Source organism: Dasypus novemcinctus, chromosome 23 (assembly GCF_030445035.2).
Source record: "Dasypus novemcinctus isolate mDasNov1 chromosome 23, mDasNov1.1.hap2, whole genome shotgun sequence".
NCBI classification, from domain to species: Eukaryota; Metazoa; Chordata; class Mammalia; order Cingulata; family Dasypodidae; genus Dasypus; species Dasypus novemcinctus.
Genome location: NC_080695.1, coordinates 2,298,861 through 2,436,905, shown reverse-complemented (window position 1 = coordinate 2,436,905; position 138,045 = coordinate 2,298,861). Strand labels below are relative to the sequence as shown.

The following is a 138,045-nucleotide window of genomic DNA, read 5'->3' as shown; positions in this document are numbered from 1 at the left end:
AGGTGCAGGGAGCCACCGAGGCCAAGCCCAGGCAGCCGGGCACCGCCAGGCCCCCTGACCTCGGGCCCCCCGCCCCCTCAGCCCCACTACCCCTCCTCAGGCCCCCCGACCTCGGGCCCCCCGCCCCTCCTCAGCCCCACTACCCCTCCTCGGGGCCCCCCGCCCCCTCTTTGGGTCCCCCGCCCCTCCTCAGCCCCACTACCCCTCCTCAGGGCCCCCTGCCCCCTCTTCGGGTCCCCCGCCCCTCCTCAGCCTCACTACCCCTCCTCGGGGCCCCCCGCCCCCTCCTCGGACCCCCCAGCCCCCTCCTCAGGCCCCCCACCCTTCCTCCTTGGGGCCCACTCCTGCCCCCTCCTCGGGGCCCCACAGCCCCCTCCTCGGGCCCCCATTGCCCCTACCTTGGGGCCATTGCCCCCTCCCAGGCCCCCACCCCCTCCTCGGACCCCCGTCCGTCCTCGGGCCTCACTGCCCCTCCTCGGCCCCCCGCCCCTCCTGGGGGCTCCTGCTGCCGTCGGTCTGGAGCAGCCGCTGTGCCTTCCGCGCTCAGACCTCCAGGCTGCACAGGCCCCGCAGGCAGCTGCTTAAACCAGGGGGATTTATTGTCGCGGCCTGAAGCGAACGTCAGATGAAGCCTGTCCTTGGCCTGTGTCCGCGTGGCTCAGCCGGCGCCCCGACCGGACCGTCCCTCTGTCTTTCCGTCTGTGTCCACACCTCCGCAGCCCTGGAGGTTCAGGGCCCGGTAACCAATCCCACTTCAGAAATCCACTTGCAGATGAGCTCACGGTTCCAGGAGCGGGAGCCAGGCCTCGGGACACACTCAGCCACCGACGGCGAGGACCCTCTGGACGCACTGGCAGATGCAGCGGCCGCGTTGCCGCCTCACCTGGCGGCCATCAGGGCGGTGCAGGACAGGTGGGGAGGCCCGCGCCCCTTCCAGGCCAGAGAAGGGGGCCTTTGGTGGAGCACCCACAGGTGCCCCGTGGGGAGCAAGCAGAACCCAGCCACCCTGAGTCCAGGCCCCGGCCAAGGTCAGCTGCAGAGACTAGGGTCCACCTCCCAGAGGGCCGGCGGCCGAGTCAGGGCCCCAGGGCTCCCGGGCCCGCCGCCCGCCTCTGGCTGTCCCCGGTTCCCAGGCAGGGCCCGCTTCCATGCTGGGTGTCCGCGGGGGGGCCGCAGGCCAGGGTGCAGAGGGGGTGCACCCCGTCGCAGGCCAGGGCGCAGTAGTCGCTGCCGCCACCCGTGGGGTCGGGGGGAGCCGGCCTGGTGGGGGGCATGAGGGTCCAGTCCTCCTGCGGCAGGTAGGCCGGCAGCTGCTCCCCCCACTCCTCGCTCCCTGCCGGCAGCTGGTCCCCCGAGACGGGGGCAGGGGTGCCCCCCAGGAGGCCACAGCCCGCGCCTGCCCCCTCCTTCAGGCCCGCTGGCCACTGGGGACGCGCTGGGCTGCGGGGGACGCAGGCGAGCGGCGAGATGGCCTCCCCACAGCCGGGCTTCGAGGCCCCTGGCAGGGGGCTGCTGCCCCCGTGGCTCGGCAGCACACCGGCTCGGTGGACCCCCGTCCAGGTCTGGAATGGAGCGCGGGTCAGGGGTGGGCTCGGGCCACACTGGAACGTCCTCTCTCCCACCGCAGCCCCCTTTGCAGGGGCCCCTCAGTATCCGCGCCGCACAGCGCTCGCCACTGCCCCCCACCCCCGTGCCTGCGGGTGCTGAGGGGGGAGAACCCGGGGCCAGGGGCCTCCAGCCCCGCCCACCCCTCCACACAGGGGCGGGGGGGGGGGGGCACGGCCCCCCTGGGCCTCCCCAGGGCAGCTGCTCTCGGGGTGGGGCCGGAGCCTCCACCAAGCGTGGAGGGCACCCACAACCCCCTCCAGGGCTGACCCAGGGGCCCAGGCTACGAGGCGACCAGACACCCCGGCAGGTGCCACCTGTCCCCTAGAGGGGGCTCGGTGCCGCAGTGTGCGCCAGCTCAGCCCGCCCCGGCCGCCTTGGAGGGGAGGTGGACACAGCCCAGCGCAGGGAGAACCGCTATTGCGGGATGAAGACCCTGGAGGCGATGCCTTGGCAGGAAGCAAAAGGGTCTTGCTCCTTGCTAAGGCGCGGGGGGGGGGGGGCACATGCCACGGGATGGGGACGCAGGCAGCGTGGGGCAAGCAGGGCGCTGGGCCAGCCCCACCCTGAGCTGACCGCTGACCCTGAGGGGCTGCTTCGAGCCAGAAGAGACCCTAGATTAAAAGAGCTCAGAGGTGGGAAGTAAAGAACGCGGGGCTCCCGCGCACTGAAGACAGCCGGCTCTCCACGCACGGAAAAGCTCAAATAGCCGCCCCCCGCGCCCCCCCCCGCCCCGCCCCCGCACCTGGAAGTTGCCGCTGTGCACGCTGTAGAGGGGCTGGAAGAAGGCCGCCGGCGAGGGCACGGCCTGGCAGAGGGTCCCCTTCACCCTGAGGCGGGCGGGGGTCAGGGGCGGGGGTCAGGGGAGGGGGTCAGGGGCGCGGGTCAGGGGCGGGGGTCAGGGGCGGGGGTCAGGGGCGCGGGTCAGGGGCGGGGGTCAGGGGCGGGGGTCAGGGGCGCGGGTCAGGGGCGGGGGTCAGGGGCGGGGGTCAGGGGCGCGGGTCAGGGGCGGGGGTCAGGGGCGGGGGTCAGGGGCGGGGGTCAGGGGCGCGGGTCAGGGGCGGGGGTCAGGGGCGGGGGTCAGGGGCGGGGGTCAGGGGCGCGGGTCCACCGCGGCGCGGCGGCGCGCAGCCGTCTCTCCCCGCGGGCTCCCGGCACGGCGGCCGGTCCTGCGCCGGGCCCCGGGGCAGCCCCTGCCCGCCCCTAGCCCTCGCCCTGCCCAGGACGAGGCACCCCACCCGCCCCCCGGCCCCCGCGTGTTCCCCCTCAGACCCCCGGCCCCGCCGGGCAGGGCCCGCGCCCCGCACCCCCGCGGCCCATGGCCGGAGCGCCCGGCGGAGCGGGGACCGTCCCAGCGAGGCTCCAGCCCCGCCCCACGTCCTGCCCCGCGCCCACCCGGCGGGGCCACGCACCACCCGACACGCAGCACGTGGCCCCCGAGAGGAGGGCCCTGGTCTGCCTTGTCGCGCCCCAAACTGCCGTCAGAGTCGAGAACCAGCGAGCAGCCGCCAGGTGCGCGGGCCACTGGGCCGGGGCTCTGTTTGGCCCGGCACCCCCTCCCTCCCCCCTGGCAGCCGGGAGTCCGGCCGGGCCCCCCTCCCCCCGAGGGGCACTGGCGGCGCACGCGCCCTGGCGGCGTACCTGGGCGACAGCTTGAGCAGCAGGTAGGCCAGGCCGGCCAGCAGCAGGCAGGCGCACAGAGCCACCAGGCTGCGGTCGGGCCCCCGGGGGGGCGTCCGCGGGCCTGCGGGCAGGACGGCCAGGGTCGGCAGCAGCCTCGCGCAGGCTGCGCCCCCAGACCCGCACGCCAGAGGCTCCCCGCGAGCAGGCCAGGTGGAGAAGTTCGGGCGGGCTCCTGAGCACGTGCCGTCCTGCTAACGTGCCCCCGCCGGGGGTCAGCAGCGCGCCTGAGGTCGGCCCGCCCCCCGGCAGACGCGGGGGAGCCCAGACGTGCCAGCCCACACCCCGCCCCCCCCGGCCCCTTACTGCGCTGCAAGCTGCTGCGGGGCCGGGAGCCCCGGGGATCCTCCGGGGGGGCCGGCACCCACCTGGCCTCCCGGGCGCCGCGAAGCGCACGGGCTGGCTCCACTCGCTCCACTGGCCCTCGAAGCGCTCCTCGTCCACGGCGGCCGCCTGCGCTGCCATCTGCACGCGCAGCCTGGCCTCGTAGGTGGAGCCGGCGTCCAGCTCCGCAGCCTCGAGGCGCAGCCGGGTCACCCCCACAATGTGGCCCTTGTGCCGCGCCCGCTGCGGGGGTGGGGGGGCGGGCAGCTGGGCGCGGGGAACGTCCGCAGGCCCCCGCCACGCTCACACATCACGCGCACACGGGCAGACACGCGTGCACGCACTCATCACACGCCCGGCACACTCATCAGCCACACCCCTGTGCGCACACACTCCTCACAATCTGCCCATTCACATTTGCACGTGCAGTGTACACACATTCAGAGCCTTACACACTCATCACACATACACACCCTCACCTACACAGGCACATCCACACACGGTCATCACACGAGGAGTCACACACGTGCGCACACTCAGAGCTAAACTGGTGCATAAACAGACACACAGTCACACACACTGCATACATCTGCAGTCACACCCTCATCAGTTCACACCCATGTGCACACACATCCACCAGCACACGCAGGCACACGCACTCATCAAAACGCACAGGTCGCCGTCGCACACGTGCACATTCACAGGCACCCTGAGCTTGTGCACGCTCAGCAGGCACGCCCGTGTGCACGAGCACACAAACACGCACTCACACACACACATCCTCGTGCATGGACACACGCGTGGGCCCGCGCCCGCGCCCCACGCCTGCCCGGGCCCGGGCGGCCGGGCAGGTACCTCCCAGGCCTCCTCCTGCCTGCGGAAGGCCAGCTCGTGGTCCAGGAGCGCACGCAGCGGCTCCAGCGCGGGGCTCACGCCCCATGTCAGCACGCAGGAGTCGGCGCTGACGTTGCTCTGCAGGTCGGAGGGCGGGTCCAGCTTCACTGGAACAGAGCGGCCCCCAGGTTCTCCGGCGGCAGGGGCTCCCGCGCCCGCGGCCGGTCCCCCACACGGGGCGCCCCCTGTCGGCTGGACGTCCCCCCAGCGTCCGCCTGGAGCCCCTGTGGGGGCTGAGCACCCCTCAGCCGAGGCCCCTGCCCCTCCCCGCCGCCCCTCCCAGCGCCCAGCCTGTGCCCGGCACAGGCCTCGCGTGGCGGCCCCGGGTGCTGCCCGCAGCCAGGGCTCACCGTGTCTCCGGGGCAGGAACTGCGGGTCCAGCAGGCTGACCTGCTCCTCCCCAGAGACGAGGCGGTGCAGGGTGATGGTGAAGCTGTCGGACGGCAGGAGCACCTCCTCGGGCGGCAGCAGGAAGCTGCACGCGTCGGCCAGGAAGACGCACCTGTGCGCGCCGCCTTGCGCGTGGTTGCTGCAAAGGGCGCGTTTCCCGTGGCTGCTGCCATCGCGGGGACCCGCCGCGCGGCCCCGACCGGTGGTCTGCTCCCCAGCCTCACCTGGTGAAGACGAGCCAGGAGCCGGCGCCCTGGCCCAGCTCCGGGCCGGACCAGCGGCAGTCGAACCGGAGGATGTTGTTGGTGAAGCAGGTGAGCGCGCCGGCCGCCGGCCCTGCGGACAGCGACGGGCAGCGGGTGCGGCTGGGCACCTGAGACCCAAGCCCCAGAGAGGTGGTGGGAGGTTCTCCCGGGCAGGGTGGGGCGGTGCGGGGGAGACCGGCCCAGGGAGGGGTCGAGACTCACCCAGGGAAGGGCCTGGCGGAGGCAGGGGCCCCGGGCACAGGTGGGGACCCCGCCCCAGGGGAGGGGGTGCGCCCAGCGCAGCCCCAGCCCTCCACCCGCACACGGACGCCACCCGGCCTCACCTGCGGCCCCCCGGGCTGCGCCCCAGCACGCGCAGGTGCACACCAGGAGCCAGGTGCCCTCGGCCGTCCCACCTGCAAGGCACTGGGCTTAGGCGCGCCCCCCGCCCGGGCCCACCCCACAGGCAGGTAGGGCTGGGCTGCTGGCGCCACACCCCGCGTCTCCTGCGTGAATTCTCACGCTGGCCGTCGCCAGTCCCCGAGGGGGCGGCCCGTCCAGCGTCCACAGCCGGCGGTCCGGCTAACCTGGGCACATTCCTCTTGTTTGTCTCCTTCACATCAAGACCAGCTCGAGGTTCTGCCCCCGGAGAGCAGCGGGGACGGGCGGCAGCAGCCCCGAGTTCTCTCTGCCACGCCCCTGCTGGGCCGCCGAGGTACCGCCCAGGGCGAGGCACTCCGTGCTGGGGTGCAAGCCTCAGACCCGGTTCCCAGGGGAGCAGGGGGTCGGCCGAGACCTGGGACGGGTTGCCAGGAAGTGCCGGGCGCCGAGCAGACGCTGACGTGCTACGGTCCCGTCCCGCAGCTGCAGATGGCGGCCCGATAGCCCCGGGGCAGGAAACAGCGCAGGCCTGACTGCGATAAGGAGGCAGGAGAGCAGCAGGCGCAGCGGGCCCCGTGCCCCCAGCCGCAGGCCCACACCCGCCGGCCCGACGGAAGGTGTGACGGGAGCCGCCGCATCTCAGGCGCGGGACCTGTGGGGCAGCACGCGGACGCAGGGCGGCTGGCACGCCCCCACGCCCCCGCACACGGGCGCAGGCTGCAGGGACGGAGGGACCCCACGTCTGTGTGGACGGCGTGAGCCGGGAGCTGACAGGGCCAGGCCACCCCCTCCCGCCAGGGGAGGGGGCCAGGCCCGCCTTGAGCAGTCCCCTGCGTCATATTCGGTGCCCCCTTCTGTACCCAGGGGCTCCAGGACCCCCTTATCGGCTCCCCACAGGAACCGCACACACGATTTGCAAGCCAGGCTGGGATGCCCTGGGGCGAAGCGCAGCCAAGCTCGCGGAGGCAGGCACAGCTGGGGGCTTTCTGAGCCAGGGCCACCCACCCTGGCAAAGACCCCCGCCCATGAGCTCCTGCGTTCCACAGATGCACTGCGGCCGGAGGCTGTGCCAGGACGGAGCTGGACACGTGTGCAAAGGCAGCTCCGCTGAGCCTGGAGGACGGCGGGCGGGGCGCGGGGTGGACACTGCTGGGGGAGGGCAAAGCTGGCAGTGGGGGCGATGGGGGCCCAGAGGGGCAGCACGCAGCCAGGGGGAGGCCCTTTCCTGAGGGGTGAGCGGGAACGCCGGCTGCAGCCCAGGGGACCTTAGGGCTGGACACACAGGAGGGGCAGCCCTGGCAAGACGGGCAGAGAGCCGGGGCAGAGGGCGGTGGGAGTCAGGAAGCACAGGGGCGCGGCGTGGGGGGCAGCGCGGGCGTCACTGCTGCGCTGCCCTCCCTGCCCGGCCACCCTCCAGGCCCATACCCATGCCTCTTCCTTACACTCACCCCAACCCCCGGCCAGAGTGGCCGCTGGGCGCCAGGCCAGGCCGCTGGGCGCCCCACGGGACCTGAACTGACGGGGGCGGGCCAGGGTCGGTGGGTCAGGGTTGGAGGAAGGGGGGACCCGCTCTCTGGGCGCCTGGTGACTGAAGAGGAGTGGTCCTGCCCCGGCCCCCGGCAGCCCCCAGCAGCCCCCGCCGGGCAGCCCCAGGCGTGCACCAGCAGCTCCGCTCGGCCCGCCGGCCCTGCTGCGCCCTGCCCCCAGCCTGATGCTTCCTGAACCCCCTGGCCAGGGCTGGCGCTGGGGGCAGGCTGGGGAGGGGAGCCGAGGGGCAGGGGTCCCGGCAGGGCGGCGGCCTCACGCTGTGCGTCCAGCGGCTCCCCGGCTGAGCTGCCTGGAGCCCGCGGGCGCTTGGCCCTAAGGCCCCCGAGGGCCTGGCGGAGGGGCTCCACCTGGGGCACGCCAGGCGCCCGCCCTCAGCGCCCGCCGACGTCCGCGGCTCACAGTGCCTGGAGAGGCTGGAGCGAAAAACCCAGACTAACGGTCCAGACGCGCTGCCCCAGGGCCTGACCTCCAGCCCTGAGGCCCCTGGGCTGCGGCAAAGCCCCTTGGCTGATGCCCGAGATAAGTGCAGCAGCCCAGGGCGACGCACGGCCGCCGGACATGCATGGCCCACGTGGAAACCGCCAGGGCACAGCGAGGGAGGCCTGAGGGGGCTGGGCGGCCGGGGGTCTGGGTGGCTGGAGGGGGCGGGGAGGTTGAGGGGGGCCATGGGGCCGGGGGGCTGAGGGGAGCTGAGGGGAGCTGAGGGGGCTGGGTGGCTGAGGTGGGCCAGGGGGGGCCGTGGGGCTGAGGGACTGAGGGGGGCCGAGGGGGCCGAGGGGGGCTGAGGGGGGCCGGGGGAAGCTGGGGAACTGGGGGGCTAAGGGACCAAGGGGCTGAGGGGGCTGAGGGGCTGAGAGGGGCTGAGGGGGCCAGGTGGCTGAGGTGGACGGGGGGGGGTCATGGGGCTGAGGGGGGCCAGGGGGAGCTGCGGGGGCTGAGGGGGCTGGGTGGCTGAGGTGGACGGGGGGGGGCTGGGGGGCTGAGGGGGGCTGGGGGGAGCTGGGGGGCTGAGGGGGCCGGGTGGCTGAGGTGGACGGGGGGGGGCTGGGGGGCTGAGGGGCTGAGGGGGGCTGGGGGGAGGTGGGGGGCTGAGGGGGCCGGGTGGCTGAGGTGGATGGGGGGGCTGAGGGGGGCTGGGGGGAGCTGGGGGTCTGAGGGGGCCGGGTGGCTGAGGTGGGCTGGGGTGGGGGCTGAGGGGCTGAGGGGGGCGGGGGGAGCCGTGGGGAGCTGGGGGGCTGAGGGACCGAGGGGCTGAGGGGAGCTGAGGGGGCTGAGGGGGCCGGGTGGCTGAGGTGGGCTGGGGTGGGGGCTGAGGGGCTGAGGGGGGGGGGGAGCCGTGGGGAGCTGGGGGGCTGAGGGACCGAGGGGCTGAGGGGAGCTGAGGGGGCTGAGGGGGCCGGGTGTCTGAGGTGGGCTGGGGTGGGGGCTGAGGGGCTGAGGGGCGGGGGGAGCCGTGGGGAGCTGGGGGGCTGAGGGACCGAGGGGCTGAGGGGGCTGAGGGGCTGAAGGGCGAAGGGCCGGCCTCTCCCTCCAGCGGCCACGGTCGCCCGGGCTGGCTCCCGCGAGCCCCGCTGCGCTAGCCGCAGCAGGCGGGGCCTGGCGTGCAGGGCAGGGGCCTCCTCTTCAGGCTTCTCCGACCTGAGCGCAGCTTCTCCTTTCTCTGCCTGAGGAGACGGTCCGGGAAGGGCGCGTGTTAAACGTGAACGTCGGGAGACCCCGACCCGCAGAAGGAAGCCCCCTCAGGCGGCGAGTGCCTTGGCTAAGTCCCCGGGAAGAGCCGGTCAGCACGGCTGGCGGGAGCACCGCCGCCCTGCCCGTGGCTGCTTCCAGCTCCGGCCCCGTCAGTCAGCGTGTGAAACTGCCCGTACAGGCTGTGATTTAGAGCTCATCGTCCCCTGCAGTGGGTGTTGCCTCGTGGCCCGCATTTGCTGTTTTCCTAGCCGTAGGGAATGACTGTGGCCACAACCACTGGCCAGCCAGAACGAGCACTTCTGTAGAAAATACTTCCTAGGGGCTGAACTGTAGGGTCTCAGAATTAGGAGTTTTTAAAGTATCAAGACACGCTGCCACATCACCCTCTAAAAACACCGTGCAGCATCTCATCCCCCTGCAGCGTGAGGCCCAGAGCCCTTGCCAGCAGCACCCGTTATCAGTCTCTTTCATCTTTGCCGATCTGACAAGCAAAGATGTTTTGATGTTTTAATTTGCACTTCCTTGACTATTACTGAAGATAGGCATCTTTGCAAATATTTATTGGCCCTATGTTGTTTTGGGAACCAAATAAGGTCACACTTGGGTGTGCCGTGTGGGTGTGCTGTGTGGGCTCGGCAGGTGCCTGTGTGTGGGGCCTCCGTGGGGCAGGGCTTGGCACCCTGCGCGGCAGCTGCCCGGGTCTGCAGCCTCTCCAGGACCCTCGGAGCGCGAAGGAACCCCTGAGCAGGCACCGGTCGCAGCGCGCCTCTCGCAGCCCCGCGTTTCGGTCCCCGGGCCCCCCGCAGCCCCAGGAGCACACTGCCTCCTCCTGGAGCCGGCCCGCGCCAAGCTGGCCCGCTGCGATTACCGCGCCGCGGGCCTGCCTGCCCCGCGCTGGTGCCCGCAGTCCTCGGAGACCAGCAGCGCTCGCCTCCTGCCTCGAGGGACCGTGTCTCCTCCCGCCTCCCCCGAGGTCGACCGCCAGCTCCGGCTCCTCCGGGGCTCCCCCCGACTCCTCCTGAATCTGTTCTTCAGGCCCCCAGAACCCGCATTAGGCGGCACCCCCAGTGGGCCACACGTGTCCAGAACCGGAGCCTTCAAGGGCCATCCTTCGGGGCTCACGTGGGCTGAGGTTCCAGGTCCCGCACATTTCTCGGGGCGCAGGACTCGGCCTAATGATCCTCCCACCCTGCCCCCGGGGTCCTCCCTGCCTGGAGGAAGGAGCCCGGATCTGCCTACGTAGGAATGCAGCCCACGCCACCCACACCCTGACCCCTGAAGAGACCCCAAGGGCTGCAAGGGGAGGGAGGAGATCCTGGGAAAAGCCAGGGAGCCTCCGTTTCTGCCTTGTAATTCTCTCCAGTTCTCTGGCTGACCTCTGAACTACACGTGTGCAGGTCAACACCAAGAGGCCCAGCTAAGCTCACCCTGAATCAAGATTCCAGCGCTGTCCACCTCGCATACACAGAGCTGGGAGCCTGCTAAAACGAAAAATGATCAACACTTGCCAGAAAAGCATAACTGAATCCATGGTCTCTACAATGTATGTTATTCACAAGTTCTAAGCCCTTTTTTTTTAAGATTTATTTTTATTTATTTTTTATTTCTTTCTCTCCCCTTCCCCGCCCACTCCCCCCCTGCAGGGCACTCCTTGTGCGCATCAGCACTGCCGTGGGCCAGCTCCACACGGGTCAGGAGTCCTGGGTTTGAACCCTGGTCCTCTCAAGTGTAGGCAGACGCCCTATCCATTGAGCCAAATCCACTTCCTAAGCCCAAATTATTACACACACAAAGAAACAGAACTATGTGACCCATAGGTAAGAGACGAGACAATCGATGGAGACTGACTTCCAAGACCCAGCTGTTGTATACTTATAAGAAACAGGTAGGAAATGTCAGAGAAATAAAAACTATAAAAAAGAGCCAAAAGGGGGAGCAGACGTAGCTCAAGTGGCTGAGTGCCCACTTCCCATGCACGGGGTCCTGGGTTCAATCCCCAGCGCCTCAAAAACAAACAAAAGTTTATAAGTGAAATACCATATTGAAAACAAAAGGAAACATTGTAATAGAGCCGAAAACATGAGGGAACATTAACCATAAGGAATCCCTGAAAGAAGGGGAAGGCACCTGAGGTCAGGCGCGACTGACAGGAAACACAGCCTGAAACACCGCCTGGAGAGGACATGGGAGAGAGCGGGCAGGGGGCCTTCCTGAGAGCGCGCAGGGAGCTGGCAGCAGTCCCGGCAGGGGAGTCGGGGTCCTGAACGTGCAGCAGCCAAGCTGGCCGCCGGTTCGCGCCACGCCTGCACCTTCCGGGCCGTGCTGGACACCGAGGCCAGGGAAGGCCAGAGCTGTCCTCAGTGGCTGCACCACCCGACACCCCACCAACGATGCCCTGGGGTCGCAATTTCTCTGCATCCTCCCCTCTTGTAACAACTTTTGACTTAAGTCTATTTGTCGGTCTGGTATCAGGAGAGCCACTGCACCTCTTTTGGTTTCTATTTGCAGGGAATGTTGCTGTTTTTTCTATCCTTTCACTTTCCACCTATTTGTAGTGTTGGATCTAAGGTGCTTTTGTCAAAAGCACACAGTTGGGTCATGTTTTTTAGTCTTTTCTAAAATCTCTGCTTTTTTATTGGAGAACTTAACATATTTGCATGCAAGTAATTCCTGATAAAGCGATTTGCTTCAGCCATTTGTCCTTTGATTTTTTGCGTCTTAAACTTTTTGCCCTCCTTTCCTCTGTTACTACCTTCCTTCGTGTTTCCTTGATCTTATGGAGTGAACCACTTTGATTCTAGTCTCATTTCCATCCGTGTATATTTTTAGATACATTCTTTGTGATTACAAAGGGGTTTACATTTAACATTCCAAATCTATAACAATCTAGTTTGAATTGAAACCAATTTTAACAGCATACGAAATCTGCCTCTATGCCCCTCCTTTCCTGCCTTGTGTTCTTGTCACAAGTTACATCTTTATACTTTTTTATACACAAAATAAGAGAAATTTACGATTTTTCATGCACTTGAAGTTTTGATTGTGTAAGAAATAAAAAGTAGAGTTACAAACTAAGAGTACAGTAAATACTGGGCACTTAAAATTTCCGGGGAAGTTGCCTTTATCTCAGACCTTTATTTCCTCACAGAGCTTCAAGTTCCTGCTTGGTGTCCTTTGCCCTCTAGCACCTCTTGAGGGCAGTTCTAAAGGCAACAAACTCTCATCTTTTGTTTATCGCAGAATGTCTTGAATTCTCCCTCTTTGAAAGACTGTTTTGCCTGCTCTAGAATTCTTGGTTGACAGTGTAGCCGTTTGATATTATTGACAAATTCTAAAAAGAAATACTGGATTATGCCTGTGATCTGATCTGTACCTGGGCATGACTGAGTTATGATTAGGTGTTGAGTCCTCACCCCTTGGTGGGTGGGGGCTCACAGATAAAAGGCATGGCGAAGGACAGAGCTGAGGGTTTTCCGATGTTGGAGTTTTGATGTTGGAGTTTGATGCTGAAGACTTAAGTTGGAGCCCTGGCAAGTAAGCTCACAGAGGAAAGAGAAGCCAGCCTCAGGAAGAAAGGAACCCTGAGCCCAGAGAAAAGCAAGCCCCAGGAATGTCGGAGCCCAGGAAGCCTGAGCCCTGGCGGACGTCGGCAGCTACCTTACTCCAAATAGACTTTGGTGAGGAAAGTAACTTATGCTGCATGTCCTGGTATCTGTAAGCTCCTACCCCAAATAAATACCCTTTATAAAAACCCACCAGTTTCTGGTATTTTGCATCAGCACCCCTTTGGCTGACCAATAGGCTTGTTTTCTTTTACTCTTTTCTTTCAGAACTTTACTGTGTGGTCCGACTGCCTTTTTTCTTGCCTCTGTGGCTTCTGATGAGAAATGGGGTGTTAATCTTACTGCATATCCTTTGTATGTGACGAGTCCCATCTCCCTCCGTGCTTTTAAGATTCCCTTTGTCTTTGGCATTCAACACTTTGCTTATGATGTATCTCAGAGTCTCTGGGAGTTTATCCTGCTTGGATTTCATTCATCTTGGATAGGTATATTCATGTCATTCATCAACTTTAGGAGTTTTCAGCCATTATTTCTTCAAATATTCTTTCTGCCCTTTTCTCTTTCTCTCCTTCTTCTGGGACTCCCATTCGGATTTGCTGGTGTGACCCATAGGTCTCTCAGGCTGTTCATTCTTTTTTCTCTCTGTTCCTCAGCCTGAGTAATTTCAGTTGTCTATCTTCAAATCTGTTGATTCTTCTGCTATCTCAAACATGCTGTGGAAAACAGTTTGTAAATGCTCACAAAGTTAAGACTAGAATTACCTTATGATCTGGAAATTCCACTCCTAGGTATACACCCTGAAGAACCTAAGGCAAGGCATCAAACAAGACACACCACACCGTATCCACAGAAGCACTGCTCACAACAGCCGAAAGCTGGAGACCGCTCCAGTGCCCATCGTAGAGGAACAGATAAACAAAAGGTGGTATATACTTAAAAGCATTTCAGGCCCCAACCCCTGTTCCTGTGGGTGTAAACCCATTTGTAAATAGACGTTGTTAGTTAAGGTGTGTCCAAACTAAACAAGAGTGGGCCTTAAGTGAATACAGCTGAAGTCCTTGTAAACAGAGGAAACTGGACATGAAGAGGAAGCCACAGGGAGCGGCCAGAAGTCAGCGGAACCTGGAAGAGAAAGGAGAGGGCATCGCAGTGTGAAGGAGGCACCAAGGGCCGAGGGCCACCGGGAGCCAGCTCCAGGAGACCAGTCTTGGGGAGAAACATCTCCTTGCTTATGACTCGATGTCGGACTTTGCCTTGCTTCAAAACCATGAGCCAAACATTCCCCTTGTTTAGGCCAACCCATTGTATGGTATGTATTATAGCAGCTGGGGAACGAAGGCAGTGTTTGGTCCAGAAAGTGGGAGGCTGCTAGGACAAACAAGTTTTTTTTTAAAAGATTTATTTATTTATTTAATTTCCCCCCCTCCCCTGGTTGTCTGTTCTTATTTGCTGCGTCTTGTTTCTTTGTCCGCTTCTGTTGTCGTCAGCGGCACGGGAAGTGTGGGCGGCGCCATTCCTGGGCAGGCTGCTCTTTCTTTTCACGCTGGGCGGCTTTCCTCATGGGCGGACTCCTTGCGTGTGGGGCTCCCCCACGCGGGGGACACCCTTGCGTGGCACGGCACTCCTTGCGCGCATCAGCACTGAGCATGGGCCAGCTCCACATGGGTCAAGGAGGCCCGGGGTTTGAACCGCGGACCTCCCATGTGGTAGACCAACGCCCTAAACACTGGGCCAAAGTCCGTTTCCCTACAAACACGTTTTAGTCCATTCCTATGGGTGTGAACCCATGGTAAATAGAACCTTTTGATGAGGTTTCTTCAGTGCAGGAGTGGTCCAGAGTGGGTGTTAATTCTGGACTGGAGTCCTTTATAAGCAGAATGAAACTCAGAAAAAAACACAGGAAGAAAGAGCTGAAGAGAAGGGAGAGGCCAGGAGAGGCCGCCATGTGCTTTGCCAGGTGGCAGCGGAGCCAGGGCCAAGGCCCCACAATGCCAGCCTTCAGGAAGAAAGCACCACTATGACCGTGCCTTCATTAGGATTTTCTCTAAGCCTCAAAACCATAAGCTTTTAAAATTCCCATTGTTTAAGCCAACCCATCACATGGTATTTGCTTGGGCAGCCAAGGAAACTAAAACAGAATTGCATAATGGGTAGAGACTGGAACTGTGAGGTTTTAGACAGAAAAAGATATATTGCTTTGAAGAGACTGATGAAAGAAATATGGGTGCTAAAAGCACTTCTGATGAGGCCGTAAAAGGGAATGATAAATGTGTTACTGGAAACTGGAGGTAAGATGATCCTTATTATCACGTGGCAAAGAGCTTGTTCTGCTGTTGTATGGAAGGCAGAACTTGAAAGGGATAAACTCGAATATTTAGCTATGGAGCTTTCCAAGCTAATGTAGAAGGTGCAGGCTGGTTTCTCCTTGCAACTTAGAGTAAAATGTGTGAGGAAAGGATAAAATGAGAATTAATCCAATACAGCTTAAGTCTATTAACAGAGGAAATTGGACATGAAGAGGAAGCCACAGGGAGCAGCCAGAAGCTGGAAGTCAATGGAGCCCGGACGAGGAAGAAGATGCCATGTGCACTGCCATGTGATGAAAACACAAGGACCAACGATGGCCAGCAGTCAGCCCCACCACCCCAGCCTTCGGGAGGAAGCATTGCCTTGCCAATGCCTCAAAACCCAGAGCCAGGGCCACACGGGGAAGCACCAGGGGCGGACATGAGGCAGAGGGTATATGCAGGGAACCGAGTAGCATCTTTAGTGTGGTTTCCATGGAGAGCATATAAAAGTGAGGCAGGGGTGGCTTAAAACAAGGTTGGTTGGCTCTATTTGACAGTGGCGACCCCATATCCTTCTTTATATACACCTATACAGATGTACAGGTGGGGCCTGGCCATTTGGGGACATCTATAGATGTTAAACCACCTATTTATGGACACTAGAAAACATTGCTAAATAAAGTTAGTATGTCTACGTGTGGTTTTTCAAGTGCATTCTCAGACATTGTAAGAGCAGAAAGTAGCACCATCATAGGGTTTTTTAATATATAGATTTTAGTGATTTATAAGCATTCTTAGAATATTAGTATTTTAAGAATTAGTCTTTTATCATAAGCTTTCCCAGTTTAAATTTTTCTCTTGATTTTTTATTTAAGATTTATTTACTCCCCTCTTCCCTCATTGTTTTTCTGTTCGCTGTCTGCTCTCTGTGTCCATTCGCTGTGTGTTCTTCTGTGTCTGCTTGTCTTCTCTTCAGGCAGCACTGGGAACCAATCCTGGGACCTCTTGGAGTGGGAGAGAGGTGCTCGATCTGTTGCACCACCTCAGCTCCCTGGTCTGCTGCAGCTCTTAGTATTTCTCCTGTGTCTTTCTGTTGCATCACCTTGCTGTGCCAGTACTCCTGCACAGGCCAGCTCGCCTTCACCAGGAGGCCCCAGGAACTGAAGCCTGGGCCTCCCATATGGTAGACGGGCGCCCAACCGCCTGAGCCACAGCCGCTGCCCATCACAGGGTTTTCATCGACACTCCCCTGCCCTTCAACCTCAGAAGTGGCCAATGATCTCCAAAGTGCCGAAGGCCACGCTTTTTGTTGCTGTTGGACATCTGGCTGTACTTCTAATTATAGTTTTTTGTTGAAGCTTTTTTTTTCAATAAGATAGCCACTCTGGCTCTTTTTTAAAGATTTTACTTTTTCTTTCTTTATGGCCCCCCCTGCCCCCAGCACATGGTTCTCTGACTGCTCATTGTTTTGCTCGCCCTCTCCAGGAGGCACCAGGAACCGAACCCAGGACCTCACACACAAGAGGCGAGTGCCCCACAGCCCAAGCCACACCTGCTCCCCGTGGGCTGCAGCGTCTGCTGGCTCATGGCCTCTGCTCATTGCAGCAGGGGCACTGTCTAATTTTTTGTGTGTTTTTTGGCGGCGGGGGCAGCTTCTAGCGTGTTGCAGTGGGGGCAGTGTCTGCTCATCTTCTTTTAGGAGGCATCGTCACCCAAACCCAGGACCTCCCACGTGGTCAGTGGGCACCCCACTGGTTGAGCCACATCCGCTTCCCTCTCGACTTTGAGACATTACTTTCTTATGGCCATGCTTCCACCCCCCCCCCTCGTGTTACTCCTTGTTGTGGCACCTGAACTCTTCCCTATTCCTTTCCTTCGCTGGTAAAATCATCTTCCTTCCTTGTTAGGCTGTTTTTCTCAACATCCACTCTAGGATGCCTCAACTGTGGTTTCTTTCTGGGTGTACTGTTACTCTTTGTGATTCATAGTAGTCTGCAGTTTTCAAAATAAATCCCATCAAAATGTATCTGCAATACTGAGGATTTATGCTGAATGTCTGAATTGTACTATTTTCATCACTTACATCACTTAATGTCTTGTACCTTTTTAAAATATATATATGTAACTTAATAAGTACTCAGTGAGAAAAGTGGATCTGGCTCAACTGACAGTGTCCACCTACCACATGGGAGGTCCAGGGCCTCCTGACCCATGTGGTGAGCTGGCCCATGCTGCTGGTGAACGCGAGGAGTAGCATGCTATGCAGGGGTGTCCCCCACGTAGGGGAGCCCCATGCACAAGAAGTGCGCCCCCACAAGGAGAGCCACCCCGCGCAAAAAAAGCGCAGCCTGCCCAGGAGTGGCACTGCACACACGGAGAGCTGATGCAGCAAGATGACAAAACAAAAAAACAGGCACCGATTTCTGGTGCTGCTGACAAGAATACAAGCGGGCACAGAACACACAGTGAATGGACACAGAGAGCAGACAACAGGGGGGCGTGGTGGTGGCAGGGGGAGGGAAGGGGAGAGAAATAAAAAATAAATCTTAAAAAAAAAAATACCTCGGTGACTTGAAAAACAGAACATCATGAGCCAATAAAGTCCCGTTGTTTAAGCCAACACATTGCATCATACTGGGTTGAGCAGCCAGAAAACTAAGATAACATACAATGGAATATTATTCATTCATAAAAATGAATGTAGCATTGAGGCATGCTACAAGGATGAACCGTAAAGACAACATGTTAAGTAAGCCAGACACAAAGGACACATGTTGTATGATTCCACTTATATGAATAATGTAGACAAAGCAGATTCACAGAGCAGAAAGTGGACTTCAGGTTACCAGGGCCTGGGGGAGAGGAATGGACTATTGCTGCTTAGTAAGTGGAGTTTCTGTTTGGGGTGATGAAATAACCTGCACATACAAAGAACTCCTATATCTTGAAAATAAAGACAAACAACCCATTTAAAAAATGGGAAAAAGATTTAAACAGGAGGGAGATAAAAAATAAACACGGCCTTGCCGTCGCTCCTGGGAAGAGGCAGCTGGGCACCGCTGGAGGTTCTCCGGGACCAGGCTTTTTCAGGATTTTTTCAGGGCAGGAAGTGTCTGGACATCGATTTGGTGGGAAGGTAACGGAAAGGACTGGTCTATAAGATATAATTTGGGACTTTTCAGGAGGGGGAGGCAAGATGGCGGCTGAGTGAACTTCCCGGTTACTAGCTCCTGGGGGGAATCGGCTGGGAGGCGTCGGAGACTCTTTGGGACCGGCTGTTTCGGGATTTTTCCTGGTCCGGAGGTGTCTGGACATCGATTTGGAGGGAAGGTAACAGAGAGGATCCATCTGTGAAATATACACGGAGATCCCAGCTACGTGTGGAGGATTCCCTCCTTGGGTAGGCGGAACCGAGGCAGCTAGCACCGCGGCGGGTGGCGGGCGGGAGAGCTGAGCCGCGCTGTGCCGCGGCGGGCGGCGGGCGAAGGAGACAAGCCCAGCCGAGCCTAGCCGTGCCGCAGCGGGCGGCGGGCGGGAGAGCCGAGCCGCGCTGCGCCGCACTGGGCGGCGGGCGGGAAAGCCGAGCCCAGCCGAGCCCAGCCGAGCCGCGGCGGGAGGGGAACACTCATCCATTGCTGGTGGGAATGCAGAAGGATCCAACCATTCTGGAGGACAGTTTGGCAGTTTCTCAAAAAATTATCCATAGATTTGCCATATGACCCAGCAATACCACTGCTGGGTATATACCCATCAGATCTGAAAACAAGGACACAAACCGATATATGTACACCAATGTTCATAGCAGCATTGTTCACCATCGCCAAAAGTTGGAATCAATCCAAAAGTCCATCAGCAGATGAGTGGATCAATAAAATGTGGTATATACACACAATGGAATACTACTCAGCTGTAAGAACCAATACACTACAATCGCACGTGATAACATGGATGAACCTTGAGAATCTTATGTTGAGTGAAGCAACCCAGGCATTGAAGGACAAATACTATATGACCTCAATGATATGAAATAAGTTAACTGCCTCAGAGAGCTAGAGTCTGGAAAAGTGGCTTACTAGAAATCGGGGGGTGGAGGAAGGATGTGAGTTAATGTCTGTAGGGGTGGAATCTGTGATGAGCTGGGGGTAAGTATGAGCACAAAGAAGGGACAAAATGGGGGCAAGGGGTTACCTTCGGGTGGGGTTTTCTGGGTTTGAGGGGGGCTGGGGATGGGAAGAGGGGTAATATGGTCCAAGAAATAGGTGGGAGGGAGGGGCAACATACAAACATGGGAGAGTGCCAGAAGTTCGTTGAGAACTAAATGTTGAGTAAAACGTATCAAAGTATAAGTAGGAGGGTCACCTGGTTAGGACGCTCAGGGGGTATGGTCTGATACGTAACGGACTCCGGAGGGAATAGCTGAAGGCTCATTTTGCCAAGGTGGGTTCTACCATTGGGTGGGGTGGACCCATATCCTGGGGAAGACTAATGCCGTCGAATAGAGAGAACTGTATCTCTCGTGAGAAAGAACGGCTCCCAGGGCATTAGATTGGCAGGCGTTGTGGGCCCTAAGGGGAGGGGAAAATGGACGTGCAATGGATAGAACAAAGGTAAATAAGGGGGCAAAAGAGGAGTTATGTGAGAGTACACGAGGATGAATATAAAACAGCTAATATTACACCAAAAACATAGAGGGGACGACAGACTAATAATGAAAACCATAAGACAAAACATAGGATAACTAAAAAATTTAGAAAACTGTACAACCTAAAGTATGGACCACATAGTAAGCACAAATGTTACCTTGTTTGAAAACTATAGTTTCGGAATCTGTACATCAGTTTCAGGAAATATGATATGAATAAGTTAAAAGATTATTGCTGTGGAAGGGAAAAGGTTTTATGGTGGATCTGGGGAAATACTGTATATTGTATATATGAATTTTGGTGATCTAAGACTCTTCTGAAGCTGACATTATGTTGGGATTCACTTTACGGGAAGTTTTGGATCACAGAGTGGTTCAACAATGGCAGCGGAGGAATACTGATATGGGATGTTATTGACAGGATATATATGGTTGACAGGGAGTTATACAGGGCATATGCCCAGGGTATATGGTAATGTCTATATATACTCATAGTGGAAACAATTAAAAACAACAGCTGGGGGGGTACTGGGCTCCTGGCCGGGGGATCACTGTTGTGGGCCCTGGGAGAGCAGCGGCAATCCTCCAGGTGCAACGGCAAGAACCAGGAAGGAAGGAGGGCCCAACAGTGGGCTCTTGATACTAATGGCTACACTTTTGAGCCTATGCACCTGCAACAAGAACAAGGCCTAGAGTAGCATTGTGCCTGGGGGTTTCCTCCTGACAGCCTTCATGTTACTCAAATGTGGCCAGTCTCACAGCCAAACTCAGCGTGTAGATGTGATGCATTCCCCCCAGCGTGGGACACGACACCCGGGGATGAGCCTCCCTGGCACCGAGGGATCACTACCACATACCAGCTGAAGAAGCAACTAGAAAATGACCTTGAATTAAAGATTCAATGCGGAACAGCAGAATATACCTGTCTACATATAATAACATGACTTCGGGAAGCGGTTTGACCTAATGTAAGGGGGAAATGGAAAGGAGAAATGAGATTATAAGGCTGTGAGTCTCTAAAAAAGAGTCTGGAGGTTGTCAGAAGGAATACCCCTATGTACAACTGAACAGAGTCTAAGAGACAGATAAGGTAGATACAACCCCAGGTATTGGTTCTTTTGAGGGATAAAGAGACCCACGGGTTCTATGGTCATGGCAGAAGGGGTTCACTGCCATGACAGATGGCCCTTCTTTGGAGCTGGTGTTTCTGCGTGATGGAAATGGACTCAGAGGGGATCTCTTTTCACAAGACTTGCATGCTACTTTATTGGAATTGTAGTTGGTGCTGAGTTTAAGATATATGTAGGGGATTTGAATCTCTGGACTGATAATATGACACCCAGGCCCAGAGCCTCAACAGACTTCAGCTCCTACACTTTGACTTATTGGACTTACTCCACTCAGCTAACATGGAGTTGAAGAAGGTCAACCACCACAACATGGAGCCTAGAGTGTCTACAAATAGAAGCGGGAAGAGTGCATCCAGTACCCATGTGGAATCTAAGCCCTCACTTGACATAGGTGTGCAATGGACACAACCAATCCAATGTCCACAGAGAAAACGGGGAATGGGTGTGGGAAGGGTAGCCATGGTGGCTGCTGGGTGTGGGGAACGGGAGGAAGAGATGAGATGTGGAGGCGTTTTCGGGACGTGGAGTTGTCCTGGATAGTGCTTCACGGACAATTACGGGACACTGTAGATCCCCCCAGGGCCCACTGGATGGAACGTGAGAGAGTCTGGGCTATGATGTGGACCATTGACTATGGGGTGCAGTGATGCTCAGAGATGAACTTACCAGGTGCAATGGATGTGTCATGATGATGGGAGAGAGTGTTGCTGTGGGGGGAGTGGGGGGCGGGGGCGGTGGGGTTGAATGGGACCTCATATATTTTTTTAATGTAATTAAAAAATAATAATAATAAATAAATATTTAAAAAATAAAAAAAAAATAAAAAAATAAAAAAAAAAAAAAGATTTAAACAGACACTTCTCCAAAGAAATACAAATGGCTAAAAAGCACATGAAAAAATGCTCCAAATCTCTAGCTATTAGGGAAATGCGAATCAAAACTACAATGAGATACCCATAAGATTGGCAGCTATGAAAAAAACAGGAGACTACAAATGCTGGAGGATGTGGACCACTGCTGGTGGGAATGCAGAAGGATCCAGCCATTCTGGAGGATAGTTTGGTGATTTCTCAAAAAACTAGCCATAGATTAGCCATATGACCCAGCAATACCACTGCTGGGTATATACCCAGAACTGAAAACAAGGACACAATCCGATATATGCACATCAATATTCATAGCAGCATTGTTCACTATTGCCAAAAGTTGAAATCAACCCAAATGCCCATCAACAGATGAATGGATAAATAAAATGTGGTATATACATACAACGGAATACTACTCAGCTTTAAGAACAAATGCACTACAAACACACGTGATAACATGGATGAATCTTGAGAACCTTATGTTGAGTGAAGCAACCCAGGCATTGAAGGACAAATACTACATGACCTCAATGATATGAAATAAGTAAACCAAGCTGCCTCAGAGAGCTAGAGACTGGAGGATAGGCTTACAGGAAAACGCGGGGTAGAGAAAGGATGTAAGCTGACACCTACATGGGTGAAATTTGATAAGCTGGAGGTATTTGTACAAGGAAGGGATAAAATGGGGGCATAGGGTTACCTTTGGGTGGGGCTTTGCGGGCTTGAGGGGGGCTAGGGATGGATGGGTAATATTGCCCAAAAAATTGGGGGGAGGGTGGGGCAACATACGAACATAGGAGATTCTCAGGTATTTGGTTGAGAGTATAATGCTGAGAAAACTTTTTCAAAAATATAATAAGGAAGGTTACCTGTTTAAGACGCTTAAAGGGGATAATCTGATGCAGGACAGGCTCCTAGGGAGTGCGTGAGTGCTCATTTTGCCATAGTGGGTTATGTCATTGGGTAGAGACCCATATAATGAGAGTGAAGGTATACCCACATCCTGGGGAGGACTGACGCCCTCAAATAGGAAATTTTATCTCTGAAGAGAAATGGTGGCTCCCAGGGCATTAGGGCAGTTGAGCATGTCAAGCCCTCAACACTGTTGCAAGTATCTCTGAACATGGCCCTTTAAGCAATGAAGATGGACTGTCACTGTGGGCCCTACGGGGAGGGGGAACGAGGTATTGAATAGATGGAACCAGTGTAACTGTGTGGGCAATAGAAGTGTTCCACAAGATTACGCAAGGATGGATATAAGACATGTAAAATTACACCAAAAATATATAGGGGCTGATAGGCTAAAATGTAAATCATAATGTAAAACATAAGATAACTAAAAATTTAGAAAATTGTAAAGTCTAAAATATAAACCACAATGTAAACCCAAATGTTACCTTGTTTGAAAGCTATTGTCTCAATATCTGTACATCAGTTTCAGTAAATGTGGTGTGAACATGAAAAAAAAATGTGGGGGGAGGAGGGGCAAGGCAAACGATGCGACATGGTTTTCCTTGGCTCTGAGGAGTCAAAGGATGGTACTGATGACGCTCAGCTGTGGTGGCTTATTAGGGAGTCAGTGCCTCTGTGCCAAACTGGAAGGGACTAAAGAGTCTACCTTTATGCACAGGCTGTGTGGAACTGGCTGTAACTGAAAATATTTTCAAAGAAGCTGGCCAAACACTAATTCCATACAACCTGAAATGAAATGTGCTACAGGTCTTACAACTGATGGTAAAAATGTAAGGTATTTTAATTGTGTAATTCTTCAGCAGGTTAATGAACCAGCAGGGCAAAGATGAGCTTCACTTGCTCTCAAGTTCTCAACCATCATTAACAGAAGCGCATTTGCCATCAAGTTTGATTAGATGGAGCACGTACTGTGAAGCCCAGTTAAGTGAAATGGTGATACTCGTTGTTCTCATTAATAGATCTGCAATACCAAAAAACTCTACTCAATTATTATTATTACACCTTGGATTTTGGCAATAAAAAGTTTATTTTCTCAATTCTGCCTCTTGTCTCGCAAAGCTGAAAATATTTCTTTTTCTGATGCTTTGTAGAAAAAGTCTGCCAATCCCTGAGACAGAATATTTTCATTTTTACTGTGAAGGAAACAAAGGCAGAGTTTAAGCAACTTGACCAAGGTCAGACAGCAAAAAAAGCCCATCAGAAGAGCTGGCACCTGAGGAAGTAACACTAACCACACTGAGACATAAAATACCCACATGCTAAAATTACATTTCCAAAACCAGAAAAAACTAATTTGAAAACAAGCCAATTAGAGCTAACAGGCTCAAGACCTATTCCACATATTTCGAAACAATAGGGTATCGTGTGAAACTTACAGATTACAGCTTTTCTGGAAAAGATACCAAATTTCAAAAAAGGTAAAGCCAGCATCAAAGGCTGAGACTTAAGCCCGTGATCTGATAAGCAAGATGAGACTTCATGTCAGCAAGAGACCCGCCTTCTGAAAAACAAGTGAACGCAGTGCTCTGAGCAAGAACCAATGCACTGGTCTGCGCAGGGGAGACAGAGCAAAAACACTCTATCTAAAAAAAGCCAATAAAATCAGCATCTAATAAGTATTTATTTTTAATAAGTCAACCCTAGGAAGCAAATCGGGGAAGCTTTAAAAAGTGGAATATGAAAATAGAAAGACGCATAAATCCATCTCATTAGTGCTTTTGTCACCACTTTTAACCTGAATGTAGGAGCACATTTTAGAATCATTGTGACTTGGAGTATGCTGCCTTTTTTTTTTTTTTTTGAGGAGCCACCAGGGATTGAACCTGAGACCTAGTACATGGGAAGAAAGGAAGGAGGCGCTCAACCACTGAGCTATGCCTGCTTCCCTCTGAAGGCATTTAAAACATGGAGAAGAGAATATGAGAATTTTCATTTTAACTATTCAGAATAAATTGTAATTAAATAAGTTTGCAGTTCCCACTTAAATATTAGAGGCATGTAATGTAGTAGCTGAATAAGCTTGACTTCATCAGCTGTGCAAACAGCATTAGCATTTCAGAGTGCTGGCTGATGGCAGGGGAATGCCAGTGCCTCAGTTCATGGGGCAGTAAATGAACGGGGCTGTAAGCGCTCCTCCCCGCAGTGGTGAATTTATCCACACTGACCGGCAGATGGGCCCCATTTCCACACCCCCCACCAGGGTTAGCTTTCCAGCACACCAATCAAGGCGCATGGCCACTTATTTCCACGGCCCTCAGGGCACAGGCCACGCCCCCAGCTGGGCGCAGGAGGCCGACAGGCAGGCCTGGCCTAGTCCCTCCAGCGGTGTCCACACTGGGCGTTGCAGCACTTGTAGAAGGTGGTCATCGGCTCATCTGCAGAGCGGGTCTGGAGTTGCATGAAGTAGGCACGAGGATGCTCACATTTGGGACATGGCTCTGACAAGAAGAAGAACAAAGTGACCCACTGTGTACAGCAGTGATGCGCACGACCAGCAGCTCTGGAAGCAGTGCCACATCCAAGGCCGTGAGGACCCTTGGCTGGCCTGGTCCTCCTGGACAAGGCACCTCGTACCACGGTGAAGCCGTGGCCCGTGACCACAGGGATCAGCCGATAAATAACTGCGTTCTTCCCAGCTGCCCTAACCCTCAGGGCATCGGGAGGCCTGTCACCCTGAAAGCCCTCCTCCCCTCCAGGGACCCCGCCTCTCTCCCCCCGTCTGGTTGGAGCTGGTTGGAAATTAGCAGGTAAAGCGGCGGGGAGCTGCACGGACCTCAGCAGGTCTGGGCCCGCACTGCTCCCTGCTCCCCGCATTGCCATCACCGAGGCAGAAAGATGGGACCTTGTCTTCCAGGCTGCATGTGCGTCACTCCACCAGCTGGTACTCAGAGACCCACCAGGCTCCCGCGGCAGCGCCCTCAAATTCTCTCCACTCACCCGACTCGCTCTCAAAGCGCCTCAAGGCACTCATTTACCTTCAAGGCGATTTTACTTTGAGAAAATGACCATGCTCTTGAAAGAAACTGATCCCACACTAAAAACACCCTTTCACACATCTTTTAGTGACAAATTCTGCCAGAGCTGACCCTTCAACCTATCAGATTTGAATGTTCTGTAGGGAAAAAAGGCAGCACTGACCAGGAGTCAGCGCGTCCCCCTCCTAACACGGGTGTGCCTTGAGCTCTCTGCTCTTTCCCTGCTCACACGGATCTCTCTCGGAAATGAAAAGACACTTGAAAGATTACCGTTTGATGCTCCCTAATATTAACTTTTAAAAATCTATACTGCAACAAAAAGGCCCGAGTTTTATGGTAGACTGCAGTTACTGTCACTGTCAAAAGGTGCCACCTGTTGAGTGCTTCCTACATGCCAAACCTCCTAACATTTATTCTCTCGACCTATGGGTATGAGCTAGTCCCAAAGAGGTCAGGAGACTCACCAACGTCCACATAAGATGTCAGCCTGGGTGACCCCAGGGCTTGTGCCAATATTATTGGTGTAACAAATCGATTTTCAAAGAAAAGAAATAATGTTTTTTGATCTTAGAAGTCACACTGTCTCGAGCAATTGGGCTCCTGTCTACCATATGGAGGGTCCTGGGTTCGGTTCCTGGGGCCTCCCAGTGAAGGCAAACTGGCCCATGCTGCAAGCTGACGCAACAAGATGATACATCAAAAAAGAGACACAGAGAAAAGAAAATGAGAGATGCGGCAAACCAGGGAGATGAGGTGGCTCAAGAGGAAAAGTGCCTCTCTCCATGTCAGAGGTCCCAGGATCAGTTCTCAGTGCCTCCTGAAGAGAAGACAAGCAGACACAGAAGGGCACGCAGCAAATGGACACAGAGAGCAGACAGCAAGTGCAGGCAGTAGTGGTGGTGAAAATAAATAAAATAAAATAAATCTAAAAAAAAGTCAAGAGAATTAGAAAAGAGAAAACTAAAAAAAAAAAAAAAAAAAAAAAAAAAGAAGCCACATTGTGAGTGTACATCATCACAGACCTGGCACCGTCAACAGTGCACACTGGTCCACAGCTCGGTAGCAGAAAAGGTTTCCCCTCTTACCTGCAGTAGAGTCAACGTTCTCCCAGGCCGCTGCTCCCCCCAGCACATCATCCACTTCTTTCAGCTTTGGGTACTTCCGACTTGTTACCTAACAAACAACAACAAATTTCAACAACAAATTACTCTTCAAGTAAGTGAACGGTATACACCCTGGGCTCCAGGCCACAAGTCCTCAGGCATCTTCCCAGACTTCCTCCCTTCAACAGTGGAAGCAAAGTTCCTGCTCCCACAGACAGGCTGTGACGCTCCACTGGCATTCAGACGATATGTGATCAGGATGCCCCAAGCCAGAGAAGATCTCTGCAAGGACTAGAGAAGGCACACAGCAGGAGGGAAAATGGCTTCAGTGTGACCATCTGCTCTCCACTCACAGGTGCTTGACGAGAGGAGAGAGAAGAGCGCCACTCAGCGGTGCGCCCAAGCACTCCTCCCACGCGGTCAGCTCATGCGTGGCCTCTCACAAATTTGATCAGACATCCCTGAAACTTCAGGCTTACCTAAGTTTTGGACCCTAAACTCCTACAACACTGTTTAAGGTGTAGTATGCAAACATTAAGAGGAATGAGGTAGCACCACTACTTCTAAAAAGGTGTTTAAAATGCATCAATAAGAAAACAAAACAGGCAAAAGAGCTAATCCACCTCACCAAAAATGAGAGATGGCAAATAAGCCAGGAAAATATGCTCGACATCACGTCATTAGGGAAATGCAAATCAAAACGATACCCCTAAGCACTTACTACAATGGCAAAAATTCAAAATATTGACAATCCCAAACACTGATGAAAGGGTGGTGCAACAGGAACTCTCATTCATTGCTGGCAGCATGCGAACTGGTACAGCCGGTTTGGAACAGTCTGGCAGTTTCTCACAAAGTTAAATACAGGCTTATCACATAACCCAGCAATTACAATGGCATTTATCCAAATGATTTAAAAACCGCCTGTGCAAAAACCTGCACGTGGATTTTTATAACCCCTCTATTCATAATTGCCAAAAATTGGAAGCAATCAAGATGCCCTTCACTAAGAGGCACATCCATACAATGACCTATTACTCAGCAGTAAAAGGGAATGCGTTATCAAGCCACAAAAAGACTTGGAGGGACCTCAGACGCACATTGCCAAGTGAAAGAAAACAGTCTGAAAAAACTACATACACTGTATGATTTCAACCACACGAAATTCCTGAAAATGAAAAAGACTGGTGGTTGCCAGTAACGGCGGGGGTAGGGGGGGAGCGCAGGGCAATTTTAGGGCAGTGAATCTATTTTCGGCGGATACCATGTGGGGAGGGTCCAGTCATGCATTTGTCAAAAGTATATAACATACAGAGAGAACCCTATTTAAAACCACAGGCCTTGGCTTAATAGTAACAATGTATTAATAAAGGTTCATCAACTTTAACAAATGTACTATGCTAATGTAAGATGTTAATAATGGGGAAACTGAGAAGGGGAAAGACAGGGAAAGGGGGTATACGGGAACTCTGTACTATCTGTGCAAGTTTTCTGCGAACCTGAATTTCCTCTAAAAAAGTAAAGTACGGTGTGCAGGATGGATTAGCAGGGGAAAATACCAGCTTATGATGCAATGTGCACCATCCACTCACTGAACACTCACTGTGAGCCGAGACTAGAGCAGAGGAGGGGACAAAAGAGAAAAACCCCTGCTGTCCTCGAGCTTACCTTCTAGGGTTAATTTTTAAAATTACATAAGTAAATTACATAGCGTGTCAGAAGGCAACGAGTCTTAGGGGAAAAAACTTCAACAGGCAAGGAGGGTGCAATGGTGGGCGGCTGCCGTCTTCAACAGGTGAGCCCGGCAAAGACGCGCAAAGAACCCGCGGCAGTGGCGCCCGGTCGTCGAGACCAGCGTCGCTGCGGCTGAACGAGCAGGCGGGCGACCCGCAGGTGAGCTCGGCGAGGCGAGGACCGGCCGGCGTCGGCGGCAGGTCCCCGGCGCCCTGGGCTCTCACCGGGGCGCGCTGGGAGCCGGGGGGTGGGGGCCAAGCAGCTGCGGTGAAGCGGCCGGGCCTGCGGGACTCACCTTGCGGGTGATGTTGTGCACGTAAGGGCAGGTGTTGCAGGCGAAGCGGTGGCAGCGCTGTCCCTCCTCCACGATGAGGCCGTTGCCGCAGCCCGGACAGAAAAGCAGCATGGCGGCGGCTCCCGGCAGCCCGCGGGCCTCCCGCTTCCCGGCAGCTCCCGCGCGCCCGGCGCGGCGGCCGCCCCGCCTCCAGCTCTCATTGGGCCTGGCAGCCGCCCTGTCCTTCAGCCCACCAATAGGCACGCCGGTTACCTGCTTCCCGCGGAGGCGGGCAGTTCCTCGCTCCTCATTGGCCATCGCGCCGCCCCATATCCCAGACGCACCAATGGCCTGCCTCGCTCGCGCTGAGAGCGGCGTGCGTGCTCCGCCTCCTCGAGCAGACGGGCCTGGCCGGAGCAGGCGGGCGGACGCGGGGCCCTGGCCGAGGCGGAGGCCGAAGCCGGGCCGCCGGCGCCGGACGACGAGGAGGACGAGGAGGAGGCGCTGCCGCACTCCGAGGCAGTGGACGTGTTCCAGGAGGGCCTCGCCATGGTGGTGCAGGACCCGCTGCTCTGCGACCTTCCCATCCAGGTGCGCGGCGCGGGGCGCGGCGGGGCGGCCTCCGCGGGTGCCCACGGCGTCTTGACGCGAACGGGGTGCGTTTTGGTGCCCACGCAGCCTAGCCTTGATCCGGGTGACCAAGAGCCAGGCCCGGTGTCCTCCCCCTACCCAGCCTGATCCCCACGTCTGGTTATTCTCCCGCCACTGTCTAAGCCCTTGGCTCCCCAATTTCTTGTCTGCTGTGGACCTTAAACATGAAAATGTGGGTGGAACATGAGAGGGGCGTGCTGAGAAACTGGGAAGGCTGACATCTGGCTTTATAACACGTGGCACCCACTTCTGGGCCCCCGTTTGTATTTGTTCTTTGTTGTTTGGGTAGCGAACAGGACCAGGACCCCCGCACCCACCCTTGGTCTTCTCTAGGTAACCCTGGAAGAGGTCAATTCCCAGATAGCACTAGAATACGGACAAGCAATGACGGTTCGTGTGTGCAAGATGGACGGAGAAGTCATGCGTGAGTGCCGTCGCCTTCCCCGTGGGCTGTGTGGACTGAGGTTCCACAGGGACAAGGTCTCAGCAGTGAGAAGACGGGGCGCCACGTCCAGCGGTGCGGGGTGGCCACAGCCCCGTGCAGGGCGCACGCGTCAGTCGCTAGCAGGGCTCGGCAGGGCCTCTGGGGTCCTCCCCTTCCACCGGAGACTGGGACGGTGGGTTCCAGGGGCTGGTGCCCACCAGGGATCTCTCCCACTTCATCCCCGGTGGCAGCTGTGGTCGTCGTGCAGAATGCCACGGTCCTGGACTTGAAGAAGGCCATCCAGAGATACGTGCAGCTCAAGCAGGAGCGGGAAGGGGGCATCCAGCACATCAGCTGGTAAGTGGGCCGCGGCTTCTCCTTCACGGCCCCAAGCCAGGAGTGGGTGCCGTGGGCAGCAGCCCCCGCTCCAGGTGGACACGTGTGACATGCGTTCAGGCCACAGGTGCTGCTGTGACGTGGTGACGGAAGCGGGGCATTCCCTTTCACGAGCTCAGGCAGTTCTTGCTCCCTCATCTGCATCCTCCTCACCTGAGCTCCTGGGTGTCTCTGGTGAGCCTGGAGGTGGTCTCCGTAGTGGCGCCGTCCCCGCCTTGCCTGTTGCGTAGCCAGGTGCGCTTGGCCCTTTGAGAGCAGTGCCTCCTCGGAGCTGTTTCAGAGGGTGTGCGTAGTGCAGGAGGAGAGACTGGTGGCTGGGCCCTGCTTGGGCAGCACGACGTTTACCCGAGTCTCTCTGCAGGGCCTATGTGTGGAGGACATACCACCTGACGTCTGCAGGGGAGAAGCTCACAGAGGACAGGAAGAAGCTCCGAGAGTAAGTCCAGGCTATGCGTCTTCGGCGGGGAAGACCTGGCCCCTGCCTGCCTCGGGGCCCCTCCCAGAAGGGAAGAGCAGCAGGTCTGTGCTGTCGGCATCCTGAGGACGTCCCTGGTGGGACCGAGGCCCCTGTGAGGCCTGCCAGGGAGGGCCTTGGACCTCCCCGTGTCGGGGAGGGCAGGCAGAGGAGCAGACCTGCGCGCCCTGCGCATCTAGCAGCGCTGAGAGCCTCGTCTGTGGGCCTGCAGTGGTGGCTTAGGGTTGTGTGCGTGGAGGAGGAAGGCCTGCGCCAGCCAGGCAGGCTGAGGCTGCAGGAGGGTGGCCTTGTGGACTGGCTCTGCCCTCCTGGACACCGTGCCCAGAGCAGACGCTGCCCTCGTTCCTTCTCCTGCAGTTACGGCATCCGGAACCGGGATGAGGTCTCCTTCATCAAGAAGCTGAGGCAAAAGTGAACCTCCAGGCAAGGGCAGCTCCCTCCACTGGTGTGGAGCCTCTTCCCCGCAAGACGGGGCCGCCGAGCTACCGTCCATTTCCACAGAGAGGCAGGTTGATGCGCTTCACCCCTCGTCGTGCTTGGGTCCCTCCTCCCCCAGGTGGGACTGTCGCTGCATGCCTGGGCCTCTTAGGTCTTGGCCAGGATGGGCTGTGTCCCTGCTCCTCTCCTGCTCGTGTTGGCCTGGGATGGACCCCCCTCAGCCCAATGTGGGGTCCTAAGGGGTGGTGGGCCTGGCTCTGTATACAAAATAAATCTGCTTGGTCTTTAGCTTGAAAACTCAAAATAGCCTCAGTACCCTAGGCAGGAAATGGGGGTGATGGAGGCTCGGGGAGGGGTTGGTGCAGGGGTCCTGAAGCCACGACCGCACACCTGTTCCCCAAACCATACGGCGCTTCCTGTGACCCGTGCAGCAGGAAGGGAGTCAGAGCGCGGGCTCTCCTAGGGAACGGTGGTGGGGTCAGGCGCAGCAGGACCGACCAGGCTCAGAGCAGGGACACTCAGGGTGAGACGGGGCTGTCTGGGCCAGGGCGGTGGGGCGGCTCCCCGGCAGGGCTGAGGACGTGGCCATGTGTCCAAGCTCTGGCCCTCGTTTACCTGCCAGTCACCGGGAGGGGGGCCAGCGCAGGCGCCCAGCAGTGTGACCTCACTGGGAGACACAAAAGGAGACTTGAGGGCTCTGGGCCTGGGGGCCTCCTCGCTATCCAGCAGAAACCAGGAAGGACATGGCCAGGGTAAGTTAACGGCAGCTAAAACGCTCCCAGCCCGTTTATTGGCCACACGAGGTGGTTGTCAAGGACTAGTTAAAAGGTAGTTGCAAGAACTAGTAACAAACCCCAGCAGCACAGGGGTTCAGCAGAAATAAGGCACAGAGGTCTGTGTTGAGAACACCAAGTCCTGCTCGGAGGCAGCAGAGTCCACGGCCTGCCCGGGCTGGGGCGGACGTGTCTGCCAGGCCTCGACCTGCTGGAGCACGAGGCGGCCTGCAGCCCGGCTCAGTGGAGCTGAGCGTCCAGCTCATACTTCTCGCAGAACTTGTCGGTGAAGGGGATGCAGGTGAGGAGCTCACACCACTCACAGCGGACCGGGTAGACGTAGAAAAGGACCACCAGGCCGGCAAGGAGGCCCAGGAAGACCGCCTGGAACACAATGATCTGGCAGCGCTTGCGGTACAGGTCAAACTTGCCGAAGCTGATATAAGGCAGGAAGGCGAAGGAGAGGAAGAGGCCGCTGACGAAGCCCGAGATGTGGGCGAAGTTGTCGATCCAGGGGAGCAGCCCGAAGGTGAAGAGAGAGAGCACCACCGCCAGCAGCTTGAAGAAGGCGCGCCAGGGCCGAGCCAGCACCTGCCAGCTCTGGAAGAGCTCCACGAAGAGGCAGGCCAGGATGCCAAACTGCGAGCCGGCCGGGCCCACCTGGGCAGCAGGCGACCGTGAGCCGGCAGCCAGCACGCCCAGGCCCCTCATCTCTTCGAGCCACACCTCCCGTGACCCGGAGCATGGCAGAACCAAGAATCCCAATGGAGAGGCTCCCAGCCGAGCCCCGAGGGCTCTCACCTCTGCCCGGTACGGCAGGAAGATGGCACTGGCCAGGTTGCCGGTGATGCCGCTCAGCAGGTAGATGATGGAGATGCGGTGCCAGCCTGCCAGCTTCTCCAGGTCTCGCAGAATGGTCATCTGGAAGCAGATGGACACCAGGCAGTGCAGGATCCTGTGGGCCAGATACAGGCCCTGAGCGCAAGGGAGGCCCCCGCCACCCCAGCCCACCCAGCTCCTCCGCCCACCGCCCAGCCCGCCTTGCCCAGGGGAGTCACTTGCCCAGCGTGCAGGAAGAGGGACAGCCACAGGCGGTAGAACTGGTCGGGCACCTCGGGGTTGAGGAAGGGTAGGAGCCCACACACGTCGTCCATGCAGTGGACCTGCCCAGAGCGGCCGTCAGCGGCAGGGGCGGGACCCCTGCCCCCCTGCCTGCGGCCTGCCTGAGGCCTACCTGCGAGCAGAGCGTGGCCTCCTCATGGAAGTAGCCCCGCATGAAGTCACAGTACTCCCGGGAGGTGATCTCGCACCTGGAAGTCAGGCTGGGGTGGGAGGGCGCCTCCGTGCAGGGGGCGCCTGCTGGGGCCTGGGGCGCCTTCAGCCCCACCCGCCAGCCTGTCGGCCCTTCTCGCCCAGCTCCCCGGAACCTCGCACGGTTTGGGTCTTTGAGGAGGAGGAAGGGCGCAGCCCCAGGGGGCCACCTGCCCACACCCGCGCACCTGCCCTTGGTGCCGATGCAGCAGGGCCGGCCCGTGATGGCGCAGTCCATGTGGGGGTGGTTGGTGTGGTTCCCGGCGCTGTTCTTTGTGCAGATCTGGGTCGCAAGTGGGGACGAGCCAGGTCAGGCCTCCAACCTTGTACCCCCACATGCTTGGGGCAGGGGCAGGCTTGGAGGTGAAAGGCCTTCGGGGCTTCAGGCAGGCCCCGCCCCAGCCTCGGCTGGCCTGAGGCTCAAGCTGGAGCCAGAGCCGCCTGGGCGGGCCCTCTGGGCAGGCGTGGGGTCAAGATGGGGCCCCGTGGTGTCACTAATGGGTGAAGTGTGACCCCCTCCCTGTGTGACAAAGGTGACCCCCAGCTCACCGGCCACTTGGTGATGTCGTCCGGCCACTCGTGGGGGTCCTCGGAGGAGGGCTCATCACACACCCTGCGTGAGCCCAGTACGTGGTCAGGCTGCTTTGTGCACCCTAGTCCGACTTGACAAGGGGAGTAGCCGAGAAGGTGGGGGGGGCCAGCGGGACTGACCTGGGGTCCTGGTGGCAGACGGAGCCAAACTGCCTCTTGTGGCCGGCAAGGTCTGGGGTGCTGGGGTGTGCAGGCCACTTCACCCACACGGCCAGGGTGGACTGGAGGAAGACAGCGCTCAGCCCCTGGCTGGAGCCCACCCCTCCCCCTGGGAGGTCAGGGCAGCCTGGGAGGTCGGGCAGGGGGTCCTCCCTGCAGCCCCCTGGCCAGCTGACAACCTCCAACTTCACATCTCCTCCAGGAAATGAGGCCCGAGGGTAGGAGTTCAGCATAATTGGAAACAATCCCTGGGTCCAAAATCAGGAACCCAGAGAAGACAATACAATGAAAGGCTCACAATGAAACTTGCTTGGTGGAAAAGAGAAGGCGACCAGGCGCCGCCCACAAGGAGAGCGCTCGGGTCTAAGCTAAAGGCACATTAAAGGACGGTTTGCAAAGGTGGGGGGGGGGAGGAAGAGGTGGTCTACAGCCGAGGAGCAAGAGATGGGATTTGGGGATTACGAGAACAAGTAAAGGGGGGCTCGTGGGACGCAGCCGAGGCCCACGGCGCGCGCGGGCACGCACCGAGCACTCCTCCTCCGAGGTCTGCACGCAGCCCGAGCGGTCGTTGCGCACGCAGCAGGCCGAGTGCTTCTCGCGCTCCCGCGCCGCGCGGATGAAGCTGTGTACCTGCGGATCCTGGCGCATGCAGGGCGAGAACTTGGCGCCCAGGTGGATGAGGGCCTCCTGTGGGCGAGCGCGACGTGGAGGGGCGGCCCCAGCCCGGACCCCAGACCCCCACCCCCAGGCCCGGCCCCGCCCCGCCACCCTCCAGGCCCGGCCCCGCCCTCACCGAGCTGGGCCCGATCCAGAAGTTCTCCTGCTGCACGTACTTGACGTTCTCGTAGACCCCGCGGTTCCGCAGCACCTGGCGGGCGAGGGGCGCAGTCAGGCCGAGCCCATGCCCGGCGCCGCAGGCGTCCAGAGGCCGGGCCGCGCGTGGGGCCGGCGAGGCCCCGGGCTCACCGAGTCCACCGTCTCGTGCTGCGAGAAGCCCACGGGCGCGATGCCGTAGATGCTCACGACGAGGATGGTGACGAGCGAGTGCACGAAGGTGAGCCAGTAGGTGAAGAAGGGCCTGCGGGGCGGAGCGTCAGCGGGGGCCACCCCCGCGCCGCGCCCCCGCCCACGGGCCCCCGCCCACCTGTGGTCGTCCATGTCCTCGATCTGGCGCTTGACGTAGCTGTCGATGCGCTTGCGGTAGGCGCGGTTGGTGAGGCGGCCCACCATGCCCAGCCCGTACGGCCGCTTCTCGCGCGCGAAGAGCTTGCGCACCGGCACGGCGATGCGCTGGCCCCGCCGCGGCCCCGCCGCGCTCACCACCTCCTGGCGCAGCCGCACCTTGGGCTGCGAGGGTCGCCGCCCAGCCCTCCTTCTGCTTCCGCCAGCCGCGCTCCAGGGGCCTGGGGAGGGCGGCGGTCACCTCCCGCCCCGGCCCCGGCCCCGGCCCCGGCCCCGAGGCGTCCCTCCCGGTGGGACCAGGGCACCCGGCTCTCCTTGTCCTGCCCGTCCGCGTGGGCGCGTTGTTCAGGTCATTTCCTCAGGCGCTGCGCCGGGGCCGGGTTCAACGTGTCGCGCTCCTCACCCTGCAATCCGGGCCGTCCCGGAATGCGCCCAGCCCCGGGTGCCCGGGCCACCACGGCCGCTGCGCTGGCTCCCGGTCAACAAGGCAACCCCTTCCCTCGGCACCCTAGGGCCGGCTGCGCCCGGCACCCCGGGGCCCTCACCCCCCCCACGGGTCCTCCGCGCCGGCCCGCCGCACTCACAGCATCAGGTGGCTCCGCTCCAGCTCGCTGCGGTCCAGGGCCCCGCCCGTGAGGTCCGCCTGCTGCGGGGCCTTCTCCCAGTCCTTGAGCGCCGCCTCCGACGGGGACTCGAACACCTCGTCGGGGCACGTGGACAGCTCCTCGTGGAGGACACCTTCCTGAGCACACACGCGCGGTCAGGCCCGCCGGCGGCGCGGGGCGCGCGCGCAATGCCGCGGGCTCTTACCCGGGCAAAGAAGGACGTGTCCAGCTCGTCGGGAAACTCGGCGGTGTCCTCCTCCAGGAAGCTGGCGGGAGTGAAGCTGCGGCGCTGCGCGCGGCGCAACGTGCCATCCCTAACGGAGCGGCCCTGTGGGCGAGGCGGTGAGCCGCGGGGGCGGCACGTCCTCCCCGCCCACCCCCGCCCCGGCCCCCACGCCCACCTTCACCAGTGCCGCGGCCGCCCGGAAGCTCATCTTGGCCACCGATTCGCGCTTGCGCCTCCGCGGGAGCCGGTTGAAGCCCGAGCGGGAGCTGGAGAAGGAGCAGAGGGAGGCGGCGCCCGGCGTGATGGGCGTGTGCGGGGCGCTCAGGCCGTCGGCGGGGTCATCCGCCACACGGAAGGCCCGACCGCGGGCCAGCGGGTCGACGATCTGCCGGGCGGAGGGGACGCCGGGGTCAGGCGGGCGTGGCCAGCGCGAAGCAGAGCGCGGCCCCTCGTGTCCCGGCCCGCGGGGGCCGTGAGGGCCTCGCAGCCCACCCGACAGCATCCAGAGGTGCGGGCGGCCTTTCCCTGGGGCGGAGGCTCCAGGAGCGCCCGGCCCTCCCCGGGCCTTCCGGCCCAGCAGGTATCTTAGGTGCTTTCCCTCCCCGGACGCCGTGGGGGGCAGCGCGAGTGGGCCCACCTTCTGCATGCCCAGCTGGCAGGGGCCCACGTAGAGCGGGGGCGGCGTCTCTGCGCTGGTCAGCGACACGTTGTCCTGGCTGGGCAGGTCGAGCTCGCGCAGGACCCGGGGCTTCAGCCTGCCGTAGCGCCGGCTGCAGTGCCGGATGCTCTTGCGCTGCCACTTCTCGGTGCTGTCGCCGTCCTTGCTCACCCCGAACCAGTCAGCGGTGCCCCTGCCAGGGACAGCCTCAGTGTGGGGCAGCCAGACCCCACCCCGGGCGTGGGCCCCGCGGACAGGGCGCTGCGGGCCAGCCTCGGCCGCCCCCAGCCCTTAGCCAACCCCGAATCGCACTGGAACTGCAGGTGCTGTGCCTCGGACACGCAAGCAGCGCTGCCAGCACCTGCCGGGAGGAGGCCCGGGGGCGCACCCCCGCACCGGCAGCCTCTGGGAAGCCAACATGCCATGCACACGCCGGCACACACACCCCGCCCGAGATACCTGAGCAGAGACCGAGAGAGAGACCAGCGCTGAGGGACAGCCCTGCGGGCAGCCTGGGGGCCCAAGAGGGGCAGAGTGTGGACACGCTCAAAGCGCACCTGCCGGCTGCTGAGGGGCCAGAGCAGTTGGGGTGGGGGAAACAGAGAACAAGAGCAAGAGCTGAGGGGGCGGCAGAGAATGGGGGCGAGAGCAGGTGGTGCCCAGAGAGGAGGACGAGGACCGGGTGAAGTGGGGACACGAGGGAGGAAGACGCCAAGACACGGGCGGGCTGTGCCCTACTCCCGGCCCCCATGCCCCGGGGACGGCCCGGGCCGCCCCGGCCCCGCCCCGCGGCGGCCTGCAAACACAGTACCTGCGAATGGTCCGCGTGATGGACATCTGGCGCTGCAGCACCGCGCGCCGGGCCTCGTGGTGCGGCGAGGGGACACGGGCGGTCTCAGCCGGCATGCTCACGCTCCGCAGGAAAACCTGGCGCCTCAGCGGCTGCACGGCGGGGTCGCGGTGAGAAGGCCGCCAGGGCGCCCCGACAGCCCTCGCCGCCCAGACTTACCTGCAGGAAGGCGGGCTCCTCGGCCACCGGGGGGGCCGCGGCCGGGATCTCCAGCTTCAGCCAGGGCGGCTTCTTGCGCTGCAGGCTGCTCGTGCTGTCCCTGCGGGCCTCGCTCATGGCTCCGGGGGCGCTCGGCGCGGCACGCCTGCGGAGAGAGCGGCGTGCTGCTCAGCACGGTCCACAGCCCCCGGAGGAGCGGACGCGGGGCCGGTACCGACGGGGTCCAGCTCCCGTTGCCAGAGCCCCACCGCGCCAGGACCAGCGCTCAGCGAAGGCGCGCCCGCCGCCTGCCTCACCCATCCCGACAGACGGTGCTGGGCGCCCACGATCCCGCAGGCAGTATCAACTCGTGTGGCAGATCTGAGCACCCCGACAATGCCCGGCAGCTCTAGGTGCTCCAGACACAGCAGTGGAAAAGCAGGAAAACAAAAACAAAAAAGTCCCCGGCCTCCACTGATGAAACAACCCACGGCTAGGATCACACTCAACAGTAAAAAACTGAAAACTTTCCCCCCAAGATCAGGGACAAGATCAGGGACACCTTCCCCACGGCTCTTCAACACTCAACATTGTACTGGAAGTTCTAGCCAGGGTAATCAGGCAAGGAAAGGGAATAAAAAGCATCCAAGTTGAAAAGGAAGAAGTTAAACTAGCTCTACTCAAAGGCGACATGATCCCATAGATAGAAAACTCAAAAAGACCACAAGAAAGCCACCAGAGCCAGTAAACGGACTCAGCAAAGGGCAGGGGCAAGAGCGACAAGGCTGTTCCTCTACACCAGCAACCAACAGTCTGAAAAGGCAATTGGCAACAATTCAAAGAGCAGCACTATTCACAACAGCCAAACGTGGGAAACAACCCAAATGTCCATTAACAAAGGATGGAAAGCGAAATGTGGCATATCCATGCAACATAAAAAAGGACAGTGCTGGTGCATGCTACAACGTGGACCAATCGTGGAAACATGCTAACCGAAAAAAGCCAGACGCAAAGTGACAAAGATGGTGTAATTTCACTTAAATGAAATATCTAGAAAACCCAAATTCATAGACAAAAACTAGATTAGCGAATTACTGTATGGATGATGAAAAGGTTTTTGTAATGGAAGGTGGTTATGGCAAGACAATATTGTAAAATTAATTAATGCCAATGAATTGTACACTTAGAAGTGGCTAAAGGGGAGCGGTTGTAGCTCAGAAGCTGAGTGCCTTTTTCCTATGTGTCAGGTTCCAGGTTTGAACCCCACTACCTTCTAAAAAAATGAAAAAGAAATAGCTAAAATGTAAAATGTTTTATATTTATGTGTGTCATAACAGAAATAAATAGAAATTCCATTCACGATAGCATCTAAAAGAACAAAATACCTCAGTATAAATGTAACCGAGGAGATAAAAGCCTTGTACACTGAAAACAACAAAACATTGCTGAAAGAAATTAAGAAAGACCAAATAAATGGGAAGACAACCCATGTTCATGGGTTGGAAAACCTAATATTGTTACGATATCAATATTAAAGCTATCTACAAATTCAAAGCAATCCCTAACAAAATCTTAGCAGCCTTCTCTGCAAAAATGGGAGAGCCAATCCTCAGATTCATATGCAATGGGAGAGGACCTGAATGGCCAAAACAAACTCGAAAAAGAACAAAGTTGGAGGGCACACAGCTCCCAATTTGAAAACTACAAAGCTTTAGTACCCGAAACAGTGAGGTACTGGACTTCCAGTCAACCACGATGGCAGGCTAAGTCACTCCAGGGTGCCAGGCACCCACAGAACCTGTGAACAAATATTGGCAGAGCCATCCTCCTCAAAACTCCAGAAGGCAGTTAGTGACTGCGCAGGTTCCAAATCAAGAAGATGCAGCTTTACAAATGGTAAAGAAACTCCAGCACCTTTGCTAAGGACCCTCCCAGTATGGTATAGAGCCAGCCTGCACTCTCATTGTGGGGGGCAGGGAAGAGCAACCCCTACGCACAAACGGGGGTGCTGGTGTATCAGGGCCAGCCTACTGGGCGGCGGCATGAAGCAGGACACTGGTCCCTGGCTAGCCTTCCCAGAACTTGCCCTGCAGGCAGCAGCAGCTTGCAGACAACTAATACAGGTAAAGCAATCACATCAGAACAGACGGGGCAAAGGATTACGCGTCAAGCACTGGGGAGGGGGGAATTCTATTTCAAAGGCAGTAGAGGGGGGCATCCCAATCCCTGCACAGAGGGCACGTGCCCAGGACAAGAGTCAGGCCAGGTAGGAAGAGAGGACCCCTGTGCTAACCTCTGAAGGAGAGGCACCAGCCAAGGCAGAACCAATCTGCAAAGACTCACTGTTTTTTGCATTGGTTTGTTTTTGTTAGCTACTGGCACTCAAGAAAAGCTGTTCCATCACTCTCTGAATACAAACTTAAGGAACAGACAGGTCAGAGACTAAATTCCAGAGATAACCATTAAAACATTAAACTGTAAAAGATTTTTAAAAATTAAAAAAATATTAAACTTTACAGTGTGCAACAAAAGATTACAAGACAAAGAAACAGGAACTGCTGGCCCATTCAAAAGAATAAGGTAAAAATTCAGAAATCATCAACAAAAACACCAGACTTTGGGCATACCGGACAGAGACTGAAAAATGATCTTCAGTACAATCAAGGAGATAAAGGAAAACATTGAGAAAGAACTCAAGGGTATCAGGAAAACAATGAACCATCAATATGAGAAAACCAATAAAACGACAGAAATTTCAAAAAGGAACCAAACAATTACTGGACTTGAAGACCACAGTAATTGAAATAAAAAATTCCTTAGAGGGTTTCAGCAGACTGGTGCTAGCAGAATAAAAAAAATCAGTGAATTAAAAGATAAGACAACATACAGAGATAGAAGAGGTGAAGAATTTTCTTGTCTGTTTACTACTACTATTATTATTATTATTGAAATAATGAAAATGCTCCAATAATGACTGAAGTGATGAACGCACCACTATGTTTTTTATTTTAAGATTTAGTCTGTCCATCTCTCCTCACCCCCTCATTGCCTGCACCTGCCGTGTCTGTTCGTCTTCCCCACTTCCTCAGGAGGCACCAGGAACTGAACCCAGGACCTCCGATGGAGGAGGGAGCCGACCAATCGCCTGAGCCACCTCCGTTCCCCGCTCTGTTGTGACTCTGTTTTTCCTCTTGTGTCTCTTGTATACTATCTTGTTGCATGAGCTCGCCGCACCTGCCGTCACACCAGCTCGCTGCGCTGCTCATCCTCCCTCGGAGGCACCGGGAACCTCCGCTCCCTGCTGCTGTGCCTCTCACCATGTTTTCCTTCCTGTGTCTCTTGTTGCGTCACCCTGCTGTGTCAACTTTCTGTGACCGCCCGTCATGCCAGCTCGCTGTCCTCTCCAGGAAGCACTGGGAACCGAACCGCAGACCTCCCATGTGGTAGGCAGGAGCCCAATCGCCTGAGCCATAGCCGCTTCCCAAAAGCTATGTAATTATACCAGATACTATTGATTATACACTTTGGATGAATTGTATGCTTTATTAATATGTATCAATGAAAGTTATTTATTTTAAAAAGATAAGACAAAATGTTTCAGGCTGAGGAGCAGAAAGAAAAAAAAAAGCAGGCTATCTGTGGGATGCCATCAAGCATACCAATAGATGCATCAAGGGAGTGCCTGAAAGAGAAGAAAGAAAGGGGCAGAATGGATTATTCAAAGAAATAATGGCAGAAAACTGCCCAAATTTAATGAAAGACATGAATATACACATTCAATAATGCCATACAGGAAAAACACAAAAGGAGCCATGTCCAGACCAATAGTAGTCAAACTGTGGAATGTCAAGGAATATGAGAGTTATGAAAGCCGCAAGAGAAAAACAACATGTTATGTACAAGGGAGCCCCAAAAAGATTAAGCCAATTTCTCATCAGAAAACATGGAGACAAGAAGGCAGTGTGAAGAAATAGTTATAACACTGGGAAAAAACTACTGCTAACCAAGAATTTTATATGTCTGGCAAGAATGTCTTTCACATATAAGGGAAAGTTTAAGACATTTCCAGATAAATAGAAGCTTAACGAAGTGGGAAGGTGGTGACGGGCTCGCAGGCAGAGCTCAATGCTCTCACAAAAACAACCAAGAAAGGGCCAGAAGCTGCCTGCGGGCCCTGCTTGGGGGTCAGCAGACCAGGGCAGTGCCCACAGCTCCCAGGAGGGTGAGGGACAGCGACGAAGAAGCTGAAACACAACCATGAGTGCCCAAGCCCCCGGGCTCCCCCCACCCCCAGACACTAAGCTGGGAAGCCCCTGGACCACTGCAGCCAGCCGAGAGGGGGCAGACGCCATCCTCCCTTCAGCTGTTTCGGGGAAAGGGAGGGGGTCGGGACTTTTCTCCAGTGACTTCACCAGCAGAGCTGCTCTGAGTCTTGACCTGGAGACTCAGCCCAGGTCCCAGGAAAGCCCAGGCTGAAGCACCTGGTGCAGGGGTGCTGACGAGCGCCTCCTGCTGGCCAGGCTGGAAACTGCATGGACAAAAACTGCTCCCCGTATCTGCATCCAGCCCCTGGGAGAAAATCTGCACCCCGCTAGGGATTCCCCAGCCCGATTTTGAAAACTTAAGCTGGGCAAATTTAAGACTGAGAATAAGTTAAATGAAATATCAAAGAATGGCTGTAGAAGGGGGGGAAGCAATAGGCAAGAGTGAGAAATTGGCCATCAGAGTATAAATTCACCAACATATTCAGATGCCTAGACATCAGCAAAAAATTATAAGCCATACTAGGAAACAGGAAGAGATGGCCCAGCCAAAAGAAGAAACCAAATATCCTGAAGAGGTACAGGATTTAAGATAATTAAAAAATAATAACCATACAGCTCTCCTAAATCACTTCAAATAATTTAAAGCAAATATGACTGAAGAAATAAAAGATATTAAGAAGGCACTGGGAAAGCATACAGAACAATTTGGAAGACTGTAAAGAAAAGTAACAGAACTTACGGGAATGAAAGACATGATGGATGAAGATTAAAACACACTAGAGGCTCACAGGAGCAGATCTGAATTGTTTAAAGACAGAATTAGTGATTTCGAAGGCAGAACGTCTGAACTGGAAAAGACAGGAGAACAGAGAGAGAAGAGAATGGAAAAATGGGACAGATTCTCAGGGAACTGAATGACAATGTGAAATGAACAAACATTTGCATTATTGGTGTCCCAGAAGGAGAAGAGAATGGTAAAGGTGCAGAAGGAATATCTGAGGAAATAATGACTGAAAACTTCCCAACCCTTATGAAGGACATAAATATCACTACCCAGAATGGACAGTGCACCCCAAACTGAATAAATCTGAATAGCCCTACCCGGAAACCTCTTGTTCAGAATGACAAATATCAGGGATAAAGAGAGGATTCTTTTTTTTTTTTAACAAATGAATTTTATTGATACATATTAGTAAAGAATACAATTCATCCAAAGAAAGAGAAGATTCTGAAAGCAGCAAGAGAAGAGCAAAGCATCACATACAAGGGAAATTCAATAAGATTAAGTGCTGGGCAACGGACTTAGCCCAGTGGTTAGGGCTTCCGTCTACCACATGGGAGGTCCACAGATCAAACCCCGGGCCTCCTTGACCCGTGTGGAGCTGGTCCATGCACAGTGCTGATGCGCGCAAGGAGTGCCCTGCCACACAGAGGTGTCCCCCGCATAGGGGAGCCCCACACACAAGTAGTGTGCCCCGTAAGAGAGCCGCCCAGAGCGAAAGAATGTGCAGCCTGCCCAGGAATGGTGCTGCACAGACGGAGAGTGGACACAGCAAGATGACGCAACAAAAAGAAACACAGATTCCCGTGCCGCTGACAACAGAAGTGGACAAAGAACACGCAGCAAATAGACACAGAGAACAGACAACCAGGGTGGGTGGGGGGAGGGGAGAGAAATAAATAAATAAATCTTTTAAAAAAAGAAAGAAACAAGATGCAGCAAATAGACACAGAGAACAGACAACTGGGGTTGGGGGCGGGGAGGGGAGAGAAATAAATAAATAAATCTTTAAAAAAAAAAGATTAAGTGCCAACCTCTCATCAGAAACCATGGAAGAGAGCAGTATGAAGTATTTAAGGTACTAAAAGAGAAAAACTGCCAGCCAAGAATTCTGTATCCAGCAAAACCATCCTTCAAAACTGAGGGTGAGTTCACAGTCTTCACAAACAAAAACTGATAGAATATGTTACCAAAAGACCAAATTTACAAGAGATAGTAAAGGGAGTGCTGCAGCCTGAAAGGGAAAAACAGGGGGTGAGAGATTTGGAGAAAAGTTTAGAAATGAAGATTCGTAGGAAGGGTAAACTAAAGGATAAGACAAATAATAGAATGGTATGACAACAGAGAACCAAAGGACAAAATGTCTACAGTAATAACACTGAATGTAAGTGGATTGAACTCCCCAATCAAAAGACAGAACATATAGGTGTCTCTATGTTGTCTACAAGAGACCGACCTCAGATGTAAGGACACAACCAGTCTAAGAGTGAAGGACTGGGAAGCAGATGTGGCTCAAGCAGTTGGGCTCCTGTCTACCGTATGGGAAGTCCAGGGTTTGACTCCTGGGGCCTCCTGGTGAAGGCGAGCTGGCCCAAGCGGAGTGCTGACACAGAAAGATGATGCAACAAAAAGAGACACAAAGGAGATATAATAAGAGACACAGCAAACCAGGGAGCTGAGGTGGCACAAGAGACTGAGCACCTCTCCCCACTCTGGAAGGTCCCAGGATCAGTTCCTGGTGCTGCCTAAAGAGAAGACAAGCAGACACGGAAGAATGCACCACTAATGGACACAAAGAGCAGACGAGGGTGGGGGTAGGGTGGGGAAATAAATAATTTTTTTTTAAGTGAAAGATTGGAAGAAGGTATCCCATGCAAATAGTAACCAAAAAAGAGCTGGAATAAACCAGATAAATGTAAAATAACAATTTTTTTTTAAGATTTATTTTTTGTCTATTTCTCCCCCCACCCCCCACCGTCTCCTCTCTATGCCCATTTGCTGTGTGTTCTTCTGTGTCTGCTTGCATTCTTGTCAGCAGCACCCAGAATCTGTGTCTCTTTTTGTTGCATCATCTTGCTGCATGAGCTCTCCACGTGTGTGGTGCCACTCCTGGGCAGACTGCGCTTTTTTTTGCGCAGGGCGGCTCTAATTGTGGGGCGCCCTCCTTGTACACGGGGATCCCTACGTGGGGATGCCCCTGTGTGGCACGGCACTCCTTGTGCGCAGCAGCAGTGCACATGGGCCAGCTCACCACATGGGCCAGGAGGCCCTGGGTTTGAACCCTGGACCTCCTATATGGTCGGTGGACGCTCTATCAGTTGAGCCAAATCCACTTCCCTTTTGTTTAGTTTTTAACAAATGTGATGTATGGGACCCCTATTTGATGTTACGCAAGTTTATTTTGTAAGTTCACAACTTTTACTATACACTTAAGTGTTTATATATGTTCATGTAATGAATGATATACTTCACTAAAATTTTATTTTAGAAAATAGGAGAAACTGTGTGGGTGTGTGTATATGTGTGGCATGTGGTTATATGGGAATTCCTTATACTTTTGGTATAATTTTTCTATAAATGTAAATCTAAAACGTCTCTAAAATTAAAATTTATTATTACAAAAAACAAAAACAAAAACTTAAGGAGTTCATAACCTGCCCTAAAGCAATATTAAAGGAAGTTCTTCAGATTGAAAGGAAAGGATATGAGACAGTAGATCAAAGTAGCATGAAAAAATAAATATCTCTGGTTAATGATATAGGTAGTTATAAATGCAAGTGCTATTGTATTTTTTTTTTGGTATGTAACTCTAAATATTACTTCTTACAGATTCTAGAATGCAAATGTCTAAAAAGTAGTGATAAATCTATGGCTTTGGTATATGATGTTTATAAAAATATAATTTATAAGTACAATAAAAAGGTGGGAGGACAGACGGATAAAGAAACTGTGTTTGTGTATGCTACTGAAGTTAAGTTGGTATCAAATCATACATGATTGTTATAAATTTAGGATAAGTTTTAAGCCAAAGGGTAACCACAAAGAAAATATCTGAAAAACATATATAGAAGGAAATGAGAAGGGACTTAAACTGTAACCTATAGAAATAAAATAAATATGAAAGTAGGCATTAACAGAAGAATTGAGGGACAAAAACGGTAAAAGACTTGCCAAGACTTAACAGCAATATGGCACAAGAAAGTCCTGAATTATCAGTAGTTACTTTAAAGTAAAAGGATTAAATTCTTCTATCAAACAGCAGAGAATGGCAGGATGGATAAAAAGCATGACCCAAATAAATGCTGTTTTTGAGAGACTCGTCTTAAATTTGAAGACACAAGTAGGCTGAAAATGAAAAGGATGGGGGGACATAGACCAGGTAAATAGTAACCAAAAGAGAACTGTACTAATATCAGACAGAGCAGACTTCAAACCTCTCAAACTGACTTGAGAGGGAAAAAAAGGTCACTATATACTGAAAAGTGGGTCAATAAGACAGAACTATAAATATGTATATGCACCTAAGAAGCAGGGCCCCAAAATATAAGAAGTAGATACCGAGAGCTTTGAAGAGGGAATTGATGGATCACGTCACTAGCTGGAGACTTCATGACACACACTTCACTCATGGACAGAGCGTTAGTGAAAGTGTGTGATGCACTGATGTAGACTCTACCAGTAAGGAAGCAGAGGACTTGAACGATACTCCAAACCAGCCAGAACTGCACCCATGTATATGTAACCTAACCCTCATCCACATTCTTTACTAGTGCACACAGGTCATTCTCTAGGACAGACCATATTTTAGGTCACAAAACAAATCTTGATAAATTTTAAAATACTGAACTCATACAATATATCCTTTCTGACCACAATGGAATGAAGGTAGAAATCAGTAAGAGGGACAAATGGAAAATTCACAAATTTATGGAAATTAAAAAACACAATGTTCACCAAAGGGTCAAAGAAGAAATCACAAAGGAAATTAGGAAATATCTTGAGGTGAATGAAAACAAGAACACAACATACATGTGTGAACAACATATTTGGGAACTCTAATTTCTGCATGATTTTTCTGTAAACCTACAACTTCTCTATAAAAAAAAAACAAATCAGAGAGTTAACCTCACACCTGGAATATCTAGAAAAAAGAAGAGCAAAGTCACCTAAAGTGAGCAGAAGGAAGGAAATAACAAAGACTGGAGCAGAGGTAAATGAATTAGAGAATAAAAAATAATAGAGGGAAGCAGATTTGGCTCAACTGATAAGAGTGTCTGCCTACCACATGGGAGGTCCAGGGTTCAAACCCAGGGCCTCCTGACTCGTGTGATGAGCTGGCCCACGCGCAGTGCTGATGCACACAAAGAGCGCCCTGCCACGCAGGGGTGTCCCCCACAGAGGGGAGCCCCATGCCCAAGGAGTGCGCCCCATAAGGAGAGCCGCCCAGCGCAAAAGAAAGTGCAGCCTGCCCAGGAGTGTGCCGCACACATGGAGAGATGATGCAGCAAGGTGACGCAACAAAAAGAGACACCAATTCCTGGTACTGCTGACAAGAATGCAAGCAGACACAGAAGAACACACAGGGAATGGACACAGAGAGCAGACAATGGGGGGGGAGGAATAAAAATAAACTTTAAAAAAAGATAATAGAAAAAATGAAAAACACAAAATGATGGTTCTTTGAAAAGGAAGATAAAATTGACAAACCTTTAACTAGACTGTCAGAAGAGAAAAAGAAGACACAAATAACTAAGAAATGAAAGGGAGGACATTACTACGAACCCACAGAAATAAAAAGGTTTATAAAAGGATACAATGGGGAAGAGGGTATATGGGAACCTCTTATGTTTTTAATGTAACATTTTGTGTGATCTATGTATCTTTAAAAAAAAAAGACAATTAAAAAATTTGCTAAATAAAGAAGATACGAAGAACAGCTGTACGCCAACAAATTAGAAAACATAGATAAAATGGACAATTCTTAGAAAAACACAAAACCACCTGTACTGACTCGAGGAAGTAGAAGATCTCAGCAGACCAATAACAAGTATAGATTGTATCAGTAAGAAAAGCCTCCCAAAAAGAAAAGTCCAGGAAAAGTTGCTTCACTGGTGAACTCTACCAAACATTCCAAAAATTAACACCAAACCTGCTCAGTCTTCCCAAAAATAGAAGAGGAGGGAACACTTCCTAACCCAGACCCTAAAACAAAGCCAGATAAATATGCCATGACAAAAGATTACAGACCAATGTCCCTTATGAATATGGATGCCAAAAACTTTAACAAAATACAAGTAAACCGAATACAACAGCACATTAGAAGAATTATACACCATAATCAAGTGGAATTTATCCCAGGTATGCAAAGGTGGTTCAACATAAGAAAATCAATTAATGTAGTATACCACATGAATAGAACAAAGGAAAAAAAAATGGTGCTCTCAATTGACACAGAAAAGGCATTTGACACAATCCAACATCTTCATGACAAAAACACTCAGAAAACTAGAATTAGAAGGGAACGTTCTCAACATGATAAAAGGTCTTTATGGAAACACCCACAGCAAATATCATACTCAACGAGGAAAGACTGAAAGCTCTTCCCCCAGGCTGAGGACAAGACAAGACGCCCTCTGCCACCCCCGTTAATCAACATCCTACCGGGAGTTTGAGCAGAGCAATTAGGCAAGAAAAAGAAATAAAATGCATCCACGTTGGAGAGGAAGAAATAAAACTTCTCCTATTTGCAGATGATGTGTTCTTGTATACAGAAAATCCTGAAAAATCTACAACAGTTACTAAAGTTAATACACAAATTCATCAAATCGGTAGGGGACAAGATTGACATTCTAGAATCAGTAATATTTCTATACACTAGTAATGAGCGCTCTGAAGAGGAAATTTTTCTTTAATTCCATTTAAAACAGCAACTAAAAGAATGAAATATCTAGGCATAAATCTAACCAAAGATGTAAAGGACTTGTACACCAAAAACTACAAAACTTTTGTAAGAGAAATCAAAGAAGTCCTAACTAATTAGAAAGACAACTTATATTTATGGATTGGACGACGAAATATTAAGATGTCAATTCTACCCAAAGTGATTTACAGAGTCAGTGCAATCCCAATCCCAACAGCCTTCTTCACAGAAATGGAATGACCAATCAAATTTACATGGAATGGAAAAAATTCTCAGGAGAGCTCGCCTGCTCCCATCCCTCCGTGCACTCGCCTGCCCTGTTCTCTCGCTGCCGCCATGATGGTGCGCAGGAACGTCCTGGCTGACGCTCTTAAGAGCATCGACAATGCCGAGGAGAGAGGCAAACGCCAGGTTCTTATCAGGCCGTGCTCCAAAGTCATCGTCAGGCTCCTAACTGTGATGATGAGGCATGGGTACATTGGTGAATTTGAAATCATTGATGATCACAGAGCTGGGAAAATTGTTGTGAGCCTCACAGGAGGTTAAACAAGTGTGGAGTGATTAGTGCCAGATTTGATGTGCAACTCAAAGATCTAGAAAAATGGCAGAATAATCTGCTCCCATCCCATCAGTTTGGCTTCACTGTATTTTTTTTTTTAAAGATTTATTTATTTCTCTCCCCTTCCCCCTCATCCCCCGCCCTGGTTGTCTGTTCTCTGTCTATTTGCTGTGTCTTCTTTGTCCGCTTCTGTTGTTGTCAGCGGCACGGGAATCTGTGTTTCTTTTTGTTGCGTCATCTTGTTGTGTCAGTTCTCTGTGTATGCGGCACCATCCCTGGGCAGGCTGCACTTTCTTTCACGCTGGGTGGCTCTCCTTATGGGGCGCACTCCTTGCGCGTGGGGCTCCCCTCTGTGGGGGACACCCCTGCGTGGCAGGGCACTCCTCGTGTGCACCAGCACTGCACGTGGGCCAGCTCATCACACAAGTCAGGAGGCCCTGGGTTTGAACCCTGGACCTCCCATGTGGTAGGTGGACGCTCTTATCAGTTGAGCCACATCTGCTTCCCTCTACTGTTTTTTATTCTCTAATTCATTTACCTCTGCTCTGATCTTTGTTATTTCCTTCCTTCTGCTCACTTTAGGTGACTGCTTTTCTTTTTCTAGATATTCCAGGTGTGAGGTTAACTCTCTGATTTGAAATTAGAGTTCTCACATATGTTGTTCACAAATGTATGTTGTGTTCTTGTTTTCCAACACGTGGCAACACTTCGGTGAGGAAAGTAATTATGCTTATGGCCTGGTAACTGTGGGCTTCTACCCCAAATAAATACCTTTTATAAAAGCCATCAGATTTCTGATATTTTGCATCAGCACCCCTACAGCTGACTAATACAATATCCACAATATATAAAGAAATTCTACAACTCAACAACAAAAAGGCAAACAACCCAATTTAAAAATGGGCAAAAGACTTGGATAAGAAGATATACACAGGGCCAAAAAGCACATGTAAAGATATTGAATATCACTAGTCATTAGGGAAATGCAAATCAAATCATATAATGAGATACCATTTCACAGCCACTAGTATGGCTACTATTAAAAAAAAATCAGAAAAAAAAACCCTGTTGGAAAGGATGTTGAGAAATAGGAACACTTGCTCATTGTTTGTAGGAATGGGAAATGGTGCAGCTGCTGTAGAAAACAGTTTGGCAGTACCTCAGAAAGTTAAGTATAGAATTATTATAGCACCTGACAATCCTGCTTCTAGGTATATACCCAAAAGAATTCAAAGCAGGGACTCAAACAGATACTTGCACACTGGTGTTCATTATTCACAACTGTCAAATAATGGAAGTAACCCTAGTGTCCAATGATCCATGAATGGATACATAAAATGTAGTATATACAAATGATGGAATATTATTCAGCCATAAAAAGGAATGAATTTCTGATACGTGCAACAACATGGATGAACCTTGAAGACATGTTGACTGAAATAAATCAGACACAAAAGGACAAACATTGTATGATCTCACTTATATGAAGTAACTGGAATATGCAAATTTACAGGGGCTGGGGTGGGGGTAGAGAATAGTAAATTTATGCTTAATTGGTATAGAGTTTCTGTTTGAGGTGATGGAAAAGCTTTTTGTGTCGATAGGACAATATTGTGAATGTAATGAACACCACTGAATTATAAATTTAAATGTGACTAACAGGGGAAATTGTAGGTTTTATATATTCTAGAATAAAATTAAGAAAAAACACTATAGAACTATACAACACAATGAACTTAATGTAAATTAAGGACTATAATTAATAGTATAGTTATAATATTGTTTCATCAACTGTAACCAAAATACCACACTAATGCAAAGTGTCAATAATGGGGAAAACTGCATGTGTGAGGAAGGGGGGTATTTGGAACTCTGTATTTTCTGCATGATTTTTCTGTAAACCTACAACTTCTCTAATAAGAAAAATAACTGATCTCAATAAAACACTTAAGGGGGGTGGGGGGGAACTAGTGTAGTACTGGCATAACAACAGACGTATTTACCAATGGAACAGAACTGGGTGTCCAGAAATAAACCCTCTATATAATCTATAATCTATATATAACCTATAGCCAACTGATTTTCAACAAGCATACCAGTCCACGCAATGGGGAAAAGAATAGTCTCTTCAATAAAAGGTTTTGGGAAAACTAGATATCCCCATGCAAAAGAAAGAAACTGGGCCTCACATCATATACCAAAATTAACTAAAATGAATCAAAGACCTAATATAAGACCAAAAATTATAAAGTCCTTAGAAGGATACATAGGGAAATCTTTGTGACTTGGGATTTGGCAATGGAGTCTTAGATATAACATCAAAACCAGGAACAACAAAAGAAAGAAAAAATCGGTAAACTGGATTTCATCAAAACGTAAAACTTTCGTGCATGAAGGAACATTATAAAGAAAGTTAAAAGAACCTACAGGATGGAAAAAATAGTTGCAAACCACGTATCTGATAAAGGTTCAATATCCATAAAATATTAAGAAACTCCTACAACTCAACAACAAAAGATAAAGAACCCAATCTAAAAATAGGCAAAAGACTGGAACAGACCTCTCTCCAAAGAAGATACGGCCAACAAGTGCAGGAAAATATGCTCATCGTTAGTGGTCAAGGAAATGCAAGCGAAACCACACTGCGCCACCACGTGACCCCCACTGGGTGGCTACTATCCTGGAAATGGAGAACCGCGCTGGAGAGGAGGTGGAGAAACTGGAACCTTCATGCACTGCTGAGAGGAGGACACCCCGGTGCAGCTGCTGTGGAAAAGTATGGCAGTTCTGCAAAAAGTTAAGTCTAGAATTACCACGACTTGGCAATGCCACTTCCAGGTATAGCCCAAGAGAAGTGAACGCGCCGACTCAACGGGGACGTGCACCCCGCTGTCACGCGGCATTATTCACAAGAGCCCCAAGGTGGGGGCAACCCAAGGGCCCATCAGCAGGTGACGGAGCACGGAACGCGGCCCCGCCACACAAAGGAGGCTCTGACGCAGGTGGCAGCTGAATCCTGAAGACGTTACGCTGCGTGAAAGAAGCCAGACACAAAAGGTCAAATACTGTCAGATTCTGATCACATGAAATACCTAGAATAAGCAAATCCATCGAGACAGGAAGTACGTTAGAGGGTACTGGGCCACAGGCCAAGGGGAACAGGACTTACTGCTCCAGTCTGGAAGCTGTGGTGACAGTTCCACATCCCTGAGAACATAATAAATAATTAAACACCTAGAAATGGTTAAAAATGGCCACCCACAAAAAGCCCCTGCAGTGCTGGAGATGATACTGCAGAGAACTGTAACCGTGTCAACAAGTGCATTGCCGAGTCAGAGGGCCTTGGGAGGGGGCGCCCTGGGGGGGCCAGGCTTGGAGCCGGCGGGAGTGCGGGCTCTGCGGGGTGCAGGCGGGGCGCTCCAGGCCGCCGCGGCAAACCCCGGCCGCCTGCGCCAGAGCGCGCGCTCTGAGCCACCGAGGCGCCCGTTCCAGGCGGCCCTGGCGGCGGCGCGCCCTGGGCGCACGTCGAGCGCAGGACGCGCCTCCCCGCGGCAGAGCAGCCAGCCTCAGCCAGCCTCAGCCGAGGGGGCTCTGCGCTGAGAGGGGCCCCCGGGGCTGCCCGGCCGGGCGCACACGGTCCTGGAAACGCTCCCTCCCGCTTTGCAACAGACACCCTCGTGCGGGTGGGTCATCCCAGGACGGGCCACAGCGGCCGCGGCGAAGCCCCGCTCCGAGCGCAGCCGCTCCGCCCACGCCGGGAGGCCCCTTGGCGCCTCGCAGAGCCACGCCCCTCGGGCTCGGACCTCAGCCCCCACTTCCCAGGCCCAGCACCAGAGGTCGTCTCCGGAAAAACCACCCTTCGCTACAAATGGGGAAACTGAGGCCCAGGACGCCGGCCCGCCCCAGATCACAGGGCCGGGGAGGGGCCCCTTCCCCACGTACCCACCCCTTCTCGGAGCTGACGTAGCTCTGCTCGGGCTGAAGACCCCCGGGCCTGGGTCTCTCCCCTCGGAGCCTCCTGCCCCACCCACTGCCCTCAGGGCAAGGGGCCAGGGTGATGCTGCTCTCCACCCTCCTCACCAGGCCACCTCCAGGCCCCCTGCCCAGGGCTGAGCCCAGGGGGGCGGGGCCTGGGGAAGGGGAGTGCGGGAGGCAGGCCTGGGGCTGTGCCGGGGACCAGCTCTCAGCACCCTACGCCACCCTCCACCCTGCCCAGCCCAAACCTCCTACACTGAGGTGGGCGTCAGGACCGTCCCCTGCAGGGGGCTGGCGGCTGGGGGTCCGCGGCTGGCCCTCCGGCCTTCGGTGCCGGCAGGAGTGCTGGGAAGGTGTGTAGGGAGAGGGGCTCCCAGAGCGCCCGGGGCCGGGGCCCTCCTTCCCTGCACAGGTGACCCACCGGAGCTCCGCAAGCGCCAGGGCCTGCTTTGGAGTTCGGGGGGCCCCTCGGCAACTCGGGGGCCACGCTGAGGGCGGTGGGCTGCGCTGCCCTACCTGCGCCCACACGCTCCCTCGTCCACCCCCAGGGGGCCGCGCCGGCCTCCAGCCAGGGCACCCTGAACTCTGGCCCCTGCACCCGCCAGGCCTGGACGCGCGGGCGGCTGCCGAGGAGCGCGGGGCGCTGTGCGGGCGGGAGGGGGTCACCGCGCACCTGCGGGCCCCGGCGCGCCTCCTCCCTGCCCGCCCGCGTCCCAGGTGCGGCGCGCTAACCACGAGGCGGTCACTGCCTGGCCCCGCAGAGGCCTGGGCTGCTGCGGACGCCACCCAGGAAGGAGGGGGCGAGTCCAGAGCACTGGTGGGGGTCCTGGGGCAGCGCAGGCCCAGGCCCCAGGCCCGGGGGCAGCACCTCTGGCCCCCATCCCCTGTGCACTGGGGGGGGGGGGCGGGGGGAGGCATGGGACCTGCTGGCACCAGGTCTGAGGACCGGAAGAAGACGCACACCCTGCCCCGAGCCGAGGGTGCCCGCTGCCCGCCGCCAGCCCTGTTTCCGTGGGTGGGACTCCAGGGGCCGTCCAGGGGGCCTGAGGCTGCGGGGGAGGGGCCACCCAGGCCGGACAAAGGGTCTGGGTGGGGAGGGGAGGACGCCTGGAAGACAGAGCCCCAGTGTCCGCCTCCCGGCCTCGGCCACACACTGGGCTCTTGTTCCCCACGGAGCCCTGGTGGGGCTCCTGCCACATCTGCGCGGCCCCCGCAGCGGGGGCCCGGCCCCGCCCCGCCGGCCCTGGCCCCTGCCCCGGCCCCTGCCCCCGCCCCTGCCCTACTCCTGCTCTCTCAGCTCCTGCCCCACCGGCCCCTGCCCCTGTCCCACTCCTGCCCTCACCGGCCCCTGTCCCTGCCCCTGCCCCTGTCGCACTCCTGCCCTCTCAGCCCCTGCCCCACCAGCCCCCGCCCCTGCCCCTGCCCCACCAGCCCCCACCCCTGCCCCTGCCCCTGTCCCACTCCTGCCCCCACCAGCCCCTGCCCCCGCCCCTGTCCCACTCCTGCCCCTGCCCCTGCCCCGCTTCTGCTCCTCTCCTGGCTCCGCAGCCCCCGGTTCAGGGAGAAACCACAGCCCAGGTGTTGGGGCTCCCGCAGCGGTGGAGGCCCCAGCTCCGCCTGAGTCCCTCCAGCAGCACTCGGGGGCCCCTGGCCTCCTCCGCCCCGTCAGGAGACCCTCTAAAGGGCATCTGGAGTGAAGCGAGCGGTGCCCCGGGAGCAAGTGCGAACGGTGCGCCCACGTCCACGAGAAGCCAGGGGAACAACCCCAGGACTTGCCATGGCGGGGAGGGGGGAGGGGGGGCGCCTGGGGAGCGGCCGTGGCTGCTGGGGAGCTATGGCTCCCTGTTCTAAGTGGGGACACACGGGGAGGAAGTGACGTCCGTGGTGGCTGCCCCGCGGGGCCTGCCTGGGGGAGGATCAGCGCCCAGGCTCCCACGACAGGTTTCCGGACTGGGAGACCACTTGGGCCAGTGCCCAGTGCAGACTCGGGAGGGGAAGCTCAGGGGACAGCCCGGCAGGGCCTGGACTCCACCACCTGCAGCCTCAGGGCGGGCTCGGTCCCCTCTTCTAAAAACCAGGGGCCACAGCGGTGCCAGGCCGCAAGGCTAAGCGGCAGCAGCCTCTGGGGCTGGACCCTGGGCCCCGGGCCTGCGGGGCGAGGACGGCTTCCTGCGGTGGGAGCCGTGGGCGTCTGGGGACAGAACCCCTCCCAGGGGCGGCCGGGGGCAGGAGGCCAGCATGGACAGTGCGGCAGCTGCCGGCTCAGGTGTGAGCCGGCCCGGCCGCACCCCCTGGACGGCGCCAGCAGCAGCAGCTGCAGGCAGAGTGGACGGCCTCGGCCCCGCTGTGCCCAGGGGCACCTGCCCACACTGGCCCCGGGAGGGGCCGGCGCCCCCAGCCTCCCCACCGCAGCCTGGTCCCCAGGCCCTGCTCGGCGCCGGGTCACCCGCTGGCCGCAGCCCCCTCCCCGGGTGTGGCGGTGAAGGCAGAGGAGCCTGGAAACCACACCTGCCACGCCCTCTGCCCGGCGGGGGGCCTCCGCGGGTAGACCCCGTGGCATCGTCACCTCCACGTTGAGAGGAAACGAGGTCAGAGTGGGGTGGGCCCAGGAGGAGCCCCTCGGACCCTGCCCGCGTCACCCACCACCTCGCCAGCGCCCACGGCTGCAGGCTCAGCCCAGGAGCAGACCCCAAGGGTCCCCGCCCGGGAGGGGTCCTGTCCCCGCTCAGCGCCCGGGCGGCCAGGACTTGGCTGTAGCAGGTTCTGGGTGTGTCCGGCCTCAGAATCTGGCACTGCTGGTCCCAATCTGAGGTCCAGTCAGGCCCTGGACCTCCCCCCGGGGCTGGAGAGGGGGCAGGCCCATGTCCACCACCACCCAGCCCAGAGGGCAGATGAGCAGCTGGTGGACCAGCGCCCGAAGTGCCCCTGGCTGACCCCACACATGCTCCCTGGAGCCAGACACTCCCTCCCAGGGACCACCGGAGCAGCAGGACTCAGAGGCCCCGGGAGAGGGCTCAAGCCCCCGAAGTCCCACCCGCCACCTGCCTCGACCCTGACCCGCCACAACCCCCCCGGAGTGGGTGCCCGTGACCATCTCACAGATAGGGAAACTGAGGCTCAGGGAAGCCCAGTCGCTGCCTCAGGTCATGGAGCCCCGGAGTGGGGAGGGGGGAGTCAGAGGCTTGGCCACCTCTGCCCAGGAGTTGGGGGCTAAGAGGGACCCCGCCTGCCTGCCCTGCTGGCCCCAGCTGCAGCCGCCTGGGAGGGTGGCCCCCTGGGCCCCCGCGAGAGCGCCTCGGGGTGATGCAGGACCTGCCCCCAAGCCAAGTCCAGGCCTGACTCCAGCAGGTCCAGTCCTGCGGGACACTGAGGTGGGGGCCACTGGAAGAGGGAGGGGACTAAGGCCCCCCAGAAGCAAGTGGGGGTGCCCCAGGGCTGCTCTGGCTGTGCAGGGAGCCTGGGGAGGCCGACGGGGGCGGGGGGGGGGGGGGGCCCAGCTGAGCCCCCAGCTGCCCCCTCCTGCTCTGCTCTGGGAATGGGACCAGGTGAAGGGGGCGCCGCTGTGGGGAGCCCCTTCGGCAGGACACCCCGGCGTCCCCGGCTCCCTCCCGGCACCGGCACCTGGAGGCCCCAGCGCCCAGCCGGGCCGAACCTGAAAAGCCAGTTTCATCCTGAATCTTCTCCCTGTCTCCGCAGGAAGTCCCGGGTGGGGGAGGGGGCTTCCCCGCTGGGGGCTGGGGCCTCCCACCCGCGGTGCCGCCACGCCGGGGACGGGACTGCTTCTGCGCTGGACCGTCCCGGCAGGGCAGGCTTGCGGGGGTCTCCTGGCCCACGGACCTGCTCCCCCCTCCCCGAGCCCTGAGCCCGGGTTCCGCCGTCACCCCACCTGGGCCGGGGCCTGCTCTTCACGGCCCCCCGACACAGCGGGGGCTCGGGGAGGGGCTGCGCACGCCGGAGGCTCCGTGCTTAGACGGGGACAGTGGGTGGGCAGGGGCTCAGGCCTCAGGCCCCCCGGCTGGGAGCTGCCGCTGTCCCAGCGACTCTCGGTCGGGGTCGGGGAGGCCGGGAGGGGCTGCGGGGCGGGGAGCGCACAAGTCCGCCCTCTCGGAGCTGGAGTTTCGACCCCAGGCACCGCCCGTCGGCGACCCGAAAGGGGGAACGTGGGGGGCTGCCCCGGGGAGCGCGGGGGCCCCGGCCTGCGGGGACCCCCGGGACCGCGGTGCCCGCCCCGGACCCTCAGCTGGGGGCGGGGGCTGGAGCCGAGCTGTCCGGCCCGCTCCGGCCGCCCGGGACGCGCTAATCCGGCCAAGGGCTATTTTTGCGCCGGGCCGGGGAGGGCCGGGCGGGCTGGGCCGCCAACGGGCGCCTCGGGAAACTCGGAGGAAAGTCCGGGGCGGGGACACCGGCCCCGCGGCCCGCGGCCCGGGACCGCCGGCCAAGCGCCCCGCGCGGGGAGGCGCAGCCCGGAACCCGCCCGCCGCCCGGCCCCGCCGAGCCGCGCCCCCCTCCCGGCCGCGCTCACTCACCGCTGCCGCCGGGGACTCCGGGGGGCCCTGGGGCGTCCTGGGGGGGGCCGCCGCCGCCGGCCGGGAGGCGCCCGCGCCGAGTCCCCGCCCGCCCGCCCGGGAATGCCATGGAGCGAGGGGCGTGCGCGCCGCGGGGCGGGCCCGGCGGAGGGGGCGGCCGCGCTGACTCAGGGCTCAGGAATGCGCCCGGCGCACCCCCTCCCCGCCCGGGCCGCCTCCTCCGGGAAGGCCGCCTGCCCCCGGCTCCCGGGTGGAGGGGGCCAGGAAGTGGGGTCCCTGGGGCTTGCCGGGCCACCCGTGGCTGGGCGGCTGTGGTCTCAGAGGGAGGGTCGTGCCTGGGGCCGGGGGCGCGCTGGACGGGGCTCCTTGTCCTGTGTTGATGCTGCTGGAGAAAGGGGTTCCCCGGCCGGGGTGCTTTCCCTGGCCCTGAACCAGGAAGCTGCTCACGCCCCCAGGCTGGCACGCCGCTTGTCCCCCCCCCCACTTCCACGGGACACAAGACTCACCGCCTCTTGCACACTTGTACTCATGCTTTGACTCGCAAACACACGCAACCAGCTCTCCCCTGCACAGTGACTTGTGCACATGCTCATTACACACTCGTACACTCACTTGCTTTCGCTCACACATGCGTGAGTTTACACTGTGACGCTCACTCGTTCACACCCAGAATAGGATGGGAGCAGCTGTCTGCCCCCCCGCCCCCCCCCGTGCACCCTCCACCCCTGGACGCAGGCCCTTGGGGCTCCCCACACGCTCCCAGCGGTGAACCCCCGGCTCTCCTCCCTCCTGACACCACAGGCATCAGAGGCCCCCGCCTAAAGAAAGTCCCTGGAACCTGCCCCAGGGGCGGGGGGGAGGGGGGCCATGCAGGACTCCCTGCACACTGCCACCGGCGTGCGTGGGTGGCTGTGAGATGTGCGTGTGCACAGGAGTGCATGAGCATGCATGCACGCTGTTGAGTGTGAGTGCACGAGTGGGTGGGCAGGAGTGCATGTGCGTGAGCGCCCATACGTGGTGGAGTGTGTAAGAGGGCTAGGGTGCTTCCGAGAGCGGGGCGCCAGACCCCACCTCGCCTGCCCTAAAGCCCCACAGCGCCACCCTCTCCAGGCGCGACCCTGCAGCAGGAGCTGGGTGCCGCCAGGTCACCCCGCCGCCCGGAGGGGAGAGGCACAGCGCGCTGGGCGCACAGTCCCGTGGGTGCAGCGGCAGAGCCCCTGGTCGGGGGCCGGGACGAGGGCCCTTCAGGGCATTTCCACGGGGGGCTGGAAGGCCGGAACCTCAGGGGTCCGCAGAGGTGTCCTCAGTACCTGCTGGCCGCAAGGCTGCCCCTGTCCTCTGCAATGCCCCCCCCCCCAGGGGGCCGCGGCCTGCTCGGAGCTGCTGCCGTCCACCCTCAGCAGGCCAGCCCCAGGGCCCCACGCCTGCGCTCGGCCACGCGGCGCGGGAAGCAGTTCCAAGCCGGGCGCCCGGCCCCCGCCTCCTTGGCCTGCCCCCACCTCCCAGTACACAGCAGGCCCTTCACCAGCGCCGGGCGGGCCCTTCACCCGGGATGGGGAGCACGGAGCAAGAAGGAGGGGGCATGGAGCAAGAAGGAGGCGCTCAGCGCCCCTGGGCCCGCGCCCGCCGTCCCTCTTGTGCCAGGCGCACTGCCAGGGATAAACAGGCCATGCCCGGACAGCCACACGTGAGCAGGCAGGGCCGGCAGGCGGGGCCGCCTCTGGAGAACCGGGCCTGGCTCACCTCCCACGCCGGGCACGGCCGGGCTCCCTGCTCAGTGGGCCCTGAGGGGACCCCTGGCTCACAGCGGGCGCTGCGGCGGACCCCTGGCTCACAGTGGAGGCGTCCTCGGTGGCTACCTTTCCCAAAGCCATGCTCCTCGCCCGGGGACAGCCTGTGTGCATGGACAGGAAAGACCACTGCCCTCTGAGGTTGCTACCAAGGGCCCTCCCTGGTACACGGCAGCTCGAAACCTGTCTCAGCGTGCTGAGGACCCCAAGGCTCTGGGCCCACCCTGCTTCCTGACCGAGACCCTGGCGGCAGTGTGAGCAGAGGGTCACGTGTGCAGCTCCTGGAGAAGTGGTGTGCAGCTTCCCAGCTTGTCTGAGTGGGCGGAGTCCGTCTGGGGTGGGGGGGGGGTCCGGACCACCCTAGGGCTCGTGCACCCTCACCCCAGGTCCTGTGGGGTGGGAGTCGCGCCAGCCTTTCCCAACTCCCGGAACCCTTGGCTCCGCTTCCAAATGCGGGTCCTCCACTGGGGTGTCAGTGCTCGGCTTTGGGGGATGCTCCGGTCTGGGGAGCAGAGCCGCTGAAGTCACTGGCTATTTCCGAGGCAGCCGGCCCCTCCAGCGGCCCCGGGCGTGGCGGGGGTCTGGGAAGCCCATGGGCCTGGGCCGGGGACCTTGGCAGCGCAGTCCAGCAAGGGGGAGAGCGGCCACACAGCCCTGGCCACCCGCCCTGCCGGAGGAGACCGCACCGGGCCGGCCAGGAGGCCCGCAGCCTCCGTGCCGAGCGAGCGTGACGCCCGCTGGGCCCGTCCCCACGGCAGCAAGGAGACACTGGAATGCTGCTCTGCGCCCGTGGCTGGGACGAGCCGGGCCGCGTCTCCCAGCCTTGCTGAGGAAGGCGCCGCTGGCCTCCCGCTGCCTCCCTGGGCCCACTCCCAGGCCTGGCCACGCAGCCAGGCCCCCCATCCCGGGCCTCGTCTCCTCCCAGGCCGCCTCCCCCCCCCCCCTCCCCGGCCTCCACCCGCGCCCCCCGCTTACCGGGGCCAGGCCACGGTGGGGGCGTTCAGCCCACCACTTCCGTCTGCGGTGGGGGCTCCAGGCCTCAACCCAGGAAGTGAGGGGCGGGGGCCCAGATGTTGCGCAAGCCCCTGCGGCTCCAGAGCATCTGGACGAGGGCCTTGCCTGCCCGTGGCCCCCCCCACACCACCCTTTCCCCTCGGGCTCATCTGGAATCTCCACTTGTGAATTCAGGGAAAACAGGAATACAGACACCCCCTCAGGCACACACAGTGGCCTCTCACCCCAACCGGGCCTCAGTTTCCCTCTCGCAGACCGGGTGGGCGGGGAATGGAGTCATTGTTAGGGCGCTGTGGCTGCAGGGGACGGAGGAAGGAGCGGCCAGCCAGGCCTCAGAAGTCAGGGACTGGCCACATTGTCCACCTCCCTGCAGGAAGTCCTGGCTGGGGCCAGCAGGGGACCGGGCATGGCAGGGAGCCTTGGGGCCAGACCCCACCCTGCTGGCCTTGCCCCAGCCCCCGGGCACTCTGCTGAGGCCCTGGGTGCTCCCACCATCCGGATCCTCCCAGGAGGGGAGCTGCAGACCAGGTAACTTCCAGACGTCAGGGTGGGGGTGCCCGGGGGTCCTCCCGGCCAGACATGCTGGCCCGGGGCACTGCTCCACGTTGCCCACTCCGTGTGTCCCCCACTCGACCAGCCCTGGGCCCCAACCCCCCAGCTCCGCCCCACCCCGGGGCTTCCACCCAACCTGAGAGGCTACACACAGCTAAGCGCAAGGCCTTGGAGATGGGGAGGGGGCGTCAGAGGTGCGGGCGGCCAGGCGGGGCCCACGGGTCCCCATGACCCTGGCCCCGGCCTTAGCCTCCTCCCCAGACCTGGGAAGGGGACAGCCATCAGGTGAGCGGGCGGCGAGGCTCCGGCAGCCCACCCCCCAGGACGCCGGGCGCCCCGCAGCTTCCGAGGGCGGCAGGAGGGGCGCGGGCGCCCCCGCGCAGGCGATGCCAGCTGCTCCCTCTTTCCTTCCTCTGGCGGGCCCCGGCGTGGAGGCTTCCGGACAGGCGTCGTCCGCTTCCCGGACAGGGCCCCCGCCCGCCGCCCCCCACGCCCTCCCCTCCCCTCCCCCACGCCCCCAAGCGCCCCGGGGACCCAGGAGCAGGCCGGCCCCCCCGCCAGCCCCCGCGGCGGCTCGGTGACCCCACGTGCACTCCACCGAGCCTCGGCGGCCTGGCCCCCCAGCCCGGGCCCCTGGGGAGCGAAGTCGAGATGTGCGACCGCCCCCTGCAGCGCGCGGGACCCGAGCCCGGCGTCGTGGGCGGGATGGGCCGGGGAGGGGCGCGGGGCGGGGCGGGAGAGCGCGCGAGCGACGGGCGGGGCCGCCCCGGGGGTCTCGGCTCCCGCCCCGCCCCCGCCCCCGCCCCCCGGGCGGAGCCCGCGCGCCCCGCCCCGCCTTCCGCCCGCCGCGCAGGCGCCCGCTGCACCTCCGGCCTGGGGCGGTGCTTCCGGGGTCGGCTGCGGGGTCGAGCCCACTGCGGGGCTCCACGCTGGGGATCCCCGCCTACCCCGCGGCCGAGCGGGAGCCGTGGCGATGCCCGCGCGCAGCGCCGCCCAGGTGAGTGCCCGTGCAGGTGAGAGCGCGCCCAGGTAAGAGCGCGCCCAGTGAGAGCGCGCCCAGTGAGAGCGCGCCCAGTGAGTGCGCGCCCAGTGAGTGCGCGCACAGGTGAGAGCGCGCACAGGTGAGAGCGCGCACAGTGAGTGCGCGCCCGGCTCAGAGCGCGCGGGAGCAGACGCCCCCTCCCCAGCAGCCTGGCCCCGGGCGGTCCCCGGTCGTCCTAGCGTTCGTTTATTAACACCCGTTTGCCCAGGTTCGCGACGGGATGGGGGGCGCAGGGCCCTGGACGCTCCCTGCCAAGGGCCACGCTGTTTACTGCCCCCGGGTGGGCCCTGGCCGGCCAAGTGACCCCTGCCGCAGCGTGTGGCTCCCAGGCAGGCGCGGAGGAGCCCACCTTGGGGCTTCCCCACCTGCCCAGCGCGTGCGCGGCACGTGCCCCCCCCCCCCCCCGCCGGGGCCGGGGCTGCGGGTGGAGCGAGGCCCGGGTTTCCCGCCCCTGCTAAGGGCCCTCCCCGCACCCTGGACAATGTCCGCTCAGGCTTAAACTAATGGGGGTCTCCTGCGTGGCGGGAGACGACGCGGGTGCCCCCCCCCCAGTCCAGGGTCTGTCCCAGAACAGTCAGGCTCGCGGGGCCGCAGGGGAGCCGGCGGCTGGCCTGCGGCAAGGCTCCTGGCACCCACTCTTCTTTTGTTTATAAATCAATTGAGCTTTTTCTTTATTGTGGGAACAGGTCTATCTCTTTAAAAGTCCCGTTTTAGCCACCTTCAAGTACACAGCTGAGGGCTGTTAACTACTTGGCGATGTCGTGCTCCCATCACCACCGCCACTACCAAAACCTTTGCATCACCCCCTGCAGTAGCCCGTCCCCATCCCCCCCTTTTCTGACCAGGTAAGCTCTAATTTTTGTCTCTAGGAATCTGCTTATCCTAGGGTTTTCTAGGAGTTTCGTCTAAGTGAAATCACACCATATTTGTCTTTTTGTATCATGCTTATTTCACTGAACATAATGTCTTTAAGGTTCATTCATGTCACATAAATCAGAACTCCTTTACCTTGTTTTTTTTAAGGAAGTATGGGGGTTGAACCCAGGACCTCGTACGTGGGAAGCAGGCGCTCAACCACTGAGCTACATCGCTCCCCTCCTTGTAATGCCGAATAGTACCCACTGTCTGGATGTGCCAGTTTTGGTTATCCGTCCATTAGATGCTGGATGCTTAGGCTGCTTAGGCTGCTACTAATTTGGGACGATTAAGAATAATGCCGAGATGAACGTGGGGTGCGAATCTCTGTTGGAGTGTCTGCTTGCAGCTCTTTGGGTGTCAGCCTAGGAGGGGATTTCTGGCCATACGGTTGTCCATACTTCGCTTTCTGAGGAGCTGCCCGATTGTCGTCCTCAGCTCACGCACCGTTCACGTTCCCAGCAGCAGTGGAAGCATTTTCCTGTTTCCCCACATCCTCTCCAACACTTGTTATTTTCCATTTTCATGGTATCACATCCTAGTGGCGGTGAAGTGGTTTCTCATTGTGGTGTTGATCCGTGTTTCCCTGATGACTCATGAGGTTGAGCATCTTTCCAGGTGCCTTTTGGCCATTTGTATATTTTTGGAGGGGAAATGTCTCTTCAAGTATTTTGCTCCCCCCCCCCTTTTTTGAACAAATCAATTTTATTGATAAATATTAATAAAGCATACAATATCCAAAGTGTACAGCAGTCACTGGTATTTGATCTAATCACATAGTTGCGCATTCATCACTTCAGTCATTATTAGAGCATTTTTATTATTCCAGTAATAATAAAAGACAAAAAAAACCTCACCACCTCAATGCTATGCTTCCCCCTGCTGTACATAAATTGAGTTGTTTGTAATGTAGAAGTTTTTTGAGTTTTTTAAAAAATATACTCTGGGTAATAAACCCTTATCAGATATGTAGTTTCCAAATATTTTCTTTCATTCTGTATGTTGTCTTTTTACATTCATGATAAAATCTTTTGATGCACAAAACTTTTTAATTTTGATGTGCCCCATATATCTAGTTTTTCTTTTGTTGGTTGTGCTTTGGGTATAAAGTCTAAGAAACCTTTGCTTTCTTTATGTTTCCTTCTGATTTTATAGTTTCGTATCTTATGTTTGAGTCTTTTAGTTAAGTAGGGTCCATGTTCATTTTTAAAAATTCATTTATTAATTTTTAAATCCCCCCCCCCGCTGTCTGCACTCTGTCGACCTGCTGCGTGTTCTTCTGTGTCCCCTGCACCCTCAGTGGCACCAGGACAGTGCGTCATCTTGCTGCGTGTGCTCCCCGCGTGCGCTCCCCGTGTGCGCGGCGCCACTCCTGGGCGGGCTTCACCTTTGCGCAGGGCGGCTCTCCCCGCGGGGCGCACTCCCTGCGCATGGGCACCCCACACGGGGCACCCCTGCCTGGCGCGGCACTCCTTGTGGGGCAGTTCCTCACGTGGGCCAGCTCCACACTGGTCAGGAGGCCCTGGGCTTGAACCCTGGACCCCCCATGTGGTAGGCGGGCGCTCTACCAGCTGAGCCACGTCCACTCCCCATGCTCATTCTTTCGTATAATGATACTCACTTTTTCCAGCACAGTTTTTGAAGACTGTTTTTCCCCATTGAATGGACTTGGCACTCTTGTAAAAAAGCAATTGGCCTTAGATTTATGGGTTTATTTCTTAACTTTCCATTCTATTTCCTTGGTCTACAGTTCCACTCTAATGGCAAAACTATGCTGTGCTTTGTTTGCTTGTTTGTTTTTACTTTTTATTTTAAAGTACTTTCAAATTTACAGGATAGGGAAACGGACTTTGGCCCAGTGGTTAGGGAGTCCGTCTACCATATGGGAGGTCCGCGGTTCAAACCCCAGGCCTCCTTGACCCATGTGGAGCTGGCCATGCGCAGCGCTGATGCGCGCAAGGAGTGCCGTGCCACGCAAGGGTGTCCCCCGCGTGGGGGAGCCCCACGTGCAAGGAGTGCGCCCGTGAGGAAAGCCGCCCTGCGTGAAAAGAAAGAGCAGCCTGCCCAGGAATGGCGCCCACACTTCCCGTGCCGCTGACAACAACAGAAGCGGACAGAGAAACAAGACGCAGCAAACAGATACCAAGAACAGACAACCAGGGGAGGGGGGGAAATTAAATAAATAAATAAATCTTTAAAAAAAAAAAAAAAAAAAAAAATTTACAGGATAGTTATGAAAAAATAATATAAGCCCCAGGCAGAGTGCCAACCTCCCACCATTCCCCCCATACCTGGGTCCACCAGTTCTAACATTTTGCCACCTTTGCTGCATCGTTCCATCTGTCAGTCCATCTGAATGTCTGTCAGCCCATTTTCTGAACACTTGAGTATAGGCTGAATAATACATCGTGCTCCTTGAACACTCGATGCTGCCACCTGCATTTCCTGAGAACAAGGGTATGTGTTCGTGTGTCCATTTACCAAGCTCAAGAAACTTCACACTGATGCAACGCTTAGTCTGTATTCCAGTTTTTGACATATCCCAATAATAACCTTTTTTAAAGAATTATTATTTTATTAGAACAGTTGTAGGTTTACAGAAACAACACGCAGGAAGTAAAAACTAAGATACCTCCCTCTCGCACATACAGGTTTCCCTATCAACATTTACAGTAGTGCGGTGTCTCTGTTACAACTCACGAAGGAATATCCTTGTAATTGTGCTTTTTAACATTACCACGGTGTTTACATCGTGTTTGCAGTTCTGTGGGTTTTTGTATGTGTGGTAACTTACGTCCAACTTAAAACTTCCCTTTTTTCCCTTTTCAAATACACATTTCAGGGGTGTTGATGACCTGTCAAAGCTGTGCCTCTGTGCCCATCGCCCATTGCCAGAACTGTCCCATTTTAACATTACCCCCCCGGCCCCCATCCCACCTGGCCCCTAGTAGCCCATTTTCCAGTTTCGACTTCATGAATGTGCTTATCTTGCTTATTTCCAGCATGCTCTCATACAGTGTTTGTTGCTTTGCCTTATATCTGTTCTCTTTGAGGTACCAGGGCCCTTGTATATGGGAAGCCAGAGCTCAACCACTGAGCCTCATCGGTTCCCCTGGGTTGGTTTTTCCATTTGTTTGCTTGTTTTTGTTTTTAGGAGGCACCAGTAACAAACCCAGGCCCTCCCATGTGGGAAGCAGGCACTCAACTGCTGGAGCCACATCCATTCCCCTTTTATCTATTCTTTTTTCCCATTTTTTACCAAAGATTTATTTTATTTATTTCTCCCCTCCCCTGTTGTTTGGGCTCACTGTCTTCTCTCTGTGTCTGTTTGTCTCTTTTTAGGAGGCACCAGGAACTGAACCCGGGACCTCCCATGTGGGAGGAAGGCACCCAATTGCTTCAGCCACCTCCACCCCTGCTTGTTGTATCTCTCATTGTGTTTCCTCGTTGTCTCTTTGTTGTGTCAGCTTGCTGTGCCAGCTCTCTGACTTGCTCATCTTTAGGAGGCACTGGGAACCGAACCCAGGACCTCCCGTGTGGTAGGCAAGTGCCCAACTGTTTGAGCCACATCCACTTCCCTTTTTCCCATTTTTAAAAATTGGGTTTGTCTTTTTGTTGTTGAGCTGTAGGAGTTCTTTATGTATTCTGCATATTTAACCCCTGATCAGATATGTAGTTTCTAAATATTTTCTTTTATTCTATAGGTTGTCTTTTTACTTTCATGATAAAGCCTTTTGATGCATAAAATTTTTAAACTTTGTCGAGCCCCATTTATTTATTCTTTTGTTGCTTATAATTTAGGCATAAAGTTTAAGGAACTATTGCCTAACAAATAGATATTTCCCTGTGTTTTCTTTTAGGAGTTTTATAGTTCTGAGCCAGCAACCTCCCGTGTGGTCAGCCAGAGCCAGTTGCCCGAGCCACATCCACTTCCCACATCGGTCTTTACGTCTGTCCTTCTGCCAGGACCATGCTGTTCTGTTTTGTTTTAATTTTTTATTTATTTCTCCCCGCCCCCTCATTGTTTGCACTTGCTGTATCTGTTGTCTTCCTGTTTCTTTAGGAGGCACCGGGAACTGAACCTGGGACCTCAGATGTGAGAGGGAGGTGCCTAATCGCTCGAGCCACCTCCATTCCCTGCTTTGTTGTGTCTTTTATGATTTTTGTTGCGTCATCTTGTCGTATCAGCCTGTTGTACCAGCTCGTCGTCATGCTTGTCCTCTCTGTGGAGGTACTGGTAACCTCCGTTCCCTGCTTTGTTGTGTCTCTCATGTTTTTCTTCTTGTGTCACTTGTTGCTTCCTTTTGTCGTTTCAGCTCGCTGCGCCTGCCCGTTGTGCCAGCTTGTTCTCTTCCTTACGAGGCACTGGGAACTGAACTATGGACCTCCCTTGTGACAGGCGGGAGCCCAATCACTTGAGCCATATCTCCTTCCCCCACACTGTTAAGATTGGCGTGAATTTGTAATAAGTTTTAAGTTTGGGACTTGTGAATCCTCCCACTTTGTTCTTCTTTTTCAAGATGTTTTTGGCTATTCAGGGTCCCTTACACTTTCGTATAAATTTGATGATTGGCTTTTCCATTTCAGCAAATAAGGATGTTGGAATTTTGATTGGGATTGTATTGAATTGTAATTCACTTTGGGTAACATTGACATCTTAATGATATTTGGTTTTCCAATCTGTGAACACAGATCGTCCTTCCATTTACTTAGGTCTTTGATTTCTTTCAGAATATTTCGTGATTTTTTATGAATAAGTCCTTACATCCTTGGTTAGATACTAGATATTTGATTCTTTTAGTTGCTATTTTAAATGGAATTTTTTTCTTGATTTCTTCTTGAGATTGTTCATTACTCTTAAAAGAAACACTTCTGATTTTTGAAGACTTTTTTTTTTAATTAGTAAAGTTGTGAGCTTACAAAACAATCAAGCATGACATACAGGACTCCCATACATCACACCGTCTCCAACCCCTTGCATCGTTGTGGAACATTTGCTACAAATGATGAAAGAGCATCATCGTAATATTACTGCCGGGAGCAGATGTGGCTCAAGTGGTTGAGCGCCTGCTTCCCACGTACAAGGTCCCAGGTTCGTTCCCTGGTACCTCCTAAAACAAACCAACAAACGAAAAGCCAGCTCTCGCTGGGGAGCAGACGTGGCTCAGCTACTGTTGTTCATACTGTTGATCACAGCGTCCGCTTAGAGTGCTGTTCATTTCAGCAGACTCTGTTGTATTGTCTCCCTTTTCAGTTCTGATTTTAATTATTTGTATTCTCTCTCTTTTTCTTTGCCAGTCTAGCTAAAGGTTTGTTTAATTAATTTTTTTCAGTAACTGACTTTCTGTTTTGTTGATTCTTTTTATTGTTCTACTGTTTTCTATTTCATTTAACTCCGCTTTCACCTTTATTTCCTTCCTTCTGCTCACTTTGTGTTACGTTTGCTCTTTTTCTAGTTCTTCCTGTTTTGAGGTTAGGTCTCTGATTTGAAATCTTTCTTTCTTTTTCATGTAAGCATTTAGAGCTATAAATTTCCATCTCAGCATTGCCTTTCCTGCATCACAGAAGTTTTAGGGTATGTCATTCCCCTCAGGATATTTCCTAATTTCCCTTGCGAATTCTTCTTGACCCATTCATTGTTTGAGTATGTTGTTTACTTTGCACGTATTTGTGAATTTTCCAATTTTCCCTCTTACTGGTTTTTAGCTTCATTCTCATCAGAGAATAAGTATTGTATGATTTCATTATTTTTTAATTTATTGATGCTTGTTTTGTGAGCTAACATTTGGCCTATCCTGGAGAACGATCCAGGTTCACTGGAGAAGGATGTTCTCTGCTGCTCTTGGGCGACGAGTTTCTTATGTCGGTCAGGTCTATTTGGTTTATGGTGCCGTTGAAGTCTTCTCTTTTCTTATTGACCTTACTGATCTTCTGTCTAGATGTTCCATCCATTATTGAAAATGGTGTGTTGACGTCTCCTACCATGAATGTAGAACCTTCAGTTTTCCCTTCAGACCTGTCCGTATTTGCTTCCTTTGGGGACTCTGCCGCTATTCCTAATTCTGTGTCTTCTTGAATTGCACCCTCTCTCAGTGCGTGGTGTTCTCCTCTGTCCCTTGTAAGTTTAAAACTTAAAATCTATTTTAATCGATATTAGTGGAACTAGCCTAGCTATCTCTTTTTTTAATTTAAAAATTTTATTGCTGTGTATCATTCATACAGGAACACACATAAGCAATAAGTGTATAGTAAGAGCTGTGAACTCACAGAACGAGCGTGCATAGCCTGCAGGGCTCCCATTACACCCCACGCCAACACCGCGCCCTGCTGTGAAACGCCAGCGACGTTGTCAGAGAGCCTGTCAGAGCATTCCTGCTAACTCTAGTCCATATTTTACTTTTGGTGTGTTTTCCCCCAATCCTCCCTCTTACTTATTGTTGTTGTTGTTCATAGACCATGCAGTTTACCTAAATGTACAGTGAGTGGCATTGGTACAGTCGCAGAGTTGTGCCTTTATCACTTCAATCAATATTAGAGCATTTTCATTACTCCAAAAAAAAGAAAAAAAAAAGAAAACCGAACCACTGTCATACCCATGTGATAGCACTACTAAGTACAGATCCTCTGAAGTGCTATGAATATATCCATTCATTTCCAAACAATTACAAATGTTTACCAACTTTGCACGGATCCCCGCCCTCCCCCATGAGAGGGCTCCCTCGTCTGTTGGCTCACTGTTTGTGCTCTTTGTCTGCTTGTTGTTTCCGCTCCTTGGTTTTACTCCTTGTGTCCTTGTTTTTTGCTCCTTGTCTGCTTGCTGTTTGTTTTCTGTGTTTTTTTTTTTTAGAAGACACCAGGAACCGACCCTGGGACTTCCCGTGTGGGAGGTGGGCACCCAACTGCTTGAGCCACATCGGCTTCCTGCTTGTTAGTTTTCCTTGTTGTCTGTTCATTGTTTCTGCTTTTACTTGACGTCTGCTCATTGTTTGTCTTCTTTAGGAGGCACCAGGAACCAAACCCAGGACCTCCCAGGTAGTATGCGGGAGCTCATTCGCTCGTGTCACATCTGCTTCCTGGTGTGTGATACTTATGACTGTTACATCTTCCTGGTGGATTGTCCCTTTTATTAACATATAATGGCCTTCTGTATCATAACTTTTTTGCATTTAAAGTCTGCTTTGTCTGATATTAGTATGGCTACCCTGCTCCTCTTTTGGTTACTATTTGTGTGGAGCATCTTTTTCCAACCTTTCAGCTGTTTTGTATCCCTGGGTCTAAGGTGAGTCTCTTGTGGGAAGCGGACTTGGCCTAGTGGTTAGGGCGTCCGTCTACCACATGGGAGGTCCGTGGTTCAAACCCCGGGCCTCCTTGACCGTGTGGAGCTGTCCCACGTGCAGTGCTGATGCGTGCAAGGAGTGCCCTGCCATGCAGGGGTGTCCCCCGTGTAGGGGAGCCCCACGCAAGGAGTGCGCCCCGTAAGGAGAGCTGCCCAGCATGAAACAAAGTGCAGCCTGCCCAGGAATGATGCTGCACACACAGAACTGACACAACAAGATGACACAACAAAAAGAAACAGATTCCTGTGCTACTGACAACAACAGAAGCGGACAAAGAAGAACACGCAGCAAATAGACAAAGAGAACAGACAACGGGGTTTGGGGGGGGAAGGGGAGAGAAATAAATAAAAAATAAATCTTTAAAAAAAAAAAAGGTGAGTCTCTTGTAAGCAGCATATGGATGGCTCATTTTTTTGTTCATTCTGTCAGCGGTATCTTTTGATTGGGGGGTTTATTGCATTCACATTCAACGATATTACTGTAAATGTACTGTTTATTTCCTCTACTTTATTCTGTGGTTTTCGTGTATGTCATATCATATTTTTGTCTGTCTTTTTACTCTTTTGGTTATCCTTTCTCTATTCTTTCTTTTATACTCTCCTCCAAGCCTCTCTCTCCTGTCTTTTTCTTTTAGTTTCTAAGGCTTCCTTTAATATTTCCTGCAAAAGTGGATTATTTTTTGCAAATTCTCTTACTTTCTGTTTGTTTGTGAATATTTTATACTTTGCTGGATAAAGGATTCTCAGCTGGCAGGTTTTCTCTGTCAGTATACTAATTGTATCACAACACTGTCTTTCACCTCTGTGGTTTCTGCTGAGAAATCCACAGTCTTACTGGGCGTCCCTTGTGTGTGATGGTTTGCTTCTCCCTTGCTGCTCTGATAATTTTTTCTTTATTTTTGACATTCGGCCTTCTGAGTAGTGTGTGTCTAGAATAGGTCTATTTGGATTTATTCTGATTGGGGTACAGTGTGCTTTTTGGACATGTGATTTCATTTCTTTCATGAGAATTGGGAAATTTTCTTTAATTTCCTCAAATACTCTTTCTGCCCCTTTTCCCTTCTCTTCTCCTTCTGGAACTTCCATGACATATATGCTGTTGTTTCGTTTCATTTTGTCATTCAACTCTCTAAGCCCCTGTTCAATTTTTTCCATTCTTTTCCCTCTGTTCTTTTCTCTCTTCAATTTTAGCTATTGTGTCTTTGGTATCACTTATTCTTTCTTCTATCATTTCAAGTCTGCTGTTATATGCCTCTAATGTGTGTTTTTGTTTTGTTTTTTTTAAAGATTTATTTTTATTTTTATTTAATTCCCCTCCCCTCCCCCGGTTGTCTGTTCTCTGTGTCTTTTTGCTGCGTCTTGTTTCTTTGTCCGCTTCTGTTGTCATCAGCGGCACGGGAAGTGTGGGCAGCGCCATTCCTCGGCAGGCTGCTCCCTCCTTCGCGCTGGGCGGCTCTCCTCCTTATGGGTGCGCTCCTTGTGCGTGGGGCTCCCCTACACGGGGGACACCCCTGTGTAGCACGGCACTCCTTGCGCGCATCAGCACTGCGCGTGGGCCAGCTCCACACGGGTCAAGGAGGCCCGGGGCTTGAACCACGGACCTCCCATGTGGTAGACGGACGCCCTAACCACTGGGCCAAAGTCCGTTTCCCGTTTTTGTTTTTGTTTTTTTTTAAGATTTATTTTGTTTATTTCTACCCACCCCCTCATTGCTTGCACTCCTGTGTCTGTGTCTTTCTTGTTTCTTTTTTTAGGAGGCACTGGGAACCAAACCCAGGACGTCCCATGTGGGAGAGAGATACCTAATCACTTGAACCACCTCTATTCCCTGCTTTTGTTGTGTCTTTCATTATGTATTTCTTCTTGTGCCTCTTGTTGTCATCATGTTGCATCAGCTCACTGTCTTTCTTGTCTTCTCTAAGAGGTACTGGAAACTTCCACTCGCTGCTTTGTTGTGTCTCTCATGGCATTATCTTGTTGCACCAGCTTTCCACACCTGCCTGTTGTGCCAGCTCGCTGTCTTCTTTAGAAGTCACTGGGAACCAAACCAGGGGCCTCCCATGTGGGAGGCGGGAGCTCAATGCTTGAGCCACATCTGCTTCCCCTCTAATGTGTGGTTTTTTCCTTTTCTTTTTTTAATGTACTTTTTATTTGTTTTTTAAAGATACATAGATCACACAGAATGTTACATTAAAAATATAGGAGGCTCCCATATGCCCCACACCCCCCACTCTGCCACATCAACAACCTCTTTCATTAGTTAGTGAGGCACATTCATTGCATTTGATGAGTACATTCTGGAGCACTGCTGCACTGCATGGATTACAGTTTACATTGTAGTTCACACTCTCCCCAGCCCATTCAGTGGGTTATGGCAGGATATATAATGTCCAGCATCTGTCCCTGCAGTATCAATCAGGACAACTTCAAGTCCCGAAAACGCCCCCATGTCACACCTCCTTTTCCCTCTCCCTGCCCTCAGCAACTCCTGTGGCCACTGTCTCCACGTCAGTGATAGTTTCTTCCATTGCTAGAGTCACAATAGTTCCATAGTAGAATTCCAGGAAGTCCACTCTAGTCCGTATTTCATTCCCCCGTCCCGAGGGCCCTGGGTGGAGATGCCCACTCCACCTCTCACCTGAGAGGGGCTTCGATCCCACAGGGCTGGTGGACGGGACCCGTGCCGCAGCTGTAGACTCTGGGTTCCTGGCGTGGTGACTGTCCATCCTCACCTCCCCGTCAGCTGGCCTGGGTAAGTCCAGTGACCTGGAGAGCAGGAGCTGCACCTCTGCTGAGGCTCAGGGCCCAGCTGGCACGTGGCGGCCCGGAGAGCCGAGTCCCCTGGGCATACACCAGCCCAGCGCCGCCACGGGTTCCGTAAGAGGGACAGAAGAGGCATGTGTAGTCCCGTGCGTTTTAATCTCACCTGTCGTGTCTTTCATTCCCATGCGCTCCATTACTTTACTGTTCAGGATTTCAAAACCTTTGCGCTCACTCAGGGTCTTCCTGATGTCCTTTATCTCTTTAGCCATATTGTCTTTGAACTCATCAATTTGAGTTTGGAGATTCGTGCGCATCTCGCCAATTAGGTCTCAAATCCTGCCTCTCTCCGGGGCTTTGACGCGTTCCTTTTCCTGGGCCATGTCTTCCCCTTTCTTACTATGGCTCGTGATTTTTTGCTGATGTCTAGGCATCTGATGAGGATGTCATTTACTCAGGGACCACTTTCTTCCTCTTTTGTACGGGTTTAGTGGGAGGATCTGTGTTCCCACTGCTCTTTGATTCTCGGCTCAGCCTGCATCTTTAGGATTGTCCCTGTTAGGTGCTCAGATCTGGGCTCTGGACCCAGTAACGGGCTGTGGACCCGCTTCCTAGGGCCTTGGGAAGGGAGGCTGTAAAGACCAGGACAAGCCTCTCTCTCTTTTTTTTTTAAGATTTATTTAATTTATTTCTCTCCCCTTCCCTCCCCCTGCCCTGTTGTCTGCTCTCTGCGTCCACTGTCTGTGTGTTTTTCTGTGCCTGCTTGTACCCTCAGTGACACCGGGAAACTGCGCCTCTTTTTCGTTGCATCATCCTGCTGCGTCAGCTCTCCGTGTGGGCGGCGCCACTCCTGGGTGGGCTGTGCTTTTTTCGTGTGGGGTGGCTCTCCTTACGGGGTGCACTCCTTGTGTGGGGGACTCCCCTACGCGGGGGACACCCCTGCGTGGCACGGCACTCCTTGCGCGCATCAGCACTGCGCATGGACCAGCTCCACGTGGGTCAGGAGACCCTGGGTTTGAACCCTGGACCTCCTGTGTGGTAGGTGGACGCCCTATCAGCTGAGCCACGTCTGCTCCCCTCTTCTTTATTAACTTTCTCACGTGCACTTCCCTGGTCTGCCTGCAGAAGGCGCCCTTTGGCGGCCCTCTCAGGCCATGCTCTGCTGGAGTGTTTGTTGCATCACAGACGGGGTCCAGGTGATGGAGCCTCCTGCCTGGAGGCCAGGAGCCTGTAACTCAGTCTTCTCAGAGACTGCTCTCCAGGCTCCTTGGGCAGCCCCCGCCCTCTCCCCAGGTAGGAAATGATCCCCTCCCCTCCGAGTCCTCAGCAGTCCATCCTGGAGAGCCTGGGAGGTGGCACATCTTTCGCCCCTCGCAGGCTCCAGGGTCTGTGACGGTGCCCCTCACACGCCCGGCCTGGAAGGGCCCCGGGACACAGCGGACCAGGCGTGTGGTCGGAGGCTGGGTCAGCCTCAGGCTGCGTCCCTCCCTCTCCCCTTTCCTGGGGTGGTGGATCCCCGAGCCCCTTTGTCCGTAGCTGCAGGCCCCACGGTGAGAACTCTACAGTGTCGTTACGTGGGAGGTGCGGCACGTGCAGACGCTGGTTTCCACTCGGTTCTGTCGTCGCGCGTCCCCTCCTTGTCCCTCTCTCCTCTGGACGGTGTCCAGCCTTCCCTGCTGCCCTGAGCCCTAGAAGGTCTCTCTCCAGGCTGTTTCAGCCTGTCTGGCTGTTTTTCTGGAGGAGGAGAGAGCGCCGTGTCCTTTAGCCCAGCCTCTCCCCAGAAGCTCTTGGTACTGCTTCTGCCGGGATGACGGGTAGAACTCACAGGTGGAGCCATCTCGCTCTGGGCTTTTCTTGGTTGGGAGGTTTTGGATGACTGGTTTAATCTCACTACTTGCGATTGGTCTGTTGAGTTCTTATATTATTTTATCAGTATAGGCTGTTTGTGTGTGATTGAAGTTTGTCCATTTCATCTAAATGGTTCTTGTTGGCATACAGTTTTCAAAGTATCCTCTTTGATACTCAATTTCTGTGGGGTTGTGCTGACATCTCTCGCATTTCTGATTTTATTCATTTGCATCTTCTCTTTGTTAGTCTAGGTATGGGTTTGTCAATTTTAATTAATCTTCTCCAGGAACCAGCTTTTAATTTTGTTAATTCTCTCCTGTGTTTTTTGGTTTTGTTTTGTTTTGTTTTATTCTCTATTTCATTTAATTCTGCTCTAATCTTTGTTTCCTTCCTTCTGCTTGCTGTGGGATTAGTTTGTTGTTCTTTTTCTGTTTTGTCCAGGTGTGCCTTTTAGGTCTTTGATTTTAGCTCTTTCTTCTTTTTTAATGTAGGCATTCAGGGCTATAAATTTCCCTCTCAGCACTGATTTAGCTGCATCCCATAAGTTTTAACGTGTTGTGTTCTCGTTTTCATTTACTTCGAGGTAGTTACTAATTTCTCTGGCAATTTCCTCCCTGACCCACTGAGTAAGTATGTGTGGTTTAACTTCCATGTGTTTGTACTATTCCACTTCTCTGTCTTTCATCAATTTCTAGCTTCATTCCGTTGTGCTCAGAGAAAGTGTGTTGAATAATTTCAGTCTTTCTCTTTCTGAATTCATTGAGATTTTTCTATGACGTAGCATGTGCTCCATCCTGGAAAATGATCTGTGAGCATTTGAGAAGAATGTATATCTTACTGCTTTTCTGTGTAATGTTTTGTATAAGTCCTTTAGGTCTAGTTCCGCTGATTTATTATTCAAGATCGCTGCTCCTTTATGAGCCTGTGTCCAGATGTTCTGTTTAATGGTGATAATGGTGTATCAAATCCCCAAAGTAGAGATGTCTTATTTCTCCCCTTAGTTTTACCGGTATTGGCCTCAAGTATTTTGGGGCTCTTTGTTAGGTGCATACTTATGATTGTTCTTTCTTCCTGGTTTATTAGTATATAGTGTCCTTTTTTGTCTCTTCCAAGAGTTTTGCATTTAACAAGTCTGTCTTGTCTGATATTAGTATAGCTCCTCCTGCCCATTTTTGGTTTTTGTTTATGTGTAAAATCATTTTCCAGCCGTTCCCTGCAACCCGATTGTGTCCCTGGGTCTAAGGTGAGTTTCTTGTAGACAGCATATGAATGGGTCGTATTTCCTTTCCCATTCTGCCAATCTGTGTCTTTTGCCTGGAGAGTTTAATCCATTAACTTTCAATGTTATTACTATAAATGCAGTACTTACTTTAACCATTTTTTCTTTAGGCTTAATATATGTCATACTTTATTTCTTTTTTATCATTTTAGTTACTCTTACCAGTAATCTTTCTTTCTATACTCTTCTCTAACCCTCTCTTTTGATTTTTCTTTTCAACCTGCAGAACTCCCTTTAGCATTTCTCGAAGATCAGGACTCTTGTTTAAAAATTCTCTCAATTTCTATTTATCTGTGACTATTTTGAGCTCTCCCTCATTTTTGAATGGCAGCTTTGCTAGCGACAGAATTCTTGGCTGGCAGAGTTTTCTTCCAGCTCCTTGACTACGTCATGCTGCTGCCTCCTGCCTCCGTGGTCTTGGGAGAAATCGGCACTAATCTTACTGAGCTTCCCTTGTAGGTGATGAGTCTTTTTTCTCTTGCTGCTTTCAGGATTCTGTCTTTGTCTTGAGCTTTTGACAGTTTGATAAGTTTTTGTGTCTTGGGGTAGGTCTGCCAGGATTTATTGAGCTTGGAGTATGCTGTGCTTCCTGGATATGTGTAGCCGTGGCCCACGTGAGAGCTGGGAATTTTTCAGCTGCCTTTTCCTCAAACACGCCTACGGCCCCCTTTCCCTCCCCTTCCCCCCTGCATGCCCACAACATGTATGTTTGTGCGTTTTGTGTTTCCATTCAATTCCCTGAGTCCCTGCTTGTTTTCTTCCATTTTTATGTCCATCCATCCAAGTTCTGATGACCTGTCTTCACTGTCACTACTTCTTTTCTTTGCCTTTTCAAATTTGGTGCTGTGTGCTTCTAATGTAGTTTTAATTTCTTGCATTATATCTCTCATCGCCAAATGATCTGTTATCTTCTTAGGTATGTTTACGGTTTCCTCTCTATGTCCCTCCAGTGTCTTCCTTTTTTTTAAGATTTATTTATTTTATCCACCACCCCCCCGCCCCGCCACTTGCACTCACTGTCTGCTCTCTGTGTCCACTCGCTGTGTGGTCTGTGTCCGCTTGTCATCTCTTTAGGAGGCACCAGGAACCGATCCTGGGACCTTCTGACATGGGAGAGAGCATTCAATTGCTTGAGCCACCTCAGCTCCCTGGGTGTTGTGTCTCTCACTGTCTCTCCTCTGTGTTTCTCTTTGTTGCACCATCTTGTTGCACCAGCTCTCCACACCACATGGGCCAGCTTGCTTTTCATCAGGAGGCCCCAGGAAGTAAACCCGGGACCCTCCATGTGGTGGACAGGAGCCCAATAGCTTGAGTCCCATCTACTTCCCTCCAGTATCTTCTTAAAGATTTATTTTTTAATTTATTTCTCTCCCATTCCCTGCCCACCCCCCGTTGTCTGCTCTCTGTCCATTTGCCGTGTGCTCTTCTGTGTCTGCTTGTATTCTTTTCAGCGGCATGGGAAACTGTGTCTCTTTTCGTTGAGTCATCTTGCCGCGTCAGCTCTCCGTGTGTGCAGCGCCACTCCTGGGCACCTGTGCTTTTTTCGTGTGGGGCGGCTCTCCTTACGGGGTGCACTCCTTGCGTGTGGGGCTCCCCTAAGCGGGGACACCCCTGCGTGGCAGGGCGCTCCTTGTGCACATCAGCACTGTGCATGGGCCAGCTCCACACGGGACAAGGAGGCCCTGGGTTTGAACCGTGAACCTCCCATGTGGTAGACGGACGCCCTATCCACTGGGCCGAGTCCGCTTCTCATGTTTACTGTTTATTCTGTTCACTTTGGGTTTAATTTGCTCTTGTCTTTCTAGTGCCTCCAGGTAGGAGGTTAGCTTAGTGATTTGTGAACTTCTTTTTTAATGTAGGCATTTAGAGGTGTAAATTTGCCACTGGGTACTGTGTTTGCTACATCTTGTAAATTTTGGTGTGTTTCGTTTTCATTTTCATCTCCTCAAGATATTTCCCAATTTCCCCTGTGATTTCTTCTTTGACCTACTGATTGTTTATGTTTAATAGTGTTGTTTAATTTCTACATATTTATAAATTTTCCAGTTTTCCTTCTGTTATTGATTTCTAGCTTTATTCTGTTGTCTGAAAAGATACTTTGTATTATTTCAATATTTTTAAATTTAAGATTTGCTTTGTGGCCTAACATATGGTCTGTCCTGGAAAATGATCCACGTGCATTGGAAAAAATGTATATTCTGTGTTGGCTGGAGACTCTGGATCTGCCCTTGGGCCTAATTGGTTAGTGGTATTGTTCAAATCCCCTATTTTCAGATTGATCTTCTGTCTAGATGATCTGTAAATTACTGAAAGTGATATCTTTTTTTTTTCAAAGACTTATTTATTTATTTCTCTCCCTTTACCCACCCCCCCTCCCACCCGCCCCGTTGTCTGCTCTCTGTGTCCATTCACTGTGTGTTCTTCTGTGACCGCTTCTATCCTCATCAGCAGCACCCGGAATCTGTGTTTCTTTCTGTTGCGTCATCTTGTTGTGTCAGCTCTCCATGTGTGCGGCACCATTCCTGGGCAGGCTGCACTTTCTTTTGCGCTGGGCGACTCTCCTTACGGGGTGCACTCCTTGCGCGTGGGGCTCCCCTACGCGGGAGACACCCCTGCGTGGCAGGGCACTCCTTGCGCGCATCAGCACTGCGCATGGGCCAGCTCCACACGGGTCAAGGAGGCCCGGGGTTTGAACCGCAGACCTCCCATGTGGTAGGCGGACGCCCTAACCACTGGGCCAAGTCTGCTTCCCTCATGGTTTTGATTTGCATTTTGCTGAGGGCTAATGATGTTGAGCATCTTTTCCTGTGCTTTCTGGCCATTTGTATATCTTCTTTGGAGTGGGGTCTATTCTACTCTTTTGCCCATTTTTAAATTAGGTTGGTTGTTTTTTTGCTAAGTTGAAGGATTTCTTTCTATATTCCGGCTAGTAAACCTCTGTCGGATATGTGGTTTCCATATATTGTCTCCTATTGTGTAGGTCCTTGTTATGCTTTCATGACAAAGTCCTTTGAGGTGCAAAAGTTTTTAATGTTGGGGGCATCCCATTTATGTTTTTTCTTTTGTTGCTTGTGCTTTGGTGTAAAGTGAGAAACCACTGCCTAACCCAAGGCCCTGACGACGCTCCCCTGTGCTTTCTCCCCGGAGTTTGGAATTCTGACACTCTTACGCTGAGGTCTTTGATCATGTGGAGTTAATTTTTGATATGCTGTGAGGGGGTGCTCCTCTTTTTCTTTCTTCTTTGGTGCAAATGGAGCCCACAGTCAGCCTTTCCCAGCCAGAACCCACAAAGGGGCAGAGGCCGGCCCCGAGGTGCCCGGGGGGTCAGGAGGGCAGCGGGAGCTCCCACAGCTCCCCACGGCCGCGCCCTCCTGGCCTGCGGCGCACGCCCCGCGGCTGACCGTCCCGCAGGCCTGCGGAAGGGCTGCCTCGAGGCTCCACCTCCGCCCCCGTCGGGAGCTGCTGCCTCGGGGGGCAGGGGTGACACAACAGCTGCCCCAGCACCCGGCCCCCAGCGTCCCAGCTTCACTGATGAAAAGCCGATCTTGGGTACGCGGCTGTGGCTCCATCAGCTGGGCTCCCGCCTACCATATGGGGGCCCTGGGTTCACATCCTGGGGCCTCTCTGTGAAGGCAGGCTCACCTGCACACTGTAGAGAGCCGCCCAGCCCACAAGTGCCACGGAGCACTGCCCGGCCCACAGACGCCGTGGAGAGCCGACTCAGCAGGGTGATGCAACAAAAAGGGAGACAAGCGAAAAACACAGAAGAGCGCACAGTGAGTGGACACAGAGAGCAGACAGCAAGCAAGCTGCAAGGGGAGGGGAATAATAAAATAAATACAGACACAGAAGAACGCACAGCAAATGGAAACAGAGAGCAGACAGCACGCAAGCTGCAAGGGGAGGGGATTTTAAAAACTAATCACGGGGAGCAGTTTAGCTCCGTGGTTGAGCACCCATTCCCGTGCGCGAGGTCCTGGGTTCAATCCCCAGTGCCTCCTGAAAAAAGGGGGAAAAAAGCTATCAATGATGAGCCATTCCCACCCCTGTTCTTGGGGACGAGAACATATAAATACCCCTTTCTGTCACCAGTGAAGTAGCCAGGGGCTGGACCCCGTGGTGGTCAAGAGCGCGGGGTGGACGCGGGAGCCACAGCCAGGCGAGGGCAGTTTCCTGCTCCTCGCCTCCTTGCCGGCCTCTCCTCCTTCCCCTGGGTGCTGGGGGTCTGGCAGCTGGCGCTTCGGCGCAGTTGTTCGGGGCAGTCCCCGCCTGCTTCCCATTGTCTGGTGGAGCAACCTGCTCTGCCATCTTCCTGCGTCCTCCTCCATCCTCTCTGCCCTTTTCTCTTTTTCTCCTCCTGGATTTCCATAATATGTGCATTGTTGTGTCTGATGGTCCCACAGCTTTCTTAGGCTCTCTTCACTTTTCTTCATTCTTTTTCCTCTCTGCTTCTTGGCCTGGATAATTTTAACTCCCCTAGCTTCAAGTTCACTGATTATTTTTCCAGTTCCATTTTGCTATTAATTTTTTTTTAAATTTCTGTTATTCTGGTCTTTTTTTTTTTTTAAGATTTATTTATTTATTTCCCCCTCCCCTCCTCCCACCCTGCTGTTTTTGCTGTCTGTATTGTCTTCTCTTCTCAATTTCTCTCCTCTAGGATTCACCGGGATTTGATCCTAGAGACCTCGGATGGGGAGAGAGGTGCCCTGTCAATTGTGCCATCTCAGTTCCTGGTCTCTGCTGCCTTTCACCTTGACTTTCCCCTAATTGTTCTTTGGATACATCATCATCTTGCTGTGTGACTCACTTGCGCCGGCACTGGCTCACCACGCAGGCACTCGCGCTGGCTCTTGTGTGGGCACTGGCCTATCACACAGGCACTTGTGTGGGCACACTTTCTCCTCTTTCACCAGGAGGCCCCAGAGACCAAACCCAGGTGCTCCCACACGGTAGGCGGAAGCGGCAGCAGTTGAGCCGCATCAGCTCCCATTATCGTGGTCTTCATATGCAGAATTCGTTTACTTTCTGGGTATGATTCCTACCTCTTTATTGAAATTCTCACTTTGTTCATATCACACTTTCCTGATTTCCTTTAGTTCTTTGTTCATGTTTTCCTTTGGCTCTTTGAACTATTTAAATCTTTACCTACTCAGAGATGTATTCACCAAATGCAATGAATGTCTCATGATGATGGAGGAGGTTGTTGCTATTCGGGGAGGAGTGGGGTGAAGGGGGTGGGGGGTATATGGGGACCTCATGTTTTTTGAATGTAATATTAAAATATAAAGACCAAAATAAATAAATAAATAAATAGAGTCTTTACCTGGCATGTCTATCATCGGGGCTTCCTCCCTGACGGTTTTTGATGAGTTATTTTGTTACTTTGAGTGGGCCATCATTTCCTGTTTCTTTGTATGCCCTGATAATTTTTTTGTTGCACATTGGACACTTTAATATTTTACGATATTAAGTCTGGAATTTAATCAAGGAAGTATGTGTTCCCTAAACTTGTATCAGTTACTGTTTTAAGACAGAGATTTCCTTATATGCCAGGAACTAACAAAAAAAAAAAGGTTTTAAAAAAATGAAAACACCTTTCCCTGTCCTTTCAAATTGGCCCTTTTTAAGTGCTCTCCTTCAGAGCTTAGCAGCCTAACAATGAGCCTAAAGAACAGCACAAGGCAAAAGCGTAGGGTCCTCTCTGGTCTTTTCAGAGCATTCATCTCATGCATGCGTACATGGCCATATGAATTCCCCCGTTTTTTGGATGCTGTAAATGTCCCTCTTCCCCCAGGAAACGGACAGTCGTTCCTCCTGGCCTCAGGCACTCTCCATTATGTCACAGAGCCAGTCACCCTCTGCCAGGCAGCTGCAGTGATTGTTTTCCTACACTGTGTTAGTGGCCCTCGAGGCAGACTTGTGTCTTGGTTTAGTCTGTCAGGCTGCCCCAGTGTGCGCACGAGGATTATTCTCCCCACAGACCTGGGGCCGGGCCCACCTGGGGGAGCAGGCTGCCGCGTGCCGAGCCAGAGGCGTGGCTGGGTGGGGGGCCCCTCGAGGAGCCTGGGTGCCTACTGTTGCCAAGTCGCCTTTTCCCTGCCGTGTTACTTGCCGGGTCACTGCAGCCCTTTTACTCTACTCTGGAGCTTGGAGGAAGATGGTTCTGCCAGTTTTTTCTTGTTATTTCAAAGTGCCTTGGGGCAGAGACCCCTGACTTGTCTCGCTGCGCTGTCGTGGTGGCGTCGCCCCCCGCATTACCGCGTAGCAGCGCCCGCTCATCCCCGGGAGCCCGCACGCTCTGCGCTTCCTTGTTATTCCGACCACCCAGTGTTGAAGCAGAGGGTGAGGGGGACCCACCGGGCGGATGGTCAGGCGGATGGTCAGCCTTCTAGGCCATTCCGGAGAGCCTGGGGCGGGGCGCGGGAGCCTGCTACGCCCCCCGGGGGTGCGGCTGTGTGGGGTTGGGGTCAGCGCGGTGGGCAGGGCTCTCAGAGCAGGCTCAGAAGTTGGCTCGGGTTCACTTGAGGAGTGGGGCGTGGAGGCGTCCAGCTCTGGGCGTGTGCTCCCCATGCCCAGATTTAGGGGCGCACCCACTGTCCCCAGCCCAGGCCTCCAGCCAGGCCCCTCAGGCTGCCCCCTGTCCTCTGCATGTCCCACGCGTCCCGCCGAGCTCGCCCTCTGCCCTTTGTGCCCCCAGCCCTGGCGCTGTGTGCGGGGCAGAGTAGGCCCCACCTCCGGCCATTTCCCGTGGCCCCCCACCAGGGCAGCACACGGGGCAGGTGGGAGCAGCCCCGTTCATGTACCAGCCTCTCCAGACCCTGGTTTGTTTTCCTTTCCGTTCCAGCTTTCCCGCAGGATGGGGCAAAAAAAGCAGCGACTGTCGGAGGCCGAGAGGAGCCAGAGCCCGCAGGACACAGCAGGGCCGCCCGCCCCCAAGGGCCCCCGCCCGGGGCTGCCCGCCACCCCGAGCCCCCAGCGCAGCATCTACTTCTCGCGCCCGCAGGGCTGCCCTGCCCGCCTGGGGCCGGAGTTCTTCGACCAGCCCGCCGTGCCTCTGGCCAGGGCATTTCTGGGGCAGGTGACCGGCCCATGGCCACGGGGCCTCTGCGGTGGTGGGGGACCCACTTCCGGGGAGGGGCAGGTCCCGCATCAGCTGAGAGCACGGAGGCAGGGGCGCTCCAGCCTCATGCCTGGAGGGAGGTTCGTGTGCCCCTGGCCCGGGCCGGAGGGGCCACATGCCAGGGGCTTGTCTCCGCATGCAGGAGCAGGGTGTGTGGCTGGCCGGTGGCTGCCCAGCGGCCTACAGGGACAGCCCGTCCGTGGCCGCAGCCCAGGCTGTGGACCAGATGTCTCCACTGCGGACCTGGCTGGGAGCAGGGCAGCCGGTGGGGTCTGCAGGGTCCTGTCCCCTCTGCTGGCCACCGCAGCATGGTTCAAGTGGTGGACGTTGGTTTTATGGTCCTGCTAGGCCAAGGCCACCGTGTCTTTTTCTTATCTTTACTTATTTCTCCCCCCTCACTCCCCCCATTGTCTGCTCTCTGTCCACTCGCTGTGTGTTCCTCTGTGCCTGCTTGTATCTCATTCAGCGGCTCTGGAACCCATCCTGGGACCTTCTGCAGTGGGAGAGAGGCGAGCATTCTCTTGCGCCTCCTCAGCTCCCTGTCCTGCTACGTCTTCTTATTGTCTCTCCTCTGTGTCCCTTGTTGGGCCAGCTCTCCACCTCCTGCCCGGGGTGGCTTTCCCGCATGGGCCAGCCTGCCCTCACCAGGAGGCCCTGAGCACCGAACCCTGCACCCCTGTACGGTAGACGGGAGCCCAATGGTTGAGTCACAGCCGATTCCCCCAGCTGTCTTTTAATTAACCTCCTTCTGGGTTCTGATAGCAAGGGGGAGCCGGGCTGTGACTACCTGGCGTTCGTTCTGGAAGTAACAGACCCTGAAGTGTAGGCTCGGTTGCGTTCAGAGGGGCAGAGTCTTTCCCCAGGAGACTCCTGCTAATCCAGAAGATCCTTCTAGGAGCCCCTTGAACGGTGAGGTGCCTGTGTTCTCAAGAGGTGGAAAGAGGCACTTCCCACCCGTCTGGCAACCCCTTTCCGCCAGGGAAGAGGCGTTCTCCCCACAGGCGCCCTGGCGGCTCACCTGCCTCCAGGTCCCCCGCTTTAGGCCACCGTCCGGGGCGGCCTCTAGACCACCAGGGCCACTGTGCCCACCACCACAGGTGGTTCTGCTCGAAGAACAAGTGTTTACTGTCGCCGGCTTTGGAGGCCTGCAGGCTGTGGGTCATGGGCGTGGAGGTGGCCGCCCCCGCCGTGGCCTTCCGGAGGGCCCCGGACCCGGGCCGCGCAGCCTCTGGAGACGGTCAGGGAGCGCCCGCACCCCCCCCCCCAGCCCCTCCCAGCGAGGCTCGTGGCTGGAAGAGGTGAAGACGCGTCGGCCACGGGGCCGTGCCTCAGGGGTCTCGCGATGCGCTGCTGCCCAGGGCCCGCCAGTGCGCGGAAAGGAGGGCTGGCGGGAACAGTGCCCCGTGAGGCAGGATGAGACAGGAGGGGCCGCGGGGGAGCCCTGCGGGGCGCGGGCTGGGGGAGGGCGCCTGAGCCCCTGGAAGGGCGACACGAGCCCCCGAGGCCCCGCCCGGCACCGGGGTCCTGGGCCCTCGTGCGCACTGGGCGGGAGGGTCGCTCTGGCAGCGCCTGCGCAGGCGTGGGTTGGAGGCCCCCCGGGGGTGCGGGGGCGTGGGCGCAGGGGCGGGGTCCGCCTCTGCTGAGCCCCCGCTCCGGCCCAGGTGCTGGCGCGGCGGCTGCCCGACGGCACGGAGGTGCGCGGCCGCGTGGTGGAGACGGAGGCCTACGTGGGGCCGGAGGACACGGCGGCGCACTCGCGGGGAGGCCGGCGCACGGCGCGCAACCGCGCCATGTTCATGCCGCCCGGGACCCTGTACGTCTACGTCGTCTACGGCATGTACTTCTGCATGAACGTCTCCAGCCGCGGTGAGCGCGGGGCGCGGGCGTCGGGCGACCCTGCCCGGGGCAGGTGCGCGCCCCGGTGGGTACAGGGGCGCAGCCATGGGCCGCGGGTTCAAGGAGAGCAGTATGGGTGGCCATGAGCTGGGCCGTGACCAGGAGGCCTGGGGGCGGGAGTGGGCCAGGGCGCGCCGGCCCCGCCTCGTCGCGCGGCCGCTGCTCCCTGGCGGGGAGGTGCCCGGGCCCAGCGGGGTGGATCTGGAGGCCGCGCTGGGGGCGGGGGCGCGGTGGGAGGGGCGCCGGCCCTCACCTCTGTCCGCCCTGCAGGTGACGGGGCGTGCGTCCTGCTGCGGGCACTGGAGCCCCTGGGCGGCCTGGACGCCATGCGGCAGCTGCGCGCCCTGCGGCGGGGCGCGGCGGGCCGGGCCGTGCGGGACCGGGAGCTGTGCAGCGGCCCCTCCAAGCTGTGCCAGGCGCTGGCCATCGACAAGAGCTTCGACCAGCGGGACCTGGCCGCGGACGAGGCCGTGTGGCTGGAGCGCGGGCCCCCGGGGGCCGCCGAGCTGCCCGTGGTGGCCGCCGCCCGCGTGGGCATCGGCTCTAGTGGGGAGTGGGCTCGAAAGCCCCTGCGCTTCTACTTCCGGGGTAGCCCCTGGGTCAGTGTGGTGGACAGGACGGCCGAGCAGGACGCGCAGGCCTGAGCGGGGGCTGCCCCATGAGGGTTTTAATTGTTCAAAGACCAAATAAAGGCGTTATTTTTAGAACGCGTCCTCTGCGGCCTCACTTGGGCTGCGCCTGGAAGACGGCGATGACCGGGTCCTCGTGGGTGGCGACCACCAGCACGCTGCGGAACTTGTCGAGCAGCGTGAGCAGCTGCGAGCGGCGCGTGTTCTCGTTGAACATGATCTCCTCCAGGTGGTGGCGGCCGCGGAAGTAGTGCAGGAGCCTGCGGAGGGCGCGGCCGTGAGCGCCCGCCCCGCGCGCGCCCGCCCCGCGCGCGCCCGCCCCGCGCCGCCCCACCTGGCGAAGGTGCGGAGGTCCTCGGGGTTCTGCGCCGCGGGCACGCTGAGGATGGCCGCCCGCTCGTGCTCCGACAGGCTGGCCAGCAGGCTCTCGGTCATCCTCCTGCTGAGCGGCGAGTCCCCGCCCGGGAGCAGCTCGGCGCTCGAGTTGTCCATGCTGGGGCTGGTGAGGGTCATGTCGTCGCTGCTGGCTGCGGGGGCACTGCTCAGCGCCGGCCGCGCCCCTCCCGCGCCGACCCCGGGCTGACGGCGGGCGGGCCCCCCACCCGCGGGGACGGCCCGCGCCCCCGCCCGCCACGCGCCGGCGTCCTACTTGGGGAGCCGAAGCTGAGGGCGTTGGGCGTGCTGAGGCTGCGGCCGCCGACGCGGGCGGCCAGGGGGGCGTCCTCGTCCCGAGCGCGGGCCTCCTCGCTGGGCGCGGCCATCAGGCAGACGTAGGTGTGCAGCTGGACCAGCACGCGGCGCTGCAGCAGCCACACCACCATCTGCACGAGCTGCGTCTGCGGGGCGCCGCGTCAGGCCTGCTGCAGGGCCCTGGCACGCGCGTCCCTCCCACCTGCTCGCCGCGGCCGTGGAGGGGCCACGTCGCCCTCCAGGAGGGGCCACGTCGCCTCCCAGGAGGGGACGGGTGAGTCCATCCAGTCACAGACCAAACCACCAGAGCCGGTAGTGCAGCCGCTCCAGGCCTGGCCCGGGAGGGTGGACAGGCTGCCCAGGCGCGAGGAACCTGACACGACCGTGACCCCACGGGAGCATCATCTCCAGGGGAGCAGGGCACCGCCCCCCAGCAGCCGAGTTGCTGGTTTTGCCTGAAGACCTGGCACTCACAGAGCCTTGGTCTCCAACCCGTCCCATCTGGCCTGCCCTGGACACCCCCATCCCTGGGGTGGGGCCCCCCCGCCCCTCCTGGGATGGGCCCCCACGCCATCCTTCCAGGCCTCTCGACGGGCACAGCCTCTGAGGACCCGCTGCCCCAGGCCTCACACCCAAACCTGCAGCCCGAGACCCGGCTCCGAGCCCCCTGCACCCACCACGAGGGGCAAGGCTCTGTCCTGCCAGGGAAACCAGGGTGGGCTCTGCTGGGAGCAGGAACCGCCCAGGAGGGCACCAGCTGCACGCCACTGCGGCCTGGCCGGGCACCTACCCACTGCCCAGAAACTGAGCCAGGGAAGGTGGCCAAGGGGCCCTGGGCCGCCACTTTGCACCCCAGCGCTGCGAGGCTCCCCGCCGGCTCCTGCAACTCACCTCCTGCACCGGGGGGGCAAGGGGGTTCTTGAACTCTGACAGGGAGACGGGCAGCGAGAACTTGGCGAGGACAGAGGGCAGGTCGTGCGCTGGGAACTGGCGGGAGAACTGCTCAGCCAGCGGGGAGTACCTGGGGGAGGGAGGGTGTCGCCGGGCTGCTGGCCCCCTCGCTGCCAGAACCCCGGCCCCCGCCCGGCTTCGGGACTTACACGCACAGGCTGGCGCTGGGCGACAGCATGTAGACGTTGTTCTCGCACAGCGGGTAGATGATGATGGCCTTGCCCCAGTACACGAGGTGGGCTGCGAGCTGGAAGACCTGGGGACAGGGGGTGGGCGCCGTGCCTGCGCGAGGGCCCGGGCTCATTCCCGCACCCCTGCTTCTCCACGCCACGCCCGGGACTGGGCGGCCCTTTCTGTCAGGCTGCGGCGGGCAGTTCACGTCCATCCCCGCCCCTCCGCCTCCCCAAGCCCTGCTGAGTCGCCTGAGGACAGCGTCCACCCCCCACCGGTGGTCTCCACCCTGCCCCCGCCCCACCCCGCAGCAGCCCTGGGGTGCGGTCCACGGGCTTCCACAGGAGCCCCGTCTTTATCGCACGGGCCATTGGTTCTGGGCCTGAGAAGCCGGGCAGAGGCCAGGCTGCTGTGGCCACGTGGCCGGTCGGGGGGCTGCCATGGGCAGGGGCTGGTGCAGCACGGGCTGCCCGCCCAGGGTCTACCCCCTGCCAGCTCACCCTGCCTCCCCTCCAGCCGGGACCACCTGCCCCACCTGCCGCGACATCCGAAGCCCACAGCACAGCGAGGGCAGAGGCCGGGGGGGGGGGGGGGTGGCTGGGCAGCCTCCACGCCAGTGTGCAGACAGGAAGGCGCAGCCGGCCTCCCCGAAAGCAGAGGGAGGGGCCCCGAGGCTGCGCCACAGGCCGCGGCAGCAGAGGCGACGCGCGGACCACCTGTCGGCTGCCTTGGCGCCCGTCACGGCAGTTACCACGGGCCCCTGCGCGGCCACCCACCCGTCCCCACGCGTGCAGAGCGGCCAGCACGTCTAAGTTCTGCCTGACAGGCCTGGCTGAGAGCGGGATGCGGCCCTCCCTGGGGGCAAGGTAGGCCCCGCGGCCGGCGGCAGGGGCTTGACCGGCTTCCTTGGGGCAGAGGTGCGGGGCAGTCCAGCCCCGGAACCCGCTGCCAGGCAGAGCGCAGCCCGGCTCCCGGAGGCGGGGCCTCTGCCACCCCTGCCGCCCGCGGGCACGCACCCCGTCCTCGGCCTGGCGGCCCACAGCCCCACCACTCAGCCCCCGGGGGCCCCGCCCACCACTCAGACCTCCCCACCGCCCGCACCCTAGGGTGCTGCGGGCGGCTCCTGGGAGCTCTGCCCTAAAGACGTGATGCCTGCACGCCTGGGCGGGGCGTGTGGCTGGGCGACTGCACCCCCGGCCCGCACAGCCCCCCCCCCCCGGCCGGCACAGCCCCCGGCCACACAGCCCCCGGCCACACAGCGTGCCCCGTGTACCTGCAGCAGCGCCAGATCAGCGTCCTGCGCCAGCTGCTGCAGGTTCTTGACAGCAGAGGCCGTCTTGACCACGCGCACCAGGGCGGGGGAGCAGTCCACGGGGAGCTCGTCCAGCAGAGACTTCTCGTCGCCCAGCAGCAGCAGGGCGTGGTAGGGGCTGCGGGGAGCCGCCATCAGTCGGCTGTGGCACAGGGCGGGTGCCCTGCGGCAGCGAGCGGCAGCCAGCCCAGGCCCCCCCGGGACCGCCCGGCTCCCCCAGACCTCCCCAGCGTTTGCGGACTGAACCAACAGCCCCAGCCTTGGGCAAGACCCCAGGACAGTAAGCCGGGGGCGGGGGGCCCTGCGGAGCCATCTAAATCCCGACCTCGTTAATTTAAAAAATTGGTTTTAACGTAAAAAGGCTTGATGTAGAGCCTTCCCTGCAGAAAATCAAATTAGAACTCCTGAGACAGCAGCGCTTCCGCGCAGGAGAGCCTGCACACGGAGGGCCGGGCAGCGACCAGGAGGGCGGCCCCGGCTGGCCCCCATCGCCTTCCTGGAGAGCTTCCCGGCGGCCGCACGGGACGAGGCGGGAGCGCGGCCTACCGGATGGCCTTCAGGCTGCGCTCGATGGCCTCCGGGGGGCTGAGGCTGCTGGCCAGGTGGTGGCTCTTGTGGGGCAGGCAGAAGCTGACCTCCAGCCAGTTGTTGATGTGCAGCCGCACCACGCCCGAGGCACACAGGCTGCGGGAGAGAGCAGCGCGTCACGGGGGGCCCGGGGCGGCGCACAGCCCCACCACACCCAGCCCGCTGCCCCCAGCCTCAGCCAGGAAGCCCCTCTGTGATCTCACTCAGTGAAGAGAAGAATACGGTTTCTGGGGGGGCCCTACAGTCGCCAGAGTGCCAGCGCAGGGGGCACCCCTGCCTGGGGGCCTCCTGGTCCCGTGCCCCCACCCCAGCCGCCAGGGCAGCTGCCCAGGCCCAAGCCTTCTGAGCAGGCCTGCCAGGAGCACCAGGCAGGCCCAGCACCTGGGGGGTCTCCTCAAGGGGGGCGGGGGGTCTCCTCAAGGGGGGCGGGGGCTTCCACGGGGCTGCTGGGGCCCACAGCAGGGAGGGGCGGCCCTCGCTGCTCGGCTTGCACGTGTGCAGCTTTGGGGTGAGGGACGAGGGGGGGGGGCCGCAGAGCCGGGCCCTGGGCCCCGTGGCGTCACGGCCACTTCCTCCTGCGGCAGCAGTCTGCACGGAGGTTCTTCCTCTACCAACTCGGCCGTCAGCGGCACACGCAGCGGCCACTGCACCGGCCTCTTAAGTCCGTAGTTGTAAGACTTCGGCAGAAAAGGCCGCCCTGTCCCCCAGGAAGGCTCCTGCTCGTGGTCACTCCCACGTGCAGGACTGAAGGGGTGGGTCTGAAGACACTGTGCAGGAAAAACACTGGCCCCCCCCAGGCTTATCGGGCCCCCCGGCAGCTCCCCAGGCAGCTCGGCCCCACCTGCGGCAGATAAGCCCCTGGCCGAGCCCGTGCATGACGGGGCAGCGGCAACGAGCCAGCCCTGGCCGCACGCGCTGCCCTGCGGGGGCGCAGGCAAGCGTGTCCAGCTCTCGCCTGCACTCTCACACGCCCGCACGTGGGGAACCTGAATTCCTGCCTGCGCTTACAGCGGAAAGCGTGCTCCAGGGCTCTCCTTCCAGCCACCCCCCTAGAGCAGAACCTGCCACGCCCACCCCACACAGCACAGCCGGCAGGGTACACTGCTCCTGCACAGCGGGCGCTGGCACGGCAGGGGGCCTGGGTGCAGGCAGGTCTCCTGCAGGGTGTCTTTTGGGGGACACTGCTCCAGTCAGCTGCAGAAAGACCCCCGTGCCGCACCGCAGCCCTGCCGGCCCCTCGCACGCCGCACAGCACACAGGCCGGGGCCCTGGGCCGTGCGCCCCCAGGTGTCGAGGCAGGGCTGGCGCCACAGGGCACGCAGGGCCCTTGCCGAGGTGCCGCTGAGGGCGTCAAGGCAGGGCTGGCACCACAGGGCACGCAGGGCCCTCGCGGAGGTGCTGCTGAGGGGCACGCAGCCCCACGACCACACCGCGCCGCTCTCGGAGCCCAGCGCTCAGGCCGCGGGATAAGCCGCGAGCACCAGCTCTGCCACCAACAGGCTGCTCCTTCAAACGCCACTGCAGAACGGCGTCTTTGAAGAGCGCCCTCCAAGCCCCCACCGCATCCCGCCATCCGGTGCCCTCGGTCAGCGCCTGGCGGCCCTTCCCCGGGGCCTCATGGAGCACCGGCACCCTGAGCTCTGCGCGGGGCGCCTCAGACACGCACGCGGGCGGGGAGGCCGTGGCCAGGGGCTCCAGCTGGAGGTCCCAGCAGGTGCTGAACACGCCGCAGGGGCCGCGGTGACAAAACCTGACCCGTGTCCTCGCTGCGGCAGGCCGCCCGTCCAAGGTAACCGCAACATACGAAATCACTTCTTTCCTCTAAAAAGTAAAGGTGAAGCCACGGGCTTGCGTTCTATTTTAATTCTGCGTCAGCGTGGTCCTTCCTGGCCGCCTCTGCCCCTGGCTGAGCATGCAGGTTTCCAGAGTGGAGCAGTCAGGGACTTGAGACCAGCCGGCTCGGCCAAGCAGGCACAGCGCACCGCAGGAGCGCACAGCGGCCCTGAGACGCAGACCGTGTCCATCGCTCCCAGGGCAGGGAGGGCCGCGGGGTTCCTCTAACAGCTGGAGGGCCACACCCAGAGGTGACCAAACGCAGTCGCATGAGAGCTGCGTGCAGCGCGCAGAAGACACGCTGCCCGTCCGCCCGCAGGAGCGGCCTCCCCACAGGAACGCGAGGAGCCATGGGGCAGAGCTCCAAGAGAGCACAAGGCCCCCCCGTGAGGAGAAGCATGCTGCCTTCCCAGGACACAAAGCCCGCCGTCGGCTGGGTCAGGCCGGGCGCTTGCTCAGAGCCCGCGATGGCCAAGCTGGGCCCAGGGGCACTTCCCCACGTTGCTGGGGGCGGGTGGTGGAAACTGAGGCATAATCCCAAGAGAGAAACATGTTAAAATACAGGTGCACTTGCCCTTTCAGCACAGCGCTCTGCGTTGAGGAATTTACGCAAGTACAGGCAAAACCACCATGCGCGCAGTAAGCAGAGCTCCCGACAGCCAAGGGCCGGAGCACCCAGAGGCCGAGGAGAAAAGGCCCTCCCTGGCCCGGGATGGACACAAGTCCAGGCTAGAGCCTCACACTGAGGAAGCGGGGGTCCAGGTCAGCTGGGGGGTCTGGACGCTGCCTGCAGGAGGACAACCACCTTGTGACTCAAACTCGACGAACATGGGACGGCTTCAAAAGTTTAAGACCCGTACACAGCGCGGGGTGAGCGGGTCTGTCGGCCGTGTGCCGTCCCGGGGAACGTTTCCGTCCATAGGAGCATGTGCTCCCGGGACATCAGGACACATGGACACAACCCCAGTGACTCCCTGGTGCCCGCCACACCCCCTCCCCCCTGGTCAGGTCCGCACACGAGGACGCGCCCAGGACGGGGCCTGAGGAGGTCGAGGGGCGATGGTGCTGGAGACCGTGGACATCACGAGCGAGCGAGGGGCAGAGGAGGCCAGGGCACGGGGGTGGACGGAGGCGGGGCTGGGGGGGTCCCCCAGCTGTGAGGGGCGGGGCTGGTGAGGGGGCACTGCGCAGCTGCCCCAGGCGGCCACGTCCAGGTGCGACCCAGGCTGCTTAAGGAAGGAAGGGCTGTCCACAGGTAACACGGTGCTGAGCCGCCGGCATCACCTGCAAGGAGCCCAGGTGCCCCCGGCCCCTGCCCGCCAGCCCCCAGTCTCCCCCCAGGTCCCGGGCAGCTGCCGGCAGCGCCGCCCGCCCGCTGGCCCGACCCTCCTGGCCAGGGGCCGGGCACGCCCAGCCTCACCTGTCGTGCACCTCCTTGAGGTCCCTGGCCAGCTTGCACTTGGGCAGGATGTGGTGGAACGGGGACTGCGGGCCCTCGTCTGCTGCAAGAACGCAGGAGGGCGCGCGGTCAGGGCAGGCCAACGGCCAGGTACGGAGCAGGGCAAGCGCCCGGGCCCTGCTCGCTAAGATCCGGCCCGGCGGCTGAACACGGCTGGTGCGGGCCTGCCCGGGTCTCTGTGGAACATCCTCTTTGCACCTCTCCACTGGCAGCAGGGACTGCAGCGACATCCGCTCCACCGGCTGCTTCCCAAGCATCTCCGCAGACCCCAAGCCCACATCCTTTTTCTCCTGGCCTGGTATTTCCATTCCTTCCCCCACACGATTTGATGCTAAATGTAACTAATTTTTATGACTAAAGGTCTTTTATTGACCCTTTCTTATAAATCTCTAACAAAAAATATGTATTAATTTTCTTCCTAGGTAAGACTAAAAAGAATGTTTTAAAAACATATTCTGGATTGTTACTATAATTATAATCTGTACAGAATTGGCTAAACCAAAATAGTTTTACAAATTTTGATAGCCAATTATCAAACATGAAAAGTAAATTTTTACTGAAAACGCACCTCTTTATGAGTCAGGCAGGGCTGTTTTTGTTTTTAATTCATGTATCCATGGATGACCATTACTGCTACTGATTGCTAGAATTAAACTGGGTTCAACTTTGATTTTTCTTTTTTCTTTTTGTTTACGGATGTGCTGACACAAGAAAATGGAAGTAGTGCCCCTCAAAGCTCCGATTTAAATAGTGCTCTATCAACAGAAATGATCTCTAATGCCCAGTTAGCCGGTCGCTCGGTGTCCCACCGGCCCATTTCCCATCTGCCCAGGCCAGCAGGGTAGGGACAAAGCGCTGCCCACCGCAGCAGCTCTGCTCTGGGAACCCACTCAGCCAACCAGTGTGGGAAGCGGGTCTCAGCCTGCGGGGTCTCTGGGCTCTGGAGCCCTCTGATTAAGAACCATGTCGCCTCCCTGGGCCTCAGTTTCCCCACTGCGCCCCACCCTGGGTGCAGGAGGACGTCCTCCCTGGGCCTCAGTTTCCCCACTGCGTCCGCCCTGGGTGCGGGAGGACGTCCTCTGGGCCTCAGTTTCCCCACCGCGTCCCGCCTCGGGTGCGGGAGGACGTCCTCTGGGCCTCAGTTTCCCCACCGCGTCCGCCCTGGGTGCGGGAGGACGTCCTCTGGGCCTCTGTTTCCCCGCCGTGCCCCGCCCCGGGTGCGGGAGGACGTCCCCTGGGCCAGCGCAGTGCCAGCCCCGCGACTCACCATCGGCCACGGCGGACACCTCGTCCTGCAGGGCCAGAATCAGCTTGGCCTCCCGGGTGAGGTACTGGCAGCGCCGCTCCTCGTGCTGCAGCACCACGGCGATGCGCCGCGACAGGCTGTGCAGGCAGCTGATCACCGACGGGTCCGCGTTGGCCTGCAGCGAGAGGCCGGGCGCAGGGCTCACATGGGCACGGGCAGCGCACGCCCAGGAGCCCCCGCAAGGGGCACGGGCAGCGCACGCCCAGGGGTCCCCATGAAGGGGCACGGGCAGCGCACGCCCAGGGACCCCGCGAGGGGCACGGGCAGCGCACGCCCAGGGGCCCCCGCGAGGGGCACGGGCAGCGCACGCCCAGGGGCCCCCGCGAGGGGCACGGGCAGCGCACGCCCAGGGGCCCCCGCGAGACGCACGGGCAGCGCACGCCCAGGGGCCCCCGCGAGGGGCACGGGCAGCACACACCCAGGAGCCCCCATGAAGGGGCACGGGCAGCGCACGCCCAGGAGCCCCCATGAAGGGGCACGGGCAGCGCACGCCCAGGAGCCCCCATGAAGGGGCTCTCCCCCTCCCTCCCAGGCCCTCCCAGAGGCCATGCTGCCACCGGTTTGCACCCCTGCCAGAGGGTCTGTGAAAGGACGGCCACGTGCCGCTGGGCAGGCCAGGGCCACGCTGGCACCCCCTCCCTGGCTCCTGACGGGGAGTGGGGCACGGGGCGAGCACCGTGTGAGCGTGGGGGCTGCCACAGCACCTGTGAGGGTGTGGGCCTGGCGGAAGACGTGACAGGGAGCGGGGGCACTTGGGCACGAGCCTGCAGTCCTGCCCCACAGGGCAAATCCGGCCAGCGCGAGGGGCCAGCAAGCTCCACTCCCACCCCTCACTCCACTGTGCTGTTTCCAAGGAGGGGTGTCCTCATCCTTGACCCCCGGAACTTATCGGGGACACAAGTGGGCCAGGCAGGCGCATCTGCCCAGGCCAGAGGGTGGAGTGAGCGGCTGTGGGTCTGTGCGGCTCCAGGGAGCAGATAAGGGGGCCAGCGTGACTCAGCGTGGCCGGGGGCCAGCAGGCTGCTGAGTCAGTCCTGGGGGCGGCCGTGGGAGGGGGGTGCGGGCCGGTGCCAGATTGGAGCCGCCTGTTTATGTGGCGGGCACCCACAGCCGGATTCCAGGCAGCACAAAGCCAGAGCTGCACAAGCCTTCCTCCCGGCCTTGGGGGTCCCCACGCTCCCCCAGACTCGCCACACAGCAGCCCCTCCATCCTCCCAAGGCTGCAGACCTAAGGGCAAGGCCCCCATGAAGGGCCCGTGAGAGCAGCCCCCAGCAGGCCAGGGCAGGGCCACGGCATTACCCCTGCCCAGTCGAGTCAGGCTCGAGCCCCGGCCCAGCCGGAGCCCCACAGGTGAACCAGGCAGCACGGCCATCGTTGGGGCCACCCAGGTGTGCCGGGTGGCGCTGGCGCCATGCGAGGCCAAGGGGGCGGCGCTGACGCAGCTGCCCTGGGATGTCTCTGGCCCGCGGGGGGACGTGCTGAGCGCAGCCACCGCCGGCATGGCACTCACCAGCAGGAAGCACTGGGCACCACGTGTGAGCTTTCCGTGCCCCCAAACTTGAACGGGAACCTAATCGGGCGTTCCGCGTTAACCTCCCGACTGGACAGGTGAATCGAAACGTGGAACATTCCACAGGCCAGAGAAGACGGTTCTGAACTGGAGGCAACCGGGGCCCCTCGTGGCCGTGCACCAGGCCTGCGTCCTGGGAAAACTTGGGCATCAGGGACATTTCTCAATGGACCAGGTGTTAGCAACAGCAACGTGTCATGGGGAGTTTAGTCAGGTGTGATGGGGTACCACGGCCGGGGAGGCGAGGCCTGTACTCGACAGGACGCAGGGTGCGCGCCTGCCGCAAAGCTGTGGGCAGAGCAGTGAGAAGGGACGCCTGGAGCCAAACGTGAAGGCTGTGGCTCTCAGCATCCACCCCTCTCCTCTGGTTTAAAGCTCACAGGTCGTACACACGGCTGCTGAAAGGAAGGGAAATGGCCAGGGGCTGACATTTCACACCAGCCTCTGGGACCCTGGGCCGCGGTTTCGGCTCTGCTACCCGAGCCTGGCAGCATCTGCACGTGCCGCTCCACGACCGGCCTCGGCCCCGTTTCTGACTTAATGGCCACGTGGACTCCACTGAGCAGTAAGATGATGACCTGTTTAGTCGTTTTCCAATGACTGGACACTGGAATTATTTCCAGATTATTATTACAAAATCTTTATACAGTTGCTTATTTTCTAGACGAGTCCTAAAAATGGGCCTGCTAGGTCAGAGGGCACTGCGCCCCACCCCAGTTCCCGGCGGCTCTCCTAAGGGCTGTCTGCCAGGTCCCCGGGCGGGCCCTGCTATCAGCGCAGGCAGCTGGGGAGGCTGTTTACTGACTTCTCACAGTATTATACGAGTAGTACAAGGAAACAAAAACATGCAGATACGACAGAAGTAGTAAGACACAGAGTGATGCTCACCCCCCAAGGCAGCTGCTGTGAACAAAGCCCGGTGTTATAATGTTACTTATTAACAAAGTAAGCTCATTTTTAAAAATTAACCTCCATTTTTAATGGAGCCTTGAGCCACTATATTGATTCTGAGCCACGTGCAGCGAGCCCTGTGGTCTCCAAATAAACCCCGTGAGAGAAAGCGGGTGGCACTCAGCACAGGTCTATCTTCTGTTTGGATCATTTCTGTCACCTCAGCTCTCGGCCCTTGACCCCACCTTGCCCGACGCTGCACATAAGCTCCAGCCAAGGTGACTGAGCCTTGGGTGAGACCCGCCCGGGCCCCTGCAGGGCACCACTGAATAGAGAGGCCTTGGCATTCAGGCCCACTCACCACCCAGCCCTCGCCGGACGCAGCTGCTGTTTCTCGGGCCCCTGGTCCCTTCTCTTTTGGAGGCTTTACTGAAAGGAGTTTCGGTAACTGGACAAGCAGGAGCAGGCAGGGCGGGTCCTGCCGGCTGCCCCTCACTCTTCACCGTCCTCGACTCACCCTCAGTGCAAACACCACGTTAAAGAGAATCATGGTGGGCGTCTCCCTCTTTGGGGACGGGTCTGTTTTGGATACCTGGAAGACAGACAGAAGGCGGTGAGAGCTGCAGCCGCGGGAAAACGGACCGACGCTATCCACGGGGCTTGGGGCTCGCGGCTTGGGGCTTGGGGCACGGGCACAGCCCCGTGAACAGCAGGTCAGAAAGGCAGCAGCTCAGGGACCAACGCTGCGCTTCTGCGGAGGCAGGGGTCTGCGCATGGACATGCACAGCAGGCCCAGGACCCGGGCCAACAACACAAGACCCATTCAGTGAAGGAAGCACCGCATCGGGAGCTGACAGCCCAGGAGACGGCAGAGGGGCTGCATGGAGGCCCCTCCCTCCCTCTGCTGCCCCACGTCCACCTGTGTCCACCTCGGCCGCCTCTGCCAGCTACAACCGGGACTCGGGGAACCCTCGAGCCAGGCCCTGCTAGGGCAGGGCGGCCAGCCTCCGCCCCCACCAGCACTCGCCCCAGGACCAAGCCTATCTGCTCCCAGCTCCGGCCAGTCACACCCAGGCTCTGAGGGTCGCCCAAGGCCCAGCTCCTCGGTGCTGATGGCCAGCCGCCGCCAGGGGGCGCCGGCGCCCCGGGGACCAGCCTCCCTGCAGCCTCCCGGGGGCTGTCACCCCCCCTGCAGCTAGGGGATGCGGCCCACCTTCTCCTGTGCCCACGAGCCACCCTCTGCAGGGCCAGGAAGGAGAGGAGGGGTCCCCGGGGCCCGAGGCACCCCCAGCCCCGGAAAAGGGGACACCCCTCTGCAGGCACACCCCGGAGCAGCCACCGACAACCGCGGGCGCTCGCTCCAGCCTTAGAGTCACATCAGACACCCTCATGCGGTTCCGGATCATGTAAGGGAGCCAAGCCCTGCACAAGCTCAGGACCACTGCGCGGTCCTGCTCGTGCACCCAGGGCAGGAAGGCCTCGCTGGCTGGCAAGAGGCGGCACCCGCTTGCTGGGACGCGGGCCCGCGAAGGCTCCAGGCAACGGCAAGTGCGTGAGCTCACGGGCCGCCATTTAACGAGAAGCGACGGCTGCACATCTCAGAGAAGCTGTTTCACTCACTCCCTGGGCTTTCCCAGAAAGTGAAGGCCAGAGTCAGTGGAGACCCAGACCCAAGCGAGGCCACACACGGGTGGGCTGGGAGCCAGGCACCGAGCCAGGTCGGCCCTCCAGGGATGTGCAAGTCCTGGACCAGGGCTGCCCAGCCAAAGGGCTGGGGCCCCAGGTCTGTGCACCTGCGCGGCCACAGCCAGATCAGCCCCGGTTCCTGAGGCCCGCACAGCCAGGATGGGCCGAGCCTGCCCAGGGAACCACACCTGCCCAGGGAACCACACCTGCCCAGGGGACCACACCTGCCCAGGGGACCACACCTGCCCAAGGTGGGCCAAGCCTGCCCAGGGGAACCATGCCTGCCCAGGGGAACCACACCTGCCCAGGGGACCACACCTGCCCAGGGGACCACACCTGCCCAGGAGACCACACCTGCCCAAGGTGGGCCAAGCCTGCCCAGGGGAACCACGCCTGCCCAAGGTGGGCCAAGCCTGCCCAGGAGAACCACGCCTGCCCAGGGAACCACGCCTGCCCAGGGAGCCACACCTGCCCAGGGGACCACACCTGCCCAGGGGACCACACCTGCCCAGGGGACCACACCTGCCCAGGGGACCACACCTGCCCAAGGTGGGCCAAGCCTGCCCAGGGGAACCATGCCTGCCCAGGGGAACCACACCTGCCCAGGGGACCACACCTGCCCAGGGGACCACACCTGCCCAGGAGACCACACCTGCCCAAGGTGGGCCAAGCCTGCCCAGGGGAACCACGCCTGCCCAGGGGAACCACACCTGCCCAAGGTGGGCCAAGCCTGCCCAGGGGAACCACGCCTGCCCAGGGGAACCACACCTGCCCAGGGGAGCCACACCTGCCCAGGGAGCCACACCTGCCCAGGGGACCACACCTGCCCAGGAGACCACACCTGCCCAGGAGACCACACCTGCCCAGGAGACCACACCTGCCCAGGGGAACCACACCTGCCCAAGGTGGGCCAAGCCTGCCCAGGGGAACCACGCCTGCCCAGGGGAACCACACCTGCCCAAGGTGGGCCAAGCCTGCCCAGGAGAACCACGCCTGCCCAGGGGAACCACGCCTGCCCAGGGGAACCACGCCTGCCCAGGGAGCCACACCTGCCCAGGGAACCACACCTGCCCAAGGTGGGCCGAGCCTGCCCAGGGGAACCACGCCTGCCCAGGGGAACTACACCTGCCCAGGGAGCCACACCTGCCCAAGGTGGGCCATGCCTGCCCAGGGAGCCACACCTGCCCAAGGTGGGCCGTACCTGCCCTAAAGCATGTTGCAGCAGTGTCGGGTGTCCAACAAACCGCACATTATCAATCTTCAGTTCAAACTTTTGGCCACACATTTCAGACTTGGTTGCTAAAATCGTTGCCAGAATAACATCTGAAAACCTTAAAATTAAAAACAAAAAAAAGAGTGGAAGTAAGTTAACAAATTACCGGCATATCCTTCTGCCCCAGAGGGGAAGGGTCTCAGAAGGTGAGTTTCACGGAGCTGGGCTCCTGCAAGCTTTCTCAGTCGCCCTTTGGAAGCAATGTGCGCCACCCACTGTCACCTCCTGCCACCCACTGTCACCTCACGGCAGCTCCGTGAAATTCACTTTGCTCTTCAAAGGATGAACCTCAGCTGGACCTGTGCTGCCCCCAGGGTAGCTCGTGGGGGGTGGGGAGCCTGCAGCCAGGCAAGCCGGACAGCACCCCACCCTCTGCCCCCCTGGGAGACCAAGGGCCCCCACAGTGCCTCAGGAAGGGCAGGGGACCCCTCGCTGGTGCCTGCAGGGCACTGATTCCTCACCCACCACCTCCATCTTCCCTTGTCTTGAGTGCTTCACCTTTCACAGGGTCCAGCGTGGAGGCCCACCAGACCCCTGCGGGAGGGCCTGGCGCAGAGGCCCACCCAGACCCCTGCGTGAGGGTCCTGCGCGGAGGCCCACCCAGACCCCTGAGGGAGGGTCCGGCATGGAGGCCCACCCAGACCCCTGAGGGAGGGTCCGGCATGGAGGCCCACCCAGACCCCTGTGGGAGGGTCCAGAGCAGAGACCCACCTAGACCCCTGAGGGCGGGTCCAGCATGGAGGCTCACCCAGACCCCTGCGGGAGGTCTGGCAAGGCCTCGGGGGTCCTGCTCACAGGCGCCCCTCCTCGGGTCTGCGGAGGCAGCTGGAGGGCTGCGGGCCATCGAGAGGGGCGCTGCAGGCCTGGGGGCTGCCCTGCTCCTGAGCGAGGCGGCCCTCTGACACCCGCTTGCCCCGGCGCAGGAGCTCACGTTCACGAGGGAACCCCTGCCTGCGCCTCTGTACTCTGTAGACGGCGTAGGTGACAAGATGCACAGACACCGAGGTATGTGGTGGGAAGGGGCAGAACTGTCATAATAGTGAACTGAAAAACAAATCGGTGACAGCAGGTGTTTGCTTGTTTCAAATCCTACAAAACCCCTTCACCCTGTTTCATGGTGAATGCTCTGGTATATGTACTGGACAACCACAAAACAGCTGTCACAAAAACTGAAGATTCCCAGATAACTAGGGAATTCAAGAAAAGCAAGCCAGGAAGATGAAGCAGCCCATCTGGAGGATAAGCCAGGATTCTACCACGGCTACGGCACTCTGGAGCCAGGCCTTGTTTCCCAGCTTAGCGAGGAAAAAAGGCGACAGCCTGGTCGGGGCTGCCTCTGCGCCCCACCTGCTTCCCTGGGGGTGCCTCACTGTCCGCACCTGTCCGCCCCGACACCCCCACTCCCACAGCGAGGACACGCTGCCAGCAGGCAACCCGGGCAGAGCCCCGCGCAGGGCGGGTGCCCTCTCGTCCACGGCTCCCAGGCAGGCGCAGCGTAAACCCTGTGGAGACCTCCCGCCTCGACTGGACAAACCCAGCGCCCCATCCCCGAGAGGAAACACCAGACACCCCCGGAGAAAGGAAGGCGCGGAACAAGGAGCGCCAGCTTTCCTAGGGCAGCCGTGAGCTGGAAGACCCTGCTGCCTCTCTCCTGGCACCAGCCCCCAGCAGCGTGGCCGGCTGAGGAGCCACCTTTCAGAGGAGGCTGAGGCTCCACGGCACCTCCACTTGCCCCAGGCCTGGAAGAGGACGGCCAGCGCCACCTGCCAGATGACCCCAGGGCTCCCTGGGCAGCGCCTGCCAGCCCTGCCGCCGCGGGGACCTCGGCCCTGGACTTTTCTGAACTTGAACTTCCACTGCCTGAAACACACCCCGGTGAGTCCTCATAAAGCAGCCCCTCAGCAGCACTGCCCAGCAGAGCTCTCCACGCTGATGTCCCGAGTCCACGCCGTCCAGCTGGGCAGCCCTCGTCACGTGTGGCCGCCATGCGCCCTCATCCCCACCAGCTGGCCTCCGAGCGCCGCCGGCCATGCGAGAGTCACCAGCACGCTCTCAAAGCACCTCGCACCGGCCGGCTGGGTGTTTCTGGGAGAGCTGGAGGCACAGGTGGGTGGAGGAGCTGCCGGCTCTCCTGGAAGGCAGAGTCGGCGTGCTCAGCCCACGCAGGCCCTGCCGGGCAGGCGGCTTAGCGTCTTCCCCCTGCCCCTGCGCCTGGGCCCCAGCGCTAGGCTTGACGGAAGGCGTAGGAAGCAGTCACCTCCCCTGTCGTCCGTCCTGACGGCACCTCCCAGAGCACAGGAGGCCAGACCCAGGAGGGAGCCGGACCACGTGTCCTCTGACCCTGAAGAGCGTCATGGCGCAGACCACCCGGGTTCAGCTCTGCTGCCCCTGCTGCCCCTGAGCCGCCGTGCAGGGCCAGGCTGTGCGCACCAGCACCACCGCCTCCCCCGGGCACAGCACCTACGAGCACCGCCGCCTCCCCCGGGCACAGCACCTACGAGCACCGCCGCCTCCCCCGGGCACAGCACCTACGAGCACCGCCGCCTCCCCCGGGCACAGCACCTACGAGTTCCCCTCCTCCCGCCCGGGGCACAGCACCTACAAGCACCTCCGCCTCCCCCCGGCACAGCACCTACGAGCTCCCCTCCTCCCGCCCGGGGCGCGCCTGAGGAGCCCTGTCTGAGGCGCGCAGGTGGCGCCGCTTCACTCCTCGCCCTCCCCACTGAGGGGATGCCCCGTGTGGACGCCACCGCATCCGTTCTCGACCTGCTCCACCAGCCAAGTGCCCCAGCTACGCAGCAACCCCGCCTGAGACACACGAGAGCACGCAAAGTGGGAGCAAAGGCCTGGGTTTCTCTGGGGAGAAACACCTGGGTCTGCTTTGCCCAGGGCTGGGAGGGAGAACCAGCCCCCGTCTCTGGAGCGGGCCGAGCCCTTACCTGGAGTCACCATCCTGGTCGTCAGAGTGGTCCCCCGTGCTGTGCACTGCATATCTGCTTCGTGGTTTGTCTGGATGAGGACAGAAAGGGAGAACAACAGGAAACAGGGGTCATCCAAGTACAGGTGGACTGTGGAGCAACGGCTTCTCCAAGAGGCTGTGATAACATGAGCAAATGCTTTTGCTACTAAGTTAAAATTTTAAAATAGGATTATATACAATTACACACACACTCTTTCTCAGTAGGAATGCAACTGGGGTGGAAAAAACACAGATAAAAGAATGAGATTTTTGTGCACACATCAACAGCTTTCGCAAACAACAATAATTTACAAGAGGAATAATCAAAGTTTAAAAAACTAGGGTTATAAAAATAGAAGCAGTGAGACCAAAACTTGCTCCTCTAAGAAGATCAATAAAGTTGACAAAAATTTGTTAGACTGACAAAGAAAATATGAGAGAATGCAAATAACCAAAACCAGAAATGAAAGAGGGGCATCACTACCAACCTGCAGAAAGAAGAAAGATCGTTAGGAGGATACCATGAATAACTACACAGCAACACTAAGGTAACTGAGATGAGATGAAAACAATTCCTAGAAAGACACCGATTTTCAAAAATGACTCTGAAGAAATACTAGATCACAACAGACTAATTAATAATAGGAAAGGTTGAATTGGTAACCAAAAGCCTCCAACAAAGAAAAGTCAAGGCTTCACTGCTGAATTTCACCAAACATTCAAATAAGAATTAACACCAATCCCTCCCAAATTCTTCCAAAAAACCAAAGGAGGGAACACTCCCTAACTCCTCAGAGGCCACCTCACCCTAACACAGGAGTAAAGACATCACAAGAAAAGAAAATGACAGATCAACATCCCTTATGAACAGAGATGCAAAAAAATCCTCAATAAAACACTACCAAACCAAGGCAGCCAATGTGGCTCAGTGGTTGAGTGCCAGCTTTCTGCATACGAGGTCCCGATTTCAATCCTCTGCCCCAGTACCTAAAAAAAAACTAGCAAACCAAATCCAACACCACATTAAACGGATTATGAATGGGATTTAAACCAGGAATGCAGGGTGGTTCAAAATAAGAAAAGTAATCAATGTAATACACCACATTATGGAATGAAGGGGGACAAAAATCCCAACTATCTCAGTCAACACAGAAAGGGCATTTAACAAAATCCAGTACCCTTTCTTGATCAACACACTCAGAAAAACAGGAATAGAAGGGAACTTCCTCAATGTAATAAAGGAAAGATACTAAAAAAGAGGTGAAAGACTGAAATTCACTGGTGAAAGACTGAAAGCTTTCCATCTAAGATCAGGAACAAGACAGGATGCCTGCTTTCACCGCTGCTATTCAACACTGTACTGGAAATTCTAGCCAGACAGATTAGGCAAGAAAAATAAAAGGGATCCAATTGGAAGTAAGACATTCCCTATTGCAGATGACATGATCCTATGTGTGTGAATGTGTGTATATGTGTATATATATAATCCCAAAGAACCTACAAGAAAGCTCTAGCACTAATAAGTGAATTGAGCAAAGCGATGGGGTACAAGATCAATGCACAAAATTCAGTGGTGTTTCTATACACCAGCAATTGAGCAATCCAAAAAAAAAGAAAGCAATTCCATTTACAGTAACTAAACAACTAAAATATCTAGCCATAAATTTAACCAAGGATCATGGGAAGCGGATTTGGCTCAACTGATAGAGCATCCGCCTACCACATGGGAGGCCTAGGGTTCAAACCCAGGGCCTCCTGACCCATGTGGTGAGCTGGCCCATGTGCAGTGCTGATGCACACAAGGAGTCCCATGCCATGCAGGGTGTCCTTCACGTAGCGGGAGTGCACTCTGCAAGGAGAGCTGCCCCGTGTGAAAAAAAGCGTAGCCTGCCCAGGAGTGGCGCCACACACAGGGAGAGCTGATGCAGCAAGATGATGCAACAAAAAGAGACATATTCCCAGTGCTGCTGACAAGAATGAAAGTGGGCTCAGAAGAATACACAGCGAATGGACACAGAGAGCAGACAACGGGGGCAGGGAGGGGGAGAGAAATAAATAAAAAATCTAAAAAAAAAAAAAATTTAACCAAGGATCAAAACATTGCTGAAAGAATTCAAAGAAGACAAATAAATGGAAAGACATTTTATGCTTATAGATTGGAAGACATACTATTGTTAAGATGTCAATACTACCCAAAGCAATTTACAAATTCAATGCAATCCGAATTAAAATTTCAACAGACTTCTTCACAGTAACGGAAAAGGCAATCATCAAATTCATACAGAAGGTTAAGGAGCCCTGAACAGCCAAAACAACCTTGAAAGAGAAGAACAAAGAGGACTAACACTTCTTGATTTCAAAACTTATGACAAAACTACAGTAATCAAAACACTGTGGTAATGGCACAAGGACAGACGGATACACCAATGGAACAGAACTAAAAGGTCAGAAATAAACCCTTACATCTATGGACAAGGGTGCCAGTTCCACTTACTGGGGAAATAACTGTCCTGGGGAAACTAGATATCTACATGCAAAAGAATGAAAACGGACCCCTACCTCATACTGCCTACAAAAATTAACTCAAAACACATCAAACACATAATACAAAAACTAAAACTACAAAAAGCTTAGGAGGAAATATAGGGGAATATCTTCACGAGCTGGTATTAGGTAATGGAGTCAAAGACTTTGCATCAAAAGCCTGAGCAACGAAAGAAAAAATAAATTGGACCTCATCAAATTACAACTTTTGTGCATTCAAGGGACATTACATAGATAGTGAAAGGACAACTTAGAGAAATGGAGAAACTATCTGGAAACTATATATCTGACAAGGGTTTAATATTCAGAATATATAAAGAGCTCTATAAAGCAACAACAGTAAGGCAAACAATCCAGTTTAAAATGGGCAAATGAACTTGGTTAGACATTTCTGCAATAAGCACATGAGAAGATGCTCAACATTACTACTCATAAGGAAAATGCAAATGAAAAGCAGGATGTGATACCAACTCACACCCACTAGGATGGAATATCAAGTGTTGGTGAGGATGCAGAGGAACAGGACCTGCATACACTGCTGATAGGAATGGAACATGATAAGAGTGCCGTGTAAACAGTTTGGCAGTCCTCAGAAAGTTAAACATAGAATAACCATATGACCCACCAATCCTACTTCTAGGTATATACCCCAAATAAATGAAAGCAGAGACTCAAGTTTTCATGGCAGCATTATTCACAATAGCCAAAAGGTAGAAACATCCATTCAGTGGGTAAATGGATACATTTAAAATGCGGTATATATGTGGTATATAAGGGAAACGGACTTTGGCCCAGTGGTTAGGGCGTCCGTCTACCATATGGGAGGACCGCAGTTCAAACCCCAGGCCTCCTTGACCCGTGTGGAGCTGGCCATGTGCAGCGCTGATGCGCGCAAGGAGTGTCGTGCCACGCAAGGGTGTCCCCCGCGTGGGGGAGCCCCACGCGCAAGGAGTGCGCCCGTGAGGAAAGCCGCCCAGCGTGAAAAGAAAGAGCAGCCTGCCCAGGAATGGCGCCGCCCACACTTCCCGTGCCGCTGACGACAACAGAAGCGGACAAAGAAACAAGACGCAGCTAATAGACACCAAGAACAGACAACCAGGGGAGGGGGGGAAATTAAATAAATAAATAAAATCTTTAAAAAAAAAAAAAAAGAACAGACAACCAGGGGAGGGGGGGAAATTAAATAAATAAATAAATCTTTAAAAAAAAAAATATGTGGTATATAAATGTGGAATGTTGTTAAACCATGAAAAGGATAAAGTTCTGACACATGCTACAAAATGGGTGAACCTTGAAGACATCACATTGTGTAAAATAAGCCAGACACCAAACAACAAATATTATGAGATATCATTTATACGAAATAATTAGAATATGCAAATTCATAGAAACAGAATGGTTACAGATCACCAGGGACAGGAGGGGGTATGAGGAATGGGGAGTTAATGCTTAATGGTTACAGTGTTTCTGTTTGGGGTAATGGAAAAGTTTTGGTAATAGATGGTGGTGAGAGGAACAAACACAACATTGTGACTTTAATTAATGCCACTGAATTGTACACATGAAAGTAGTTAAAAGGGAAAAAATTTTTGTATATACCTTACCACAATAAAAATTTAAGAAGAAAATGTAGTATCACCAAAAGAAAAAGAAAATGGGGGAAAAAATAACTAGAGATGAACTTAAAGAAGAGTGCAAGGACCATATGAAGAAAATTTTTAAATGTTAGCAAGGAAGACAACCTTGAATGAATAAAAGACACAGCATCTTCTTAAATAGGAAGAATCAATGTACAGATGACCTTTTTTCCCAGTTGAACAACATATTTAGAGTTATCTGTGATAAAATGCCAGCAGACTACAAGTGGGGACTGAAGGAGTTGACTCTGAAGCTCACATAGGAAAATAAGCAAAACAGCCGTAATAATGCTGAATAGGAAAAGTAATGACAAGTGATTAATCCTACCTGATATTATAGCCTATTATAAAGTTAAATCATTAAATGAGTGTGGGACCCAAACATCATTGGAGGACAGACAAGAAAGGGCAAAAATAAACCCAAATAAATATGGGAATCAAGTCAGTGATAAAGGCAGCAGAAAAAACTCAGTGGGAGAAAGGTGACTTATCAGTAAAATGCAACCAGGTAGCCCTGCGGAAGAGTTACACTGGCTTTCCAACCAACTGTCCCCTCCATGAAGCCTTGGGCCTCTCCTACAGTAGCCCTGTGTGCCCACATCCTCCTCACCTGTGAGAGCACCTGCTCTACAAAACTCCAGGAGATAAATGAGATGACACACTTTGAACTCTCAGCTAGTGCTCAGAAACTACAAGCTCTTAGTAGGAGCAGCCACCTTACACCGAAATAAACACATTTTTAAAATGAGACAATAAACATTCTAAAGGCAAACATGAGAAACTTTTCATGTTGCTAATTATCTTAAAGATCAGAAAGCCTTTTTACATATAACAAAATGCAGAAACCACAAAAGAATGGACTAAAAACTTGAATTGATAAAAAGCAAAATTTCCTTTATGGCAAGAAAGACACAGAGGCAAACTGGGAAAGTATTTATAGCTTTATTACAGACAAAAGCCTATTTTGATCTTAAATGTATAAAAAGCTCCTCCAAATTTATAAGGAAAAAAAAAAGAAAATCAAAGAGAATATTAAGGAAACATTACAAATAAGGCATTCAATTAAAAGGAAATCTAAATGACTTGGAATCCAACAGGAAAAACATGTATCTCTAAACAGAGATACACATATTAAAACTGCTACTATAAAATATGATTTTTCACCTGTCAGATTAACAAAGATAAAAAAAATCTGATCTTGGGAAGTGGATGTGGCTCAAGCGACTGGGCTCCTGTCTACCACATGGGAGGTTCAGGGTTCTATTCTGGTAAAGGCGAGCTGGCCCACGTGGCGAGCTGGCCCAAGCAGAGAGCTGGCCCATGCAGAGTGCTGGCCCACACAATAAGCTGACCTATGCAGAGAACTGGCCTGAGAGGAGAGCTGGCCTGCATGGAGAGCTGGTCCATGTGGAGTGCTGGCCTGCACAGCAAGCTGGCCTGCATGGCAAGCTGGCCCAAATGGAGAACTGGCACAGCAAAATGACGCAACAAAAAGAGACACAGAGGAAAGACAATAAGAGATGCAGCAGAGCAGGGGGCTGAGGTGGTGCAAGAGACTGAGTGCCTTTCTCCCACTCCGGAAGGTCCCAGGATGAGTTCCCTATGCTATCTAAAAAGAAGACAAGCAGACACAGAAGAACGCACAGCAAATGGACAAAGAAAACAGAAAATGAGGTGGGGAGGGGGATAAATAAGTAAATCTTTTTTTTTTTAATCTGATCTATTAAAAACACAAATGCTCAATCCCTTAGACAAACTTCTTAGAATTCTACTTCTGGGAACTGATACTACAAATATTCTGCAAAATGACATATTTATGGAGAAAACATTCACACTGTATTCACATTGTGTATACACATTGGAAAAAAACACCCATCAACAGAGTACTGGATGTATAAATCACAGCATATCCATTCCATGGAATTCACTGCAGCCATTAAAAAAGGATGAGATCACTCTGTACATTCTGATTCTATATCCAAGTTGTAGAATGAAAATGAAAACAGGGGCAGAACAGTATGTATAGCATGTTATTAATGTATAGAAAATAAAATGTGTATACATGCTTGTATTTACATAGAAGCTTTCCACAAAGATGCACAGGAGAATAACAGTATTTGCCTCTACAAAAGTAATTAGAATATTGGGGTCAGTGGTGGGAAGTGACTTTCCATAATCTAAACCCCTTTTACCTCTAAAATGTTGTATCACATTAAGATGCTTAAAAGTAATTTTAAAGCAAATGTTAAATTAAAAATTGAACAATCATAATAAAAAACTACAAGTATCCTAAATGTCCATCCATAGGAAAAGGGTATATTCTTACTGTGCAGCAGTATGCTGCAACTAAGCGTCACGGAGATCTCTATTTACGAAATGTTTGTAAGGGGCTGCGAGTCTGATTGCTCAATGGAAAAAAAGGGAGGCTGCACAACAAGACATTTGGGGATTTAAACAATAGTCTATTTTCCTATGAATACATGTTATCTATCTCTGGTATGGGCAATTACCAATGTGATAAGTGGCTATCTCTGGCATGAGGGAAGAGGTGCATCATTTGGGTGAGATTGTCAAAGAAAACTTCATATGGATCTGTAACCTCATATTTTTTCTAAGAGGAGTACGCTTATAAAATATTTACATATATACATGTACATATTTAAGGCTAGATGCTACTAAAGGTTAGCAATAGCGGCTTTGGCGTGGTGCGTTATGAACGACATTTCTCGTGTCTTTTTCTTTACACTTCCCAAAACTCCGTAATGAGTAGGTGTGACTGCACAGTCACGAGGAGGAAAACGCTCGGGAGGGGATTTCGCGCAGGGGAGCGGGCGGCCGAGGCGGCCCCGCTGGGTCCAGCCGCCGCGCGCACCGGGGCGCAGGCGCTCGCCGAGCGCCCACTTACTTGTCTGGGACGCGGGGTGCTCCTGGCTCCGCTGGAAGGGGTACCTGAACAGCAGCTTATTGCCCCGGCTGCCCGAGCTCACCAGAATCACGCTGATGGGGCTGGTGTTGTCCCCCATCGCGCGGGGGCCGGGCGGGGGCCGGGGCCGGGCGGGGGGCCCGGAGGGGACCGGGGGAGGTGCGACGAGAACGGGCCCGAGGCGGGTGCGGGGCGCGCTACGTCGGGCCTTGCGGGGGCGGAGCCGCGCCTCACGCGACCAGAAGGCTGCGGGACCCGGAGCGAGGCCCGCGCCGCCAAGCGCCGCCCGCGCCCGCGCCGGAAGCGCCCGCCGCCGCGCTCGCGAGACTTGGGCGGCAGCTCCGGGGCGACGCGCTGAGAGCGCCTGCGCGCGCCAGTGTGCGCAGGCGCGGGGCGCCTCGGCGGGCGTTGGCGGCGCGACGCGCTGAGAGCGCCTGCGCGCGCCAGTGTGCGCAGGCGCGGGGCGCCCCGGCGGGCGTTGGCGGCGCGAATGGGCCCCTCTCGGGACGGCGGTGGTGGCCCGCCTGGGTCCGCGCACGCGAGGCAGCTGGTCCCTGCCGATTTCTTCACTGTGACAGTAACACGTGCCTCGGACAGAAAGTTCATTACATAAAAGTGAAAAACCACTTGGGCAGATGACAGACATCAGCGTCGGAGCCAGAACGCTAAGGGAGGCCGGTAGCCCCGCGCTGAGCGCCCGCTCCCCACGAAAGAGCTCCCGCGTCCAGTCAATCCCCGGAGCGAAAAAAAAAGTCTTGGAGACCCTGGATTAGGCAATGGTTTCTTAGATATGACACCGAATGCACAAGCAACTAAAGAAAAAATAAGTTGAACTTAATGAAAATGTAAAACTCTTGTGTTCAAAGGACGCCACCAAAAAAGTGAAAAGACAACCTGTAGAACCAGAGAAGATACTTGTTAAACATGTGTCTAATAAGGGTCTAGTATCCAAAATACATTGAAAACTGCCAACTCATCATTAAGACAACCAATTGAAAAACGGGCAAAAGATGTGAACAGATCTTTTTCCCAAAGAAAATATACCAGTGGTCAGAAGCACAGGAAAGATGCTCAAGATTTTCAGTCATGAGGGAAATGCAAATCAACACCACAATGATGGCCAAACTCAAAAAAGCCAAAATAACAAGGATTGGCAGGGATAGGAGAAAATGGGCCCCTCACATATTGTTGGTGGAACCTACAATGGTGTGGTGGCTTTGGAAAACAGTTGGGCAGTTCCTCAAAAGGTTAAAGACGGAGTTACCATGTAACCCAGCAGTCCCACTCCCAGGAGACATGAACATATACATTTGCACAAAAACTTTCTATATGAATGTTCAAACAGCATTATTCATAAGAGCCATAAAAAGTGGGCAATCCATATTTATATCACCTGGCAAACGGATAAATAAAATGTGGCCTATATGTATGCCAGGGGCTGAATCACATTCCTACCAAGGCATGGACGAGTCCCAGCCCTGTTCCTGTGCACGTGAACTCATTTGTAAATAGGGTTGTCAACGCTCCTGCTGAGACGAGGCCACACTGAATAAGGGCGGGCCTAAATGCAGTATGACCGGAGGCCTTGTAAGGAGAGGAAGCTGGGCACAGTAGGCACAGGAAGCAGACCACCATGTGATGGAGCAGAGAATGAGTGACGGACCACCAGCAAGTGGCGGCCAGAGCATGGCAGACATCAGAGAAAGCATCTGCAGACACCTTCATTTCAGATTTCCAAACTCCAAGACTGAGAGATCATAAATTCCTGTTGTTTAAGCCAACCATTCTATAAGATTTGTTATAGCAGCCATGACAAACTACAACATATGATGGAATATTATTTGGCCACAAAAAAAGAATGAAGGGGGAAGTGGATGTGGCTCGAGCAGTTGGGCACCCGCCTACCACACGGGAGGTCCCGAGTTAAGTTCCCGGTGCCTTCTAGAGAAGACAAGCAAGACAACAAGCTGACACAAGATGGCACGGGACACAACAAACAGGGAGTGGATGTGGCTCAAGAGATTGGGCACCTCCGTCCCATATGGGAGGTCCCGGGTTCCCAGTGCCTCCTAGAAAACCAGCAGACACAGAGAGCAGACAGTGAGCACAAACAATGAGGGGCAGAGGAGAAATAAGTAAATAAACCTTAGGAAAATAGAATGGGGAAGAGGCTGTGGCTCAATCAGCTGGGCTCCCGTCTACCATGTGGGAGGCTCTGGGTTCGCGTCTCAGGGCTTCCTCATGAAGGCAGGCTGGCCGGCACGCTGCAGAGAGCCACCCGCCCATGTGCGGGGAAGAACTGACTCAGCAAGATGACCCATCAAAAAGGGAGACAAGCTGTTGGACCCGAAGGGTATCAGGAATGAAAGAAAGAAAGAGAGAGAGAGCTGGGATCAGGGGGTCTGCGAGTAGTCACTCCTCAGACAACTTTATTTTCTACATGTGGCATTATATATACTCAAACTATCGAGATAACAAGCAGCGTAACTACCCATTAACAAGACTCATAAATTAAAGAACTTATCTCAAAGTACAAAGATTTAGTATTCCTTTCAAACTACAAAGTGTGTTTACTCGTATTTCTCCCTGCCGGGGACAGCTCTGTCCTGCTGACTCGAAAGGCTTAATTGCTGCATTCCTATGTTAAAAGCGTAGCCAAGGAAACAGCACATCTCCCTTTGTGAGACCACCATGCCTCAGTTTCCAACAACAAGCAAACACAAAAAAACGTGCAGCAAATGGACACAGAACAGACAGCAAAAAACAAGCCGCAAGGGGGGATAGATAAATAAATAAATAAATCTTTAAAAAAAATAGAATGAAGTATTAATATGTGCTGCAACATAGACGAACCTTGAAAAATTATGCTAAGTGAAAGAAGCAAGGCACAAAAGGCCGCGTGCTGTTGTCATGCTGAAATAAAGACTTTTTTTAGAAAGGGGGTGCAAGGCAGGTTTATTGAGCTGAAGTTGCATTAATACGGGAGCAGCACCCAAAGAGGTTTCTGCCCAAAGGGATGAGCTGGGGGAGCGGCTTGTATGGTTGTTTGGAACACAGGGAATGCGGAGGGATAAAGGGGCATGACTCGTGGCTGCAGTGGACGCTGCAGGGGCTGTTTGGGTGGGTGTCCTCCTGTGTGAGCAGCCAGGATGTGGCCATTTGGCACTGTAAGGCTGTGGCCATCTGCTCAAGAGCAGCAGACCTCGCTGGTGTCAGCCTGAATGCTTTGTCCTTCCTCCCAGGCTGGGGCAGGGTTTTTATCAGCACTGCTAAGGATTATTGGTGTGTCAGCCTGATTCAGTTAGCCTCAGTTTCTTTTTTATAATTCCCTGTATAAAACAGAAGCTCAAGTAAATCAAGATGGTTTATAAAATCATTTATCATCCCAATTTCACATTTTGTATTCCATGTATATTAACTATCCAGGGAAACGGACTTGGCCCAGTGGTTGGGGCGTCCATCTACTACATGGGAGGCCCACAGTTCAAATCCCGGGCCTCCTTGACCCGTGTGGAGCTGGCCCATGCACAGCGCTGACATGCACAAGGAGTGCCCTGCCACGCAGGGGTGTCCCCTATGTAGGGGAGCCCCACACACAAGGAGTGCACCCCATAAGGAGAGCTGCCCAACGCGAAATAAAGTGCAACCTGCCCAGGAGTGGTGCCACCCACATGGAGAGCTGGCACAACAAGATGAAGCAACAAAAAGAGACACAGGTTCCTGTGCCGTTGACAACAACAGAAGCGGACAAAGAAACAAGACGCAGCAAATAGACACAGAGAACAGACAACTGGAGTGAGGCAGGGAGGGGAGAGAAATAAATAAATAAATCTTTTTAAAAATTTTTTAAAAATCCAGAAGTGGCAAATTCATGGGGACAGAAAGTAGATTAGTAGTTCCAGGTCTGGAGAAAGGGGGAAATGGGGAGTGGGAGCTAATGGGCCTTGTTTCTTTTCCTGGGGGGGGGGGGGCGATAAAGATGTTCTAAATTTAGATTGTGACAACAGTTGTACAACCGTGACTATACTAAAAACCATGGAATTGTACACTTTAAACGGGTGAACTGTATGACATGTGAATTATATCTCAATAAAGCTGTTAAAGGGGAGTTAGGGGAAACAGACTTGGCCCAGTGGTTAGGGCTTCCGTCTACCACATGGGAGGTCCAGGATTCAAACCCCGGGCCTCCTTGACCCGTGTGGAGCTGGCCCATGCGCAGTGCTGATGAGCACAAGGAGTGCCCTGCCACGCAGGGGTGTCCCCCACGTAGGGGAGCCCCACGCGCAAGGAGTGCACCCATGAGGAGAGCCGCCCAGCGCGAAAGAAAGTGCAGCCTGCCCAGGAATGGCGCCGCACACGCTTCCCGTGCTGCTGACGACAACAGAAGCGGACAAAGAAACAAGACGCAGCAAATAGACACCGAGAACAGATAACCGGGGGAGGGGGGAATTAAATAAATAAATAAATCTTTAAAAAAACAAAGGGGGGGGGGAGTTAAAAGATCCTGCACCCTCCCAGTCTCAAGGAGGTGACTGAAGTTAACAGCTTCCTGTGGGCACTTCCGGATCCTTCTCAAGCATGTCGAATGCACCAGAACATAACCATGGGGTGGGGATTGTCGTCTTCATTGCTGAAGTAAGCATTCTCGCACTGCGGCCGTCACGTCCACGTTTGCTGGACAGGTCCCTGGGGTGGAATCACAGACGAAGGGAACACACACCTGAAACATCGCCGCCCCGCATGCGGCGGCACACTATGGATTTCATTCTAAATTTTTCCAAAATTGTTGCCAAGAATATGGTGTCCTCTTCTATGTTGCCTACCTTTGATTATTACTGAGGTGGAGAATTTTATCATCTGACCATCGGCCAGTGCCTGAGAATGTTCGTTTTCTTTCCTGTGTTTTCTGGGAGTTGTGTGTCCTCTTTGAGGACCTACATGTGTTCTTGGCTCGCGAGGCATGGCCACCCTCTCTTACAGATTTGCAAGCATTTTTCCCAGTCTTGTATGCTTTGATTTACACATAATCAAAAGTTTTCTGAGTTACTCGTATGCTTTCCCGGGGAGCCCCTGGCTGGAGACGAGCGTACGAAGCAGGGGGTGAGGCTGGGGGTGCGCGCAGATGGGCTGGGGAGGGAAGGGCTACGTGCCTGGGCGGGTGGGGCAGCGCTGATACGGAGGCCTCCCCGGGCAGGGCCCGGGCTCCGGGGCTCGGGGTGTAAGCCGGGCAGGGTGATAACGGAGGCCTCCTCCCCGCGAGGGCAGGGCCTCGGGCCATCCTGAGGCCCCAAAGCCTGGGGCAGCCCGGGCGAGGGTTAGGCCGCGTGACCAGCCTGTGCTTATCGGTCCTGCCACCCCGTCTGGGCAGCGCCGGGGCCCCAACACCTGCGAGGGTGCGGGCGGGTGGGGCTCGGCTCCCCTATCTGGGGGGCGCCTCGCTGCCTCCTGCGCTGCAGCGCCCAGCCCTGCCGGGAGGGCCCGCTCACCCGCGCGGCCACAGCCGCAACCCTGAGTCTGTGCTGCATTCCCTGGGCCCCGTGCTGGCCAGTGAGAACCGGACACAGGCTGTCCCTCCTTCAGCTGGGGGCGGGGGGGAGCTGCCGTAATCCTCATTCGAGAGGTTAAGAACAAAGACACTGGGGCCCAGGTGATCCGGCCTGCTGGGGTCCCCCAGGGGCCGGCCTCCCGGGAGGGAGCCGTCTGACTCAGCGTGGCAGGCGCTTAGACTGGGGCCCAGCGACGGCGGGTCCCACCGCCCCGGGCGCCGTGCGGCCCCAGGCGAGGAGACGGAGGTCCGCAGGTGGAGAGGGCCCCCTAAGCCCACTTTCAAGAGCTCGGTCAGTGCGCGCAGTGTCCCCCGCAGGGCTGGATCCCTCCATGAAACCCTGGACAAGTTTCATAATCTCCCCAAGCCTCCGTCTCTTTATTTTTAAAAGCAGAAGAAGAAAATAAGACCTCCGTCACGGAGGGCCTGTGAGGGTCAGGTGCCCAACATGAAGTGTTTGCACCTGGGATTCAGAAAGCACGTGAAAATGTGAGTTTAAACCCAGACAGCCACCACTCACTCACAGCACATACATGCCCCACCCAAGGGGACTGTGGCCGAACGTGAAAGACCAAACCGCCATGTTTTCAGAAAGATCCTGTGCACGACTCACCTTGGAGTCAGGGCAAAACGTTCCCAAACAAAACACAAAAGCCACTAACTACACTTGGCTGCTTTACAAACTTGTGCCCAACAAACAAACATGAAGAGGGTAAAGACAACCTACAGGATGGGAAAAAGTAATTGCAAATCATATATCTGGTTAGGGTATCCAGAATATATAAAGAACTCCCACAACTCAAGAGCAAAAAGGCAAACAACTCAATTTAAAAATGGGCGAAGGACTTGACAGACATTTCTCCAAGGAAGGTACACAAATGGCCAATGTGCTCATGAAAGATGCTCAGTGCCATTGTCCATCAGAGATGCAACTCCAGACCACGATGGAAGGCCGCTTCACAACCACTAGGGCGGCCGTCACCCAAAAACTGGAAAACCGCGAGTGCCGGCAAGAATATGGAGAAACGGGGACCCTCGGGCTTTGTTGATGGGGATGTAAAATGGTAGGAAACTGTAGAAAACAGTTTGGAGGTTCCTCACGGAGTTGAGCATGGAATGAACGGCCGTATGACCCAGCATTTCCACTTTTAGGCACACCCAAAAGAATTGAAAACAGATGCTTGCACATCAGTGTTCACAGCAGCGTTACTCAGCACAGCCAGAAGGTGGAAACAACCCAAGTGCCCGTCAGCAGGTGCTGGATAAGCAAACGTGGCGCCTCCACGCGATGGAACCGCATCCGGCCGTAGAGGGATTGCGTGCTGGTACCTGCTGCCGCACAGACGGGCCTGAAAACATCACGCTGAGTGGAAAAGGACAAGTGGTGCATGATCCCACGTACAGGAAATACCTGGAAGAGGCAAATTCATAGCGAGAGAAAATAGATTAGAGGCTGCCAGGAGACGAGGAGGGGGAGAACGGAGATAATGCTTAATGGAGAAAGACTTCTGTTTGGGATGTGGGGAAAGTTCTGGTAGTGGATGGTGGTGATGGTAGCACAACATTTTAACTGTAATTAATACCACTGAACTGTACACTTTATTAAAATGGGAAGTTTTATGTTACAGTTATGTTACCACATACACAAAAAAAATTTAGAAAAAGAGTGGAAAACAGACCACAGAACAGGAGAGAGTTACAGTGCTAAAATGTCCAGAGAGCTTATATCCAGAGTGTTTGTTAAATTCCTACACATCGATATGGACAGCAGGATAAAGGGCTACAACCTAGACACTGCAGAAACATCCCCGTGGCCCGTGCCTAGGTGAAGAGGGCCCGACCTCATGGGCCATCAGGAGAACGCACGCTGAGATCCCCAGGAAGGCTAACCTGGCAAAGCCGACGGCGCCGAGCGCGAGCCCCGCCCCGCGCTGCCCAGGACCGCCGGGCGGCCTCTCCCGCAGCCTGGGCCTCGGCCCCTGCGCCCGGCATGTCCTGCCGGCCTGTCACCCGGAGGCGCCGGAGCACCTTCCCCTGCGGCCCAGGCACAGCCCGACTCCCCACCCACGGGGCCCGTGTTCCTATGAGGAGGCATGACCCAGCGGCGGGCGTGAACGCACAGCCCGGCCGTTAAAGCAGACGCCGTGTGCGTGAAAGGCTCCAAGGCGCCTGCTCCGCGGTGCCAAGGGGTGAAAGTCAAGTCAGCAAACAGCTCGCGGGCCTCAGGACACTCACCTGGGAGCGGAAAGGTCCTGAAAAGAAAGAGGCTGGCGGTGCCTCGGGGAGGGCCCTGGGGGTCCACCGCATGGTGACTCGTCAAGCTGTGATTCAGGAAAAAGGTAGAAGACAGAAAGAAGAAGGAAAAGGAAAACGCAATGCTCTGAGGGCTTGGAAGTTTCAGAAACCGCGTGGCCTCACGCAGGAGCCTCTCCTTGGAGGGCGGCCCCATGTGGGAGACTAAGGCGGAAGGGTATCTGGAATGAAACAAAGAGAGAAGGATCAGGGGGTCTGTGAGTAGAGACTCATCAGACAAGTTCACTGCCACAGAGGGGCTTCTATGCATACCCCAGCGTGTGTGCCAACAGCAGCTTCCTGCAGCTACAGCCTACGGAATTCAGCCAACTCTCGTCTCAGCTCACCCATCGCCCTAAGAGCTCAAAGCTCTTGTCTCGGAGCTCACAGTCGAGATGTCCTGTGTAACTACCTAGGAAGCTGCTCACTGTTCTCGTAGCCCACCACAGCTTCCTCCTGCTTGCCCCACGCTCCACCTGCTGAGCACCTCACGCTGCAAGCGTTACCAGGGCAACGGCACGCTTTCCACATGAGATCATGATGCCTTTTCCATCAGCCCTGCCCCTGCCCGGGGAGTGGGCTCTGGAAGCCGCAGACCCCCTCCTCAGGCCGCCCCAGGACCCTGGCTGGAAGCGCGGCCAGGGCATCCCCTCGGCCTCCTCCCTGTCCCCTTCTCTCCCCACGGGCTCCGTCTCTGCCCCCCTCCCCGCCACAGCCTGGCAGGCCCAGTGCCCGTGCCTGAGGGGCCCTGGTGCCCGCGAGGGGCGCCAAGCTCCAGGCAGGCCAGGGAGCAGGGCGCGGCTGGGAGAGCGGGCCCCCACGCAGGGTCCCAAGCGACGCAGGGAGGGGACGAGGAGGGCGCTGGACGCCACGCAGGTGGGCAGCCGCGGCTCCTGGAGAAGGAGCGCGAGGCCCCAGGCGCCAGCCCGCGTGCGCAGGCCCCGCTTAGGCTTCTCAGCCAGAAGGCCTGAGCCCAGCATTTTCTCCAAGGTCAATTCAGCAAAATATCTGCGCTCAAGACGTTCCATCGAGGAAAGATGGACCCCCCCCACACCACCATTCCATTCCCACAGCCAGAAGATTTTTGGAGATACCAACAAGCTCACTCTAAAATCCACACTGAAAGGCAAGGAACTAAAAGGTCCAAAACAATTTTGAAAAGGAATAAGGTTGGAGGAAGCACATCCTCATACGTTTTAACAGCTTTATCGGGAGAGAATTCCCGTTCCGTAAGCTCCACTCCTTTAAAGCGCCCAGTTTCAGGGCGTCAGCAGATTCAGAGTCGATTTCGCAGCGTTTCCATCAGCCCAGGAAGGGCGCCGTGCCCGTGAGCAGCCGTGCCCTACGCCACCCGCGCACAGGCCTGGCAGCCGCCTGCTCTCTGCCCCTCTGGCCATTGGGCATAGACGGAACCGCGCAGCACGCGGCCTTTGGGCCACGAGGTTTCCAGGGCTCGCCCGTGTGGTCACGTGAATCGGCTCCCTCTATGGTCACGCTCCGTTGCCCCGGTGGGCCATGATCTGATTCTCTGTCCACCTGTTCTGGACGTTTGGGCTGCTTCCACTGTTTGACTATTATAATGTTGCCATAACAGACATGTACAGCTTTTGTGTGGACATAAGTTTTCATTTCTCTTGAATATTGCTGGAAATCTGGTAACTCTACATTTAACCTCTTAAGGAATTGCCAAGCTGTTTTCCACAACAGCTGCAACATTTTACATTCCTACCAGCAAGGCACAAAGTTCCAATTTCTCCACATCCTTTGTCAAAACTTGCTATTTTCTGTTTTGTTGATTATAGCCATACTTGTGGGTGTGAGGTGGCATCTCATTGTGATTTGTGGTTTTTTTAGATTTTTTTTCCTCTCCCCTCCCCCGCCCCCCCCATCATCATCTGCTGTCTGTGTCCATTCGCTGTGTGTTCTTCTCTGTCCACTTATATTCTTGTCAGCAGCACCGGGAATCTGTGTTTCTTTTTGTTGCTTCATCTTGCTGTGTCAGCTCTCTGTGTGTGCGGCGCCATTCCTGGGCAGGCTGCAGTTTTTTTGCACTGGGCGGCTCTCCTTACGGGGCGCACTCCTTGCGCGTGGGGCTCCCCTACATGGGGGACACCCCTGCGTGGCAGGGCACTCCTTGCGCGCATCAGCACTGTGTGTGGGCCAGCTCCACATGGGTCAGGAGATCCCTGGGTTTGAACCCTGGACTTCCCATGTGGTAGGTGGACGCTCTATCCATTGGGCCAAGTCCGCTTCCCTCATTGTGGTTTTGATTTGCATTTCCCTAATGACTAATGATGAGCATCTTTTCTGATGTTTATTAGTCACTTGTGTATCTTCTGTGGAGAAAAGTATATCCGCATTCTTGCCCATTTTTCAATTATCTTTTTTTTTTTTTAGGTACCAGAGACTAGAGATTGAACCTGGGGCCTCGTATGTGGAAGCCGGCGCTCAACCACTGAGCCACATCCATTCCCTGAGTTGGTTTTTTTCATTTGTTTGCTTGTTGTTGTTTTTAGGAGGAACCAGGGACCTAACCCAGGACCTCCCATGTGGGAAGTGGGTGCTCAGTCACTTGAACCACATCCATTCCCCTCAATTATCTTTTTACTTTTTAAAAAAATTTCTCTTCCCCTCCCCACCACCCCATTCTCTGCTCTCTCTGTCCATTCGCTGTGTGTTCTTCTGTGACTGCTTCTATCCTTATCAGCGGCACCCGGAATCTGTGTTTCTTTTTGTTGCGTCATCTTGCTGTGTTAACTCTCCATGTGTGCGGCACCATTCCTGGGCAGGCTGCACTTTGTTTTGCGCTGGGTGGCTCTCCTTACGGGGCGCACTCCTTGCGTGTGGTGCTCCCCTATGTGGGGGACACCCCCGCGTGGCACGGCACTCCTTGCGCGCATCAGCACTGCGTGTGGGCCAGCTCCACACGGGTCAAGGAGGCCCAGGGTTTGAACTATGGACCTCCCGTGTGGTAGGCAGACACCCCATCCATTGGGCCAAGTCTGCTTCCCTCTTTTTACTTTTGATTTCTAACAATTCTCTGTATATCTTGGATACACATCCCTTATCAAATATATGATTTACAAATATTTTCTCCCATTCTGGGGAACAATATCTGATTTTAAAACTTATAATAAAGCTACAGCCATCAAGACATTTGTTTTTAGGAAAGAGCTCCATAGGCAAAAAAAAATGAAACTGGACCTAAACCTTACACATTATACCAAAAAAAGTATGTCAAAATAGATGATACATCTAAATTTAAAAGTATAAAACATTTATAAGACAACATCTGAGAAAATCTTTTGCAGGCTGGAATTAGGCAAAGAGTTCTTAGCTATGACGCTAAAAGCATGATTCATAAAAGAAACGATCAATTGTATTTCATCAGTACTAAAACTTTCTCTCTGCAAAAGACAATGTTAAGAGAATGAAATGACAAGCTACAAACTAGGAGACAATATTTGCAAATTGCATATCTGACAAAGGAGTACATTCAAAAAATATACAGAACTTTCAAAACTCAAGAGTAAACAACCAGCAAGACGGCGGCAGAGTAAGGCGCTGCTGGAGTCAGCTCGTGCTGCAGGGCAGTTGTAATCACCCACAGCTCTCTAAAGCACATGTTTGGGGGCTCCAGGAGACCAGAAGAGCATCCTGTAATGCCCTTGAAAGAATGGAAGGAGGAGACTGCCCATTTGCGGAGAATATTTGCGAGTAGAGGGTTCCACACCCTGGAGGCCGGTGCCCATCCTCCCCTGGAGGCACGAGTCACCTCAAGAGCTATTCTAAGGCTGAAATTGAAAACTCCACTTCCCAAAAATGAGGGAGGAAGAGACAGTTGGGCACCAACTTCAGCTACTGATTAGTAAATTTGGCTGGCTAAAGTATAATCCTAACAACTGCTAAAGTTTGAACCTGCCCAAGTCTGAAAGAGGCCAGTAGCTGGCATTTTAACTCTGCCCTGGCACAAGGGAAAACGGGGTGGACTGAAAATCCCAGGGCTGGTGAGGACTGGCTTCTTTCCGTCCAGGTGGGGTTGCAGCCCTCCTGTAGGCTCCAGCCCCCCCTCTGGCAGGGAGGAAGCTGGCAGACCCCGCACCAGCCTCTCCAGGTAACTGCAGGTACATTCAGCTGGCACAGACTGAAGAATTGGAAGTCTGTCAGGGCAGCTGTGGTCATTTTGGACCCACATGGCAAAGACTGCTGCCCATACCTGCAGCTCTAGCCCTATCCCAGGCAAGAGAGGAAGGGGTATGAAGCCTCATCAGTCTCTCTGGGCAACTATAGACAGTTTAGGCCTGCACACCTGGATTATACACAGCTGTGGCTCTGTCCCTAGCCCTGACAAAGGAGGGAGTTGAGGGAATCTTCATCCGTCCCTGGGGCAATGAGGGCAGCTTGAGCCTCCACAGCTTACAGCACCAACTACATCCTTGGCTCCTACTACACAACCAGAAAGGGAGAAAGGGCAGGAAGCCCTAAACTAAAGAGAGAATCTGCACCCAGAATAAATACACCTAGTAAGCCAGATGCCAAGACACCAACAAAAATCTACAACCCATGCCAAGAAACAGGAAGATATGCCCCAGTTAAAGAAACAAGATAGGAAAACAGACTTTGGCCCAGTGGTTAGGGCGTCCGTCTACCATATGGGAGGTCCTCGGTTCAAACCCCGGGCCTCCTTGACCCGTGTGGAGCTGGCCATGCGCAGCGCTGATGCGCGCAAGGAGTGCCGTGCCACGCAAGGGTGTCCCCCGCGTGGGGGAGCCCCACGTGCAAGGAGTGCGCCCGTGAGGAAAGTCGCCCAGCGTGAAAAGAAAGAGCAGCCTGCCCAGGAATGGCGCCGCCCACACTTCCCGTGCCGCTGACGACAACAGAAGCGGACAAAGAAACAAGACGCAGCAAACAGACACCAAGAACAGACAACCAGGGGAGGGGGGGGAATTAAATAAATAAATAAATCTTTAAAAAAAAAAAAAGAAACAAGAAACAAGATAAGCCTCTAGATGACATAAAGGAGTAGAGACAACTAATTATAGATGTTGAAACAAATTCCTTAATAAATTCAATGAGATGGCTAGAGATTAAGGATATTAAGAAAACATTGGGGGAAGCGGATGTGGCTCAAGCACTCGGGCTCCCGTCTATCATATGGAGGTCCAGGGTTAGGTGCCCAGGTTTCCTGGTGAAGGCAAGCTGGCCCATGTGGAGAGCTGGCACTGCAAGATGATGCAACAAAAAGAGACACAGAGGAGAGAGAATAAGAGACTCAGCAGATCAGGGTGCCGAGGTGATGTTAGAGAATGATCACCTCTCTCCTAATATGGAAGGTCCCAGGATTGGTTCTCGGAGCCACCTAATGAGAATACAAACAGACACAGAAGAACACACAGAGAGCAGACAATGGTGGGGGGGGGCGATAAATAAATAAATCTTTTTTTTAAAAAAAGAAGACATTGGATGAGCACAAAGAAGAATTTGAAAGCATTCATAGAAAAATATGAATGAAAGGTACAGTAAATGAAATTTAAAATACACTGGATGCTTATGCACATCTCGGCAGGATCTCACTGACTCCCACAGTAAATAGTGCCACAAATAGCAAGGCTCCTGAGGGCTCTAGAGACATCCAGACACTTTAGACGGGGCAGTCAACTCAGGAGTTTGGCGCCCTGCCAGTGAGCCTTACTTTGGAATTTATGTTCCCCAGTGTGACAGAGTTGGACTCAGTTGTGGTTTCTCTACACATGGCTCTTCTACCCCTTATATTTGAACCTATAGTTAGTACTAGACTTGATAGGTGTATATCCAAGAGACTTAAATCTTCGGACTGTCCATGTGCCAGTTGGGCCCTGAATCTCAACAGAGTTGCAACACCTACTCTCCAGTCATTGGACTCACCCAGAACAACTAACAAGTAGATAATGATGGACAATGACCATTCCAAGGGACAGAGAGAGTCTGAAACTGCAAGCAAGGTAGTCCCACCTGGGAAGCAGATGTGGCTCGACTGATAGAGCGTCCGCCTACCACAAGGGAGGCACAGGGTTCAAACCCAGGGCCTCCTGACCCATGTGGTGAGCTGGCCCACGCACAGTGCTGGTGTGTGCAAAGGGTGCCGTGCCACGCAGGGGTGTCCTCTGTGTAGGGGAACCCCACACACAAGGAGTGTGCCCCGTAAGGAGAGCCACCTGGTGCGAAAAAAGCACAGCCTGCCCAAGAGTGGCGCCACACCCACGGAGAGCTGACGCAGCACGATGACACAACTAAGAGAAGCAGATTCCCAGGGCCACTGACAGGAATACAAGCAGACACAAAAGAACACACAGCGAATGGACACAGAGAGCAGACAACTGGGGCGCTGGGCAGGGAAGGTGAGAGAAATTTTTAAAAATAAATAAATCTTAAAAAAAAAAGTTCGTCCCATCCATCTGCTCGTGGGATCTAAGCCCCCTCTCAATTAGAGGGGAGTGGGCATCAGCATCTCAGAGTCCTCAGGACTGGGAGGTGAACGATGAACTAGAGCAGACTTACTGCTATCTACTATAGACTTACTGTTATTCTAGCAATGGAAGAACTTTTATCATTAATGTGGAGACAGTGGATTCTGGGGGTACTGAGGGGAGGGAAAGGAAAAAACAGGTGTAATACAGGAGCATTTTCGGACATTGGACTTGTTCTAAATGGCATTGCAATGACAGATGCAGGCCGTGGTATTCTTTGTCATAACTTAAAAATTATGCAGAACAGAGTGTAAACTATAATGTAAATTATAATCCACACTTGGGGCAATGATCCGATGTGTGTTCATCAATTGTAACAAATCTACCGCGCTAGTGAAGGAGGTTGTTAGCATGGGAAAGTGTGGGAGGGGTAAGGAGTGGGGCATATGGGAATACCTTATATTTTTTATGTAACATTTATGTCATCTATAGCATTTAAAAAATTTTTTTAAGTATTTAAAAAACACACTAGAATCATATAACAGCAGATACGAGGTCCCAGATAAAAGGATTGGTGAGCTTGAAGACATGGCCTCTGAAAGTGAACATACAAAAGAACAAATGAAGAAAAGAATGGAAAAAGTTGAACCAAGGGCTCAGGGAACTAAACAATAGCAAGGGATAGGCAAACATATGTGTCGTGGGTGTCCCAGAAGGAGAAGAGAAGGAAAAAGGGGCAGAAGGAATATCTGAAGAAACAATGGTGGAAAACTTCTCAGCCCTAATGAAGGACATAGATATCCCTGTCCAAGAAGCACAACATACTCCCATCTGAATAAATATGAACAGACCAACTCCAAGACACGTACTAACCAGAAGGTCAAAGACAAAGACTAAGCGAAAGACAAAGAGAGAATTTTGAGATCAGCAAGAGAAAAGCAATGCATAACTTACAAGGGATAGCATGAAGATTATATCAGTAAAAGTAACTAAAAGTCTCAAAAGAGTGGTAAAAGGGAAGTGGCTGTGGCTCAAATGATTGGGTTTTTTATTACCATGTGGGAGGACCCGGGTTCAATCCCTGGGGCCTCCTCATAAAAAAAAAAAGTGTGCCCATCGGGCAAGCCAGTGCCCACACAAGTGAGTCATGCAGCAAGAGCAGCAAGATGATGATGCAACAAAAGAGACGAAGGGGAGTCAAGGTAAGCACAGCAGACACCAGGAACTGAGGTGGCGCAATTGACAGGGAACCTCTCTCCACATCAGAGGTCCCCAGGACCGAATCCCAGTGAATCCTAGGAAACAAGAAGAGGTGACAAAAAGAGAAATAGATACAGAGGATCACAGCAAATAGACACAGACAGCAAAAGACAGCAGGGCAGGGGGAGGGGAAAAATTAAAAGAAAGTAAAAGCAACAGCTAGGAAGCCTGATTAACAGTTCATCTAAATATATCCAACTAAAAATGAGAAAGAGTTGTATCATCATCTTCTCTCATTAAAAAAAAAAGAGTGGTGAAAATAAAATATGATAGATAAACTCAAAGGTCAAATTGGGTGAAAAAAGAACTGCCTTTACAGTAATAACATTGAATGTTACTGGATTAAATTCTCCAATCAAAAGACACAGACTGGCAGAATGGATAAGAAAAGACGGGCCACCTATATGCTGTCAGCAAGAGACTAAACTTAGACCCTAGGATACCAATAGATCGAAAGTGAAAGGCTGGAAAAAGACATTAGATAAATGCAGTAACCAAAAAAAGAAAAGCCAGAGTAGCTATATGTAGCTGTATTAAATCAAATGAAATAGACTTTTTTTTTAAGATTTATTTTATTTATTTCTCACCCCGGCCCATTGTCTGTTCTCTGTGTCCACTCACTGTGTGTTCTTCTGTATCCACGTGCACCCTTGGTGACACCGGGAAACTGCATCTCTTTCTTTTTTTGTTGTGTCATCTTGCTGCGTCAGCTCTCCATGTGGATGGTGCCACTCCTGGGCAGGCTGCACTTTTTTCACATGGGGCAACTCTCCTTGTGGGGTGCACTCCTTGTGCATGGGGCGGCCCTACACGGGGGTGCCCCTGCGTGACAGAGCACTTTGCATGCAGCAGCTCTACCCATGAGCCAGTTTACCACACGGGACAGGAGGCCCTGGGTATCGAACCCTGGACCCTCCCATATAGTAGGCGGACACTTTATCAGTTGAGCCATGTCTGCTTCCCGAAATAGACTTTAAAAGACACTAGTAATGTGCAATCTGAAGAGGAAGTCAGAAAAACAAATTCCGTTTACAACAGCGACCAAAAGAATCAAATATTTAGGAATAAACTTAACCGAGGATATAAAGCACTTGTATTCAGAAAACTGCAAGGCATTGTTAAAAGAAATTTTTAAAAGACCTAAATAATTGGAAGAACATTCCATGCTCATGGATTGGAAGACTAAATATCATTAAGATATCAATTCTACCCAAACTGATATACAGATTCAATGCAATACCGATAAAAAATTCCACCAGCATTCTTAAAATAAATGGAAAACACAATTATCAAACTCCTTTGGAAGAGTAAGGGGTCCCACATAGCCAGAAACATCTTAAAAAGGAAAAGCAAAGCTGGAGGCCTCTCACTTCCAGACTTTACACCATATTACTTAGCTAGAGTGGTAAGAACAGCTTGAAACTGGCATAAAGACAGACACATGGACCAATGGAATCGAACTGATGGTTCAGAAGCCGACCCTCACATCTATGGTTAAGTGATTTGTGACAAGCCTATCAAGTCCACCCAGCTCAGGTAGAACAGTCCATTCAACAAATGGTGATGGCAAAACTGGATATCTATAGCCAAAAGAAGAAAGAGGACCCTTATCTCATACCTTATACAAAAATTAACTCAGAATGGATCAAAGACCTAAATATAAAAGCAAGAACCATAAAGCTTCTAGAAGAAAATGTAGGGAAACATCTTCAAGATTTGATGGTGGGGGAAGTGGACTTGGCCCAGTGGTTAGGGCGTCCGCCTACCACATGGGAGGTCCGTGGTTCAAACCCCAGGCCTCTGTGACCCACATGGAGCTGGCCCACGCGCAGTGCTGAAGCGTGCAAGGAGTGCCCTGCTATGCAGGGGTGTCCCTGCACAGGGGACCCCATGCACAAGGAGAGCTGCCCAGCGCAAAAGGAAGTGCAGCCTACCCAAGAATGGAGCCTCACACATGGAGAGCTGACACAACAGGATGACGCCACAAAAAAAAGAAACACAGATTCCCATGCCGCTGACAACAGAAGCGGACAAAGAAGAACACGCAGCAAATAAACACAGAGAACAGACAACTGGGGGGGGGGCAGGAAGGGGAGAGAAAAATAAATAAATAAAAAATTTGATTGTGGGTGGTGGGTTCGTAATGGAGATAAGAGGAAGACTTGAGATGGACTACTGATGCTTAATGCTTGTAGAAGTTTTGATTAACTTTACTGTAAAAGTGTGGAAAAGTATAGAGTTGACAGTAGCACATTATATCAAGTAACAGCTGGTTTACAAATGGGAATGTGGCTGGAAAGGGTAAGTATAGGGATGTCAAATGAAAGAAAGTTAAGAATAATCTAGGGACTATGTAGCTGTTTGATATAATCGATGCATTCCAAAAAGAAATATTGGATTATGTTTGTGATCTGATCTGTACCTGGGCATGATTGAGCTGTGATTAGGGCGTTGTGATAAAAGGCAAACGACAGAGTTGCCTTTTAATGTTGGAGTTTTGATTTTGGAGTTTGATGCTGAAGACTTAAACTGGCGCCCTGGGAAGCCAGCAGACAGAGGAAAGAGAAGCCAGCCCCAGGAACATAGGAACCCAGGAAGCCTGAACCCTCGCAGACGTCGCAGCCATCTTGCTCCAAATAGACTTTGGTGAGGGAAGTAACTCACGCTTTATGGCCTGGTATCTGTAAGCTCCTACCCCAAATAAATACCCTTTATAAAAACTAACCAATTTCTGGTATTTTGCATCAGCACCCCTTTGGCTGACTTATACAGACTGAATAACTCAGTAAATCCAGAGGTGGATGAAAATTGTGGTTGATGGTACAAATGCAAGAGTCCTTTGTGAGCTAGAGCAGATATACGTCATTATTACAGGGCGGTGGGAATGTGGAGAAGCATGGGAAAAATACAGCTGGAGCGACCTATGGACTGTGGTTAACAGCAACACTGTAATATTCATGCGTCTATGCCAAAGATGTACTGTGTTGATAATGGGGGAGTATGGAAAAAGTGTGCCAAATGTACACTCTGGACCATGGTTGGTGGTAATAGTTTGATGATATTATCTCATAATCTGTAACAAATGTTCCACCACGATGTGGTGTGTTGATAGAGGGGTATTGTATGGGAATTCTACACATGTGCATGATTGTTTTGTAAGTTCCCAGCTTCAGCAATAAAATTAGGTTTAAAAAGTAATAGTAGGGTAGGTTGGGGGAAAAACACACCAAATGTAGGATATGGACTATAGTTAGTAGTAAGATTTTGATGATATTCTTCATAATTTGTAACAAATGTCTCATAATGCAAGGTGTTGGTTGTGGGTTGATGTATGCGACCCCTGTATGATGTTATGTATGATTGCTTTGTAAGTTCACAACTTTTACTATACATTTGGTTATGTATGCTTATGTATGAATGATATAAATAATAATAATAATAATGGGTGGGTTGGGGGAAAAACACACCAAATGTAAGGTGCTTTGGTTAACAGTAATATTTTGAGGCTGTTCTTTCCTCATCTGTTAAAAATGTTTCATAACAATGCAAGTATTGGTGGTGGGGTGCAGTATGAGAGCCTTGTACACTTTACGCATGTTTGTTTTGTAAGTTCACAACTTTTACTCTACACTTATTGTTTATGTATATTTGGGTATGACTGATATACTTCAATAAATTTTTTAAATTAAAAAAAAAAGCTCAACAATAAGGAAACAAACCAATTTAAAAGTGGACAAAAGATGTGAACAGATATTTCACCAATAAGGATATATATGGATTGGAAATAAGCACATGGAAAGATGTTCAACGTCATTAGCCATGAGGGAAATAGGAAATGAAAAGTAAAGCCACAGTGAGGTCCCAAGACCTCACGAATGGCTAAACCAGAAAACGCTGGTAAAGACACGGAGCACGAGGAAGCAGCCAGCGACAAGCTGGGGTGCAAAATGGTACAGCCGCTCTGCGGGACGCCCCCAGAGAAATGAACGAACGTCCACAGAAAGACCTATATGTGACTGTCGATAGCAGCCTCATCTGCACAGCCCTGAACTGTGGGCAGCCAAATGCCCTGCAGTGGACGAGTGGCCATTGCGCTCAGTGGCCATTGCGTTCAGTGGTCATTGCGCTCAGCGGTCATTGCGCTCAGTGGCCATTGCGCTCAGCGGCCATTGCGCTCAGTGGTTGCGTAGTTCCGCCTCAGCAGTGGACAGGATGAACTGCGGCTACAAATAACAACCTGTAGGATCCCAGAGGCATTTAGGAGAAAGGAGCCAGTCTCAAAAGGTCAGACACTGTATGCCTCCATTTGTATGACATCCTTTTTTTAAAAATCAGTTTTATTGATGCATACTCATAAAGCATACACTCCATTCAAAGTGTACAATCAATGGTACTTGGTATAATCACATAGTTGTGCATTCATCACATCAATCATTATTAGAGCATTTTCATTATTCCAATAAAATAATAAGAAATCAGACAAACAAAAACTCATCACCTCTCAATCTCTACGGTTCCCCTTCAGTACAGAGCTGCTATTCTGTTTCTGTCTCTCTAGTTTATTTGTGTTTATATTTTGTATAAATGGGATCAAGCAATGTGTAGTACCTTGTGTCTAGTTTCTTTCCCCTTACATATTTCCTTTCTTTTTAACCCTTACTGGAAGATTATGTTACTATTCACTACTGGCCAGAGCATGTGACATTCCTGAAAGGACAGACGTACAGTGATGGAAAAACAGATCAGTGACTGCCAGAGGTCAGGGCTGGTGGGAGGAGCCTGCGGAGCCGGCTCTGGGGTGACAGGACCAGGCCCATCCCTCGCCCCGACCCGGATAACAGCCACGACTTGCAGAAGCTGCAGGTTCACTACTAACCTGCCACCGTGGAAGGGCAGCGCTTACTCAGAAGGAGCTGCGTCCAGTGGCATAGAGCAGCCCCGTCCTGCGCCCACGTGTCCAGGTACAGCTCATTTCTTCACAAGAGTGGACCAAGAAGCCACGTGGCCCACCAGCCCCTCCGCACCCCTAGAATCCACTGCCCTTAGCCCACGGCCCCAGCCACCCCTATAGTCCCTGGGTCTCCTCCAAGCCCCCCCGCCCCCCACTAACTGAGCGTGCTCCGCCTGTAGACGTGCTGTGCACACTCAGGATGCCTCTGCCAGGGGCAAGCTGAAGTTTCTATCTTCAGGCCCCTTCCCGATGCATTTTCCCAATAAATCCTTGCCTGCAGTCACCGGTCTCCGGGTCCCAGTCGCCTCACCCCGACATGTGACACTTGGGGGCGGAACCCAGGATCCAGGAAGAGGAGCCGCCGCCACCGCACCTTGCAGCCTGGGGAGCAGCGGGCAGCGGGGCTGGCCCGGGCCCACGCCCCGATCCTGACGGTGCAGCTCAGGGCCCCGGCCTCCTTCCAGCCTCTCCTGGAGCTCCCCAGAGCGAACCCCGAGACAGCTGGGACCGCGTCGAGGCGGGCAGGTTGGTGAGGGCACCACCCTTGCGGCGGCCTCCGACGGCCAGCTGGCGAGGGGAGGGACTTCTCCTCCGGAGGGTCCTGCTCTTCCACTCCTCAGATCCCAGCGAGGTCAGTGGTCCTCTCCATCCTCGGGGAAGGGCAGGTGCCCGACCTGTGCCCCCAGAAGGCGCTCGGACCCAGGGTGCCCTGGTCCCGGGTGGGCTTCTGCTGGTGAGTGTCTGGCCAACTCGGGCACGCCTGGGGCGCTCAGCTAACCCTGGAGAGTGCCTGGCCTCACCCCGGCTTCCAAAACGGGAAGCCCCCCTTCAGCTCCTCTCCACCGCTCCGCCAAGTCTGGCCTCGGCGCAAATTAGAACAGGAAGGTCAGCGGCCGGAACCCGGGCCTTGGACGCACGGAGCCCCGGAGGTCTGGGAAACCACCCCGCGCAGTCGCAAGAGGCGAGAGGTCCTCGCAGGTCGAGCTCCTCTCACCAAATCCCCTGGCCCGCCAGACCCTCGCGCCTCCCTCGCCCGCCTCCCGGGAGCCCTGGAGACCCGCGAGCGAGGCCCCCGCAGCCGCCGCGTGCCCCAGCCCGCCCCCTCCCCGTCCTGGCCTTCCGCCTGCAGCAAACAGGCGGCCCCCCGGCTGTGGAGGAGAAAACGCTTCATCAACGCACTGCGAGGTCAGGCGCGGCCTGCTGGAGAGGCTGGAGCACCAGGCGGCAAGCGGCGCGGACGCCGGCCCGAAGCCCACGCGCGGCCCTCCCCGGCTGCCCGCCGGCCGGGCGCCTCGGGGGTTACAGCCTATCCGAACCGTCTGCGTTCCCGGCTCCGCCCTCAGCCCCTGCTCGCGAGCTCCGTGCGCCCCGCGGGCCGGGCCGTCAGCGCGGGCGCCCGTCAAGCTTGGCGCCGTTTCCACTATTGGCCCCGCCCACTCTTCTCACCATTGCCTTCCCCGCTCTGGTCCCACCCCCAGCACACACCATTGGCTCTCCCTGCTCTGGCCTCGCCCCCAGCACTCGCCATTGGTTCTCCCCGCTCTGGCCACACCCCCAGCACTCGCCATTGGCTCTCCCTGCTCTGGCCTCGCCCCCAGCACTCGCCATTGGCTCTCCCTGCTCTGGCCCCGCCCTCACTTCTCGCCATTGGCCTCCCTGGTTTCCCGCCGCTGTTCACGTTCTCGGCCTGCCGGAGCCGCTAGAGCCCCTCCCTCCTCCACCAGCGGAGCCCTCGCGGCGGCCCCTCTGTGGAAACGAAGCCCCCCTTCCCCACACGCCCCTGCTCTGCCCCTCCTTTCCCCCCTCCGCGTGCTCGTGCCCGAGGACGACGTCCTCCCGCCTCCCCGCCGTCCACCTCCCCCTCCGGAAACACAAACGTCAACCGCGCTGCCCCTCTCAGTTCTGCCCAAACGACGCTCCTGCCTCTCAGAACGCGAAGAGCTAACCCGCCACTCCCTTCCCGCGCTCAGTCGCAGGCACGGTCCTAACCGTGGAGAGGAGGACGCCGCGTTAGAAGCACAGACAGCCCCGCCGACGCCCCTCCTGCCGCTCGGCGCCGCCTCCTCCCGCAGCCCCTGGGCCTGCGCTAAGCGCGGGGTCGCTGGGCCCTAAGCGCGGGGGGCGCCGGGCCCTAAGCGCGGGGGTGGGACGCCGGGCTCTAAGCGCGGGGGACGCCGGGCCCTAAGCGCGGGGGACGCCGGGCCCTAAGCGCGGGGGGCGCCGGGCCCTAAGCGCGGGGGGCGCCGGGCCCTAAGCGCGGGGGGCGCCGGGCCCTAAGCGCGGGGGTGGGGCGCTGGGCTCTAAGCGCGGGGAGCGCCGGGCCCTAAGCGCGGGGGGCGCCGGGCTCTAAGCGCGGGGGACGCCGGGCCCTAAGCGCGGGGGGCGCCGGGCCCTAAGCGCGGGGGACGCCGGGCTCTAAGCGCGGGGGGCGCCGGGCCCTAAGCGCGGGGTCGCTGGGCTCTAAGCGCGGGGGACGCCGGGCCCTAAGCGCGGGGGACGCCGGGCTCTAAGCGCGGGGGGCGCCGGGCCCTAAGCGCGGGGGACGCCGGGCTCTAAGCGCGGGGGTGGGGCGCCGGGTTCTAAGCGCGGGGGGCGCCGGGCTCTAAGCGCGGGGTCGCTGGGCCCTAAGCGCGGGGTCGCTGGGCCCTAAGCGCGGGGGACGCCGGGCTCTAAGCGCGGGGGTGGGGCGCCGGGCTCTAAGCGCGGGGGACGCCGGGCTCTAAGCGCGGGGGGCGCCGGGCTCTAAGCGCGGGGGACGCCGGGCCCTAAGCGCGGGGGACGCCGGGCTCTAAGCGCGGGGGGCGCCGGGCCCTAAGCGCGGGGGACGCCGGGCTCTAAGCGCGGGGGTGGGGCGCCGGGCCCTAAGCGCGGGGGACGCCGGGCTCTAAGCGCGGGGGTGGGGCGCCGGGCTCTAAGCGCGGGGGACGCCGGGCTCTAAGCGCGGGGGGCGCCGGGCTCTAAGCGCGGGGGTGGGGCGCCGGGCTCTAAGCGCGGGGGACGCCGGGCTCTAAGCGCGGGGGTGGGGCGCCGGGCTCTAAGCGCGGGGGGCGCCGGGCCCTAAGCGCGGGGGACGCCGGGCTCTAAGCGCGGGGGTGGGGCGCCGGGCCCTAAGCGCGGGGGTGGGGCGCCGGGTTCTAAGCGCGGGGTCGCTGGGCCCTAAGCGCGGGGTCGCTGGGCCCTAAGCGCGGGGGACGCCGGGCTCTAAGCGCGGGGTCGCTGGGCTCTAAGCGCGGGGTCGCTGGGCACGCGCCTCCCCGACTCAAGACCCCACCTTGCCCGTGCGCCGGCGTGAAGGCCGCTGGAAGCCGGCTGTCCTGAACACTCCAGCACGACTTACGGCCCGGAACCGAGGTCGCCTTCCCTTCCAGACCTGCTCGGGCTAACAGCTGAAGGCTGAGGGCCGGTGCGGAGAGGCCCGCGTCTCCGCAGGAAGTCCACACCCCCGTATCACCAGGGGTGGAGGCGAGCCGCGCTCCTGTTAATCGACCCAGGGGCCACGCATTTCGTCGTTTCAGAGCATGCAGGATTTTAACACCTTCCTCAGTCTCTACTGTGCGGTTGACGGTACTTCCTCCCCCGATTACACACCCCCTTCCTGCACTGTGGAAAATCTCCCTTCTCACCCGTTCCTCGCTAGACCACCACACCCCTCCCCACTTTAGACGAGACAGTCCCTCCACACTGCGCTCCTCCATCTCCTTCTCACTGCGCTCCCCCCAAGCTACTTCCTTCTCCTTTTGTCCCCAGCCCCAGCCTTGACTCCTGCTTCCCCTCCTACGACATCCCCCCATCTTACAACAGGAAGTGAGCCCAAGTCTGAACACTGACTCTCCCTCAACAGCCTCACACCTTCCCCCTGTAAGAATCACCGTAAAAGACAGCCCTTCTGTCATCAGCATTCCCCCGTATCCTCTCTCCTTCAGTGCCGAGCATGGAGTTAAACCCGCCATTGACAACTTTGTGCTGCAGGGCTGTTATGCCCCAACCCTCCATTCGATTCACCTACCCCAGCTGTTAAAAAACCTAAAGGCAGTGATCGTCTGGTACAAGACCTAAGAGCTCTCAACAGGCAACCCAGCCTATAGCCCCCTTAGCCCCCAACCCCTACAGCCTCCTGTCACGTATCCCTCCCCAAACCACACATGACACAGTAATAGACCTCAAAGATGCCTTTTTCACAGTCCCCCTAGATGACAACTCTCAAGACAGCTTCTACATGCACAGACCCAGACAACCCCCTAAACCCTACACAGCTAAGGCGGACCGTCTTCCTCAGGGCTACAGAGAGAGCCGCATGTATTTGGGCAAGCGCTGCACCAAGGCCCCTCTACTCTAAACCTCCCCTGCAGGGAGGGCTCCGCTCCAGCGCATGGATGACCCACCTGCAGCCCCTCCTTATCCATTCCTAGCTCTAGTGCCGTCACCATACTCAGTTTCCTCGGAGAAAAAGGCCATCGGGTGTCTCCCAATAAAGGGCTCTTACAGTCCACCCATAAATCTATTACAGCAGAATGAGTTCAACTCATCCAAAAGCACACCCCACCTCCCACTAGAGCTGACCTCTAGTCTTTTCTTAGTTTTGTTACCTTCTTAGGCTCTGGGTTCCTAATTTTAAACCCGTATCCAAAACGCTTTACCAGCCTATCCTGGTACCCCTAATAGCGGCACCAGTGATGCCTTTTCTCCTTCTCACGTGTGGCCCTGGTCTCCTGCAGCTGCTCACCCGATTCATCCACCGCGTTGCTCGACCACCACCCGTGGATACGTCAGCCGGGCCTCCCTGTGAGGAGCGCAGCCGTCAGTAACCGCCTCAGAGCGCAAAGCCCCGTGAGCCACAGCAGGGCACCCCACACCCCGACAGCAGGAGGCAGCCAGAGGGAGCCGACACCCCCTCCTCCACCCTTCATGCGCGAGCCCGGCCGCCCACTCTCAGACCTGCTTTATTTTTTATTATTATAATCAAAACCCGAGAATCCAGGCCCATCCCTCGTCCCGACCCGGATAACAGCCACGACCTGCAGAAGCTGCAGGTTCACGACTAACCCGCCACTGTGGAAGGGCAGCGCGTCCTCAGAAGGAGCCGCGTCCCGTGGCGTAGAGCAGCCCCATCCTGCGCCCACGTGCCTGCTACAGCCCATTTCCTCACAAGAGTGGACCAAGAAGCCACGTGGCCAAGCAGCCCCTCTGCAACCCTAGCACCCACCGCCCCCAGCCACCCCCAGGGCCCCGGGTCTCCCCCAGCCCCCGCGCTGACTGAGCGCGCGCCCCCTGTGGACATGCTGTGCGGACTCGCGAGCCTCTGCCGGGGCGGCTGAAGCTTGTTCTTCAGACCCCGCCGACGGGAGCGCTTCCCAATACATCCGGCCTGCAGTCGCGGGTCTCCGCGCCCCAGTGGTCTCACCCGACACCTAACAGGGAGCTGGGGGGAAGATGGGGCGTCCCCTGCCCTGGTGGCCGCAGTACTGAAATTCACAGCCCTGAACGCTAAAGAGCAGAAATTTCACTTGTATGTGGAAAGTAAAATCGAAAGAAGTGTGTAGGCATCCCCTTAAACCAGCCGTGAGCAGGGTCCCATGGGAGCCCAGGGCGCGGGGCGGCGGGCGCTGTCGGCCGGGCACTGCCCGGGGGGCAGCGCTGCTCTCCTGTGGGCGGCAGAGCCAGGGCATGGGGCCGGGCCGCACAGGCCGCTGGCCGGGGGGCCACCAAGCAGCCGTGCGGGCAGAACGGGGCGCAGCGCCCCGCTGGGCCTGCCCGTGCCCCGCTGTGTGGCTCGGAAAGGCACAAGGACAGCGGGGACCTGGCTGCAAAGGCGGGGATGGCCCCGCGCCAGGCCCCTATCTCCTGGACACCGGGCAGGCCGCGGCCACCACCCCTGGGTCCCCACCCCCACCCGGCCACCCCCTGCCCCCGGCCCCCGGTCCCCCGGCCCCCGCACCCGGAGCGATAGCCCCCACCCCGCCCCCCCGCCCTGACCGCCTGTCCTCGCTGGTCTGATAAGGGACCCCGCCCAGGAGCCCCCTCCCCGCTCCTGACCACTGGCCTCGGCCCGGCCGCTCCATATAAGTGACCCGGCGCCAGGACCGCCCAGGCCAGCCAAGCGCGCAGCAGCTCCAGCGCCGCCGCCCTGCCGCCATGTCGCTGACCAAGGCCGAGAGGACCATCATCGTGTCCATGTGGGGCAAGATCGCCTCGCAGGCCGACGCCATCGGCACCGAGGCCCTGGAGCGGTGAGGCCGGGAGGGACGGGGGTCAGCGAGGGGGTCAGTGGGGGGTCAGTTGGAGGGAGAGTGGGGATCAGCGAGGGGGACAGTGGGGGGCACAGTGGGGGGTCAGCGAGGGTCAGTGGGGGGTCAGTGAGGGAGTCAGTGAGGAGGTCAGTGGGGGGTCAGCGAGCAGGTCAGTGGGGGGTCAGCGAGGACGAGTGGTGGGCAGGAGGCAGGGCGGGGCAGAGGGCCAGTGTCTCTCCCGCGGGCTCAGGGCCAGCGCCCGGGGCCACAAAGCCCTGCTGAACAAAGGAACGAGGGAAGGAAGGAAGGGGGAGCGAGGGCTGCGGGGCAGCAGGGACGGTGGGGGCCCGCGGCCTCGGCCCCCTCCTCCGCGCGGCCGCCCTGAGCGGCTCTCCCTGGCCGCAGGCTCTTCGCCAGCCACCCGCAGACCAAGACCTACTTCCCGCACTTCGAGCTGCGCGCGGGCTCGGCGCAGCTGCGGGCGCACGGCTCCAAGGTGGCGGCCGCCGTGGGCGAGGCGGCGGGCAGCGTGGACGACGTAGCGGGCGCCCTGGCCAGGCTGAGCGAGCTGCACGCCTACGTGCTGCGCGTGGACCCCGTCAACTTCAAGGTGGGCGCGGGCCCCCGGGCGCCCCCCGGCCGCGCCCGCCCGCGCTGACAGCCCCGCCCTCCCCCAGCTCCTGTCCCACTGCCTGCTGGTGACCGTGGCCGCGCGCTTCCCCGCCGACTTCACGGCCGAGGCGCACGCCGCCTGGGACAAGTTCATGTCCATCGTGTCCTCCGTGCTGACCGAGAAGTACCGATGAGCCGCCGAGACCCTGCGCCCGCCCCCGCCCCAATAAACGGGTCAACGTCCTCCTGTGTCTGTGGTCACTGGGCCGTCGAGGGTGGGGGCCCAGCCCGGCTCCCTGGGGGCGCCAGGTGGGCTGTGGGGACCCTTCGCCGTCCCCCGGTTCCTTCCAACCCCGTCGTCTTCCAGCACGTTCCTTCTTTCTGGCGTAAGGGGTTCCAGGCTCCCCCTGCCCTAGTCCTGAAATCAGACGTTGTGTTCCGTGTCCTGCTGGCGCAGGTTGCGATCTGGACACCAAGGCTTGGCGACCAGGCCCGCTCACTGCTGCTGGGCTGGGGCTGCCACAAGGCCCTGTCCGAGGACGGGCTGTAAATATGATAATACGCACACATGTGTGGACATAGGTGTGCAGAGACACCTGCACCTGTTTCTACATCTACCTAAATATGCTAGAAACCAGTCCTCCAGGCTGCTTCTGCTCCGTAGCTGAGCCTCCTTCCTCCAACAGTGAGGAAACTTGGACTCATTGTTCCCAAAACACGTATTTGCTTAATGTCCTTGTATGTTACCAATATCCCAACCATGCCAAGTCATGCCACCTGGTACCCGATGTTAGCCTCTTAATTTTCAAGCACTTTCATGTATTTTGTAGAATGAAAGTAAACGTGTAGAGAATAAACCAATATTGGTAGTGTTTGCGAAAAGAGATGCCAATATAAAAATTAAATTAATTTTTAGAATTGTGTAAAGTTTGAATCAATCTCTTCAAAATATGGTGCTGGGAAAACTGGTTATCTACGAAAGAATGAAAGTGGACCCCAACCCCACACTACATATAAAATTAACTCCAAATGGATTGATGACCTAAATATAAAAGCAAACACAATAAAACTCTTAGAAGAAAACAGGAAAATATCTTCAGGGGTTTGTATTTGGCAGTGAATTCTTAGACTTTATGCCAAAAGCAAGTGTCACAAAAGAGAAAAAAAAAAAAACAGATAAATTGGACTTTGTCTAAGTGAAAGATTTCTGCGCACCCAAAACGACTTACAGATTTAACACAATCCCAACCAAATTTCCAAGAGCCTCTTCACAGCACTGGAAAAGCTCATCGTGAAATTCCCATGGAAGGGGAAGGGACCTTGAATAGGCAACTCACACTTCCTGGAAACTTATTACAAACCGCAGCAACCGAAACAGCATGGTGCTGGGGCAAGGACAGACACGTGACCCGTGGAAGGGAGGTCAGAATCAGCCCACACATCTACGGCCAGCTGGTTCTTGACAAGGGGGTCAAGCTCACACAGTCTCTCCAGCAAATGTTGCTGGGAAACTGGATATTCACATGTG

At 55.7% G+C, this 138,045-nt stretch overlaps 7 protein-coding genes across 14 annotated transcripts; 3 read left to right on the top strand and 4 right to left on the bottom strand.

Annotated features, from left to right (window-relative positions):
- Positions 1-581: 581 nt before the first annotated feature.
- On the bottom strand, positions 582-6,082 carry IL9R (interleukin 9 receptor). Its single transcript, XM_058285632.2, has 9 exons — positions 5,726-6,082; positions 5,483-5,554; positions 5,118-5,229; positions 4,854-5,032; positions 4,465-4,610; positions 3,654-3,852; positions 3,247-3,349; positions 2,351-2,435; positions 582-1,562 (listed from the first exon to the last, which is right to left on the bottom strand). The coding sequence occupies exons 1-9, from the start codon at positions 5,733-5,735 to the stop codon at positions 1,077-1,079; spliced, it is 1,392 nt and encodes a 463-aa protein (XP_058141615.1). The 5' UTR covers positions 5,736-6,082; the 3' UTR covers positions 582-1,076.
- Positions 6,083-23,822: 17,740 nt separating this feature from the next.
- POLR3K (RNA polymerase III subunit K) lies at positions 23,823-28,639 on the bottom strand. The gene is made up of 3 exons (XM_058285630.2): positions 28,328-28,639; positions 26,281-26,368; positions 23,823-24,658 (listed from the first exon to the last, which is right to left on the bottom strand). The coding sequence occupies exons 1-3, from the start codon at positions 28,622-28,624 to the stop codon at positions 24,531-24,533; spliced, it is 513 nt and encodes a 170-aa protein (XP_058141613.1). The 5' UTR covers positions 28,625-28,639; the 3' UTR covers positions 23,823-24,530.
- Positions 28,640-28,704: 65 nt separating this feature from the next.
- Positions 28,705-30,978, top strand: SNRNP25 (small nuclear ribonucleoprotein U11/U12 subunit 25). Its single transcript, XM_004483472.5, has 5 exons — positions 28,705-28,897; positions 29,291-29,381; positions 29,633-29,738; positions 30,139-30,213; positions 30,610-30,978. Exons 1-5 carry the CDS (start codon positions 28,856-28,858, stop codon positions 30,665-30,667), a joined length of 372 nt encoding a protein of 123 aa, XP_004483529.1. The 5' UTR covers positions 28,705-28,855; the 3' UTR covers positions 30,668-30,978.
- Positions 30,979-31,443: 465 nt separating this feature from the next.
- On the bottom strand, positions 31,444-57,316 carry RHBDF1 (rhomboid 5 homolog 1). Its single transcript, XM_004483475.5, is given in 19 exon segments — positions 31,444-32,123; positions 32,265-32,418; positions 32,526-32,626; positions 32,698-32,773; positions 32,963-33,057; positions 33,324-33,387; positions 33,486-33,586; positions 34,050-34,211; positions 34,318-34,392; positions 34,491-34,602; positions 34,669-34,880; positions 34,882-34,927; positions 35,291-35,448; positions 35,517-35,639; positions 35,713-35,922; positions 36,175-36,388; positions 37,007-37,137; positions 37,205-37,349; positions 57,210-57,316. Coding segments are annotated over 18 exon segments (2,571 nt in total). The 5' UTR covers positions 37,322-37,349; positions 57,210-57,316; the 3' UTR covers positions 31,444-31,703.
- A 2,907-nt stretch (positions 57,317-60,223) lies between these two features.
- Positions 60,224-85,468, top strand: MPG (N-methylpurine DNA glycosylase). Of its 2 annotated transcripts, none has more exons than XM_058285629.2 (4): positions 60,224-60,541; positions 82,590-82,823; positions 84,527-84,731; positions 85,032-85,468. In XM_058285629.2, the coding sequence occupies exons 2-4, from the start codon at positions 82,602-82,604 to the stop codon at positions 85,403-85,405; spliced, it is 801 nt and encodes a 266-aa protein (XP_058141612.1). In that variant the 5' UTR covers positions 60,224-60,541; positions 82,590-82,601; the 3' UTR covers positions 85,406-85,468. The 2 variants fall into 2 exon arrangements, with proteins under 2 accessions (XP_058141612.1, XP_058141611.1); XM_058285628.1 differs by lacking the exon at positions 60,224-60,541 and adding an exon at positions 61,434-61,562.
- On the bottom strand, positions 85,401-133,016 carry NPRL3 (NPR3 like, GATOR1 complex subunit). 7 transcript variants are annotated; one of them, XR_009182871.2, is made up of 13 exons: positions 109,167-109,488; positions 102,061-102,130; positions 99,050-99,179; positions 96,680-96,754; positions 93,662-93,815; positions 92,356-92,437; positions 89,061-89,198; positions 88,476-88,632; positions 87,181-87,287; positions 86,972-87,101; positions 86,040-86,226; positions 85,725-85,889; positions 85,401-85,650 (listed from the first exon to the last, which is right to left on the bottom strand). XR_009182871.2 is itself a non-coding variant. In XM_058285627.2 (13 exons), exons 3-13 carry the CDS (start codon positions 99,131-99,133, stop codon positions 85,485-85,487), a joined length of 1,473 nt encoding a protein of 490 aa, XP_058141610.1. In that variant the 5' UTR covers positions 99,134-99,179; positions 102,061-102,130; positions 132,950-133,016; the 3' UTR covers positions 85,401-85,484. The 7 variants fall into 7 exon arrangements, 6 of the variants coding, with proteins under 6 accessions (XP_058141610.1, XP_004453042.1, XP_058141608.1 ...); XM_058285627.2 differs by lacking the exon at positions 109,167-109,488 and adding an exon at positions 132,950-133,016 and having other exon boundaries at positions 85,725-85,917; XM_004452985.4 differs by having other exon boundaries at positions 85,725-85,917.
- A 90-nt stretch (positions 133,017-133,106) lies between these two features.
- On the top strand, positions 133,107-136,760 carry LOC101435543 (hemoglobin subunit zeta). Its single transcript, XM_058285631.2, has 4 exons — positions 133,107-133,242; positions 134,394-135,905; positions 136,311-136,515; positions 136,583-136,760. Exons 2-4 carry the CDS (start codon positions 135,811-135,813, stop codon positions 136,709-136,711), a joined length of 429 nt encoding a protein of 142 aa, XP_058141614.1. The 5' UTR covers positions 133,107-133,242; positions 134,394-135,810; the 3' UTR covers positions 136,712-136,760.
- The last annotated feature ends 1,285 nt before the right edge of the window (positions 136,761-138,045 follow it).

Bases quoted from the DNA above. Each gene is read 5' to 3' on its own strand.
- IL9R (XM_058285632.2), bottom strand. The intron at 4,611-4,853 runs GTGAGCCCTGGC...GCTCTGTTCCAG, and splicing joins GTTCCTGCCCCGGAGACACG to TGAAGCTGGACCCGCCCTCC. The intron at 1,563-2,350 runs GTGCGGGGGCGG...GCTCCATTCCAG, and splicing joins TGCACAGCGGCAACTTCCAG to ACCTGGACGGGGGTCCACCG.
- POLR3K (XM_058285630.2), bottom strand. From the start codon at position 28,624: ATGGCCAATGAGGAGCGAGGAACTGCCCGCCTCCGCGGGAAGCAGGTA. The intron at 26,369-28,327 runs GTGAGTCCCGCA...GTTGTTTGTTAG, and splicing joins TGCACAACATCACCCGCAAG to GTAACAAGTCGGAAGTACCC. The intron at 24,659-26,280 runs GTAAGAGGGGAA...TCTTCTTGTCAG, and splicing joins GAACGTTGACTCTACTGCAG to AGCCATGTCCCAAATGTGAG.
- SNRNP25 (XM_004483472.5), top strand. From the start codon at position 28,856: ATGGTGGTGCAGGACCCGCTGCTCTGCGACCTTCCCATCCAG. The intron at 28,898-29,290 runs GTGCGCGGCGCG...GGTCTTCTCTAG, and splicing joins TCTGCGACCTTCCCATCCAG to GTAACCCTGGAAGAGGTCAA. The intron at 29,739-30,138 runs GTAAGTGGGCCG...GTCTCTCTGCAG, and splicing joins GGCATCCAGCACATCAGCTG to GGCCTATGTGTGGAGGACAT.
- MPG (XM_058285628.1), top strand. From the start codon at position 61,539: ATGCCCGCGCGCAGCGCCGCCCAG. The intron at 61,563-82,589 runs GTGAGTGCCCGT...TTTCCGTTCCAG, and splicing joins CCGCGCGCAGCGCCGCCCAG to CTTTCCCGCAGGATGGGGCA. The intron at 82,824-84,526 runs GTGACCGGCCCA...GCTCCGGCCCAG, and splicing joins CCAGGGCATTTCTGGGGCAG to GTGCTGGCGCGGCGGCTGCC.
- NPRL3 (XM_004452985.4), bottom strand. From the start codon at position 109,284: ATGGGGGACAACACCAGCCCCATCAGCGTGATTCTGGTGAGCTCGGGC. The intron at 88,633-89,060 runs GTAGGCCGCGCT...GGCTCCCCGCAG, and splicing joins CGCAGCCTGAAGGCCATCCG to CCCCTACCACGCCCTGCTGC. The intron at 85,918-86,039 runs GTAGGACGCCGG...GTGCCCCCGCAG, and splicing joins CCTCAGCTTCGGCTCCCCAA to CCAGCAGCGACGACATGACC.
- LOC101435543 (XM_058285631.2), top strand. From the start codon at position 135,811: ATGTCGCTGACCAAGGCCGAGAGGACCATCATCGTGTCCATGTGGGGC. The intron at 135,906-136,310 runs GTGAGGCCGGGA...CCCTGGCCGCAG, and splicing joins GGCACCGAGGCCCTGGAGCG to GCTCTTCGCCAGCCACCCGC. The intron at 136,516-136,582 runs GTGGGCGCGGGC...GCCCTCCCCCAG, and splicing joins TGGACCCCGTCAACTTCAAG to CTCCTGTCCCACTGCCTGCT.